This window comes from Neodiprion lecontei, chromosome 3, assembly GCF_021901455.1.
Source record: "Neodiprion lecontei isolate iyNeoLeco1 chromosome 3, iyNeoLeco1.1, whole genome shotgun sequence".
NCBI lineage: Eukaryota > Metazoa > Arthropoda > Insecta > Hymenoptera > Diprionidae > Neodiprion > Neodiprion lecontei.
Genome location: NC_060262.1, coordinates 16,282,374 through 16,426,552, shown reverse-complemented (window position 1 = coordinate 16,426,552; position 144,179 = coordinate 16,282,374). Strand labels below are relative to the sequence as shown.

Below are 144,179 nucleotides of genomic sequence, written 5' to 3'. Positions count from 1 at the left end.
TTATTATATGATGTCACAGCGGATTGCAATTAATATTCGATAGAAAATTTAATTTTTACTAAAATATGAAAATAATGATATAGTATAATCACTAAGCTTTGCCCGCGGTAAGCTTGTTAAATAGTGTCACAATCCGTTCAGGATTTTGTCTCAATGTGTTGTATAAATATAAATGTTCCAAACGCTCAGTATTGATTTAAATATAAATAAATAAATGTGATATTATAAATATGTTATTATTATTGCAGCTCGAGAAGAGTTTGAAAACGGGAAGTTCAAAGGCTGGCTCACAGTCAGCTCAAACCGGCTTATCTTGAGTTATCTTAGCTTTTAAGTTACTCATGCCAAATTTGTAAAGTAAATCTTCGACTTCATTAAACAATTTTTTTTGTTAGGTTTTCACGATAGCCATTTTGTAGCCAGTAGATTTCCCTTCATGAGGTTTTTTTTTTTTAATTTTTGATTGCAATTTTTTCTTGACTAAATATCCTATATAAAAAACAACAGTTTCCCAACAATTTTGATCTCACGCAACAAATGAAGAAACCATTGTGCAGAAATTTAAAGAAAAATGAGATTGAACCCGAATGTCGCCGTTTGGAATCTTTCATCAAAAATTATCCTCAACATCACTGGCAAATTTGAGAACTTTCCAAAGATCGTCCTTAAAATTCGGTGATTGAAATTTAAGCTTTACACAGCTGCCGTAAAAATGCGATCATGTTTTCCCGTCTAACCATTTCGAAGAATAGAGATTTCCCGTCGGGAGCATTTCTAAAATTTATATATTTTAAAATTTTCTTATGTTCTTTAATATTGAAGATATTGAAGATCAAACGAAAAACACCGACTGTATGCTTACCTCCGGCATTAGCATTAACCAAGGTTTTTTCACTTGTTACATAAAAACCAAAGTTTTTCGAATACTATTTTTTACTTTTTTATTCAATAACTTAGCGAGAAAAAATACGAAAGAAATTAAAAAAATTTAAAGGGAAAACTCGAAGCTACAAAATGGCTATTACGAAAATAGAAACAAAAATTCTGATTATTGCATATGACCGTACGTAGTCAAAGGTTCATGTTACAAATTTCACATGGGTAACTTAACGCTTATGTGCGCACCTGGGGACCCGGGTATCCACCTCGTCACATTTTTGCTTGTAATTCTTTGAAATTTTTTTTTCAATCTGAGCCTCCGGATCTAGGAAGTTTAACTCTTCACGAAGAGATTCTCATGGCTATATTTCGAAAAAAAAATTTTTGCAATAAAAAAATTAACTTGAAGAACGGTAGTCCCAGGGGGCACCCAGGATCCCGGGTACCCACTAGAGAAAAATTTGATATATTCATCTGTAAATCAATGTTAATGTTAGTAAATGTTCCTAACTGAGCAAATGCGTCACTGCTGGGCCCTTGTATGCTTGGCAAGGGGGGACGCTATCTAACTGCCACTGCCACAAACATTTGCAATATCTGCTGCTTGATAAAGCCAATAATTGACTGTGGAGTACTCGAGATTCCCTTCTTCGATCTCTCTTTGTGGCAACTACACACTACTTTTGAATGTAAATATAGCTTAATTACTTTTTAATTATGTTTACTCAATTAAGTAAATCGATTTATAATGATTCTGTTCACATCTGAACTCAAAAAGTAATTAAAACTGGAGGTGGGTACCCGGGTACTGCGGGTGCGCATCAGCGTAGGAGAACTTGGGTGCGCACATAAGGGTTAAAGATAGAATTACTTGAGAAAGAATGCGTACAGACTAAATCAGGGAACTTTTTACTTGCAATTTACGCAAAATTACAGTGTTTCAAAGTTGGATCGGTTTTCGATCGAAAACTTGAAGGTTCGTTAATTTTTTCCATGGGTGTATACGAACGACATCTACGTCAGACCCAAGCACAGGCTGCAGATTATGATATTGTGCGCCTTGAAATGTTTTCAGTGACATGATAAAAAAAAATTCTGATAAATTCTTGAAAAATTGAGGAATCCTAGCTACATATTTGAATTAATATTCTGATTTCACATTTACTCATCAGAGAAACGCCATTTTTTACTGTAGAAAGCTCTGATGAGCAGGGAATTGTACATGAAATATTTAGGATTGTTCTTAAAGTTCGCAAGATAAATAAAGAAGATATTTTGTTGAGATAACTATCAAATTCAGTGATACTACTATTTCACACACACTTGAAGTCAAAATACTTGACCAATAGCAGCCTTTCCTGAGACAGGAAAGAACCAATAGGATTTTAAATTCAATCATTTTACGCGCTCAGTTTAAACATCACATGAAGATCAAATATCAATTTGTAAGTTTGTAAAATGAGTGGACTGCGTAGGGCCCGTAATGCATGTTTGGACCTTCAATCATATGAACTGTTTTTCTTTAACAGTTGACCTAGCATTTTACCTAGTTTCGTAATGCCTTTCAATATGCTCTCACTAACCGAGAGAGGAACAACGTTGCGCTAATACTAAACTCCAGTCTGAGTAATGTCATTATTTTCAGAGGGGCCATCTTTTCTCTACAGTACAGAATGTGCGAAATGAATTTTTCTTGTGAATTTTCTAACATGCCATAAATACATGCTTATAACCCTTCTCTGAAGCATCATTGAATCTGTCAATATCGACTTGTTGAATTTTATTTATTGGATTTATATTTCTTTGTATCTCATCGTCAGTATAATTCAACTTTGGCAATGAATTATGGTAATTTTTCTAAGTTAAATAGATCGATTGAGGTATTGATTGATCCCAAGTGAGTTGTAATTTCTATAACATTTATTATCAAATTGGTCGGAAAATATTGACTATACCATTAGTATATCCAAATATGGGAAAATGAAGAGAAACAGAGTAAATTATAATCGGCAAAATTTAAATTTCTTTAAAGAACTGGCAACTTGGAACATTTTTTTTTTTGCAGCAGAAACTACGAGTATGTTGAATTGTACAAAAAGATCTGTTTTAATCATTTTTTTTTTTATGTTACTTCAAGTGGGGTGACGTAGATCCGCTCAGATGTAGAAATAATGATTATCAACTTACTAGTGACCTGATTGCAAGTAATGGACTGAGAGTATAAGTCATAACTCAGAATAAGTTTGATAAGAAAGAATTACTAACTGATATATACTCCAAGTAGTATTCTTTGGTTTTCCTCTCCTTGCTGCAACGATGAAGTCAATGCGTTTCCATATGACGAATCCGTACCAGTGCCGCGCTTTAAGACAGTTCCAGCTGTATCAGAGCATTGAGCAAGATGTTCCAAAAAGACTAGAACATTACTTGTACTCTCGGCAACTGTTCCGTCCTTAGGTAAAGCAGTGCCTGAATCATTTCGTACATTCTCAGCGAAATCTTCCAATGCCTTGGCACCCTTAATGTCAATAAGAAAAATTAAATTTTAGGTTTAGAAGATTAGCAATATAATAATTACCGAGCCTACTAAGAAGGGAAGATACCTCAATATCAAACCAGAATTATTGGCCCAATCACTTTTATTATTGAATCACCACTTTGGCCACAAATATTTTAAATTCTGAATTTATTGCTAATGCAACGTAATTTTCTATAATGTTCTCCTGCATCTAAACTATAAACCATCCATTGATGTTATTAGTAACTATTATTCTTTATTATTGACTGTTACTGGCATATCACCTATCATCATTTCATACATATTATATTTGTTGATTATTTATTTAAAGAAATTAATTAAAAATACTTCTCACTGCGCAACTATGCCTGAGCTGGAGTTTGGTCCAATTATATAGCGATTGCTAAGTTCACTATTCTGCCATAAGATTCTCACATGAAATGAACTAAAAGCTACCTTCAGATTTTAATCGGTTGAAAAAAATGAGGTAACTTCCGCTCGTGTGATACTATTAAAAAAAAAGCGAGTTCAAAAGATTTCAGAAGCTTACTTAAAAGACATGTATATTTGACACACCGTGGAATTCAAAGTGTTGAGTACCGAAGCAAATTTGGACCTTAGCGCGTAGTCACAGCCTTCTACAGTTCTCTCCAAATCAGGTCGCAATTCACTAAGATGTTTCAGGATCGGAAAGACAACTAAAACCGCAGAAAAATCACGTCTCGCGATACATCTCTTAGCTCGTGCAGCAATGCTTTCACCGTCATGTGCTACGAAGTCCATGGCATCACGTACGGTAGCTTCTAGCACCTGAGGACACGAAGCTTGAGACAGTATACGAGCGAGGAGACCTCGTTCAGCCTGCATAAGTTTGTGGAGACCAGCAGCTAGCAACAGGTAATTTTCCATTTCTTGCTCATCTGGCGCGGCATCTTCCGGTACACAACCAGAGAGCTGGGGCTGTGATCGTCGAGACGAGGGTAAAGAGAGTCCTAATCCTGTTGTTTGTGAAGCTTTGAATAACATTAAGGTAGCTTTTTTCTCCAGCACATGTTGCAATCTTCGTGATGCTCTTCGTCCAGCATTCTCCTGTGCAGCTAGAGAATGCCTGTGCGGAAATTTGGCTCTCTGTAATATTAGGTAGTGTATTTAGAAGACTGTTAAGCTTTAAATAAAAACAGATATCTACTACCCGGATATCGTGAGCTGCGAAGTATATTGTGACAACAAGTAGTGTTCACATAAGCCCTTGTCTACGTGACGTAATTGCTGATCTTTGTAAACATCCTACAATACTATGTAGAAGTTTCTAGGTGCTTATGCTCGTGGTACAGGTTTTGTGACTAAGTCGAGGAAATAACTAGATTATAGTTAGTAATTTTAATGTTACAATGCAATTTTGAAAAGAGATGCTATTTAACAGGTTCAAGGTTTTTGAATATTAATGAACAGTAATGAAACAAAACATGGTCATATTTTCCAAACTCAATTACTTCAAATTGATTCTAATGTTTCATTATATTGACGTTACCAACTTTATCCATGTCAGATATATATATATCTAACATGGATAAAGTGTATATATATATTAGGGTGCTTCGTTTGAGACTATTTTTTTTTTCGCTCCATTCACGGAATATCACTCTAAACATCCAAAAAAGAATTCTCATCAAAGATGAGCTCTTAATTTTAATTCTAAGTACTCGCTAAATTTGAAATTTCCCCATTCATTTAACACGTAAATTTCAATTTTTGTTGTTTTTAATTATCCATAGCAGCGCGGCATTTCACGATATTCAATTGGCAATACGTGGAAATTACAAAGGAATCTTTGCTCTTTAAAAGCACCTATAGTCAATCTATGTTTTATGAACCGCCTCGCCAGTAAAAAATCTTATAGCCGATTTTTTTCTCTAATTTCATGATTTTCTTAATTTTTTTTGTAAACCACTAACTTCACAGCTAAATTGTGTACGACTTCTTTGTAGGGAATTCAATTTCCTACAAAAAAAAAAAGGTCATGAAAGCTAAAGCCGTAGAGCTAGTAGTTTAAGAGATACATCCAAATGAACATTCAAAAAATCCTTGTTTTAGCCCAGATTTCAGTACTTATTCATTAAATTATTGCTGAAAAAGATCTGGAAAAATTTTCAAAAATCCTATATGACATATAAAAATGTTTCAGTAACCATCCATAGTAAAATGACTTTCACTTCTAATTTTTTTAACGTTTTTTTTCGGAAAAAGTTTGAAAACAGTAAGAAGGGAAAATCGGCCTACTCCGGGTCCAAGCTTAAAAATTTTTATATCTGATGCAGGATATTTCAGAATTTTATTAAATTTTTGATTTTGGTCGGTTGATACAGTCGTTTCTAAAAGTTGTAGAAAATTTAAATTGAGTCGGAAAAAAAAAAAAAAAAACAAAGTACCTTCAAAGTGAGAACAATCATAGAAAAAATCGCGCCCCAAATCTGAGAGGTCAAGGGTAAAACCCAGGTCGAATTGGCGTGGAATGCCCCATATATATCTGATATGGATAAAGTTGGTAACGTCAACATAATAAAACATTGGAATAAATTTGAAGTAATTGAGTTTGGAAAATATGACTATGTTTTGTTTCATTACTGTTCACTGAAATTTAAAAATCTTGAACCTATTAAATCGCACTTCTTTTCAAAATTGCATTGTAACATTAAGATTACTAACTATAATCTAGTTATTTCCTTGACTTAATGACAAAAGTCGGTAAAAATGTTAAGAAGTGTCTCGGTCGACCGGAAGTCATACTGATGAGGCACCTGTGAGACTTAGTTGACCGAAACGCCCTTTCCCGAGTTGCACAACAAATTAAATAAAATTACAATATGGCACAGGGAATAGACTAATAAGAAATGATGTTTCAAGAACAAAATCTCTCTATCTAATAAAAAAGTTTCAAACAAATGAACGTAGAAAAAGATTATAATAACAATAGTAAAAAAAAGATTATAATAACAATAGTATACGCATGAAGTTGGCGGTGGGGTGAGATCCCGAAAACAAAACAAAAAGCATCTAGCAAACCCTTTGACAGCTGTCATCGGCTGTTTATGACAGTCTTTGACAAATATCTTTATAGGTATCTGTTTCTGACGCGCAAAAAATGAACATGCAAACGAAAATTATCAAGATGATTCCCGACGGGAATTGTCTTTTTCGCGCTTTGGCGTATCGTGTATACGGCACTCAAGATCGACACGCAGAGGTGAGACTGAGTATCGTTTCAAATACATATAGTGGATAATTCGTCTACATTTGCGGGTTTTATTATAGGTAATGAGTCAAACGGTGCTGTAATTAGGTCACCTGGTGATTACAAATCACATATGAATAAAAATGCAATATATGCAGCTGCGGACATTTTTGAGATATGTTTGATCGTGTATCGCGAAGAACAAATTCATCCACACCGGATCGGATCACAAAATGAAACACAATTCTCGCTACTCTTCACCGGCGACGGAGACAGTGGACACTTTGATGTCTTGCAGTACCAAAATAAAATTCAGATAGTGAGTAATAAGTATGAAAAGTAACAATCAAATAATAGTAAATCTAAATATATCACCAAACAGTCAAAAGGACAGCCAGGATTTACGATGACAATGGAGAAAGGAGGAGTTTCAAGCAGCAGACAAGGCGATGAAGATGGTGGATGGTCGGAAATATTACAAAAGAAAGAGGAAAATAAAATCGTAAGTGCGAAGAACCAAATAAGCCATAGAATAATATCCATAAAATATTCGTATGACCAGGTAAGAGGACGACCAGGATCGATGTTGGCCACAAGAGAAGGAGGTGTTTTGCGGAATGAACAGCAACGCAAATATAGAGAGAAAAATAATATAAAGAAGGTGATTTTGGAGAATAACCGGCAGAGCGGTAGTAAAAATAATTCAACGAAGGGTGTCGAAGAATTAGAAGAATCGATTGTGATTATTGATTTGGAAAATAAATCAAGAGGACGACCAACCAATGTGATGGACATATAAGAGCGAAAAATTAGACGATGAGAACAGCAGCGAAAATATAGGGAAGCGAACAAAAAATATCATACTGGCTTTTCAATAAACGAACAGAAAGGAGAAGTTTCAACCAGCAGACAAGGCGATGGAGACGGTGGATGGTCAGACGTATTACAAAAGAAAAAGGAAAATAAAATTTTAAGTGCGAATAACCAAATAAGCCAGAAAATAATAATACAAAAATATTCCTATAACCAGGCAAGAGGACGACCAGGATCTATGTTAACCACAAGAGAAAGAGATGTTTTGTGGAGTGAACAGCAACGCAAATATAGAGAAAAAAATAATATAAAGAAGGTGATTTTGGAGAATAACGGGCAGAGCGGTAGCAAAAATAATTCAGCAAGTCAAGGAGATAGATCGATATCAATAGAGAAGGAACACCAATTTTCAACCAACGAATGGAAGCTTCGATTGATGAAAAAAAGAAAAGTAAGCACAGAAGAAATTGAAGTGGACAGCATGTGCAGGACCTGTCATTAAATCAACATGAAGGAATTCGCCTGTCTACTAGACAATGCGTAAGGAAATAGTGAGGCACGAAGCGCCGAACAACGAGGCGCGCAGCGCCGAGATGGGGTTGGCGCGCGAAGCGCGCAGGGGCGAAGCCCCTAGTTACTAAAAAAAAGAAAGCTTCTTTTCCTCACTTCTCACCGCACGAATTTGGGTATTTGAATATTAGAAAGAACGTCATTGAAGGGGGGCTCTGGAGAAAATTATAAGCGGTGTCTAAATCAACTGAAGGACAACACTAATGTGACACCTTTTAAACTTGTTTGAACGGAAACCCCTCTTGTGAGGATCACTTATACACGAAAATAAACAATATTACAAGGTGTTAGACAGAATTAAACAAACTTTCAAAAAAAAAAAAAAAATAACATTTATCGAAACATGAAAAGTGACCAGTAATTTTTTTTTTCCATTATATTCTCCATTCACTAGTATTGTTTATTTTCGGGCAAAAAAGTTGTTGTGAAATAAATAAGTATTGTTGCTCACGGATTTATTCTTGTATTTATCATTGATTTGCATGTTCGTCGATAAATCTCAGGTCATTAATAAAGCAAATGTATTTATGTTGCAAAGAACATGTTCATTCTATAACTCAATTATCTCACAATGAAATTGGTGTTTAAAAATGCGCTCAAATCATTGGGTACATTTTTATATGCAAATTAATATTGCTCGAGATTTTGTGACAAAATAATTGTTACTTATACTGGTTACCACCAGTTGGAATCAAGTATTTTCGTGTGTACATTCTTTGTGCTGAAGGGGGTTTCGAAGATTAGAAGCCAGCATCAGATACCTCATCGCAATACTGGCGTCGAGACACCTGTTAGCATTGATCTCCTGATTGTGATGCTCTCTTTTACGAGGGTCGTTATTATTCACATATCCGAACTGGGAAAAAAAAGGAAATATTAGATAGGAGAAGAACTAGCAGCACAAATACCGACAAGACACTTTACAACAAACACAAAATCCTACAAAGAATACAAGAATCGCTATTCTTAGCCCCCGTTACCAAAATGGAAATACACAAATATATACAGGAATTCAACCCAGCAGCAGCTACAGGACCAGATGGAATACCAACCAGCATCCTGAGAAGCCTCGATAATAGTATAACAGGCCCGTTACAATATATGTATATGCAACATCAGCTTAGAACAAGGTATTTTTCCAGAAGCATATAAAACCACAAACATTACCCCTACATATAAAGCTGGAAACGGAGAACAACCAAAAAATTACTGACCTATATCAGTAACTAACAACATGGCCAAAATTCTCGAAAAGGTTGTTAAAAACAGACTACAGAAATATATGAAAAAACACTAGATTCCCTCACCCAATTAATACGGATTCCAACCAGGGAAAAGCACACAAGATGCCATTCACAGACTGATAACACTCATACAGAGTAACACTGATAAAGGCGAAAAAGTGATGGCAACTTACCTGGACCTCGCTAAAGCCAACGACACAATACGGCACGAACAACTGCTTAACAAACTCGAAACTATTAGAATACAAGAAACAGCACAACAATAGTTCCGAAGCTACCTTACAGTGAGAACACAACGAACGAAAATTGGAAGCACATGCAACCAAAAAGCGACGATACACTGTGGAATCCTACAAGGAACTATACTCTCAGCATTACTTTTTAATATCTACGCCAATGACATCATATCTCTAAGCCTTGACTCGACAATAATTGCCCATGCAGACGACACAGTACTAGTAACAATTACAAACACATGGGAAGAAACCTACGAGATAGCAGCAATGGACCTGAAGACAATACATAACCACCTAGAATACCACTGGCTAACGCTGAACACTAAAAAAACAACATACACAACGTACAAAGCAACCTCAAACGAAAAACTCCAAATACAAAGTATACACATGAAAATACATAGATGTCAGCGTGCCAGAGAACGGTACCAATGTGACGATTCATCCAAAAACAAAATACAAAAATACTTGGGAATAATAATAGATGAACAACTGAAATGGAAAGAACACATTGAACTAACTGTGAAAAAACTAAGGAAACTCATGCACCCTCTCTACAACCTAAGTCAAATCGTCGAAACACAGACGATGAAAGCAGTATACTTCGCTTTAGCGCATTCGATTATTCAATACGGGATCACAGCATGGGACAGCGCCTACCAAAAAACAATAAATCCATTCCACCAAACGCAGAAATCAACCATCAAAATTGTGCTACAGAAACCAAGAAACTACCCTACAGAACAACTATACAAAGAAAGTCAAATCCTTGACCCAAGACAGCAATATCTGAGGAACATCATTATCAGTCTCCATAAAAGCCCGATTGAAATAGCACTGCGACAACAACGGCATTCATACGACACCAGAGCAAAACACCTGGGAAAACTTGAAATCAGGAAATGCACACCAAACATGGACAACAAATGGAGGAGTACATTGCAAACAAAGCATGCAAAAGACTACCTTCAACAACGAAAAAAATTACGGTGTATTCCTTCAAGAAAACAATCACACCATGGATACTACAGGCAGGCAGAACACTGTACGAAGAGTTGACTAACACAAGTATATAGGCTACATATAACAAGAAACACTTGAACAATAACATGGTTTATCAAATCTAGCAAATGTGACATACAGTAGAATGTAGATACACATCACACACCACGCCTTGGACAATACACAATTGAACGTACAAACACCCTACAACCCTGCGCATGACAGGGACAAATCACACTAAAATACAGATGTAAATATACGAACCTAGATGAGGGTATAAAAATAAACTAAACTAAACTAAACTATACTAATAGCTTAATTTCTGCCAAAAAATTTTTTTTTCTACTTATTATACCACATGTTAAAACAGCTGAATGTCATGTAATATTTCAATTGCCAAAAGGGGGATGCTGATAATCAAGTTTAAAAGGTTTCTCATCAGTGTTAATGCCTGGTCGAGTGAGACATTACTTTGCATTTCTTCTCAGTGCCCTCTTTAAGTAACACGACGCTTTATTAAGGAAATTGTATCAAGATCTATCCCGAATTGTCTAATAGTTGTGAACATAATGCAATATGCTTTGCATATCAACAGTATGCTAGGAAATTTATAGCAACGTTATTTCAGTCTATGGTGATGCTGGGACATGTTCTACTGGCAAAATATTTCATGCTGGTCATTTTGCAGCAAACAATTAAATGTTTAAACATTCAATATTTCTACTAAAACTATTAGCGAAAAAAAAAAATACCATAAGATATACAAAGCAACTGGTTTAAGCTCGTTTTATACTAAGTTTAAATTAACTTAAAGCAGATGCAAGCTCTTGATGGATGCAGACTTTCAAAAATGTATCGATAGTACAGAGGCTTGTATCGAATCTATTATTAGTGGTTTTTGGAAGTATGTGAACAACAATGGGGGTGCTAATGACGTGCCAGGCTGTATGCACTTGTTTGACCGTGAGGCTGAGAAAGGGATTGACAAAGCTAAGTAGTTCGCAGAACATTTTTTCAGTGTGTATGATGTCAATATTACTCCCTGGTCTTATCCTAAATTTCTTTTAAGCAACAACCTATGCATGTTTGGCCTGCAGCTTAACTTTGTTGAAGTTAAACGCTGCATCGAGAACATTAAACCCAATTCTAGTGTTGGCCCTGATGGGATACATCCCTTCATTCCATCAATGACGAGATATTCCAGACTAGTTGAAAAGCGGAGTTTTTATCTCACCTTTATAAATCTGGTGATAAGAAGAATTTCGGCAATTACTGTCCCATTTCTAAACTGAACTTATTGGCTGAGGTATTCAGCGCAACAGTGGAGTCCAAACTCTCTCTATACCTAAGGACTCATGTCGTTCCTCGTCAACATAACTGTATACTCCAATCATATCGTAAAGGAATTAATTGAAAGAAGTCAGACAGATTCTGTCTGTACCGACATGGTTAAAGCCTTTGACAAGATAAACCACAAGTTGAAGCTCAGTAAGCTCAACATTTATAGCACTGGAGGCTCTTTGCTACATTGGATTGGGTCATACCTTACTAACAGGTCTCAAGAAGTCCAACTTAAAGGTTTCCTAATAAGTGAAATTCGTGTGCTATCACATGAACCCCAGGTGTCTCATCTAGGGCTACTATTATTTTTTACTTTTATTAATGATATTGGCCATGAGATATATCACTCTAATTTCTTACTGTTCACTGACAACCTCAAAATTAATGAAACTATCAATTCTCAATTCGATACTTTCTAACACCAGAATGATATTAGCAGCATCTCTCGATGGTCCCGGGATAATGCGCTTAGATTCAATCTTAAAAAGTGCTCGGTCATATCTTTTTCCAAGCTAGACGGGGTTAATGTAGATTATTTACTTAATGACATATTATTGACCTGTGTTAGTGTTGTTAAAGATCTTGAGGTACGTTGTGATGGTTGCCTTAATTTTGGCACCGACGTGCAAAATGTTAGGGATAAGGGTCTACAGAAGCTTTACTTCGTTGCAATGAAATCAAAGGATTTCAAGTGAACTAACCCTAGTTTGTCTTACGTTCACCTATGCGTTGAATATCTGGACACTGTATTTCGGCAAGTATAATGTTCTGTTTGAGCAGGTACACCGTAAGTTGTTGAGGCACCTAGCCTATAGACTGGGGAGACCTACGATCCTTATTAACCATCATTATGAGGAGATAACTAGGGCAGTCAATATCTGTATGCTTGAATCCTACTCATGTTACACCGATGCTATTTTGTTTTTTTGAAATCTTGATTGTGTTGAACTGATTGGTAGCTTCAACTTCTACATTTCACGTAGACTTTTCAGTGGGAATTACGACCAGTTCTGGGCTGCGACTTACCCTGGGGACTTTAGCTGTAGGTCAGTGATGGAGAAACTTAGTGTGTTGTCAAACAGAAACTATGAATGGCTTGAACTATTCGGCTGCACCATTTCATCCTTTAAAACTATTTGCAAGCACAAACTGCTGGATTTTGGCTGATTTTACTATTTTTAATTAGCATAATATGTTCTTATTACCATTCAGAGTTTGCTTCTATATAGTTATAATAATGTGAAGTATGAAATGGAGATTGTCGTGTGTATTGTGTTGCTCTACATAGTCATGAGAAATGTTAAATGGAGATTCTCATGTATGCTGTTTTATTGCAAATAGAATTCCCGTAGATAAATAAATTAGTAAAAATATTTAATCAGGAGTGAAAAATTGAAGGAGTTTTACCTACACATACCCAGAGGTTTTCTTGGAAGAACCTGCTCATTGCACATGCGATTGAACTTGCTTACTGTAAAACTACAACCATAACCTCTCACTTATTAAGAATGACCCAGTCATAGCGCCAGCATGATCCACTAAGCAGTAATCGTTCTGCCTACCATGCTAGTAAAATTTTTACAATGTCGATGAAAACTAAACAAGTTGCAATTGTCCAGCAGGTCCTTGCAAGGGAACCTCTCGGTGTAAGTGGTAGGTGACTGATCTTACAGGCATGGGACTAGTGGCATGAATACTCCCACCGCTGGCGCTCCTTTGATGTTCCTTGAGAAGTTGAAGCGACCTCAAAACAATTGCCGATCTAACAGATGCATAAATTTGTCCGTGTTTTCTGTAACCTCTTTCTTCAAGCCAGTTTGCTATTTTGATTAAATCGTCAAGGACCTCTTCTGGTAACTGGCACAATGATTGGTATGCTTCTTCACCACTACTAGCATCTTCATCTGATGTTATTAAATCGAGTAAAGCGATGGGCAGCACTGGTTTGCTCTGCCGTGCTAGAATATCTTTGAACTCGGCATATAGGGATTCCGAACCAAGTGTAAACATCGTCGAAACGTTCTCCAATTCAACAGAACTGGGATTATTTTTTTGGAAATATCGCTGTGCATTATGTAACCGGTTCATGGCATCAAGGAAGGCATCCAAACCACTGGAACTGGCAGGTCCACTGCGTATTGCCAATTCAACCTCTTGGCAAACCCCATAATAACCAATAGCATGGTCCAGTATTGATAAAGTTTTTTCTATGTCTGAAATAGAATGTATGAGTGAGAATGATTACTCAAAATCCTACTTTTATCTTGCGGCTACATTTTATTCTATGATTATAAAACTGATGCTTGTTTCGGATTTTTAATTGCTTATTTAACTTAAGAGCTAATTTGATGTACCGCAATAACTTTAGAGAAGTTGAGTCTGAAAAGTATGGGTATATTTAGCTTTGTTGAAGTTTGCCTAATTTAAGGCAGCTACATTGTTGTGAGTAGCAATTTTTCCTAAAAATCCTTGTTATAGTAGTTGCACACAAATAACACATCATGAATCTAGGCACCTCGGACAGTGGATTCATCATTTTTATTATCTGCCATTGATTTAAATAGCCACTAGTTGACGTGGTATATACTAGAGGAAATATAGTGTATCGACAACCTATACATATTGCCTATATGTAGATCAAAGGGCAATTTCTTATTCAGAGACGATCTTTTCTCTTCATGGACAGTTTTATAGTAACTTGTCCCATATTTAGGATCTTGACGAATTTTTTTAAGCATACCCCCCAAATCAATTTGAAATAATTAAAAAACAATTGCGTACTTTTTTCAGATTTTTATCTCAACTCTAACCCGTGCAAACAACAGGGTGGATTTTTTCGTTTAAAATACACGTGTTTCAGACACGTTCTCAGCATATATTTTACTATAAAAGTAATAGCGTTCAAAAAAGTCTGTAACTGGGAGGTTTTAGTAGTCATTAGTGCTACTATCTAAGAAAAAATTTATGTCATCATACCATGCAATTATGGTGGAGTTGTAAGTGGCGATACGGAATTTGAATATTCGCGGCCTTATTAGACCACTAAAATGTCATATGAGAGGAGACAGGTGACGCGGCGCCCAGTGGCGTTAATTGCCGATACGGTCACGGTACTCGCCCGGCCAGTGAAAGGGGGAAGATCTTCGGTGACAACGGGATCTCGCTCTCTTTCTCTCTGGGGACGTTAAATAGACCAGTTGGGTGATCATCCATAACAACCTGAGAAGGAGGAAGGGAGGGGAACGTGGACTGTATACCTTCGGCATATCCCAATCGATTCGACCACCTGACGACCCAAAATTTTAATTCTCCGCCAACTCACCACCCGAGAGTCCCCGGAATTTAAGGGAAAGTGCCAGCAATCAACAACGCACGTGAGACGAGACCGAGAAGATATTATTCATTTATTTTATTAAAGGAAAAATTAGACATCGGTTGATTGGATCCATATCCACAAAATTGAAAATTCTTTTAGTTTGTACAATCTCTTAGAGTCAAGCAATTTTATATACAATGACAAACATTACTGTCAAATATTAGGTTCAGCGATGGATTCGCTTATCTGCCCCAGTCTCATCAATATTGTTTTAGAATATCTTGAACAAAAAGTGATCGATCAACTACCTTTTAGTCTTCCTTTTTATTACAGATGCGTGGATGACATTATTACTTGTATACATAGAGAGTAGATATAATTCCTGCTAGACAAATTCAACAATTTCCACTCTTGAACACAATTCACTTGTGAAATCGAAGAATCAGCTTCCTCAACACTATGGTCATTAGCGTAAGCAATATTGTTAATCTAGATTAGTACAGAAAAAATACTTGCTGTCGGTGATATCTAAATTTTAATTCTCGATATTCAATGTTATACAAAACGTCTGTAGCTATAGGTTCATACGATCCGTGTATTTAAATTTCGGATCCTCTCTTTAGAATAAAGAATTTCAAAATAGTAGATGGCACACTTATGTGGAGAAGCGGCCAACCGTAACACCACAAATTTGTACTAGACTTTGCAGGATAAAAGAGTAATAAAAGTAAACGAACACGTATCTTAGCTTATTCGTAAACATTCGACCTTTTCCAAGAAACAATTAAAGATTTGACGCTGCTTCATGAGTCTGTTCGTCCGCATAGCATCGTGCTCAAGCAGATCGGTAGCGCAATTTGCTAGCATTACGGCTTCGAGTTTTTGCGCCTCGTGTTCACGTCCCGGCCAATTCTTTTATTTCATTTCTTCTTCTAAGTATGCTTCACAAATGTTCCTTATTTTATTCATAAATACGAGAGTGCTATATTTAAATTACAATTCATTATTCCGAAGCAATTGTCTGTTATTCCGAAATGGTCGTTGAAAGTAATTCCTCTAAAGTGTACTCCACTATGTCAACCTTGTAACGTATACTGCTACCGAAAAGTTAAAAATTATATCCTTCGACTGCAGAACTGCTCTTTTCTTACTGCACAGCAAAGGGATATCACAACTAGATATGACACGATAAGAATACACGCTTTGATTCGTAATCAATTGCAGGCGCCACCATATAAGAAAATGATTCGGTATGGATGGTTTGCCGCACAATTAACACCGGATCACGAAATTTTTAGCAGCGTCAATGACACTGCGTTTCCAGACAACATTTACACTGAGAAATTTGACTGAGGTAAAAGTGCCATCGAGCGTTGCTCGTGGTGTATAGAATTTTTATGTTCTGAATGTTTTTATGACAGTATCACCCTGAGGAATGCACCGGATGCTTTTGAGGTGTAATATTGTAACGATAAACACAATAATTAAGCTACTGGCTATTATACATTTGTGATTTCCAATTATTTTTACAACCTAATACCTTGCAGTATATTTCGGAATAACGGACAATTGCTTTTGAATGATGAATTGGAATTCCAATATAGCGCCCTTTTATTTATCAATAAAACAAGAAACATTCGTCAAACATTCTTTGGCGAAGATATGAAAAAAAAAAAATTGGTCAGGACTCAAACACGAGGCGGAAAAACTTAAAGCCGTAATGCTAACCACTGAGACACTATTCCAGTTGACAGCACGTGCAAGCGAACTCATGAAGCAGCATCAAAACTTCAACCGTTAGTTTCTCAGAAATGATCGAGAGTTTACGGATAAGCCAAAACACATCTCCATTTATATTTTACTCTTTCATTCTGCGAATTCGCGTGCAAATCAATGGGTTACAGTTGGCGGTCTCTCCTCGTTCAAACTAATGGTTATACTCTATCCTCAATTAAAACCAAAAAAAGATTTGAAAACATAAATTTTATAATAGCACTGAAAAAGAAGCCAATTACAATGAACATCAAAAATATGACGTCCATTCCTTATGTACCAGATTTGACACACAAAATTTTTAAACTCTTTGCACAAGAAGGTATTAACATCGCATACAAAATCTCTAATGACTCAAAGAGCCTTTTCTCTAAATTAAAATCAGAAACTTTGATTGTGGATCAAATCAACACCATATACAAAATAGATTGCAATAATTGCTTTTAAAGATGTATTGGGCAATCGTCACAACACCTAAAAAATGAAATCTCAGGTCACAAGTCTAATATCGAATCACGTGATCCCGATAAATGCGCTCTAGCTCATCACAGTTTACTAAAGGCCATATTTTGGATTTTGACAACGCTAAAATTATTTTAACATGTGAACGAAATTGGTACAAGAGAATTTTGTAAGAAATTATTTATATTTCTAAAAGCATTATTATTACACTTTTTCGCTCAAACATTAAGAAACTTTCTTGTTTATAAAGTTTTTGATAATAAACAAGAAATCGAAGATTCCTAAAATAATCTTTTTTGTGGAAAAGTAAATGAAAGAATGAAAGCATAAAGATGAATCAAAAGTTAGGAAAAAAAATCTACAGTAGCACTATTTGCGTCAATAATGGTGCACACAAATGGGACCACATCTCTACTATGGAATACAATGGCATCAGGACAAATTCGAATAATACAAGAAATCAACATCGTAAGGAAAGGTTTTACGATGAGTACGAAGTGCCTCTAATGGTTTAGGGCTTCTTTTGTTCAACATGGAAACCTGTGGAGATGGCGTAAGGTAAGGGTACACTCAACTCTTCAGGTAGATGACGTAATAGTGTTAGAGGGGCGGTAAAGCCTGCCCAAGAGCCTCTCCAAAGTTGCCTACTTTGGGGTCTGCTTGGATTTTTTTAAAACAAGAGTCGAATGATACTTTAGCATACCCTAATACTCAGGAAAAACTTCTAGCCTACGTGTACGAATGCTGCCAGAGATATGGGGGAACCAAGTTGTCAAATTTCTTTATACTTGGTAACACAGCCCCAGAATCAAAAATAAAAAATTTCAGATTTGAAAGAGCGACCATGACATTTTCATATAGTTTTTGTCGCACAGTCCAAATGTGATGTCAAAAATACATAAAAGAAATTATTTCTTGATTGAAAAGTACCTTAAAGCTTTATTTTTATGAGCAATTAGTATAGTATTTATACTTCTTACATAATAAAGCGTCGGAATGTGTGTATGAAGAAAAAAAAATTGGCATATTTATCAACTCTTATTACTTGCTTTTAGAATCCAACTATCTTATATGTTATACCATTGGATTCGTTCCTACAAAAATATATTTGTGTACAAATGTTATAACAGATATTTGTGCACATAAGACTTGTGCATTACAGCTTTACTGTAACGTGGTTATTTTAAAATTTTTAGAAATTTCTCAGGATCAGATGAGCAAGCAAAATGGCCCAATAACATTGGAATCAGATCGAACCTACGATGGTTCAAGCATTTTGAATGTATTAATTGTCAAACTTTTTCTTGGTTTAATATCTTAGCTTGTATTATTCGAATTTGTTCAGAATCATCTTCACTATCAGCAAAGTTGATTCTTAGCTTCGTTGTGTTATTGGTCGTATTCATCGTCAATCACACCAATGACATTGCTGGATACTTTCAAACATTATTTTTCACTTCACTGATCATTTACTTCATGTATCATGGTTTCGTTAATCCTTAAGGTTGGACATATTATACTAAGCCTCCATTTGAATTAATTGAAAAATGATTCGAATTGATTATGTGCCTGGAATTCCAATCAATTAAGTTCGATTGAAAACCAGTGTTGCCACTTTCTGGGATTCGATGATGAATGTTTTTAAACCGTAAATGTTACCTGGATAACTATTTGAAAGTATGATGTGTTAAAATTATGGCTAGGAGTATCATTGATATATGATTGTGACCTATAAACACTTCGATCAAGTTTGATCAATCGTAACTGCTGGTACAAGACAGATTAAAAGACGGAAAAATGCAGTGAAACGGAATATAGAAGAAAGAGTTAGAAGCTTTGTAGTTTAAGCAGTATCAATCAATCAAACTTGCTCGACGTGAACTTTATGACGAACAAATGCTAAATCCAATAATTAACAGTAAGTTTACAGTTTCGTTCTGTCAAGCAGGTAATAACAAATTTCTATCTAATCCTAAGAAATTATCATCGGAAACGTGATATTTGCAATTATTTCATTTTTCGAGCGAGGGTGATTGATCTGAACTTCAGGTACATTGTAGTTGGGATTTTGTTGAATCAAAGAACTCACCGCCGAGCACTTACAGTAAAAAGAATCCCTAAGCTAATATATTACTCTTTGCGCGTAAAATTGTTTTGTAAGATTTACCATGCTGTTGATGTTGAAGATTTCCAGTCTCCGTATAGACTGGTAAAATGGTACGTTGGAGCGTAGCAAGGCGCTGCTCCAAGGATGACAAAATTCCAACAATACCGCCAGTAACACGTTTACTGTGATCAATCTCCGCCTTCAATGCAGCCAAGCCAGTAGCCTCGGCTTCTAATTTGCATTCGATTTCAAACCTGTGTTCCGACGTGTCGAGCATGATTTGAAATGTAAAGAATAACTAGTTGTCACAAACCCAATTGACAATCTTCCGTGGACGCTGGTGGACAATAAAAAATTTGGAACCCAAAGTGTTCGTCGCGTACACTTGACACTCCTTATTTTTCCGTTTGATTATTCTTCCGGAGAGGACGTGCCAGTTGCCACCAGTTTGCCACTGAAGTAGGGGTATATCTCTATTTCAGTGGGATTTGCCAACACTTGACACTGTTCGACATGACGTCAGAGCGGTAGTTCCCGCAAATTTCAGAAGTTAGCCAGTGGAGTTCGTTATCGAAAATATAGGTAGACGTATAGTTGGTGGTTTTGGTTCGCCAAATACCGATTAAACATTAAACTGCACTAAGTATCTCAGGTTAATCACTTATTTCAAATAACTGGGATTAATCCCTAAAAGGATATGAATAATCATGACCACTTACGATTTTGGAATGTTGAACTCCGCTGCGTTGACTGAAGATATTCCTATAAAGATTGATAGCCATATGGGACTTTGCGTAATCGAAAATTGACGAGTAAATTCTTTATCAAGCGGCGCTCTCTGCATCCTTTCTTGCACGCGCAACTCAATCCGGCAAGTGGTCGGTATGGGGTGCTTTCCATTTACTGACTCAAATCGAGTTGTGTCGCTATTTCTGGTGTAACCGGCCAATCTGGACAAAGGAATACACCAAAATTAGCGACACAAGTCGACTTGAGTCAGTAAATGGAAAGCACCCATGTAGAGGCAACAAGGACTGATGGTACTACCGCTCACCGCGTGTTCCCAGACAATGCGGTGTCGAATATCATTATGGATATGGTACATAGGCATATAAATAGACCGCGGGAGTAACGGAGGTGGCCCGTTTGTGAATGCGAGAGCGCAGTAGAAAGAGAAAGCTGCATGTGGGACCCCTCTATCCTTGTCTAATCGCGCATGCGCGCTCAGCGTTCTTTAAGTAAGAATGAAATAGAAAATGACTGGAGGGATGGATGTTCTTATATATTGTACATGAAACATAAATGAGAAGTTATAATTTGAAAATAGGAATAATACTAATAAAACATTACAATTAAATAATTGAATATTGAATCGTAAAATGCTGATCATCATTTTTATTAGGTAACAAGCATGAATAATGCACACAAGTACGTACTGTATAGTCATATACTGTAATAAAACATTGAATATTATTATACTTGGAACAATACGTGAAAAAAATATTATATTTTCGTAATATATAGAAATATTATTTTACAAGAAATTTATAAGCATATCTTGCACGAATATCCTTTTTGGCTCATTTGACTTTGATTATCAAATACTTATAAATAATTTGCAAATATTTAAAAAAATTATTGTCCTTTAAAATTCGTTAGCTTATTGTTCTGCATGCGTATTCTTTGGCTTTGACCTCGTAGAAGTTGACCTCGCAGTATGACGGGGTCCGCGCATGCGCGACTATGCGAAGACAGAGTGGTCGTATATGCAACTTTCTCTTTCTATTCCGCTATCGACTTCTCTGTGACGTCGGAACGGTACCTGGTGGAAATATCCAGATGTGAGACACTGGAATCGTTCCCACCGCTACAGCTAGACTTACATCAGTAGTTCGGGTCACCAATTACCGATAAAGTATTGAAATACACCAGACAACGGGCATTCTGTCGCTCTAATTGAACGAACTGAGAAAGGACTAATTGTTGGATGAAAGATTTAATTAATTCGCTTACCTTTCGAGAATAATCTGGATATGATGACTTGCAGCGTAGATTGGTGAGAGGATTTAACGGAATGACTGATTTTAATATATTTAGATACTTTGATTAACTTGGATTTATTTTATAAGTTTAATATTTCGAGTCACAAACAACGGGGTTACTTAGTGTAAGATCTTAAATTAATACGACAAAATGGAGCTGAAAGCTCGCTGGATGTTCGGGCAGAGTAACGTTGTAGGAAAAGTTTAAATGCAAAAGGCAAAAGGATTTTACCGCGAGACTGTACCGGAACAAGATGACGAATCTGGTGGTAGAAACCAAGAGGACGATCAGATGATCGGTCGCCGTTTTTATAGGTGTCGATCGTTGCGCAGAACGATCCCCTTCTTTAGCTTTTGTCAACTTTTGCGCACCTTCCCCCTTTTTCTAGGAATTAGAATTAGGGCACGATATCTTCCCCGCATGTATGCCTGTGATCTTAGTTCTTTAGCTCTTACTATATTGCAAGCTTTTACATATGGTATAACGCTGCGTTGGTGCGGTGGTGTAAGTGTAGGGTCGTTACGCTTTAATTTTCCATTCTGCGTGGGCTTTGGTGTTGGGGCAGCAAGCCCCCCTTGGCTTCTCGGCTACCGTGCTTCATCTCCCCTGTGGGCGGTAGGACCCGGGCCGATTTTAGCAGCTATTTCATAATATGGTAATCGCAGTGCGTATGCGCTAGAGGTGACCCATGTTTCGTGGTGTACGTTAGTGCCGTGTGCATTTTCGGGGTCACGATCCACTGGATTCTAGTCGTAGTTTACTTCTTAGATATTCTCACTATCCTGTTCGTTACAAAGTCTATATATTAAGATTGCCATATCGGTTACTTGTCGTTTTGTTAGTTTTATAGCGTGTAAATATGTAAAATTGCATATGTATTTTAATTGATCACTGTCGTTATTCACCTGGAGTAAAAAAGCGATTGTTTATGAGACATAGTTGCTATTTGCTTAACATTATTAGGATCACGCTGCTGCGAATACTCTTGGGTGTTTGTGTTATAACTATCTTAACAGTTTTAGGGTATTTGAAAATTTGATAATTCGTAGTTTTAGAGCAGGTTTACATGTGTGCTTTCGCATATAATTCTCTTCTGTAATTACTAATTCTCATATTGATATTGTAACGTTCCTGGACGTTATGAAAATAAATATGGATTCGTGATTTGATTATCAAATGAAAATCAAAGGCGTAAATAATTGTTGTGAAAAAGCTTCAATTGCAGGGTACGTGTTTCTGGTTTTAAGTCTGAAACGAGACTATTTTTACAATAATGTTGGTTGACGCAGCAACCTTATTCTTTTGAAAGACATAAGAGGTTGATAAACGTCTTTTATCTATGATGACTACTAGATCATTAAAAGGGGGCAAAACGGGTGATTTCACCCTTTGTAACAATATAAATCGGCTTCGAAGCTACTAGAACTTGTTCTTATGTTTGTTGGTTGCCTATTACTGGGCGTTGCCACGTATGCATCTTTGAGTTTATTGCGAGTTGATTTACCTTCAATCGTTTCGTCGTTAAGTTTCCGAATGTGTTCTCTAGATGGAGCTATGTATGGCTCCGTATTGGAGATCTGCATTGCCTTCAAAACGCTGCGCGTGTTGCCTACTATACGGCGTCACGGAGGAAAGTATGATTCATGCTGGATAATTGGTATTCACGATTTTGATGGTTTTGCAGTTTCTGGTTTTATGGATTATTGCAGCAGTACACCTATCTTTACATTATTTCGGTTAAAAACGTATCTATGGTTTTACAGTCTTTTATACTCCAGGCTATATGGTATAGCGTAAGTTGCTTATAGTAGTGGTTTTCCAACTACGACACAGAGCGACACAGTGCGACACAGTGTACGCCGTCGGGTGTTCCAACTACTACACGATGTCTCACGGAGTCGCTCTTATCCGAGTCTCAAAAAAGTTGTGTTTAACCGTGCAATGAATATCAGCGTTGCCAACGCTGTAGTTCTGTAACCAAAAAGAAACTGGAAAAAAGAGAATTTTAACGTTGTCAGCATTAGTCTGCATGATTGCATAAATGTAGAAAGTAATAAAGCCGGTCGTACCGTACAATGATCACACTCTTTAATTTAAAAAAATAATTTGAACGAACGTTTGTTACTTTTATCAATATTATGTACAATTTATAACATGCGTTTTAGTACTCAAACTCGGAGGATACATATCTGTCAAATGCCTAGTTATTTTCCCACTCCGTTCTTGGAACATGCACGCACTCTCCCGTTCAATTTGAACACTACAGCGTTCCAACAACAGCCCAGTATACAATTTACACGGAACGACACAGAACGACACAGAGTGCGATAGTTGGAAAACCCCTAGTGTAGCTCTCAGCTCAGAATGCACAAATGGCATTGTCGAGTGTTATATAATAATTGGATATAATGGTGTTAGTTAATTATGGTGTTAATATGATAGTGGTATATAATAACGTATAATAATATTATAGCTCTTTGTAGTGCGAAGGTCTCGTAATATGAGGTTTGTTCGGCTAGCTACACTCTGCACTCGTGAGTGTAAAACGAACTAGGGTAGTGTACTAGGGATTGCTGGGGAGTGTACGTCGGCTTCTCGAGTGTAGCTAAGATAGCGCGAACGCAATAGTGTAGAAGGTGCAGAAAAGTGGGGACAAGAAAATGGCGCACGTTACGTACAGTCGTTTTTTTCCTCGAAACACTTATTAATACAACAAATTAGTATATAAGATAAAGCATTTTGGAATTTGTTAACGAAATCTTTCATACCTTATGTTTTAAGTACACCGTTATCAAATTGAACGTCGTTTTTCAAGTAAAATACTGTACTACTTTGTTCTGATTTGTAGTGAGGTTATGGGTTTGCTGTCACTCGTGAGTTTTAAGGTATATATCGCATCACAGTTCACTAACGTAGTGGAAAAACCTGTAGCATTCATGCGGCTTGAACCATTTACACTTTTTACACTTCTTACACTTGGTCTAGACATAGTGCAAAAAGTGTACACAAAGTGTATATAATATGCACTGCTTAAGCACGAATGAAAATTGAAAAATTGAAAAAAAAGTGTACACAAAGTGTATATAATATGCACTGCTTAAGCACGAATGAAAATTGAAAAAACTGAATATACACGTGCACGTTGTATGCAGTGATGGCGGCAACTTGGCGGCATATGTGGTTGCATGTGGTCACATATGATAACTTTATATATTATATAGAGGTAGGCTACTGCCGCGGATTTTAAAACCGACAAGTCACATACATAATGGATTAGAGTTGTAAAATGATTAATAAAAAAAAATGGGTGCGTGTACTTATGTACGCGCGTGAGAAGTTATACTTCTTTGTCATCATTAAAAAATACACAACATGTCAAAATCTTCTGTCACACAATGATAAAGAAAAGAAGTATGTAAAAAAAACAATAAAACAAATAACGGATGTCTTACATTATATTTAAATAATCTATTAAATTTTTGTCACGAACTTTTTATTAAATGTTCTATTAAATTTATTTCTTTATTTTGTAAATTTTAAAAAACCAATAATAAATATTCAACATTGATAATTTAATAATATTTAGTATTAATTATATTAAATAATGATATTTTAATTTATATCAATAAATAATACATACGGATAACTAACCTCAATTATATTGGAGCACTTGAAAAAGTATTTTAGCACAATTTTTTCACTAATATTCACAAATAGTAAATAATATTAATCCAAATATTCAATTTAAATCACTACTGAATATATTTTATTGCCACATATATAATTCGCACTTGTATGAAAATAAAACACGTGTTGTGACTGTAAAAACTAAAACCATGTGGATAAATATTTAGCTTTTTTTCGAGATTTAATGAATTCGGTTGAGTGGGCAACTTCATCCTGTTAATTTTGTGTTACAGTTTTGTGTTACAGTGATGCGCGCGCATCCTGAAATTTCACTCTCATCAGTTTTTCATAACGCGCCTAAAGAAGTATAACTTCAAAAATTAATACATTGACCATAAAATTTCATTTTGTAATGAGAATTTTTTCCAGTGAACAAATAAATTAACTCAATGATTAATAAAAATTTTTCAGATTACAAAAATAAATTCAACGGTTAATGGAAACTTTTTCAAATGAAAAATTATAATAAAATCATAATGTTTAATATGCAACTTTTTCCCATGAAAAAAAATTGAAATAAATGTTCAGTGAAATTATAAAATGCTATAATGCCTTGAAAAATTTAATGCTATCTAAAAATGCTCATGCCATGCGGCGCATCTCGAAGTGAAACGTCAAACGTTACGTGCATGCCATGTGTTTATCACTCTATACGCGATGAGATCACGGCGTGCGAGTCATGTGTCACGCATTACGCTCGCACTATGTGACTATCACGGCGTGCGGGTTACGTGCGACGCACGATTGTTATCTGGGTAACGAAAGTCTAGAGACATTTGTGAAACGAGCAGCGTCATTCGACGTCACGTCCGCTAAAACGAACGCGCAAGTGTACACTCCCCACGAAAGTGTAGAAAGTGTATCTAGCACGAACAAACCTATGGTTTTGAAGCTTTGGTTAGTGAATGTCATAGTTGTTTCCATCTAGGGATATTCCAAATAGTTAGACAGTTGTTTTAACACCTTACGGTTATAAGATTTTCGTACTTCGAGTTTGGTTAGTTGATAAAAGTGACATGCAGTAATAATAGTCGATAAAACATACGGACGTTCCGGTCGGATGTTACACCTTGTTCCTCATTTCACGTTTCATAGACTTTCCTCGACAGAACAAAGAGCCTTATTGGCCTCCTTCTTTCAAGGCAGGTCTCGAGTTGCCTTAAGGAAACCTTCGGCACTGCGATTGGCTGTATCGTTTCATGTAGCCAATGCTTGCGTCTATGCACTTATGACCCGTATGACGCAGAGATCACAGCCAGTCTACCTCTTTGAGGTTATACACTCTCATCAACCGATGCAACTTGACAATGAGAGCCAAGCGGTTTAAGTTAGATTTAAATATAGCCGAGTGGCGCTTCGATCAGCAATTTTACCACCATAAGCAATCACATATCCCTAAATATGTCTTCTTTCTGGAAGGGAGAGCTAAGTTGCGACTATAAAACAAGGACGCCTCGGAGATTCAAGGAAGCCTTCATCAAGGCCTCCTTCATCCTTGAGATAAGGAGAGACTATGAATATGGGTATAAATGGTAAGCATCCATTGTCATACGAAACTTTTGGCGCATTCTCACTAATTTTTTTGCCCACGCGTGTCTTGAACTGTCCAATCTACGGACCTTGTCCTATACTAACGACAGCAGCGCCACCACAGCCGATATATCTTTTTTGTTGCTTTCAGGGTCCACATCTACAGTACAGCGTTTGGGCTCCTTGAATCTAAGCTACATGAGCATGTCGATCGGATGTTACATGATATTAGCTCTCCAATCTGTCAACAATCTTTTATCTCTTTTGCGCTGCCATGTTCGTGGGTAGATTTGCCTCTGTCCTAGGGAGTTTTTAGCGCTTCAATGTAATTTCGGAACGCACCCTAGGATTGTGGTGCGCGAGAGAGGATAGTTTTAAAAGGGATAGCTATATTCCAGGTGCTTCAGGCACACCATGCAATCCTTTCACCGTGGTGCATGTCAAGTTAATCGTTATCTTTTCTAACCTGTCGTAACCTCACGAGTTGAGACACAGTCGTGCATACTGTAGATGAAGGAAAAATAAATCGAAATGTGGCTCGTATTCTCGTCGTCGTAACCACAGCATCGAAAGTACGAAACGTTGAATACCTGTATTCGTTGATTCCGTTATCCATTAAAAGGGAAGAAAAGGAGATGAAATCGTTCGTTTTAGTCAGACTAACGGAGATGATTACCGCCAATGTACTATCGTGATTTAGTATTTTATTTACTGTGTTGTGGTGGGGTACGCTTTCACGAAATTTGAGTTGCTGCGATCAGCTGTGCTACGAATATGGCTTCATCGAACAGGGGTATACAAATTGGCTCTGCCTGGTTTCAAAAAAAAATCAACCTCAGACCACAACATCGAGGAGTCCACTTGGTCACTGAAGAAATATTACGACAGATTCCAGAGCTTTGTCAATTTTCTGTAGGCCTGTGCCATATACAAAGTAGGTATCTTGTCTCTTATAAAGGCAACTTTGCATTCAAATTAGATGCATGAACAAGCAAATTTGATATTCTCGCCTCAGAGTTAGAGTAAATACCATCGGACTTCACTCGTTTGGATGTAAACTTTATGGGTATTTAGTTCTTTCTACCTTTTGCCCATGAAGCTCAGTATATGCAATAAACAGGATAACAGCTTTTGTGTTGCCTACCTACTCGTTAGGACAGAGTATACTCATTTTTCACAACTGTTTATCAATGAAGAAATTTTTGCTCAACAAGTTCAAGGCTTATCTTTTAAGCCTATCATATTTGGCAGTTCGATTGCAATATGATATTTTACTTAATTCTGTGTTCTAGTTCTTCATACGTCCGCCAGTTTGGCATTGAACGAAAGTTGGGATCCAGACGTGAGAGATGACATGGAAATGATGCTCAACAAAATCGTTCCAGAAGGAATGCCTTACAGACATAGCTGTGAAGGTCCAGATGATATGGTATGTAGTTTTTAATTCATCTGAGGTGGTTATATCTAAGTTTCATATTATCCATACATGAAACGTTTTTCAAGTCAACTCTTACAGTCTTACAAAAAACTTTTTCAGGTCTCTCTCAAACTTGGCTTGATGGAAGCCTTGTTGATTTTAGCTTTAGGCACCAAGCTCTTTTTCTCTGTTGCAAAGGGGTTCTTTCAATATAGTAATTGTGAAATTTTCAAGTAAGTTCTCTTATCATGTATCCAATTAGCCTTAATCTGAGTGCTTTAAAGAGTTCTTTACTGATATTACATGAGAAATGGGAATTTTTTCGTAAATCCTTGGATTCAACCTTAATTTATTATTTGTTACAACTACGATTTTCCTTTTATTGCGGAGTTTTTGATCACATCGCAATCACATTTGAAGAAAAGGTAATTTTGCAGTTCTTGATTCAAAATAGATGATTTTTGCGAAATTGAGTATTATTTCAGCTAACCCGTGTTATTAGGCATTCAATCACATTACCACACATCACAATTTAGTATATTAATCTTGGTTTCATTTCATGCATTTCATGATGCTTTGATTATAACTGATTATAACTGAAAATGTATAGTTCTCGAAAGTAACACATTCAATTTTTATGCTTCCTCTACAGTAATATCATGGTATTATCAATTTCTAATAGATATAGGAAGTCATGTTTTTGATAAGATTGAAGTACAAAATGGTTACGAAAATCACTATTTTCAAAACAAATTGCTAATTCACATAGTTCCAATTTGAAATTTGTCCGAAATGCAGGAAACTGTTACAGATTTAATAAAGCAAAACTTACTCATTTTGTATCTACGGATTGTTGTTTATGATATTAAAATATTAAAATTTGAATAGTATATTTGCGAATGTGATTAAATCCTCAGTGAAGCATATTTGTTCACTTGACTGTTGTATTTCTAAAATATTCTGATCAATTTTTGTTCAGAGTTGTAAAGTTTTAAAAAAATTCAAGTTTATTAACATAATAGTATAAAAAAGTAGTTTGAAAAAGCATCATTACTTCACAATTTGATAAATATCGAAATGCTGAAAATCGTAAATAACCGTCCAAATAAGACATGACAAATTAAAACCTGTTTTTTTGAAGATCATTGTAAACTGAATCACCAATACCATGATACACAAGGGAAAAACGTTTTTGTACTGAAGGTACTCCTTCAGAATTTGATTGAACAATTTATAGAGAAAATTCTCATTGTTAGTGTATAACTCGTGAGAAAATCTTTAAAGAGTAACCAAATGGAAATATTTTTTATGCCGTACGAAATAATTTATGTGAATTGTAAGAGAAGACTATAATATTGAAAGCTGAAAATTTCATACGTGTTAGATTGAAAACCTTTTATAACAAGTGGGAAAGCTTGGTGTACAAGTAGAATTTCGTTTAGACTTGAGGGTAAATGGGCGGCAGTATGTGAAGCAAAAGATAGGAAAAATGTGTACCTGTTTACGTGTTAAAACCTGTACCTGTTGTTTGTGCCAATAACAGTGAACACAAATAAAGAAGCATCTCTACCATGTAATAGAAATAATTCTGAACAAAATTGACTAACTCAAACTAAGATATTAAGCTTTTGAGAAACAGCTTGATAATTGGAAGGTTGAAAATATTCAAACTCTGGTGACCTTGATCCGATTGTAATGTTTTAGACTCATGTTGCTCACTGATCAGGGCCTCAAAAATTGTTTGAAAAACATTTAAGAAATTTTATGTTTTAATATAGTTTTAGCGTGCAAATGTAATTGTTGACGAAGATCTTTTGGACTCTAGTTATACACAAATCTATCTTTATCTACTCTGGAGATATATATTTGTAAATTTTGTTCAAATCATATCTGTAGATCAGTTTGGCGAACAAAATAAGCCCAAAAATAAGGGAACCTGATCAAAAACACTAGAGGCTGAGTTTAATCATCTTCAACGCTCTAATTATAAAATCTTTGCTCAAAATGTTGATATCATAGCTTTTGATATTCGAATTTGCTTAAAATGATTTCTGAATAGTAGGAATATTATCTCATCTCTGAGCAACATCATTGGCACAAATAACACTGCTGGTGATTTTTTGAACGAATTTTGCTCTTTTCTTGATTTTTGATTTAGATGGTGTGACCTTTTCCGCCTTTACGCAATCCCTTAAAATTTCTTTTCCATATTCATTGGTAAGTTTTAAAAACATTCTACATTATGATACAAGGCTAGGTAGTTTCGAAGGACCTGGTAAATGCAGTATTGTTAATTGCAATCTTGTGTAGTACAGTAGAGCGTCGATCATTATCTACGTATAAAAAAATAAAAACTCATTAGGACCGGGTATTGTTCGGATATTAAAAAATTCGGATAACCGAAGAGCAATATCAATCGGGGAAAAACCATGTAACGCTCAAAATCTATAGATCATTAGAATATCTAATATATATATTCCGCAAATTTACTCGAATCATTCACCAACCAGAGGACAATTGGAACAATATTGGCCGATCCATTGCAATCGTCTTTCCTCTAAGCCAAACTATCACCTTGTCTAGTCGACATCAATTCTACAATACTAAGTATTAAGTTCATCAGACTTCGTACAAAACCATTCAAGTACATACTCAATATATATATCGCAGATATATCCAAATAGACCAAAAAATTACCAAATAGGATTAGAATAAGGAAGCATGAGAGAGCCGGAAAAAAAGAAAAGTCGACAGTAGATATAGCCAAATCGGCGCAAACAAGACCGAAAAACTGATAGCTATAGCATACCCAGAGCTAAATTTAGCACGCCGATAGAGAGAGGGAGGCCGTCCAAAATGCATATAAACAGAAGTCGGGACAGCAACAGTAGGTACACACTGATTATGCGTTCTGCTTTTGAAGCCCTAATCTGCCAAGCCAAACAATTAGCTGAGGCCTCTCAGTGATTTGGTCTTACATTCAAATTCTCGTTTCGAATACCTGCATTCAATATTCAACTCTTCATAAAATATTCTCACTAGAGATTTCTAAGATATCCTTTTGCCTAGCGTATCTCTCGCAAATACCAATAACGAATTTATTAATTAGTTATCATTTAACTAACGAATATTAATTATAATCTTTACGATTAATCACGTCAAGTAGTTGGCGCCGATATTACGCTATCTTTATTTATTTTTTTTATATTATATTTATGATTATTTCTATATTTGATTGCTTTCACATTTTATGTTTTATTATTTTTTTATATCGCATTCCTTTAGCGACACTGTTCGTAATAAAACTTTTTCTTTTTTTCTTTTTAATTAACGAGTACTATCATTGATACACACGAGTACATATCACACTCACACACAAACTCAATCATCACATCAGATTATGCTCTGGCATTTAGCGGAGCTAATACAGTTTTACTAGTGCTTCTAGGAGAGCTGAACCTACATACACACCATTGGCGCAGCTGACAATGAGTGTTATTGCAGTGCACAGACGTTTGTCACTACTCATGCACACTCACAATCATTCATCACTCCAGATTATGCTCTGGTATTTATTGGAGGTAATGCAGTTTCAATAGTGCTCCCAAGGGATCTGAATACACACACTTTCCAATAGACTTAAGAACGATCGGCTGTAATCCCGTTTCAACTGGGGAATGGGTTATATTGACCATCGCTTCAAGGAAGTTGAGGCTCCGACTATACCTGAACGCTACGCATAGTCAATGCAACCTCGCTAGCGATCTTCGGGAGTTTCACGCTTTCTGTACACACGAGTTTTTGAAACGACGTCCGGCTATCACATTACTGTAATTACATGGTAATTGGTATTGACCAATCGAGTTTGGTAACTCGGTTTAATAAATTATATTAGGGCGTTCAGTGCTGTCAGTGCGACGACACTAGTGATACATGAGAATTGTGTTAAGTGTACACCGATCAAACACCACGAGAACGACGCTCGGCTATCACACTCTTAAAAGTGCGTGGGAATTGGTATTGACCGATCGAGTTCCGTGTTTCGATTAGTGAATCTCACCCGAGCGCTTGGCTTGGCCAGTGTGACCTTGGTGGTATTTCCCGGAGGATTCTCATACCATCCATACAATCACACAAATAATGCGAATGTGCATCATTGCAAGGACGGGAGTCTAGCCTTTTCTAGAAGGGTAAACGTTTAGTCTTCACCATCAGCCTGAGGCACCCCGTTATCGACTGCCATAATCGGTGGTCCGTCCTCCCAACTTAGGAACCTAAAAGATTAAAATTAAAGCACTCAAATGTTGAGACGTTTCTAAATTAAAATCCCACAAATTAATCCTGTACGAGAATAGAGAAGAAGATATATGTCCTACCACCTGCGGTTGACGCTAATAACGGGACGTTACAACCATAAGAACATGACATTTGCGCGTAGAAGTTGAATGTCTAGATATTGAACTCGTGAGGAATGTGAATTATGAAATAAAATGTAGGATTCGATGCCAGGGCTCGGTTTTGCACGCATATACGGACGAGTGAAAACTGCCAGCGCAGAGGTAAATGCGAGTGAGCTTATAAGGTATGCAAATCATAATTGTTCTGATGACCGAAAATTCTGATGAACCAAATCATCAGTCGTACAATAAACGATTCGAATAATTTACATTCCGATAATCGATGTTCTACTATCGAAGGAAAAGCTTCCTAATTTGCATGATGGAGAATCACACTATAGCTGATTGTCTTAAATTAAAGTCAGCCTGTACAATAACGGTAAAAAAAACATAAAAATGTAGCAATAAGTGTAATAATAATAATAGTCATTTTTAGTCCCGCCATAGCCTTTCGGTTTGTCCTCGTACGCGGATAGCTTGTCCGGGGTGAGGAAGGGATGGGTTGGTGATCGATTTGAATATTATTCACGATTGTTCTAGGTTTGTTCTACATTATTCCAAAAGTTTATATTGACAACTTACAAAATACAATTAAAAAAATGTGTAAAACTGTTTTTCGACCGAGCCCCGCCCGCCCACTTTTGAACAATTGAACTCTTTTTTACTGTTGCGGTTTGTTGTAGTTGTTCTTAACATTGTTCCAAAACGGTCAAGTTACAAGTCCAACAGCAGGGCTGCCAACAGGTGAAAAGTGTTTTTGACTAGCCTCCCACTTTCTTAAAATATAAATTTTTTCAATTGTTCCAGGACGTTTTAGCCGTACTGAATATTGTTCCAAAAGTACAATGTAGTCAGTCGAACCGTGGGCTCTTAAAATGTAAACATGCGTTTTTCGGTTACTTACATTTTCGTAAGTGAACTTTTCAACGTGTTTCAGGCTGCTCTAGTCGTACTGAACATTGTTCCAAAAGCACAATATAGTTAGTCGAAACATGGCCTCGTAAAATTCAAAAACGGGGTTTTCGGTCTCCTACATTTTCACAGTTTTCAAGGTTGTTCTAGTCGTCGATGTAGTGAGTCGAATCATGTAGTCATAAAATCCCAAAATTCATGTTTGAATCTTACGAATCCAAGGTTCAACTCACCGCATCGTGCTTTTGGAATAATGTTCAGAACAACCCAGAACATGTTGAAAAGTTCACTTTCAGAAACGTAAGTGATTGAAAACCCCGTTCCCGAATTGTACGAGTTCAAGGTTCGACACAATACATCGTATATTTGGAACAATGTTGAATACAACTAGAACAACCTAGAACAATCGAAAAAGTTACATTTTCGAAAAGTGCGGGGTTAGTCAAAACTATTTTTTACCTTTTAGTAGCCCCGCCGTTGGACTTACGGGTTGACCGTTCTGCAACATTGTTTAGAATAACTAGTAGAAACCAGAACAGCGAAAAAAAAGTTTGATTTTCCAAAAGTGGGGGAGGGGGGTTCTGCCAAAAACGTTTTTTCATTTTTTTTAATTGCATTCTGTAAATCATCAATATAAACTTTTGGAACAATGTAGAACAAACCTAGAACAATTGTGAACAATATTCAAAACATTAATTTGTTGAAAGTGGGAGCCAACTTCATATAGGATTAGTGATCATCATTATGTGTCTGTAGCCGCTTCGGGCTGACGTTCGGTCGATCTCTGGTCTACCGTCTGCGTCGCGCGTCAGCCTCCAAGCCCAGGGTCAGCTCCGGGATCCGGCGCATTGCCTTTTGGTCGACGAACATGAAGATGAAGATGTTCATTAGGAACACCTGAATGCTCATAGGGGACAAGGAAAACTGCAGAACAACTTATCCAAGTGTAACTCGATTGAGTTCAAACCTCAACTGACCGATTTTGCGCCTGAGCGACGTGACCCGTGTGATAATTTTTGCAAGTTGTTGCTCAGGTCCTCATCAATATATTGGGGATTTGAACCCTGTTTCTCCCGTTGCGTTACGCATGATGCTACTACTGTCGGTAAACTTGTATTTTCCAGTTTGACAATTGCTTGTATATAGCAGACGAATAGCTTTAAAGTCATTTTGATTCTTCTTCGTTTTTCAACTCCACCGATTTTTTTTATTGGCGGTGTCAGGTTATTTTCTGTCCCCAGGGTGATGATAGTTCAGGAAAACTGGAAATAGTGCATTATTTATATTGATTCATAGGACAGACAAAAATTTTTTCAAGTTTCACTATTGTAGATCCTTACTTTTCTGGTCTTCGACTAACTGAGGCCTCATATTATACAAGGCTTAGACTTATCACCGCACTCCAAATTACCCATGAGATTGAGTTGGTAACTGTCGCGTAATAAAACATTGGAAAAAATCATTTTTTTACGACTTTTTACGACAGAATAACTGGAAAAGTTGAGTTTGTAAAATATAACCAGCATCTTTTGCTTTATTACTGTTTACTATATTGAACATAATTTTAAAGATGCAAAATAATGATTTTTCTTAACCAAAGTATTATGTGGACCGTTTATGATTTTAATGAATTACATCAAACTGGATTTCAACTATACTCGTACTTTATCGATTTACAATGTAATGGCATGTGCTTCAATGACGTTGCACTCGATTAGCTAGTTAGCTGGTATTCCACATCCACAGTTGCACTACCTATTAGCCAAGTCAAACTGGTATTGGTGTAAGAGTCGGTGCCTCCTAATTGCTTTGCTCTAACATTTAAAGGGCCGGTATTTTTTTCTTGTAATTTAATGTTTTTTAGAGACATGATTTATGTAAATAAAAAATCTACACGTCTGGTGAAGTTTCCGAGTTATTTGCTGACTCTTAAAAGAGCCAGACCGACCTTCTAAAGGTTGATAGACTCATTCTCTCCATTTGTCTTTATGTACTTATCACAGTACTCTGTTTATCAAATCCTGTCCAGTCTTGCTAGATCCTTTTACTAGCTTTTTTATTCCATTTTGCAGGTCTACCTCTAGTGTATTCTTTAATTTTTGCACGTCACGCCCAGCTTCGAGAGCTGCAGCGGTATTCAATCACCTACCTCTTACAATGCTCTATTTAATGCTCTTGTCCAGATGGAGACGTTTTTATTTTCGCTGCTTCTACGATCCTCTTTCAAGTAAATATATGGCCATCTTTCTTTGGTTATTTCTATGATGTCTAGCAGGCACATATTACCCTTTTTTCTAACCTGTATTTCTCTTCTGTGTTTCCTGATTTTATCTTCCAGCTATACGCTGGGGTGTTTCTGCCTAGTCTCACTACTAATTTTGTGTACCAATCTCGCGTCATCCTACTTCTGCCAACTCCATTTTACTCCATAACGGAAGGATATAGTAACTAGCATATTAGGAAGATATATCCAATCTTTGCTCACTTCATTATGTCCCGTGTTATATTTATTAATTTTTTTATCTTTCTGATTGTTTCTGATTGTGAGCAGCAAGCTAGAATCCCAGATATTGGTACTTGTTAACCGCTTTTACTCTTGTCCCTTAAATTTTCACTTATCGCTTAATTTTTTTCTCCTTTTTCTTTTAATGACCACTGCTTTTGTTTGAGTTGTTGAGTTGAACTTCTGATTCATCTTTTTTGTATAATCTCCACTATTTGTGACATTTATTCGAATCCTTCCTCGTCTTCATGAAGCTGAAACTAGCAACCAGAGATAGTAGCAAAACGTGTAAAATTTTTTAGAAATAAAAATATGCAGTTTAGTCTTATCCTCATAATTCTATGAAAGTATTGAGGGTTCAAGGTATTTCATAAAATTTTGATTTTCGAACTACTGTTGGAAGATTTGGGTGGTTGCAAGTGAATAATTATAATCTCACGTTCTTCTATAACTTTTTTATTTCAACCTTTAATAACACTGCACCGCTGCCGTCTCCGGCGAACGTCCAATATTAAGTGACTCACTCGTTCGCGCATTAGCACACATCTAAGAGAGAGTATATTTTACTACTAGGAGCACCATCTATACTCTATGACAGTAACATCAATGAAGTTTGAAAGCTCGCGCTTTACAACAACTATACTACCTTATTCGAGTGAATATTAGACCGTTTGGCTGCTAGCTTTAGCTTCGTCTCGCCTTTTGGTATTCGTGCCACATCATTCACAAATCTTAAGCAAAACATTTTGGATCCCTTCCCGTCACAACGTCTCTTTTATCATCTGCTTGCTTTGATTTTAGGTACCTTTTAAGTAGACTTATCACTTTTCGTCTTCGTTTCTTGGTGTACCGTCTCTGTGTCTCGATTTCATTTTGCACTTTATGGTTGCTTCTTCCTCGGGTCTTCATAACTCCCGGATTTCATCATTTACTAGCGTATTTGCCTTTTTATTTGTCCATTGGTCGCTTAGAACTTTGATAAATTCTTAATTTTTTCTACACTCGAGACAGACCTTTTCTATTCCTGTTCTTTTTCATGTGTTTACTTTTTTCCTATTCACCTACCCAGAATGTCTCCCAAAACAGACGCTTAAAATTCACGTAATCACTGCCTGTGCCAACACATACACAACTTTTGATGGACAGAATTTGTAGGTTACACTAGGTTCATTATCAGGTAAAAATTGATGGAATGGTTTGTTTCAAAACACATTTTCGGTATTTCTTTGCTATTTTTGTTATATTATATTATAATATATGAATATGTAACACATCACATCGGATACCTTGTTAGGTATTAATATTTCGATTGCCCGATGTTTCGATTTTCTTTCATTCTCTTGAATTTCATGAAAAATTTTAAGAGACCTTTTTTGTAGAGCATCAAATTTCCCACAAAAATAATGGTTTGATCTATGAAAATATTGATTTTTCTGGTAATTACAAAAATCAAAAATCCAGACACAAATTTGAAAAAACAAATCAATGTTTAAGGCACGATTACAAGGAAACGGCTCGATCTACGTCAATTTAGTAAAAGAGCTTTTTTGTAGGAAATTTAATTTCCTTCAAAAATATGGATTGATAAAATTTTTCAGATTGATAATTGACGGATTTTGGGTAAAAAAATGCGGTAACTGTTAAAAAATCAATAGCTGTAACGATACACCCCTTAATATTAATATTAAGGGCTCAAACTTTCAGGATAATTTTTATTTGTCGTCATGAAAAATGTTTTACAGTACCATTAAAAAAAAAATTCTTCGTTTTTTTTTGGCCCAGTCTACTACTGATAATGTATGTTTCTCTCTATTATGTAATGGCAACAGAAGACTCAATCCCGTGGCTAATAACTAATATCTATCTATCTATGTATGTATGTATGTATTATAGGCTGATGATCCGAACCTCCCTCGCCGGTTATCTTTGTGCCTTTGGCTGGATCATTGTTTCTGTCTTCCTTGGCTATCACATAATCTATAATGGATGACTCTCTGTCCCCTACATAGGAAACACATCCTCCTTTGTGTCCACCTGCCCTGCCGTTCATAATCGATGTTCCAAACATCCGACACCATCAAGTAGCTTCGTGCCTTCGCTAATTACTTCTTCGCTATGTCTTCTCATCATCTTGGCCGATGTTTCTCGTGTTCTCTAATCTTGCATATTCTTAACGTACTTCGATATTCCTGTCTGTCTCTACTATCAGTCTGTTAGTTTGTGTGATTTTCTTGTTGAGAATTTTTCCTTAGTCGATATCGTTTGCCTTAATCCTTGTAGCTCAATTCCCATGCCAAGTTTTCATACTCTTGCAGTATGATCCTTTGATTCCCTTTTCGGACCTATCAGTTGCTCGTCTTTGGCCCTATGTTCACGTTCTTCTCTGTTGGTGCTTTTGGCTCACTACTTAAATTCTTTACTCACTTTGTTAATTACTTATTTCTCAGTCTTGTTCTTCGCCGATGTTAATGGTAGGATAAAAATGGTATCAACTCGTGCTATACGCCATACGACCATATTTATTTGCTTCCTTGCTTTGCTCTGCGGTCTCCTCGTTCAGAAATTTCACCAGTCCGCAGTTTATTGAATTCTCAGAGGCAAAGCTATTTTCCATTCGTTACTTTATTTTGCTAACCAAATCTGGCTTTTTCACTTCTCTCATTTATTCCTTTTGTTAAACCTCTGAATTCTTTATGTTTTTCTCTTTCTTGCCTCTTATCTTTCATCTAGATTTGTATATATCCCTTAGATTGTGTTGTTGTTTGAATATTTTAATTTTTGTTTCTCGAGAATCCAGTTTCATCGATATTGTAGTTTTTCCGTTATATATATTCATATCCGTTTCTGTATTTCGATGATTTTGATATTTTTTCATTTACCTGTATTTCCCCTGTAACAAATTTTTAAACTTGAGCGTTCAGGTTGTCTTCTTTGAAGTTTACTCCACTTATCAGAATAGTTCTTCTTCTTTCCTTTCTTTTTTAAATTTCCATCCTTTGTTCCAATTCATCCATTCTTGAGTAAATTTTAGGGTTACCTTCTACGTCAGTTTTTTGCATACGTTCAATTTTCTGCTTCCGATGTTTTTCTGCATTCCTGTCTAGTTCAACTCTCTCCTCAATGACTTTTATTCCTTCCTCCGTTCGGCTTCTCTCTTCTTTTTTTTTTATTTTTTGTTATGAACCCTTTATTTCAATTTGTATTCATTCTATTAGTGTTTTTTTAGCTTATTTACTTCACTTTTTGTTATTTTGTAATTGTTTTAGCGAGTAACAGTAGAGGAGACTCGGGATCTGGTTTGGTACAGGTCGTCACAATAAAAAACTGCGCGCACTAAATTTAGCAAAAAAATTATAACGTGATTTATTGGACACACTATATACAGTTAGCGAATTACCCGATATGTACAATGCCAAGAGCAACACGTGGTAGCGAATGCACCCAAATTCACAATTAGTTTAATAATTGCTTTAAAGCGAATTCTCACACATTAATTATTGTTATCAATAGCCAAATAATTAGAAGAATTAGCGACAAGAAAAGAACACGAGGTGAACTAGAGGTAGCCGTAAGTACAATAATGGCGGAAAACCGTTAGAAATCGAGTCTTCTTCCCCGTGAGGAATACTAAGCATGTCCCAAAGCTAAGAGCCAATAAGAAAATTCATAGCGAATGACGTCAGAGAATAGCGAAATGCGCAAGCGTCAATGAATTTGAACTAAAAATTCATTGATTGGCTATCGATTGGCGGGTGATCTATGCTCTGCTTAGTGCTGCCTTCTTGCTGCGAGTAAGCCGAACTTCGCTTCGCCCGGGCAATTTGGGTGTTGACTGAACAGTAATACTTCTGAGCATCCTGTTTTTATTTAATTTTTTCAACACGTTTGTCTTTATATTCTTTATCACCTTCGTTGATGTCGTTGTCTGCTTCACGGTTGTCTTCGATCAGGGTTCTTTTCACTGGATCATTTTCTACTCACGTCGACAGATCCTAGAATTCCTCGAAAGCTTGGAATTGGCCTGAAATTTTTCTAGAGCCTTGAAATCTTGGAAATAGCATGGCATTTTTTTTAAATTCTTACATTTCATTTTTTTCTGACTATTCTTTTCCCGACAGGTATCAAGTTCTTGTTCTCAATTCCCCGATCGATAAAACTAACTAGAATTCAGTGGAACTTCAGGCAATTAAAGTTTATACTTTACCATACCTTATTTTAATTCGGGTAGTGTCTGTTTTTAACCCACTGTGGCGTCGGTCATATTATAATTGAAATACTGCAATCGCGAATGAAAATGAATTGTTATGTTAGAGTGATCACCTAGTGTTAAAACTTACGATCAGTGTCACGCAAGGTGTAACGTGAGTGAATCTCTTGTTGTGTTTATTGAAAAAGGTAAATAAATTCTCAATTCCAATTTAGATGTATCTCATCCACGTATAACAATATGTGCCGTCTATCACTAATAACTGTAATGTAAACATGTGTGCGGTCGGGGGACCCCCGTCAGGAACGAAGTTCCTTACGCTTTTTCTTCAACTCCGAATGTAATTCGATATGGGGATTTAGATTGTTTATATTTGTATATTTTCGCGCCGAAAGGAAAAAGTGTTATGCTCCCTCCATGCGACTTTTTCTCTCTCTCTCTGTTTAATCTGTATATTTTATTTTCTATCATTTTTTCAATGAAAATGATGTAAAGTAAGGAATTAAATCGAAAAGTTTCATTTAATATTTTAGGAAAAATATTAATTTATTAAAAATTGGATATAAAATATTAAATTATAAATTATATAAAAAACAATAATCAGACAATATAACTCACGTATTATCTAAAACAAATAACAAATAAGTTTTAACGAAATTTCCACGCGTTCAGTATTGAGATTATTCAAGCGGCCGTGCACGATGCTCGCTGCTCGAATCTCGATACTCGCACGTACACACATGCATAACGTGATTCGCTCTGTGTCGATTTCTACCAGTCAACTCTTACTCGCACACCGCGTTAAGAGGGCACATCGGAGTATAATTTTTCTAAAATCGATTTTTTTAATTCGTGTTTCTGAAAGTTTGAAGTATGAAGAATATTGTGTGTAAATTGCAGCATAAAATTCGAAGAATTGTAGAAGTTGTGGCCGATTCCCTGAATTGAAGTTCTGGAAAGCAAAATAAACGTTTTTTTTTGAACTTGATAACTTTTAAAAATATTGTGTGTGAATTTTATGAATATTTAAGAAAATTATTTTTTTGCCAAATTTCAAACTATTATATCGAAACTACATTTTCAGTGTCCATGCCCAGGATATCTCGAAAACGCCACGACCGATTTTTGACAAATTTGAACACAATGTTGTCGTGGACTTTATCTCGTTCGCTACTTAGGGTTTTTTTCTAGTAAAATCCGATAGCTGCAAAGTCACCTATAGCATCAAGTTTCAACTATTTTTGTAATTTGCTACTTGCCGAGATTGAATATAGACGACTCATATTAGGATAATTGACAAATATGTTCCAATATCGTGATCTGTATAATAATTTGCAGTGAAATCATCATGGGGAAATCAACATTCCAAAATTTGTGGCTAGACTCTGAGCTACATAGCGGCTGGTATTGGTTAAAAAAAGCCGACACTTACAAAGCACAGTGCACTTTGTGTAACACCATTTTTGATGTATCAAATATGGGAGTTACTGCGATTAAATCCCACGAAGATGGAAAAAAGCACAAAGCCACTGCCTCGGCAATAAACATGTAAAAGCGACTCGCTAGCTTTGCAGCTCCAGCTCGACAAGGGTTATCAAAGAATTCCACTGTAGTTTCACAGGGTAGAATTGTTACTGAACTGGTTGCAAACTTCTATTAGCAGTGAGAATCAATGCAGATTCTACCAGGGTACGGAATAAATATATTGTAAAAGATTAGGTCACTCGGGCCGAAATCTTATGGGTCTTGCACAAAGGTATGTGTCATAATTCAAATTGAGGTGCAGAAAAGGCTGTACAATTGTTCCCACTAATGTTTACTGACAGTGAGATTGCAGAAAGAATGACAATGCAAAAAGACAAAATTGGATATGTGACGACTTTTGGTTTGGGTTCGTTTTCTCAACGGCAAGTTGTCGATACTGTTAAGTCATATCATTTCTTTGGCATCTCTTTTGATGAAAGTTTGAATCAAGTAGTTCAAATGTAGGATGATAACAATAATGAAGTTTTTAGAAGGTACTTAACATCTGCCTTCTTGGGCCATGCCACTGCCGAAGATCTCTTAACTACATTTATCAGTACACTGCAACAGTATGACATATATATGAAAAGAATATTACAAGTATCCATGGACGGGCTAAATGTCAATTGGAAATTCCTCAGAAACTTCAAAGAATACCTAAGAGAAGATCAACCGGCCAATCAGAAATTATTATAAACGGGATCTTGTTCTCTTCGTATTATCCATGGGGCACATAATAATACAGCTGATATAAGTCGGCATATAAGTCGGTGTGGAAAATGATTCAGTTTATGAGAGCAAATTACTATTCATTTAAAAATTTTCCATCAAGGCGAGCAGACTATAAAAACAGCGGATCAGACGTCCTTCTGTTAAATATTGATGTAGGAAGTAAATAAAGACTCATAGTTTAATAAGACAATAGATATATATATGTATATTCAGAGGAGTACAAGTAGATTGTGCTCGATGGTCGAGCTCGAACTGGCGTATCGAAAGGATCTCGCGGTCACCGAAGATAAGCGCGACAATTGAGGGACACCTGGTGTCACCTGTCGATCGATACGATTAGATCGAAGGTTGCTCTGCCGCTCAGGCAGATACATGACACCTTCCCATGAAATTCTGTTCCATACGATGGGTTGAAAACTCCAATGTCATCCAGCGAGCAATTTAAATACTGCCATATGTGAAAAAATATATTGAAGCAGTAGCGAAGAAATCCCCAGCTAGTCAAAATTATATCATGGTGAAAGATTTCATCGGTGATCCTTTTCTAGCTGCTAAGTTTGACTTTCTACATTCAGTTGCCTTTGAGCTAGAAAGTATTCTCGCAGCTTATCAAAGCAATCATCTGTTCATACCGTTTCTCTGGGGAGATCTGAATACTCTTATCCGCAGCTTATTATCATGCTTTATTAAGGAAGATGTGCTCAAGTCCACTAACTCTTTTAAGCTTACATCTATTGATCTCGAAAAAGCAGAAAATCGAAGACCAATCCAAGTCATCGAGATCGGATTTGCAGCATCTGTACCTTGTAAAGTACTAAAAGGCATAGATGTGGTCATATTCAAGACAGAATGCCGGCCATTCCTCGAAAGATTATGCCTCAAGTTAATGAGCAAGTGTCTCTTGAACTATTAGATTGTGAAAAGCTGAAGCTGCTTATCGCCTTATGTGATGCAAGATGATACAATCCGAAAATTACGTGTAACAACAGCATTGGAAACCTTCGTCGAACATTACAGAATTTAGCCCATGGCATCTGATGCTGTTAAACAAGAATATCTTTTTATGTGTGAGTCTCCATCTACTGCAAAAGTGCTCAGCATGTTCAATCGCAAGGAACATCGATTAGACCACTTTTTGATGGAGTTGTTCGAAAAAGAAGGGACATCAGCAGAATTGAAGACTTTCTCTAAATTTTAGTGTTGTTTCATGGAAATGCTGCAGTGGAACGAAGTTTTTCTATAAATAAGAATTGTCTCGTTGAAAACTTGAAGGAATCCAGTCTAATTGCTCAATGAAATATTTTTGATGGGGTGACAGCTACGTGGGGAGTTATGAAGATTTGCGTCACCAAAGCAGTGATTCAGGCTGCACGAAATGCATTGAGTAAGAGATAGGAATCACTCGCAACTCAAAAGAATGAAAAGGATAAAAGAATAGAGCAAAAGCAAAAATTGGTAGATGAAATAAATAAAATGAAAATAAAGAGGAAAAAAGTCATAGCAAAAGCCGAATCTTAAGCGGATGAAATGGAAATTAAAAAGAAATTAAAGAGATGCGTGGAGCTCTACTAGAAAATGACTGACTCCGGAGTTGCCTATTTTTAATATATGTCTTGTGACGTGGATTTTTCCCGCTCCTCGGTCACTCGGAGAAAATGACCGAGAACTTACCGCGTGCACAATAATTTGGCGTCCACGATGTACCCTGGATCTAAAACAGTATCGCGAAGTTTTGTTGGGCGCCTGGCGTGATCAACACGCCTCGAAATCATTAATGCGCTATACCTCGGCAATATGCTCGGTAGCTCAGTACCGCGGAGAGGGGAGGGGTAATTTTTGGAGAGAGAGAGACACTCGAAGTACACACGCTACTTAACAAAAGAAGTAAAATAAAATCTTATATTTCACAATAGCGGTGATACAAAAACAAAAAAAAAAAAATCCAAAAGGCGCTCGTCGCGATTCTAAAATTAAACAGAAAATTACACGTAACCTACACTATTATTCCTTACTCTACTGAGCTCGCGGCTGCCTAACTAAAATGTCACTCAACAATTACAAAATCTCCATACGCTGTTCTCAATTTGCAAATTCGCCATTTCTTCTCCATAGCGATAATTGCTCGAAACCGAAACTAAAACTACTTTCTCGACGGTGCGCCGTCGGGCTACCGAACAGACGGCGTCTTCAATCTCACCTGAGATCTCACCCGACTCGGAGCTTCGACGCTACCGCGAGCTGGCCTAAATCTAAACGTGACAACATAACTTAACCTGAAGCTTATTTCCTACTTATTTCAACTAAACAAATCCGCAAACGCCACTAAACTTCAGACGCTACCAAAACTCAATATTCGAACTTCTCGTCTCAACCGCTGCTCAACGCAACGGCAATTTTCACTATACATCACCTCAACTCGACTATACACTATCTTAAATAAACGGTAACTTAACTAAGCGCAAGCGCAACTAAACGTAATCTAAACTATACGCTATTGCAATGCATCCAAAATCAAACCTTCTCAAAATCCTCCAAAACGTTATTCGCTAATCCGAGCACTCGAATTATATATGTAATAGAGTTCGCCGCTGAGGCACTTGGAGACTATATATATCTATATATGTGGCATGTTTAAGTGTGTATAGTACACGACTTATTTTAGCCTATATTCATACTATATGAAGAAGATTAATTCTAATCTTCTCCGTCGTTAATTTTTCAATTCACCAAAAACATGTTTGAATTCACTTCTCTAGAATTTTTTCTCGCTATTAATTAATATGACTTCTTTATATAGTATTAAGAACGGCCGGGTCCGCTCTAATAAGGCTAAACAAGTTGTGTATTATACACGCTTTAACATGCCATATATATGGAAACATAGTCTCCAATGTGCCTCAGCGACGAACTCTATTACGGAATGTATATAGTAGGTAATGTGCCTGATGAGTGATTATTCGTACTTTCTTTGTTCCAGCCATCCTATTAACTGTGTAAGATGGGATAAACCTGATTGAATTGGAAATGATATATTAGACAAAAAAGTTAATGTCATTATGTATTAAGATGTTATCGAAGACTTGTATGAACAGTTGAGAGGTTGAAGATGAGTTCGATAATAAGAAAAAATTCTTCTTTCCAAATGCTATGACTTATTCACAATTCATTCTGTAGTTCTTTGTAGCATAGTATATTATTCAAGTAGCCTTGAATTTTAGTAATCTAGGCCTGGAAATAGCCTGGAATTTATAAATGAGAACTCTGTAGACACCCTGTAAGACGGACTGTCTTATTCACTTGCATCTTTCGTCTCGTGCTGTCTGTCTCGCCCTCGGTGGTTTTTCTTTTCCCCAGCTCCATCGATTGAACCAAGTTTTTCCTCCACCATCGGGACTGAAGTACATTTCTTCCAAGAAGTTAGTCACTAGGAAAAAAGTAACTCCGTGATTACAGACTACAGGGATTACACCAACATTTTTATGATTGCAAAAGATTTACCCTTTTAAATATGAAAATTTGACTACACATGACTACAGAAAAATTTCACGACTACCGTGATTACAAAAATAAAATGAGAATGAAATTAGTCACGTTACAGTAACAATGCATGTTTAGGAGAAATCGTTACTTCGCACCTGTAAGATCGTCTGTAAGTTGATAAACCATGATGAACAAAACATATTCCTATTTTTAAAAGCCATCTCCTTGAAAGTCATTCAGATATTGCACAGCAATACTTTTTTCCCTGATTTTCATTACGTTAAGTACGTTGCCTACCGCGCTCGCGTGGGAACTTTGTAGACCAGTCGGAATGTACATGAATTTGGACGACTTCTATTCAACAGCCGTGGCAAATGGCCAATTTTTTTTGTAGGTAGTTTGGACCTCAAAGAATATAGTATGAAATTTGTGGGATCGCGAAATGACGACTTTTGGCCGGAAAAATTATTTAAATAAACAAATGTCACTATTTTGGTGTTATTATCTTTGGAATGAGATTTATCTAAAAATGTTTCCTACGCAAAATGTGCGCCGTAATGAAATCTACAAAATAAGTCCTATGCAAAAATCACGTAGACTTATTAGTTTGGCGGTAAATCACTATTGAACAACAATTTTTCAAAAAATTTATTATTGTATTTACGTGATTTATTCATAAAGTACTGTTCTGAAACTCATCCACCACCTAAAAGAAACTGTCCTGAGGAGATATCGGTAAGTAAATCCGGCGTGTCGATATAGCACTTGTTCCACAAGGCCGAGAAGGTGCAAAAAAATCAGGGTAATTCTTTTCAGCATGTACATTCAGGATTTAACTGAAAAGAATAGGTTTTTGAAAAAAAAATCATGTTTTTCGAGGATATAAAATTTCAGCTGATAAACAAATAGAAGTTACGCCTTAACTATTTAAGTTATTCAAAATGTTCTGCAAGATTCTCATAGGTCTTAGCGAGACGCGTAATTTAAAAAAAAAGAAGTCTCAATATCTTTATTACAAGCCGCGATACAATCATTTTTACGTTTGTTTAATTTACTACTGTTTAAATCGACATTTTCGCGAAATTCAAGTTCGCGGGCATTCGTAATTGTGTTGGGCATAATATTTAATATTATAGAAACCGTTTTGAGCATTAATCTCATGACAGATCATGATTGCATTCGGTCGCTCGCGTGCGGAATATACGGATGGCGGCGTCGGTGCCGCCGGGTGGATGGCTTGGTGGGGGCCTGTGTCTTGCCCCGCGTCACTTCTCGCGCGGCTTAGCACCCGCATTCATAGTCCTTTCTTGAGGAACAAGGATTCTTTGTTCCTCATTTCATGTTTCATAGACCTTCCTCGACAGAATAAGGAGCCTTATTGGCCTCCTTCTTTCAAGGCAGGTCTCGAGCTTCCTTGAGGAAACCTTCGGCACTGCGATTGGCTGTATCGTTTCATGTAGCCAACGCTTGCGCTTGAGCTTGGCGTCTATGCACTTATAACCCGTATGACGCAGAGATCACAGCCAGCCCACAGGTTAACTTCTTTGAGGTTATACACTCTCATCAACCGACGCAACTTGACAATGAGAGCCAAGCGATTTAAGTTAGATTTAAATATAGCCGAGTGGCGCTTCGATCAGCAGTTTTACCACCATAAGCAATCACATATCCCTAAATATGTCTTCTTTCTGGAAGGAAGAGCCAAGTTGTGACTATGAAACGAGGACGCCTCTGAGATTCAAGGAAGCCTTCATCAAGGCGTCCTTTATCCTTGAGATAAGGAGAGACTATGAATACGGGTGTAAAGTTAACTATTTCCATATCTCCCTTATAAATTGTCGTAAGCAAATTTTTTTTTTTTCGATTCAACCTAAATTTTTCTCACGAATTCAAAAATGCTCATGAAACTTAATATTCTCCAAGCCTCGCGCGGCTTAATAAACTATTTCCATATCTTCCTTATAAATCGTGGTGAAAAAAATAATTTTTTTCAACTCTCCTTTTAATCGCCCGCATTTTGAGGACAATCGGTCGTTCAAGGCCATAAATAATCCCTTATGTACTGGGAAATCCCAACTCCTATGACTTAAGATCCCAGTCGACCCTTTCAGGTAGTTTGAAAGAAGCACAAGTGCGAGAGAGATGCAATGAAGAAACCGTTAGTTTTAGGAGAGGGGCAGCCAGAGAGTCAGTTTCATCTGTTACTTCGTCCAGGACAGTAGTTTTTGTGTATACGTGGTTTATTTGTTTTATATTTGGAAAATATACCCTGTGCATCGAAGACGGAACGAAGGTAAGCGTGTGCATTTTCATATTAATAATTTATTGAAATAGAAATACGTTCACGTTAATATTCGGTTTTAAGTATGTAATACAAGGTAATGGACCATTTTGAAATTGTATTACAGGATATTATATTGAACGAGGACGCTTGCGTGCCAGCGAACTTCGTTCTGTCCGGTTGTAGTTGGAGGTTCGATATCCGTTATTTTGGTAAGTGTAAATATTGTTGAAGAATATACTGATTATTATCAATACACATTGATTATTGTAGAATTGAAATCCACCTTTTTCTGTGATAACGTCATGTGAGGTAATGAAACAAACACGATTCAAATTGTTACAGATTTTTGCTGACGTATCTGAGCACAGGAAAAAGGTCGAAACTTCCTGATACGTGTGTGCATTCAATACTCAACAATTTCGGAAAATGTCTGACGACATTTGTTTCATCTGCGAGGAATCGTTAGAAGAATCGGGGACTCGTGACTGAAGAAAAAAGCCATCGAAACATCGATCTCTGCGAGCGAGCAAAAAAAGGACAGGAGATTTATTAAGTATCACTTGAAAGAAAAAGAAAGTATAACTGTCCACGTTAAATGTGTGCTATTATACAATGAGGAAAATAGTATAAAAGGGCATCTTGGCAGAACACAAACACCTATCGCGAGTACTTCCACGAGGTCTGTTGGCACGTTCGATTTTACGAATAGCTGTATATTTTCTGGTAAAGATGCGTCAGATTCATGGGTTAAAAAAGAGTTGCAAAAGAGAAACGCGCCAAAATGACCAATTAGATTCATTGGGGGGGGGGGGGGGGGGGGTGAAAAAAAAATTATAGAAAGGGCAGCTAACCGATCCGATGAATGGGGCAATGAAGTTTCGAACCGCGTACTTTCTGTCGACGATTTGTGTACTGTGAATGCCCGTTACCACAATACATGCTATCGACCATTTTTTGAGACTTTTCAGTCACGAAGTTCATAAGACAGCACTGTGCATATTATTGATCTAATTCAACAATACATACAAGACAATCCCGATGAATATCAATTTTCACTGAAATAAACTCACGATACTTTAAAAGGTGGAGTTCCCAATAACCAATGGATAAAAAAAAATTGTACGAAACAGTCGGTGACGATATTATTATTACATCAAACCCAGGTTCGGAGCCAATAATTTGTCTTCGCGAAACGTGCTACAAACTTTCATTCAAACACTTCCAAGATTCGCAAAACGACGAGGACAGTCGTATTAACCCCTTGAGTGCCAAGTCAATTTTATGAAATGTGCCCAAAGTGCTAAAACTCAAACTTAGAGCAATTCACCTGAAATTGACCACCCGGGGGTTTTTGGGGGCGCTGATCACGAACCCGATATCAGATTTGCAAAATTCCAAGATAGCGACTCGCTACTGCGTATGCGCATTAGTATGACTGATCTATCCTTAAGGAATAGATCTGGAATTGGTTACACGGGGGTTTTCAGGAGTGCTGATCACGAATCCGATATCGGATTTGGAAAATTCCAAGATGGCGACCTACTACTGCGCATGCGCATTAGTATGACTGAGTATAATTGAGGAATAGCTCTGAAACTGGTCACATGGAGGTTTTCGAGGGCACTGATCATGAATCCGAAACCAGATCTGAAAAATTCCAAGATGGCAACCCATTAATGCGCATGCGCATTAGTATACCTGGCGTATAAACGAGGAATCGATCTAGAATTGATCACTCGGGGTTCTCGAGAGCGCTGATCGCGAATCCGATATCGGATTCACAAAATTCCTAGATGGCGACCGACTACTGCGCATGCGCATTGGTATGGCTCATGTATAATTCAGGATTCGCTCTGGAATTGTACACTCTGTGTACCTGCAAACTTCTGAATCATCAATTCAGGTATACCAGTCGCATTCATACGGAATATTCTATCGCATATGTCCATTACTGGGTCAGGATATTGAAATTTTGTGAACTCGATTACATTCCCGCGATCAGCACTCCCAAAAACTTCCAAGTTCGAAGTCAGCTCAAGTCCTCGATTATAAAGGTCTTTTTCTAATGCGTATGCGCAGTGGTGGGTCTCCGTTTGAGAATTTCGCAAATGTGATACCGGATTCATGATCAGCGCCCCCGAAAATCCTCGAGTGACCAGTTTCGGAGCAATTCCTCAATTATATACCAGTCATACTAATGCGCATGCGCAGTAGTAGGTCACTATCTTGGAATTTGTCAAATCTTTTTCGGATTCATGATCAGCGCTCCCGAAACCCCCGAGTGCCCAATATCTGATTATTTGGTGATCATTTCTCCCGTCTACTTGACTACTATGTCAGGACAAAGATTTCTTGGAAATGATACAAACTATAACTTTGTAACCGCGAAATTAGTTTCCTAGCATGGGCTATCAGGAAATGAATGATGTGATCCTTTTCAGTATGGCCCAAAATATAGGAAAATACGCTTTAGTTACGGGTGACATATTATCAGGTGTTGCTAGGGCACTTATTCATTGGACAAAGATTCGTGATTTCTCGGCACTTTGGGCCAAGTCGAGAAAAACAAAGATCTCTTTTCCGCGGCACTCAAGGGGTTAAGATTGTAATGGCAGCGGCTAAAATTGTCAAAGAAGACATTCGTTTGATAAAATGCGATACAGACACTTTTCCGTCTCCCAATTTTTTTTCGAAGATATTGAAACAGTTATTCCAAATTCACTCAGAGTTTTCTTAGACAATGTCGTCCCACTTGTTAAACGCGGAAAAGAGAAGGGAAAATTTTCGTCCAAGATTGTATTTATTGCACATGCAATTATAAGTTGCGTTCGTCCACGCGGTTTTAGATCGTGTCGCAAAGTAGGTTTAGGTGCGGTGCTCAACAACATCTTAGGCTCAATTTCTTGCGGCTGTGATACAAGTAAATGTAAAACGAATTGTGCGTGCCGGAAAGTAGGGCTAAAATGCACAATATTGTGCAAAAAATTCAACGGACAAAATTGTTCGAATGTCATCGAACCTGAAATAGTTCTAAGCGATGATGAAATCGACAAACAATTTTTACGAATTTTAGACGATGACGATGATACGGAGGATGTAACGTTTGCAATAAGTGAGGATAATAACGTTGAAGGAAATAACGATGATAACGATAGCTATGAACCGGAGAGAAAAAAAAATGTATTTTCTAATGCGAAGGGACTTGTAAGAATTTATGTAGGTAATAATTGTAATAAAAAAAATCACGGATGAATTCAAATTTACTTTTGTTCTCCTCACCTTTTAAATATAAGATTATTTATAGGCCTCCCAACATCAACATTGAATTTAAAAACTAGTTTTGGGATACGTATTGAAAAATGTTGATTTTCACGAACATTTTTGAATTCGTGAGAAAAAACTACGTGAAATTAAAAGAAAAAATTTTTTTCTCGACAATTTATATGGGAGATATGGAAATTGTTAACTAAACCGCGCGAGGCTTGGAGAATATCAATTTTCATGAGCTTTTTTGAATTCGTGAGAAAAACTAAGTTAAATCAAAAAAAAAACAATTTGTTTACGACAATTTATAAGGGAGATATGGAAATAGTTAACTAAGCCGCGCGAGCGGCGCCGCGGGGCGAGACGCAGGCCCCCACCACGCCATCCACCCGGCGGCACCGACGCCGCCATCCGTATATTCCGCGCGCGAGCGACCGAATGCAATCATGGTCTGTCATGAGATTAATGCTCAAAACGGTTTCTATAATATCAAATATTATGCCCAATACAATTACGAATGCCCGCGAACTTGAATTTCGCGAAAATGGTGATTTAAACAGTAATAAATTAAACAAACGTAAAAATGATTGTATCGCGGCTTGTAATAAAGATATTGAGACTTCTTTTTTTTTAAATTACGCGTCTCGCTAAGACCTATGAGAATCTTGCAGAACATTTTGAATAACTTAAATAGTTAAGGCGTAACTTCTATTTGTTTATCAGCTAAAATTTTATATCCTCGAAAAACATGATTTTTTTTAAAAAACCTATTCTTTTCAGTTAAATCCTGAATGTACATGCTGAAAAGAATCACCCTGATTTTTTTTCACCTTCTCGGCCTTGTGGAACAAGTGCTATATCGACACGCCGGATTTACGAAAATCGGTCATTATTGCTAAACTATGTAACATAGATGGATAAAACTTACCGATATCTCCTCAGGACAGTTTCTTTTAGGTGGTGGATGAGTTTCAGAACAGTACTTTATGAATAAATCACGTAAATACAATAATAAATTTTTTGAGAAATTGTTGTTCAACAGTGATTTACCGCCAAACTAATAAGTCTACGTGATTTTTGCATAGGACTTATTTTGTAGATTTCATTACGGCGCACATTTTGCGTAGGAAACATTTTTAGATAAATCTCATTCCAAAGATAATAACATCAAAATAGTGACATTTGTTTATTTAAATAATGTTTCCGGCCAAAAGTCGTCATTTCGCGATCCCTCAAATTTCACACTACATTCTTTGAGGTCCAAACTACCTCTAAAAAAATTGGCGATTCGGTACGGCTGTTGAATAGAAGTCGTCCAAATTCATGTACATTCCGACTGGACTAGAAGTTGTCAAATGCTACTATACCGAGTTCCGTCCGTTGTATAGAACAATTAATATCTCCCTCCAACCGTCAGAAATGGATTTCCTACGTGTCAATAAAATGGCCAATACGAAAACTCAATGCTGCACCGTTTAAAAAAATCGCACCGCGCGTCAAGAGACGGTGTTCAATATTATGCTATCAACTACGTTTTTATGAAGTGGGAGTTCGAAAAAAAGGTTTCTTTTTGAGGCAGTCAGTCTAATATACCGGGACAATCCCTTGAAACTATACAGTCTACGCATGCGCCAAATGATTCAATCTCATTGGTCGGTGAAATTGCCCCGCGGCTATGTTTTCGTCTGCTGAGCAGGGCGCCAACGTACACAAAATGAAACGAAAGCTGTGAATCTCTCCCGTGTAAAGCCGTAGATTGAGGTTATGTTGCTGATCATTTTCACGTAGCGTGAATTGTCTAAGAAGAATAGTATCGCTCAGCGATACCGTGGTCGATATCGGAAGATATTTAACCGACACAATAAGGAATTTAACGGAAAAACAAATATCAAATGATACAGAAATTGGATGTTATTTATTGAAAGAAAAAATCTGAAATTCAATGTGAAATGTCATCGACAAGTGGGAGTCTGGACAAACAGAGGTAAGTAAGTAAAAACAACGTTTATTGTGAACAGATTCTTTATTTGCATAAAATTAAAAATGCGTCTCATTAACGATTTATGTTTTGTGCATTTTATTGGAAATTAACCAGGATCTTGGTTTCTCTAGCGGTGCAATCATTATAACCATCAAACCTGGTTGTTCCGTCAGACATCAGGTGCCAGAGTGAATTTCATCAGGCCATCGTCACCTTCTTAACATCAGTTGAGGCAAAATTGAAGAGCGGGATATACTACAGATGATAATTGCTGAATATCCCTTCATTTAATTTGATCGAGCCAATAGCGATAAGTTTGTCACTTAACTGTTGCTGCCAATTCATTCTACCGAGGAATCATTCTGTGCACCATTGTAATTCAAGCATTATTATTGAGCAGCATTGTTTTTCAAACTTTATACCGTTTAATTTGGTATTTTATTCTGCAGCTTACTTTTACTCTCTTTGGCATTAAATTCAGATAAATAGTTTTTCAAGTCCTCAATTAGATTGTAGGGTTGAATTTTGCTAGGCAAACTGAATCAATCTAAATCTAGAATTGTTAAATAACTTCGGTTAAAAATGTCTTTGAATTTAATCTTAGTTCACGGTGTCATCTGGCTAGCCAGTTGCTAACTGTAAGTTGATAACTTAAAACCAAATTCAATTTTACACTCTTTATAGGGTCCTACACCAAGACTGAAAGCTTGTGAATCTCCATTTACCGTCTGTAGCAAAAAAAATCTCATTTCGAGATTGGAAATGGAACCTGAAACGCAGAAGTTATTCAGTAGCATGAATTGAAAACCAAGAATTTTATAATGGTTCCTGTGTCACGAACGCCGCATATACACATATAACCATATCAGTATGTATTAATATTTACTTTTAATGTTGACGAGGAAGCATAAACCATTATTAAATTCAAAGGATTGATATTGTCGACCTCGTATGTAACGTATTGGTAAATCTTGGTGAACGGTGAATGAAAGTAAACGTGTATTGTCGTTAACGTTTCAGCCCGGATAGGGGCCCTCCTCAGAACGATCAATTTTTTATTTGACTGTCAAGATCATAAATTTTCTCAGTAAGACATAAATTTCTATGGATATAATAATATTGAAAGTTATTATCCATTGTAGATTAGAGCGAACATATCGTATATCTATTATGATTAAAAAGATTATCGAAATTAAGGAGTAATTTACCTTGTATAAGAAGAGGGATTAAGACACTGGTCATAATCATAAAATACAAAATGGAGAGCGATGGTTCTTCAATTGGATGACAATAGACATTGGCGTCTTCTCCAATTGTTAGACAAGTTAGGTGTAAAAGATTTGAAAGTTGATAAATAAAAAAACTGTATATATTCACAATGCATAAGTCAAGAGGTTAAGAAGATTTAAGAAAGGGTTTAGTATAGTTAAAATAGTTAAAACGATGTCGACACACTGATAATGGTGTCATTATATCCCTATTCTCCAAGTCTGAACAATATTACTCGACCGTTTGAACCAACTAGTAAACAACGACTGTTGGGAGAAACGAATGTGACCCAGAGTGAAGGCGAATAAGTATAAACAAATGTGAAAACAGGCAACATAGGGACACCAAAATTATGTACAACTTACAGTTAAGGTTAAACAAGGTGTGGTATGTGGGCGGTAATCAGCGGTTTGTAAATATTACTAAGTTGTTCGACGTCTTGTCTAAGGTTAACTGAATTCGGATGCCCTACAATATTGCACATTTCTAATAGTAGACGTTTATAATAATTGGGTTCTTCAGAAAGGATGTTTGCCTTATCGTAGTTGAAAGAATGTTCTTTGTCGATTACATGTTTAGTTAGTCCAGTATGTCGATCCTCATTATCTTGTAGATTACGTTGATGTTCTTTGAGTCTAGTATCTAGATGGCGGCCGGTTTGTCCTACAATATAGGTACCATCTTTAATCTTGTTGACCGAGCCATTAAACTATCAAGTAACGAATTCCACGAAAAAAATCTGTCACTTATATACGATATTTTGAGATGGAATGATTATCCAAATGGCCTTTTGCACAAAAATATAGATAATAGACGCATCCATATCAATAACAACAATATTGACACTGCTTCCGCAGACGACAACAACAGACTGGCCACTACATTTATCCCCATCCCATATGTATCAGGTCTCTGAGTCACTGAATAGGTTATTTACTAAACACAATGTCAGGTTTGTATGAAAAAACTCAAAAGATTTAAAAATGGTCTTTGATCAAGGAAAAGATGGGATTCCTATGGGCAAACGATCCAATGTTATTTATAAAATACCTTGGAATGACTGCAATCAAGTTTATATTAGACAAACCGGCCGCCATCTAGATACTAGACTCAAAGAACATCAACGTAATCTACAAGATAATGAGGATCGACATACTGGACTAACTAAACATGTAATCGACAAAGAACATTCTTTCAACTACGATAAGGCAAACATCCTTTCTGAAGAACCCAATTATTATAAACGTCTACTATTAGAAATGTGCAATATTGTAGGGCATCCGAATTCAGTTAACCTTAGACAAGACGTCGAACAACTTAGTAATATTTACAAACCGCTGATTACCGCCCACATACCACACCTTGTTTAACCTTAACTGTAAGTTGTACATAATTTTGGTGTCCCCATGTTGCCTGTTTTCACATTTGTTTATACTTATTCGCCTTCACTCTGGGTCACATTCGTTTCTCCCAACAGTCGTTGTTTACTAGTTGGTTCAAACGGTCGAGTAATATTGTTCAGACATGGAGAATAGGGATATAATGACACCATTATCATTGTGTCGACATCGTTTTAACTATTTTAACTATACTAAACCCTTTCTTAAATCTTCTTAACCTCTTGACTTATGCATTGTGAATATATACAGTTTTTTTATTTATCAACTTTCAAATCTTTTACACCTAACTTATCTAACAATTGGAGAAGACGCCAATGTCTATTGTCATCCAGTTGAAGAACCATCGCTCTCCATTTTGTATTTTATGATTATGACCAGTGTCTTAATCCCTCTTCTTATACAAGGTAAATTACTCCTTAATTTCGATAATCTTTTTAATCATAATAGATATACGATATGTTCGCTCTAATCTACAATGGATAATAACTTTCAATATTATTATATCCATAGAAGTTTATGTCTTACTGAGAAAATTTATGATCTTGACAGTCAAATAAAAAATTGATCGTTCTGAGGAGGGCACCTATCCGGGCCGAAACGTTAACGAAAATACACGTTCACTTTCATTGACCGTTCACCAAGATTTACCAATACATTATTAAATTCACTATTAAATTCAAAATAACTATCTTATAATTCTGTTCCTGGCACGACCAAAGCGCAGCGGCGCAGCTGACCGCTGCAATGTCAGCGTTCCCGCGCCCGCCAAATCCCGGGTGTAATCAACACCGGGATGAGGCGAGCGCGAGATCACGCGCTTCGAGGATGAGCATCGCGAGACGAGCCTTTGTTTCAAATTGCAAATTCGGCAAAAACCTCGTTCGCTGTCCGAGGCTCCAAGGGGTGTCGGACGAGCGAGCGAAGTCAGTCCCGTTAGACAGCCTAAAAACCATATCTACGGAACCCGGCTCCTTCAAAGCTGTCGTGTGTAGAGTCATCAGTCTTAGAGTCACCGACGATTAGAGGGAACCCTCTAATTCTACACGCGGTCACCGAAAGCCCCTCGTGTCGCGACATTAGTCTTTGAAGTTAGTTAATAAGTGTTGAACCTCGAGCCACGAACTCTTTAGAGCCGTGTAGTGATAAGTGTAGTGGTAATCGTGTGAGAGAGCGAGTATTCGGATTTGTAATCACCAAAGAGTGAGTAGTGAAGAATGAAAACATTAGATTAAGAACATTTTTGTAAGCTTCCTCGTCACCTATTTTCTCTTGCTATTTTCTTGCTATCAATTTCATTACAAATTTGGTTCCATCATAAACATTTCTCAAAACATAAATATTAAATCCTCGAACTCTACTCCCAACGATCGCCCTGTAGAGGACGATCACCACGTATCCACGAAAAAAATAAATATAAATCTCTACGGTTATCTTAGAGGGTGAAGTTAGTCGCGTGCGAGACCGCTCCGCACGTGACACCTGCAACAAAGGGACTCTTTCCAAATATCCTTGTCACAAGGTGATGTTCGGAGGTCTATGAACAAGATATTGTATCGGATTAGATTATTTGAAAAAAAACCTTCATAAACTTCGTTAAAAATTAGATATTTATTTATTTTGATGGAACAAGGGACACAATCTTGAATCCGATAAGTCAATATCCTCGTAATAATGTTCTGACATTACTCTAAAACGAGATTGTCCTTGAAGCTAATTGTGGCGTTAAGGCGCATTTTGAGAAAGTTGATTTTCAACTTGTGTCACGTGATGTGATCTACATTCCTGAGTTCTACACTTCCGATTTGATTTTCTTTGTTTCGAACCGCACTAACATGAAGCACAGAAATCATTGTAATAAATGTAATATTACTTGTATTTTCAATTTGAGTATTAGGTTCCCTTCATTTATTTAATCGAACATCATTGAAAATATGTGAAATGAACTCTGATCATCATTGGAAAAGTTTTAATAGTAGTAGCAATACTTTATTGATCGGAAAAAATACATTTACTATCGACTATTTCTAAATTTTGTTGAACTATTTCCGAGAAAAAAAAGATTCACAGTTCTATTACAGATAGTGAGATATTTAAATTTCTTGAACGCTCGGTTTAATGTCTCATTTTCAAAAGTGATAAAATTCAATATTACCGCCTGAAATCACAAGAGAGTGAGAAATTTGCTTAATTGTTTGAAAGTGGCGATTATCTTTGTCCGTGTGATAAATTGAACATGCAGATAACAGTGAATATTAGAGATATAATTATTTTGGCCGTATTACCTGTTGACAGAAAAAAATTTCATTTGTATTTCTAATGTACAAAATAATAAAAGAGATCAAATAAAGTGTTCCCACTTACCTGCTGCGTTTCTTCCAAGCACCCAACATTTAAACAGATTTCTCATTTCAGTCGAATAAAGCCAATTTTCAGAGAGCATTAGCATCAACTTTCCGAGTCACTACCTCGACTGTTTGAGATTCTAACCTCAAAAATTCGTATGAACTACATCGCCGCCAGAAACAGAGTTTGACAGCTGAAACTCGGAGTGGCCAGCCTGCCCGAGCAGCTCATAAAACTCGTGCATGCGCATTGACTGTATAGTTTCAAGAGATTGTCCCGGTATATCAATTACCTGTAATTCATAATAATTGTTGTACTTAAGCTTCGACAATCTAAACTTCTACAAAAAGCTATATATCTTTAACTCGTTGATTCTTAATATTTCCATTTTATCGCCTTCAATGTTCACGAACTTACGGTGATTCTACTATCGAAACGAAGGAGTACGTAAAAATCAGTTCTATTACGGTTATACAAAGAAAAAACTTGACAAATTCATCGTTGCGGCTTCACGTAACCCAAAATGTATTTACAAAAATTAATAACATCAATTTCTTCGTGTTCATACGCAGAGTATTTTTTTCTCATTCAAAGGATTAGAAAAAAATTAAAACTTCATCTTTATAGAATAAAACAGTTCGAGATTCATTTACGAACATTACTGGCAGTGCATTATGCATTCAGCAATAATGCTGTGTTAAAAACCAAATGATTCTGCTGGAAAACCTGCGTTGGATTCGTTGTATACGAACGGTGTGACAGAAGAACGCTCGGAGCAAGACGGATCTCTTCCCTGTTCTCAGGGTTAGGGTCAACAGGGAACCTGTACAGTTGACTTTTCGTTGAAAGCTAGTTTCAATCTTCCATTTTTGTCGAGGTTTATTTTTGACCTCCGTGAAAAGATAGTTAACTGTTTATGCGCACCCCTTCGAATTAACTGTGCCGGGGCTAGCGACTAATTTGGGGGTGGCAAAGTTATTATTCGCAGCAGTGTTCATTACTAAAAATCATCTGAAACAGATTTTTTCGTGGCCGCCTTGAAGTGGTTGACATTACAAAAACAAAACATTAATTTTAATCAATTATGGTTAATCGCGTGAGGATTCGACCCGGTACAGCTTGGATTCCACGTCGTGCTGGTCGCTTCGAAATACGTTATATTATTTCAAAACGGCCTCCCGCTCGAGATATACCTAGTGTCATATGCTCTTCCACTATCACAACATGCTGCCTCTTCTACGACACGCCTGCTGCGTATTTGTCACATTAATGCCAACTCTGTTCAGGCTCATACACGGGTGTTACACGGGTGATCCGGAAGATCGTACTGCTGAACTGAATTCCAAAGCATCGTTGCCCTTTTTATTGACTGTTATGTATCGACCCTGAAAGCAACTATGCTAATGGACTTTGAAAAAGATCTTGTTTGCTTTCGCCATAATTATTCTCATTATCAACAGGGACTTGAACGCAAATCAGTTGGCCTGTAGTTTTGAAGCAGACTACATTCGCAAATTCTTTCACGCGGGTGCTCTAAGCTTACAAGGAGAATATCAGACCTCTGGATCATGGATCAAAGTTACGACTTTGTAACTTTGAAGCCACAGTAAGACGAACCACTGTGCAGGAATGATAGTATCGAGCCGGTGTAAAGTTTAATATCATACGAAAGTGACTTTTTAGCATGATCTGGCTAATTATTCAGAATTAAAGTAAACTGAATTTGTGGCTACAGACGGTCCAAATTGTGTATTCGAAAATGCTGCTGTTTCGGTCAAAGCAACGTCGACCTTCCTCAGAGCCTATTAACAAAAAATTATATACATACGGTATATTCCGTATAATTATAATTTTGTGGGAGAGATAGTTGCTAATGTCGAGAACATGAGGACACGACGTTTATAATATTACTAACAAAGTATTAAATTAATGTCTTATATTAAATTAATGAGAAGAAAAAATCGGCCCATCGTCAGCCAGGTGTCGGTATGATCGGAATGAGAAACTAGAATTTTCAGAATTTTTTCAGATTCTTAAAAACGACCGTTTTCGAAATGGATTTGAATAATATTAAAAAAAAAGGTTAGCGAAAAAAATTTGAAAAAATTCAGGAGTGCCTTTTTTAGATGGTAGAATCGTATAAAAAATCGCGGAACGAATCAAAAATGGTGAGGGAAAAAAAGGGGTAAATTTGACATGGAATGCTCCATATATAATACTTGACCCATCTACATCTGATCTTTTATTCACTATGTCATACTTTTTGATGTTGATCATTTCTTTGATTGACCTGCGGTAATACTTATTTCCAGTTATTAGTATTTTCACATTCCTAAAATCAACGATATGACCAACAGTGAAAAACAAGGGCTGATCTTTCAAAGTCTTTACATTTACAATCATATCTGTTGTGACGTGGATTTTTCTTGCACCTCGGTCACTCGGACAAAATGACCGAGAATTTACCGCGTGCACAATAATTCGGCGTCCGCGAGGTATCCTGGATCTAAAACGATATCGCGAAATTTGTTGGGCGCCTGACGTGATCAACACGCCTCGAGATCGGTAATGTAATATACCGCGACCATATACTCGGCAGCTCAGTAGCGCGGAGAGTGGAGGGGTAATTTTTGGGGTAAGGCGAGAGACGGAATACGTACGCCAACACGTTATTTTACGAAGCAATGATAAAATCGACAAATATATTTTCTTCCGAGGATAATACTAACAAAAAATATACAAAAAAAAAATAATTATTTACACGTCACTCATTGCGACTCAAAATTTATAAAACAAACAAAAAAAAAAGAATAATAATTGCGAACGCGTGATTCGCGATCCGTACTCAAATACTTAGGTTAGCTAACCAAAAACAAATAATAAATTAGAACGGGAGAAAGAAAACGTAACTAAATCTAAACGACTTCTTATGCCTACTCGTGCTGGTCGCTGTCTGAAATGTAAAGAATAATTCAAAACTAAAGACCAAATTTTACTCGACGCGCTAGCCGCGACCGTCCTCTACTAACTACGACGCTAATCGTCACTTAACAATAAACCGCTAGACAAAAACTTAACCGAAATCATAATCGACGTGCTAACCGCGATCGTTAATAAATCTAGAAAATTTCTTATGCCTAAGTGCGCTAATCGCCACATTACTGATAAACAATAATTCATAAACTAAACCAAAAGAACGTGACTCGACGCGCTAATCGCGACCAAATTAATAAATCTAGGAAGCTTTTCTTTTCGTGCTTGTTTAAAGCGTATTATTACGCATCCGAGCTCCAGTCGTAGTCGTTATTTCCACAAAGTTTGCAACCCGTTCCGCTAAAGCGAGCGTCTACGCACGAAGATGCGCGACCTACACGAGAGGTGACACTTTTTTTTTCTACGCAGACTTGACGAGACCCTGTGCAGCGGAATTTGGCTACACTCAATTTCAAACCGAAATTGTCCCCACTCGAAACCGTGACTCTACGCGAGACTTTACAGGGACCAAATTGACTCTACGCGTTATCGCGAAAACTCAGACTACGGTTATCAACAAGGAGATCGGCAAACAAATTTCGAGTGCTACTCTAACTCAATAAGCAAATGGGCCAACCGTTTACCAGTGCACCGATCTAAATTGCACTCGAAATGCGTTCGCAAAGAATTAAAAGCGCTTACCGCTCCGTAACCACACCAAAAACTCGCCGACACCGGTTTCCGCCATGTCACACACAAGTCTCTATTTTTTTTTTTTATATTCCAACGTGACCACCGCGAAATGTCGCCAGGACTCAAGTGTCGAGCTCCGCAAATCGGAGCCGCAATTCGAACGTGCCTCGAACATAGGCGCTATCCGTTGTCAAAATTCTCCCGCTCTAATTGCTGTTGTTTACGAAATTCTTACAGCCTAACTTATCGCTATCGTTGACTCCCGCTGTCGTGGGGTGTTGATTGGCTGTCCAGTCTCTGGTACCCCGTAGTTCAACAGTGGCGTGGTGACGACTTCGCGAGGTTGCCTGACGTGAGTTGGGTAAGGGGGGTGGGGAGGGGGCGGGGGGCCACGGCTCACCGGCCACCAACGGGAATCTCGTCCGCCTTGGGTTCCCTCGCGGCAAAGCTCTCCGTTGACGCTCTATCCGTAGCCTCGTGTGAGGCCCTCCTTTCGTCGTGATCCGCCGCGACTACCATCCGGTAACGTCGTTCGAATTGGCCGCCGATCCCCTGCATGATGCCGCATTTACTCGCAACAAAAAAAATAAACAAAAATCCTGAAAAGTCGTATTTGCTAGACCGACAATGGTCCCCTCTCAGAGTCTCGGATACGCGACTGTTGGCGCTCTTTTTCGAAATGAGTCGCGGTCTGATCCGCGGGATCCCTAATTTCGTGTTCTGTCCACGGTTCGAGGAGCCGTGTGGAACGCGCATCGAAAATGCCACCTTACACTGTGTAAGCAAACTCTTTTGTGTACGTTTCTCTGGTTCCAGTCAACGACCAGAAATAATAGCCACTAAACCTGATAAAAGGAATAAAACAGTTTTGGTAAAAACGGGCATATACTTAAATAAAGTTACCACAATTTTAGAAGGTAGTAGCACGTACAAGAGGTTAACCGAAGATCCTGCAAAACATTTTGAAAATTCAAATAATGATCTTGTAAACCATTGGGTTAACTGTACATATGTAACCAATATGATAAACAAAAGTGTAAAAACACTGAATTCAGTCCATTCAAAAATGTATTTCTTACAAAAATGCCTAAAATTGGTACACCATATCAACCAATTGTATCTAATATTGATGGTCTGACCTATAAACTGGCTAAATTCTGTGCATCATCATTGTCTGCTATCGTTGGCAAGTCAGAATTTCACGCTAAAGACTCGTGGTTATTCTCTAAATTCATTACAAACAGAACTGTACCTGAAGACCATGTTTTGATATCCCTAGACGTATTGTTCCTGTTTACTAATTTACCATTGGACCTAGCTTTGGACTGTATCAATGATAAATGAAAGCAAGTAGAACCCAATTCAAGTTGACCAAAAAATGAATCTATGAAAGAAGTAAAATTATGCTTTGAATCCTCTTTATTCACGTTCAACAATAGATTCTACAAACAAATTGAAGGCGTAGCAATGGTTTTGCCTCTCAGTCCCATTGTACCCAGTTTAGTTATGGAGAAATTAGAGAAAACAGTAATTGCTAGCCTGGATTATCCGCTTTCTTTTTACAAACGATACGTGGACTACATTATAATTTTGATAAGAAAATAAAAATATAGCTCACGTTGTACATAAATATAATATATTCCATCCCAATCTAAAGTTCACTTTTGAAACTGAAGTCAGTAAATCAATCAGCTTTCTGGATATGCTAATAATAACAAATAACAATCTTTTGGCAATTGACTGGTATAGAAAACCGACATGGCCTGGATGCTAATCACACTTTTCTTCACACCACCCTTCAGTTTACATAAAAAATGTAGTGACAGAGCTAATCGACAGAGCACTTCAATTATCAAAACCATCTCAGAAGAAAAAAAACTTGGATCTAATCTCTGTAACATTGAAAAATTATAGCTACCTGACGCACCTCATTAAACACTTGAAGAAGTTAGAGTTGACAATATAATACTAACTAAACATATAATACTAATAAATTTGACAATAACGATAGTTTTACTGTAATCAATTCCAAATTGAATAGATCAACTTTCACGATAAATAATTCAGACATGTTCTTCTCATCGAATGCAATGATTGATTCCGTTAGTTTGTCCATGTTTGGTTATGGTATGATTCTCAACCAGCCAATTGCGTGTGCTTCACAGTTCAATACAAAAATTTTAATCACCCAAGAATCTATAATTATAAATCTTGAAAAACAGTTGCCACTTTTTTACGGTTCTGAATATGCTTCATTAGCAACTGCTATAGAGATATAGCGATCGATCAGAAGTGGTTCCTTCCCATAGTGATACAAAAATAGAGCTATAGACTCTTGTGCAACTGAAAGTGTTTACCAAATAGAAAGAGAAAGAAAATAAAAAGTATTTATGGGTATGTTCTGAAACTAGCTGGCAGCACTATTTACGAACTCGGCAGCGTAAAAGAGATGAAAGATTGTTGACAACACTGAGAGTTAATTTCGGAACGCACCTCTAGGGGTACGACGCATGGACCATTTGGCAACACTGGATTGTTGGCAACTGTTGTGTAATATATTGATCGAGATCTGTCATGATCTGTCAGACACGTAAAGAGCTGGTTTTCTGATTCTAGATTATTGAAATAATTATCTAACCGCTTGAGGCTATCCTGTTCCGAACAAAATCATAGAAAATTAATCGTAGATAGATAATGGTTTGTGGTTTCTTCGTCATCTTATTTTGTCGAATTGAAACGTCTAAGGAACATAGCCTCACCGAATTAAACATTGGCATAAAGAAAATAACCAGAGTCGGCTAGCACCATTGCATCGGATAAGTATACAACCTTTCCACTCTGCCTTGGCTCACAGCCGATGTGTACTAACTGTGGCGCGAGCGTGACCAGCTTCATCAATCCTTCACACATAATCATACGGGATCCACTCTTTCAGCGTAATCGCGATGCTCGTGACATTTACCACAGGAAAATTTCGGATGCTCGCTCTTCCTACTATCACAGTAGACTCTTAGGAATGTCCGGCCCACGGCTCTTACGGAAGGAGTAAGGAGCCACCTTGGTCTGACTTCGTCTCGTGCGGATAAGTGCCGCGGTCTTCCCCAGTGATGAGTTCAATGCTTACTAGGCGCAGATATCTACGTGCAATAATTCTGCAGTCACTGTGGCGGAGTTTCTCGAGTGTCTTCCGCTTCCTGACTACCATGATGTACTCTTCTACCTCGCTGACATCACTCCAGACGCGCTTGATGCATTTTTCCTACATTCCTCATCGCATTCGCGTGGTACTGACGATATATCGCTGAGAAATTTGACTCATGCTCTTCCCGTAGTTTTCCCGTTCATCCTTTTGGTACTCAACTGCTCTATCTTAACTGTCGGATATCTGCAGTTGTGGATGTGTGCAAACTTTGTTTCTCTCGCAGAGGTCAAGTCTCCATTTACTTTGCATGACTTTCGTTCAATTGGCATTCTGTGTGCTCTCTCCAATGTCTTCAAAAGAGTGATGTACATGCAATATGATAGCAATGGACTGCTGGGTCCTCGTCAGTCAAGCTCTCGTCAGGGCTTCAACACCCAAACTATTCTAATCAAGGTTATTGATGATGTGCGGCTAGACATTAATCAACGCAGAGTTACCGTACTTGTTCCATTTGATTTTAGCAAGGCTTTTGAGACGGTGCCTCATGTCATCCTGTTCTGCAAACTCCTCGATCTTGATTTGTCCCAACACTCTCTGCGATGGATTCACGAGCTACCTTTATGGCCAACAGTAGGCTGTGGTCGGCGACGGGGGCTCACTGTCGTCGCGAATCTCGCAAGGATGTGATGTTCCTCAGGACTCCGTCCTGGGTCCGCTTTTGTTTTGACATTTTATCAACGACTCGAGCCTCAAACCTGCGTCACTTCGAGCACATGATATGTGCAAACGACCTGCGGCCATACCGATAGTGCACCCCAGTTGAGCTGGCGGATGCTCTGTTTAAACTCCAGGCGGATGTGACCGCTATCTTAGACTGGGCTACTGCTAACTCTGTTTAAACGAAAAAAAACCAAATCAATCAATAAGTAGTAATCTCTTCATCACTGGCCTGAATTCCGATGTGGTGCCTAGGCTGATGTGAGGTGACGAGCCTATCTCATACATGGGTACTGTTCGTAATCTGGGATTGCTGATCTATTGTAAACTAACGTGGTCTAAACAGATCTTCTCCATCTCGAATCATGTCTATGGTGTTCTTCATCAGCTGTCTGCCTCCCGTCCGTTATTATCAAGAGCTTTGCGTGAAAAACTGGTTACTACTCTAACCTTTCCGGTAATCCACTACTCTTGCTTAGCCTATACGAACATCATTGGAACGATAGAATGCAAGCTGACTCGTTTGCTTAATTCGTGTATTCTACTTGTCTGCAGAGTTCGCAGAGACGTACTCATCACTCCGTTCCGTCGCGATCTGATGCGTTATTTCTTCGGTACTGTTATCTACACTTTACTTGAGACAGAGTATCCCATGTGCCTGAGCTGTCTATTCTCGCCTCGATGCGGGGAGCTATCTAACTCTCCGTAGACGAGCAGACGTGATCCGTGATCCCACTGGCTCGCAACCAAAGTTACATGCATATTGTCGCGGTTTCAGAAGCTGTATTCTGCAACTACTTACCAGAGTGCGTTACTAACGCGACAACAATCAGCACCTTCAAACGTCGCTTATTCGCATATTTTTTCAAGACGAAAGAACAAAGGCGCTAGATTTTGAGTTTCCAGCTGGTTTGGTTTTCAGTTCCTAGTTTAGTTCCTAACCTTTTTACTGTGGTTATAAAGCTCCGTCGTTTCTTCTGCTCTCACAATGAGTAGCTTTACTTATTGTTAGTCATATCGTTTTTATTTATTTATGCACATATTCTTTCTTTTGTTTACCTACTTGTTCACTCATTTCATAAGTTACTGACGAATTCTTCTGTTTTTATTGTAAATATTTATTGAGCCCCGTAGGGTTACAAGAACTCCCGTTTCCCCTTAACCCTACTCTAATCCCCCTCCGTTCCATAGCCTCTCACAACACCTTTCTATCCACCGAGTCAATGGCTGCCTTCAGGTCAACGAATAACGCTATCATCTTCCCCTTGTTCTCCCCCACCTGTATATTTATTAGGTAATTCAGCACAAATATATTATTTGCCGTCCCCATTCCCTTTCTAAAACCTGTCTGGTTCTGCGGTACCATTGTCTTCGCCTTCACTTCCCTTTCTAGTTTATGCATCAACTCATTCTGGTAAACGTTGTACAGTGTTAACATTAAAGATACCCCTCTGTACTCGACTACCTTTTTTCTCTCACCCCTTTTTACTATCGGCGCTATTCATCCCTCGTTCCATTCTTCAGGTCAACCTTCCCCTCTCCATACTCTATTACATATTTGCCAAATCCACTATCCCATCTCCCCCCCCCTCCCTCCCCTCCTCCCACATCTTTATACCTCGCTAACTATTCCATTTCGTGCCGGTGCCTTGTCATCTTGCTCATCTTTCCTATCGCTTTCTTGATCTCTCCCTTTCGTATCTCACCCTCCCCGTCCCCTTCCAATAGTCTCATAAAATACTTCCTTCATTTCTCTACCCCTATTTCCTCATTTACCCTCTTCCACTTCTCTCTTTCGCTATTTACTATCTCCCAAACTTTACTCTTTGTTTTGGCTTCAGTTGCTTCTCTCAAGAATCTCTCATTCTCCTTCTTTTTCTTTTCCGCACATATCCTATTACGTTTCCTTTTTTTCTTCCTATATTCCCTCTCTGCCTCCGTCTTTCTTCATTTTCTTAGACTTCTTCTAAAGGCTGCCTTCTTTTGCCTACATTATTCGTCCCACCGACCCTCTTTCTTTTTATCCCCTCTCCCTTCTACCTCTACCGCTCTCCTAAACTCCCTCAGTCATTCCTACCTCTTTTTACCTACATTCACTTCGTCCACTCTATCCCATTTCACCTTTCTTCTAAATCTCTGCTTACCTTCGTCTGTCTAGACTCCTATCTACCTGCTCCCCTTCCCCTTTTCCCCTTCCTTTCCTAACCACCGTCCCCCTTATTCATACTATCACTAGGTGATTGTCTGAGTCCACCCTGTCTCTTATATCCACTTTTTACACCCTATCCCTTTTTTTTTCGATGGGAAAATGCCTTATGCACACCCTGTGTTTCACGCAAGAAATACAGGGTAGTGTGGGACCCGCCCCCACTAAAAACCCACCGGCCACCCTGGTACGGGATGAGAGATTCCCCGGAACCACCGAAGCATAACTTCGGGGGGTCTCCCGGCACCTCAGCGCGCGTGCGCTCACTCCTAGCTTGGGAGTTGCGTCTCCCCTCCCTCCCAATCCGCTCGGTTCACGATACCTGGCTCGCGTCATACCTAGGGACCAGCTCCGGTTTTCGCTGTTGGCTGACGCTCTATCGCTGGAGTCGCTCAGCGTACGGACGCTGCCTCCCTGCGCTAGTGGCTTGGTTTCTGCACCCCTCCGCTAGCAGCCCATCCCCTCAGGCGCCGGGGAACAGAAGCACCAGCAAAGCCGTCCCTCTCCGCCCCCGTGTAGGCAGGAACCGCGGGGAGGGGAACGGGGAAGGGGAAAGGCAGAGGGGAAAGGGGAGGAGATGAAGCACGGGCGTCCGTGACGATACTCTACGACCTGTCACCTGCTACCCTAGCATCAACGACGCCACGAGCGCCCCCGCCCGCCCCCACCACCGCAACCGCCGAGATCCACACCCCCGCCCCGCACACACCGCAGCCCCACCGCAGAGGGCGGAAGGGAGGCCCGCCGGCACCCGGCCCCGCCAACCCTTCCGGGCCCCTACCCGTAGTTACCGGGATCTGCTCGCACCACCCCTCATCCCGTTTCCCATTTACGAGATGCCCCACTCCTCTATCCCCCCGAGACCGTGTCGCTGGAGACTCTTTCCGCCGTGCGCGCCAAACCCCGTTGGCGCATCCGCTCGGCTTGCGCTTTCTTCGTCATGACGGCGTTCGCGAACCTCGTGACCGCTGCCCATCCTTCCCTGCTCCTCGTCATAGCTTTGACCAACGCCGGTAGCGTCAGGTCTGCCCCCGTGACTCCGCGTAGGAGTTCTCGCTTCGTCTCCCAGGCCGGGCACGCCTCCACCGTGTGTTCCGCTGTGTCCACGGCCCCCCCCCGCATTGCTTGCATACCGGGTCCGCAACTCTGCCTATCTTGTGCAGAAAGCCCTCGAAGCATCCATGACCCGTCGCGATTTGGGTCAGGTGGAAAGTCACCCTTTCGTGTTCCGCGCTGAACCAGTCCTCCCAATTCGCCAATATGGCACCTCTGAGGCGCCCGCTAGGGAGGTTGGGCCTGCTCAGGTTTGCCCTCCATTCCATTGCTACAGCTGCCCGTTCCAACGCCGCCAAGGCGCGCGTGCTTGCTGCGTCGGTCCTTCCCGCGCGTTGTTGCTCCCGGAGGCTTTGGAACATGCGGGCTCGCGCCCTCGCTACCAGGTCCAGCGCCGGAGATCGCGTCAGCATGGATGCTGCCACCAGCGATACGGTACAGTACGCCGATGCGACCCTTATCTGTACCGTACGTTGCATCCGTTGTAGCCGTCGCTTAACGGCGCGGTCGGACGTCGCGTCGCTCCACGCTGGAGCTCCGTAGAGGATGATCGCGTAGATCACCTCCCCGTACAGCCTCCTCCTCTGCTCCGTGGGCCCCCGCAGGTTTGGCATCAGCCTAAATAACGCGCGAGTCGATTTGGCTACCTTGGTCTCCACTCGCGCGAAGTGCTCTCGGAAGTTGAGCTGGGCGTCCAGCGTATTTCCCAGATACTGTACGAGTATGTGGGCACTTATCGCTACTGCCTCCCCCCCTACTCTAAGGCATGGGCTCTGCGTTGCCCAGCCTCACCGTTCCCGGCCCTTGGCGCACGCAACCGCCTGGGTTTTGGTGGCCAACACCGTCAGTCCCAGACGGTTGATCCGCCTCACGACCGTTGCCACCTGGACCTCAGCCAGGACGATCGCGGTCGCCATGTTACACCCTATCCCTGACCTCGCTGTCTCTCATAGCGTAATATATTACCGTCTCCCCTACCCCTCCCACGTACGTAAATTTTCTTTCTTTATCCTCTTCGATATCTCTGTTCATTACAGACCAGCCTGTCTCTTCTAAAAACTGTAACAATGCCCCACCTTCCTGGTTTATATTCATGTCCTTTGACGTCCTAGTATTGGTTTCTTCTTCTTTTTCCCCCCAGCACCCTCCCTATTCTTGCCCAATCCTGGTATTAAAATTGCCCCTAGCAGTACTTTTGACCCGCGTCTTCCTTCTGTACAAGCTCCTTTATTTCCGCTAGTATCTTTTTTAAATCCCCGTTTACGTATATCCCTATTGCTAACCGCCCCCCCCCCCCCCCCCCCCCTTGAATTTTTCTCATCGACATTTCTTTCGCTCTGTCTGTTCTCCCTCTTTCCCAACTAGGTCCTGTCTTAACCCTGTCAACATTCCCCCATTGCTCTTTCTTTCTTGATTCTTTTTGTCGCATACTGCACTTCTTATTCACACCTTACTGGTAACATATTTCTTATCCTCTTCCAACCCTTCTCCTCTAACCACGTCTTGACTAAACCTTTAACTTTCCACTGTATTAAACCTCTCCAGAAATCCTCTTTTTTTTCAATAGACCCGCTAAATTCCAGAACGCAACTTTCCTCCCCTCTCTCCTCATTTCCCCTATTCCCCTCTCGCTCTCCCCCGTCCCCGCCTCAGCCTCCTTCTGTACGCATTTCCCCACTAGCCTCTCTGCCGTTTTGCCGTATGCGCGACTCTGTATTCTCCTCTTGCTTTGCGTCACTTGATATCCCTCCTCCTCTCTCCCCCCGTCCCCCCGCCCCTACCCGTAAAATCCCTGAGTACCTTTCCTACCTCATCCCATTTCCACATTTTTCTTGATATCCATATTTTCCCATAATCTAGCCTTACTCTATTTCCCTTTCCCTTCTCAACTGCTGCTACCTGTCTCAATTTCCATTACATTTTTCTTTCCCCGCAGGTGAGATTCTCCTCTATTCTGTCTTTGCTCCCTCTCAATTCTCTTTTCTTTTCCATTACTTGCCTTTTTTGTTCTCTGCTCCCTAAGTCCCGCTATCCAGATTTCTTTTCCCTCCCCTTTCGCACCTACTTCCCACATCTCTTTTACTCTAACCTCTACTCCTATTGCCTGCATAATTTTCTTTGGCCTCTCCTTTTCTTTTCTCTTCTGTATTCTTGCCCCTCTCAGTATTATATTTTCCTTTCGTTCGTCCCTTTGTTTCCTCTCCAACGCCCATTCCGTAGCCCTTATCCTCTTCATTGCTTTCTCTGCTATCCCTAATATCCCCTTTTTCTGCCACCTCACCCCAGAGCCAACCTCTGCTGCTCTACCTTTGCGAGTCTGTTTTTTGCTTATTCTACCCCCCCCCCCCCCCCCTCCTGTTCGCATTTCTACTGCCTCTAATCTCTTGCCTAGGTCCTTTATTTCTTCCCGCATCTCGCTCCTCGCTTTTTCCCTATTGCTCCTCCCTTTCCATCATTTCCCTTTTTATTTTCTCCATCTCTTCCCTTAATCCTCTACCCTGACCCTTAACTTGTTCTAACTCTACCTTTATCTCCTCTTTAATTACCCTTAATAGGTCCTGCATGCCCCCTCCATTTTCTTTCTCATCCACCCCCTCTTGGTCTTTGGCGATCTTTGCACCTTCCTACTTTTCCCAAAAGTTCTTTCCTCTTCATTGACTTATACTATTTCCTCGCCCTTCCCGTCCTGCCGCTTCCCTCTTCCTCTTCCACAGGTCGACCACCGACCCCATACTGTGACTCCTGTCCCTGACTAGTAAGTCTACTTTACTGGGCCCAAGAATGCGTAACAATCGATCCGTTATCGATTTCGGGGATTGCGCAACTTGGCACGCACCTGTCGTCGCTTCGCGGCGCAGAACTTGAAGCTAGATCGCGATGTCGTCTTCCTCACAGCTCTATGGTGTCCCGGGGTTGGGCGCGGTGGCGCTCCCTCGTCGCTGGACGGTCCCTCGCGGCTGCCTTGATCCGGTGTAGGCGAGGCGAGCGGGGGAAGCTGCGGTGCGCCGGCCGCCAGCGGGAATCGCATCCGCCTTGGGTTCCCGCGCTGCAGGGATCTGTGTTGGCTCCTCCTCCGCAGCGTCGACATCCTTCCCGCAAGATCGTCGCTGTTTCGCCTCACCAAAATATCGTCGACGCCGGAGTTGGCCGCTGGTCGGTGACCGGTGTACTCCAAAAAAAAAAAAATTAAAAAATAAAATAATTTTGCAATATCTCGATCATGATTCGCTACTGCGTCCCTGTCGAAGCTCGAATGCGTGACTCCAGTTCTGGCGGTCTTCTACAATTACTTTGCGACCCGATCCCTGAAACCCCTAACCATGGGTTCCGCCCAAGGTTCAGGGAGCACTTTGTAGCGGGCTTACATAAAAGAAATGCCACCATACAATATATATATCAGTAAAAGAAACGAAACGATCTTATCTGATTGTGTTTGGAGAAAGTTGAAGATTGTCGACCACCTGACGTCCTCAGGAACAGAGAAAGGGTGACAGTAAAAGGCTGTGTATCAAGGAACCTGGAAAAGTGCTCACAAAAACTGACACTTGGGGTTAGTAAATTGTGAAAATCAATTGATCGCTCATTGACCCTGAAAAATAATTACGGCTCTATTCAAGCTGTCAAAGAAACCGAAGCCTATCCGTCTCAAAACTCGATAGAGAAGTTTCTGAAAAGAAACAAAATTCATGGAAAAACATAAGACTAAAACAAAATAATTAACTTCTAGTATTGAAATAAATCATTGTCAAATAATTCGCATTACCAGTAACATGTCCTCTAAAAGACATAATTCTACAAATGCTGGGGTGTTACCCAGAGTTTTAATCTATAAAGACTTCACACTTCATCAGAAGAGGAAGTCGAGAATATGTTCAAGTCGAAATGGAGAGACTTATCTTGTGGGCTACTAAACGGAAATACGAAAACAGGAAATCCAGGTTTTCTCTGCCCGACTTGCTTTATTTTGAAGTAAGTTTAAGAAAGTAAATATAAGAAGCCAATTTCCATTTCATAAAAACTATTCTTTCTGTCGTTGACAGTTCAAGACCTGAGTTGCTTCCGCAAAAAGTGACCTTACATCTGACCTTCTACGAAAAAAAACCATTCTGTCGAGAATGTAAAGATAGTCTTTTTTGCATCGTGAAAGGGACCATCGGATGTGATGAATGTGACTCTGTCAAAGCGGAACTAGAAAAAATAATTAAAACGGCTTTTTATTTCCCAATAATTTAATGATTAAATCAATGAAACATTCAATTCAATAAATTGTCGAATCCTTTAAAAATAATTCCTTCAACATTAAATTAAAAGGCACAAAAGTTAACCTTGTCCGAGTGACATTGCGAAACAGAAATCAGAACAGACTTGGTCAGCTATGGATTCAACATCGATAACCAAGAAGGTAGCCGATAAGGAAGAAAAGGTTTGTTTTATCAATCAATCTTCATGAACTTCATGAATAGCCTTGAGTAACTCTAAGGAAATCCTCGATTCTTCCTCACGAGAATGGGAATAGACCTGGACGAAAGAAATTTCTGGGGAAACTCGCTGATAAACAATTAATTCTACTCTGAACTCAGACGAGCGAATGAGAAAAGAGAAATTTCTCATCAATAAATGAGATTCGAAGTCGCGGAAATTTCCTAACTCTTAGCGAAGTTCAGGTTCTAACCAAATGCGTCGAAAGAAACCTCCACAGAGATAACCTCGAAGGATGTTCCAGGCCTTGGCGAGTCTATCTCGGGTTGGTCGTTTCTTCCAAAAAGAGCTAGACGATCTAAATGAACTGCTTTCGCTTTGGAATAAGGGATTTTCTGAATTTGGTAAATAACATCATTGATTCGGTTAACCACGAAGTAAGGGCCTTCGCAAGTTTTTCGTAGTTTCGGACATCGTCGTTTCTATCTTCGAAGTTGAAAGAGCCAGGCAGAATTTCCGGGACAGCCAGACAGAAAACAAGTTCTGCTTTTCGCTGCTCCTGTTGATCCTGTAGCAGCTGGAAAAGTTATTGCTGTTGTCGCTTAGCGGCCTGTTGTTGTCGCTGGAGGAGTAGGAGCATCACGCCTATATGCATATATTGCAACGGACAGCTGGTCGAGGTCACTTCCGACAACAGCTATGGCCGTACATACAACAGATCACAACAATAACAGACGGTGACCGACGCCTCGCTGACACATACTGACTCGACGATCCACCGGCAAGGTCATGGTTAAGGAAGAGACGACAAGGATATAGCGGAATGGGCGATCATGACGAGTATAAATAGGAGAACCGCAGAGAGCATCGTCAGCAGTTGATCGGCACAGCGCCAAACTGACTCACAAGTTAGGGATAGACCTTATAATGTAGCAGTTGACCGGCACAGCGTCGGAATTTCTCACCCAATTTTGGTAACGAGGTGTTCCTCGTCTGGAGGGAATATCGAATTCAGCTTCAGTAAATTGTAATAGCGAACTTCAAGCAGAGCGCTTAGTTCCGACTTTAAAACATATGATATAGGCAGAATCCACGATATCACGGGATGTCTAGAGCGATAGGAATTACTGCATGGAGCATAGAATAGAAATTTGAACCATGAAAATAACAAGGAGCAAAACCTATAAATTCTTTCAGTATTATTTTATGTTGATATTTTTTGTTTGTCAATTTTCACGGTCGCTTTTAGAATTTAAGTAATCCAAGCGCAGAGCGCGACACTATATCTAATTTGTTGATTCAAATCTTGTTTACCTGAATTAAAACTTGTTTGGGATGACTTGCAAAATTTGTACAACGTGTCTGTTTCTCTGTCCTACACGGTTTTATTATTAAGAATTTCAACTTGCATAAAAAACCGATAGCCAAGGTTGTCCCTGGTCTGCAGGATCGGCGTTGAGTTTGGTTCATCAACCCAATAGTAGAAGTAGGAAGTCGACTCTGTTTACTCCGAGTTCGCAGTCCGAAGGGAGCACCGGGAAACCCGTTTCTCCGAATAGATGACATACACCTCGCTCTCTTGTCTCCGACCGGCAGCAACAGCGACACAGCTCTTGTCTTACGTGAAGGAGCATAAGAAGGTTGTGTTTGTTCATGAACCAAGGCGGCTTTGGAATCACCTAAGTCCGTATAATTAATTGATTCAGGGTGTTTTTGGGCCGGAAAGACCGATCCTTCTTTTTGCCCATCACAGGAGGCTCTTTATATTGTAACGGTTTAAGACGTTGCAAAATAAATATGGATTCGCGAGCTCATTCAGTGAGTCAATTAAAGGCGCAATTAAAATGTTATCGGAAAGCTTTAATAGCAGAGAACGTGTTTCTAGTTTAAAGTCTGAAACAAGACTGTTTTTACAATAATGTTGGTTGACGCAGCAACCTTATTCTTTTTAAAGACATAAGAGTATTATAAACTTCTTTTATCTATGATGACTACTAGATCATTAAAAAGGGCGTAAGGCGGGTGATTTCACCGTTTGTAACAATATTATTCATATTTACCTTAATTTTAAGGGTTAAGACAAAAGAACTACACAATCACGGGGTTTCCTCATAGGTACAAGCTTCAAGCAAACCGCACACGTTACAATATATATGTATACATCGTTCTATATTATATAAAGATATCGCTGCTGCCGCTGCCGTGTCAAGATTCCCGAACCCCCCCGAACTTAGCCGAAGCCACACGAACTTGCCCGAATCCACCCGGAAATACCCGAACCTAACCTACACACACACAGACGCACACAACCCCGAACCCACCTGAACGTAACCGAAGTCATACGAACCTACCCGAATCTATCCGGAAATACCCGAACGTAACCTTACCCAACCATATATGAAAATGAGGCGAAGCCCCCCTAGTATATATGTATAGGCCATTCCACCAATTATTGACTGAAGTTGTGCCGGGGGGTCTGAACTCTACATAATAAAAAAGGGCATAGCCGGATAAGCAGGTCGAATCGGCCCCCGCTGAATTTTTTGTCGGTACTTCAGGGATCAATTTGGACCCAAATGAAAATAATTCAGTGAAAATTTCAGCTGTTAATCTTAAACGGTTTCCGAGTAATTGAAAAAAAACCTATTTTTTAGTATTTATTTTTTTTTTAATAGTAAAATTAAAAATTTTTTTTTGCTGATTTTTTTTTAAATACTTACGAGTAAAAGCTGTGAAAAATAAAAAAATGAGCCGTCACGGGACGCCTGGCAGATGTGAAACATCGACATTATTTTGTAAAATTAAAATTAATTATAATTAATAATCAATTTAAAAAAATTAAAATTAATTAAAATTAATAATCAATTAAAAAAAAAAAAACACACCAAACATACGCGTGCTTAATGCACAGATAAATGCACACTTTAATTATAAAAATATAATTAACTTACTGATGACTTGATAGTGTGTCATCGGGTGATTTTGCTTTTTTTGCAGGAGGCTGATCACTTTCACTCTCTAAATTATTACTGTCAGACATTTTATTATCAGAATAATTTGTTTTCAAGTAAAACACAGGTTATGTGTACTGTAGTAAACAAAAACAAAACACTGTATACACTCCGGGAGTATACAATGCACAGTCGATTGCGCACGGCGACGCGTCGCCACACCGTACTACCATCATATAGCGTGGCGACGCGTCGCCACGGCTTGCGTCGCCACGCCAGAAATCTGTTTTACGTGCGGCTATAGATGTTTCACATCAAAATTTTTTTTTATGATTTCTAGACTAATAGCCGATTTTTAAACTAAAAAACAAAATTACAATTATTTTTTTTTATGCCTATTTTAAAACATGCAATCACCAAATTTGGACCGAATACGTCTTTTATACCCCTCTGTACTCAGGAATTTTTTTAATTTTTTTGGTTTGGTGCAACGTCATGAAAAAAATTAAAAACCAATTTTTTGTTAATTATTTTATATTTCAACTGCTTAGAAGACTACTTACAACTAATTATAAAATGTATTTATTCATAAAAATATTCATCAAAAACGTAAGTGGTCATCAAAATATTTGTTAATATTTTCGTCAATCTTCATCACTGTCTTCATTAATAACTACACAGCGCCCGGTATTATTGAAAATGCGACTTAAAATTTCTGCTGGTCTTACAATTCTCGATAAATATCTAGCATGTGATAGGTAATAAATAATAGCTGCTACATGCGAACAACAACCAACTGTACGCCGACCGTTGGCACAATCACAGCAATATCGAGAAATTCCGTTAACTCCATTTTTGCCACGATGATACTCAATGAAGCAGCGATATGTTTTTGCATTAATATGCCGAGATCTTACTTGAAATCTAAGAATGTTTTCAGCCGATCTTACGTACTGAAGGCTTATATTATTATCTTCATCCATCATCTCAGCTAAGTATGACACTGCTTGAGAAAGCTGGTATGATCCTGTCAGTAAAATATGCAATTAAGTCGCATTTTCAATAATACCGGGCGCTGTGTAGTTATTAATGAAGACAGTGATGAAGATTGACGAAAATATTAACAAATATTTTGATGACCACTTACGTTTTTGATGAATATTTTTATGAATAAATACATTTTATAATTAGTTGTAAGTATTCTTCTAAGCAGTTGAAATATAAAATAATTAACAAAAAATTGGTTTTTAATTTTTTTCATGACGTTGCACCAAACCAAAAAAATTGAAAAAATTCCTGAGTACAGAGGGGTATAAAAGATGTATTCTGTCCAAATTTGGTGATTGCATGTTTTAAAATAGGCATAAAAAAAATAATTGTAATTTTGTTTTTTAGTTTAAAAATCGGCTATTAGTCTAGAAATCATAAAAAAAAATTTTTTTCACAGCTTTTACTCGTAAGTATTTAAAAAAAAATCAGCAAAAAAAAATTTTTAATTTTACTATTAAAAAAAAAATAAATACTAAAAAATAGGTTTATTTTCAATTACTCGGAAACCGTTTTCATTTGGGTCCAAATTGATCCCTGAAGTACCGACAAAAAATTCAGCGGGGGCCGATTCGACCTGCTTATCCGGCTATGCCCTTTTATTGAAAAGTACATAACAAAGAGAGCCTTCATGATTTTTTTCAATTTTGTTCGTCGAACCCTTTCGAAGATAGAGTAGATCGAAAATAGCAAGATTTGCAATTGTTGACTTTAGATATTAAAAATATCAATCTCTTGTAAAATTTCTCAAAATATATTAAAATAATGATTTTTGTGTAAAAAAATCTCAGCTTTCTGAAAAAAATATTTTCACTTTCCTCCAGTGTCGGAAAAACCCTGAAAATGAGGTCAAAAAGTAAAAAACGCTTTTTATACTAATGTAACATTTTTTATATTTTTTAAAATATTTTTTTCGAAAAGTTTAGACTTTTTTATACGGAAAATCTATTTTTTTTATTTTGGGACTATCTAAAAATAAACCATAGCAAAATAAAGTTAAAAATTTTGTGATGAATTGCCGATCTGTATTATGCTGCCATCACGGTCGTCGCACGATAACTGTCGAATCAAGTTTGAAAATGTCTGTAAAAAGCATTATATTCAGCGATTATATAGGAAATATATATGTTCAAAGTGTGAAGTGGGTAAGAAATAAAAATTATCACGCAAAAGAGTTATGACAACGGTTAAATCTTGGTTTATGGATAAATCGTGGTTTGTTGAATAGATTGAAACACTTTTTGATAGGTATTTTTCGAATTTTCAGCATAACGAAAAATGTAATTCATCTTTAATGAGTTCAAATTAGTGCTAATGCGGAATAAATTTTGTCGCTTCTCTGAGATCTGCAAACTTCATTCAATAGTTCGTGTGACGACCGTGACAGCAGCACAATACAGATCGGCAATTTATCGCAGAACTTTCAACTTTATTTTGCTATGGTTTATTTTTAAATATTCCCAAAATCAAAAAATACATTTTCTGTATAAAAAAGTCTGAACTTTTCGAAAAAAATATTTGAAAAAATATGAAAAATGATACATTAGTAGAAAAAGCGTTTTTCACTTTTTGACCTCATTTTTCAAAGTTTTTCCGATACTGGAGGGAATTGAAAATATTTTTTTCAGAAAGCTGGGATTTTTTTACACAATAACCATTATTCAATATAATTTTAGAAATTTTACAAGGGATTGATATTTTTAATATCTAAAGTTAACGATTGCAAATCTTGCAATTTTCGATCTACTGTATCTTCGAAAGGGTTCGACGAAAAAATTTGAAAAAAATCATGAAAGCTCTCTTTGTTATGTACTTGTCAATAATATTTTTTGTTATGTAGAGTTCGGACCCCCCAGCACAACTTTAGTCAATATTTGGTGGAATGACTCATATATATCTCTCTATATTGTAAAGATATCTTGCCGCTGCCGTGTCAGGAATCCAGCGTATATACCCTCAGATCTTGACGGATTTATCCTCGCACCCACATGTATACCCTCAGATCTTGACAGATTTAGCCTCGAACCCACGTATATGTTGAATTTGCTCAGTGCTGTAGGAGGATTGAATATTCGGGAATAATAATAACGCACACGTATTTATCAGTGGAAAATATAGTAATGTAATATTCGTTTATTCTTTGACTGCTCTAAACAACGTTCTTGTCAAGACTAACGAGTAGACGGGAGATCACACATATCTCGGTTACTCTCACGCTTCTATTCGTGACATTAGTTCGCACATATGTCGCCCTATCATGTGTGCGCTCGCGTAAGAGCGCACTTCTTTAAAAAAGTTTGACAACCTTTATTCAACAGTATATGCCCTCAGATCTTGACAGCTTCAACTTCGACCCCACGTATATATGCCCTCATACCTATACAGATTTTCCGCACTCTCCCTCCCGCCCGTCCCCATTTTAGCCATTTCACCCCCCCCTCCCCCTCTATTCAACCCATCACCCTTTGATCTGCGAGCTACAATTTTCGACCTTCGATTTTCGACCATTGATTTTCGATCTTCGACCTTCGACCCTCGATTTTCGACCTTGGATTTTCGATCTTTGACTCTTAACTTACGATTTTCGACATTCGATTTTCGACCTTCGATCTTCGACCTTTGATCGACCTTCGACCTTTACAACGTTTATGCCTATATTGCTATGAAGGTTTAACCTTTTATCCCACGTATATACCATTATACCTGTGAAGACTTGACCCTTCACCCTACGTATATGCCCTTATAGCTATGAATATTTAACCCTTCCCCTTACGTATATATCTGTGAAGATTTAACCCTTTACCCTACATATAGTTTTCGGTCAAACGAATAGTCAGAGGTGCCCAGGCACTAACGGTCGCTCGCGCGTGTATACAAACACATGCGTCGCGCGGCCATAGACTTTTGAGATAAACTGAGCGCTCTTAGGAGCCGCTTGAAGATTCTCTCTGTTTTGTCTTTGCATGTGCTTAGACGAGCATGAAGGTGGAGGGAATAGCGCAGGCCAGGCCGCGTCAGTCAAGTAGTCAGGCGACCCGGGATCAGTCGTTCATTCTTTTTGGTTTTCTTTGCTCTGTGCGTTTCCGGAGAGATGGATAAATCTAAGGGGTCGCACTGCAATTCGATCGGTACTCGGATCTTATGGTGTCTTGTATCTTCAAATCCTTCTTGATTGTTGCATGCTTGGGAGCCGGAATAACCTCGTAAGCACACTAACACAAGCGCGGTACGTCCCGCCAGGCACACCGGCGCAGCCCGGTTGTACCAATGAGCAAGCGCAATGCTTGACGCAAGTAATCTACCGATTGCTTATACATACTTGGATTCACACAAGGTAATCCTTCCAGTACACCGAATCAAGCGGGTATACCTGAGCACAAGCGCAATGCTTATACGAAGTCGCCAGCGACTTCATTTACCACGATTATGCTACACGAAACAGTCAAGACGCCGAGCGCAACTATATATAAATATAGAAATTCAATTCGGATGTTTCAAACGAAACCAGCAACCAATACAACTATAAATATATATTATACATATATATATATATATATATATATATAAGTGATAAAATTCAATATTACCGCCTGAAATCACAAGAGAGTGAGAATGTTGCTTAGTTGTTTGAAAATAGCGATGATCTTTGTTCGTGTGATAAATTGAATAGGCTGATAACAGTGAATATTAGAGATGTAATTATTTTTGCCGTGTCACCTGTTGGTAGAAAAAAATTTCATTTGTATTTCTACTGTACAAAATAATAAAAGTGATCTAATAAAGTGTTTCCACTAACCTGCTGCGTTTCTTCCAAGCACCCAACACTCAAACAGATTTTTCATTTCAGTCGAATAAAGCCAATTTTCAAAGAGCATTAGCATGAAGTTTCGACCGTTCTTTGAAGAATCAACTTTCTGACTCAATGACAAATGTTTTCCGAGTCACTATCTCGATTGTTTGTGATTCTAACCCCAAAAATTCGTATGAAATACATCGCCGCTAGAAACAGAGTTTGACAGCTGAAACTCGGAGTAGTCAGCCTACCCGAGCAGCCGATAAAATTCGCGCATGCGCATTGGCTGTATAGTTTCTAGAGATTGTCCCGTTATATATAACCTATGTATAATATACATATAGCCTATCCGCCGGCCGAGCATATCGGCCGCTTAGGGCACTACGGCTACTCGCGGCTGCAGGGTTCGGAGTCTAACGGCGAGATGGCGGCAGCGGGACGGTTTTCAGGCATCAGTAAACGGATTACCGGCCCGACTGCCAATCACCTCGTCGCACATGCTACCGCTCTCTGCCACTTGCTATCTTACCTAATTGCCGCTTCCTTATCTCTACTTTATTCCCCTTCCCGCTTACGAGATGCCGTTGCCTTTTTTCCTGTTATCTTGCTCTCTTTCCCTCACCTAGTTTCCGTTGTCTTCAATACTTCTGAATTTAGTTTCACCACTTTTTACTCCTTTCTACTGCTGTATATGAGTTACTGATTCTTGAAAAAAACATTGCCATGAGCGTAATAAATTCTATCTATCTGTCTCTTTTTGCCCGAGATCCACGAGAGAGTTGGACGGCGGGGGCAGACGTTTCTAATGTTCCATTGCGTAGGTAGTAGCAGTGTTGTACCCCAACAATCTATCATAGATTCAAAATCCAGAAATCTGGGTGTTAGTTGGACTCTTTTTTCATTGTAATTGGCCTCCGCAACTAATTATTTTGATTCAACGAATTATCGCTCAGTCCTAGTTTGTACTAATAGTCCAGGAGCTAGCGACACTTTTGTCGGGCTGATTTCTAGTAGCTGGAAAAATGACAGAAAATAGCCCTGTCAGTGTACAATATGAAATCGCATGCCTGCCAGCTCGGATCGGTTGCGTTTGTTTATAAAAAAATTTTAAGATGCATTTGTAAAACGGTTTCTGGGCTCATCGTGATCTGGATGAAATTTCATACACAGGTGCTAAAAACATTACTGAAAATGAATTCGAGTGCCTGCCACTCGAAATCGGTTGTAAAATACCGCCTATCAATCAAAAACCGGCAAAAAAAAGTGCATCACCCGCCCATGTTACGAAACTATAATTACAATTAGGTCACGATCTGTGCAAGTCGCTACCTAGATGCCATGCCATGACCGGATGCGATTTCAATCCATCTTTTTTCAGAAAGGGGAAAAAATACCTCTGAAGATTTTGCAGAATTCAACAGAATACCAGATAGCTTTTGCAAAGCTGGAGGATTGCCATGGAGACAGAGCCGACACTACTTTCAAAAAAATCGAAGAGTTCATATGTGAAATATATAGCGTTAGAGAGGTGCGTAATGTTAACGCGGCACGTTAGTCAATTTTTTTGAAAATTTTTAATGTCAAAAATGTTCGTGAGAATTTCATGAAAAAGGCAACCACTTTCGATGCGTCTACCATTCCTCCGCGTGCATCAGAACTCAGACAGCAAGTTTTGCGAGCTAGGTATATAGCAAATATTTTTAATAGTTGGGTTCTTGAAAAAACCAACGGCTCTTTGCCCGACTAATTGCGGATGGCTCGAAAAAAATGGTAAATTCACGTTCCTTTGGTTCGAGGGAGAATAAATCCCGCGATTCGTGGAGGACATAATTATACAGTTAGAGAATGTTACCATAGATAATACCGAAATCATTGAAAATAACGAGAGTGACAGCGACACTAGCGAGGATCTATCGGACAATGATTCCGCAAGCGATTAAATGTATTACTTTTTTTGATACAAATAAAAACGTCTACTGCATAATAATGTAGAAACAGTTTGATAAAAAATGAAATACAAATAAAATTATGAATTAAAAACCTATACTAGATTATGATATATAATAGTTTGATTTATTTATGCAAATACCCATTTTTTATTGTAATGTATTATAGAATTAAAATGACAACAAGATAATTTAACAATAGTAAGCAAGTCATCAGGGTCTTGCGATGAACACTGCTTTGGGAAACTGGCAGGCGGTATAAAACAACATATTGGTAAAGGCAGGCATCTGCAATCGAGTTTGGAAGCATTTCTTCTACCTTATATTAAATTTTGGTGCGGATCGGAATGAGCACGCTCTAATTGCCTAAGGTGCAGAGCGCGAGAGCGCGCGATTTTCATGAGGCTGGCAGGCACATATGGCAACGCCTTTGAGGAGCCAATGAATTTCTAACACTTTAAACTATATTCTAAATTTTTTTTGTGCGGTTTGCGATGAGGCGGGTGATGCACTTTTTTTTTTTGCCGGTTTTTGATTGACAGGCGGTATTTTACAATCGATTTCGAGTAGCAGGCACTCGAATTCATTTTTAGTAATGTTTTTAGCACCTTCGTGTGAAATTTCATTCAGATCGCGATGAGCCCAGAAACCATTTTAAAAATGCATCTTAAAATTTTTTTATAAACAAACACAACCGATCCGAGCTGGAAGGCACGCGATTACATATTGTACACCGACAGGGCTATTTTCTGTAATTTTTCCAGCCATTATGAAATCAGCCCGACAAAAGTGTCGCTAGCTCTCGACCTATAATGCTGTCGCTTCAAAATTGAGTAACATCATATTTCGGTGACCATACGTATTTACTTCGTAATAATGTTAAAACATTTCTGAGATAAGACTAGCCTAGTGAGTTTGTCTTTTGTGAGAAACAGTAGAAATAAAATAATCTTTTCGCTTATCCATGTGTCGTTAATATATTCATATCAATTGAAATAGCGTTGAATTTAAACCAGCGCAGCGGATGAAACACACATTGATTATAATTATAAAAAAAAAAAATGGGTGCGTGTACTTATGTACGCGCGTGAGAAGTTATACTTCTTTGGCATCATTAAAAAATACACAACATGTCAAAATCTTCTGTCACACAATGATAAAGAAAAGAAGTATGTAATAAAAAACAATAAAACAAATAACGGATGTCTTACATTATATTTAAATAATCTATTAAATTTTTGTCACGAACTTTTTATTAAATGTTCTATTAAATTTATTTCTTTATTTTGTAAATATTAAAAAACTAATAATAAATATTCAACATTGATAATTTAATAATATTTAGTATTAATTATATTAAATAATGATATTTTAATTTATATCAATAAATAATACATACGGATAACTAACCTCAATTATATTGGAGCACTTGAAAAAGTATTTTAGCACAATTTTTTCACTAATATTCACAAATAGTAAATAATATTAATCCAAATATTCAATTTAAATCACTACTGAATATATTTTATTGCCACGTATATAATTCGCACTTGTATGAAAATAAAACACGTGTTGTGACTGTAAAAACTAAAACCATGTGGATAAATATTATATATAAATATGAAAACAGTGATCAGAGGCGACAAGCGTACCAACATTAGCTTTTTTTCGAGACTTAATGAATTCGGTTGAGTGGGCAACTTCATCCTGTTAATTTTGTGTTACAGTGATGCGCGCGCATGAATTCGGTTGAGTGGGCAACTTCATCCTGTTAATTTTGTGTTACAGTTTTGTGTTACAGTGATGCGCGCGCATCCTGAAATTTCACTCTCATTAGTTTTTCATAACGTGCCTAAAGAAGTATAACTTCAATAAGATCTTATTGTTGTATTTAAAATGACTATGCTACGAAAATATCACGATCAACCGATAACTTAACATTTCAACAGAAGCCTTCCATTTGTTATAAGTGGCTCAGTTGGCTCTAGCACTCACTATGTTTCAACACTGCATCTCGAAGTGACTAATTCTTTTCTACAGTATCAATTCTTAATTAATATAATTCTTTAGTACTCTTGAGTTTACAGGAACAATCCTCCTGTCATACTATTCTTAACATAACACCGAACTTTTGAAAACGTATACGAAACCAAGGTTCAGTCATAATAGCAGCTACCTATTTTCATTTAACGGTTAATAAGTTTTTCATGACATTTTGCTCGAACAAAATGATAACACACTCCAATGCGTCTTGGAATAATTGTAAAATTCTGGATTATTAGCTAATTCAATTGCACTTGCAGTATCAACTAAGATGGTGGAATATCATCTATGTTCGTAATTTCAGCCAGTAGAAGATTCATGGGGAGACGTTGTTTTGCTCTGTCGCTTGTAGCTATATTTTCTACTATACATTCCGCTTATCGAAATTACAATATAGGACTACCTCGTTATAAGAGAGTCGGAAGAATAGTATTCCAAGAAATTCATCGCTGGAGCGTTCCCCCGTTACTGCCTGCACGGCGTGCAAATCGCACGTGTGTAAATGTGTCAATGATCATCACCACTTTGATTTCACTGACCGTAGTGGCTCAAGTGCTAGCACGTGGGACTACGGAGCGGGAGGATTCGAGCTCAAATCTGTGGCCTGTCAATGAAGTTGAACGGTATCTCGAGAAAATGTAAGACCGGTCTCTTCGTTCATGCGCCGACTTCTTGGTTGGTGATTTGGGCTGGTGTTCGGCTACACCTGGATAAGGTTTTCGGCAGTTTCCCTTGTCTCTCGTAGGAATGTGGGTGATTCTACTGCGACTGCCCTCCCCGCGCTTATTCTTCCTTTTTCCCTTAGTCTTGCAACTTTACAAACTTAATTGTAATAAATAAAGTCTTAATTTTTCTCGTTATAAATAAAATTAAAGTTGTGTATGTACGAATTCGGCGTTTAAACTGTGACGTGGTATTTCGTACCCCGTCACTTTGATTAATTATCGCATTCCCCTAGGTGCAGATATCGCTAAAAATAACGAAGGCACGTCTGAGGCCAATACTCCAAAAATGAACGACTAATTATCTTTAAGTTGATTTCTCTTTACTAAGCTAATTGTATGCTATTTTCTAATTCTGTAATGCTCTTCGAGAACCATCCGCGAGACCTTCACGTCAAGATACCAGGACACTGCCTGACAGGGGTCACGTACCAGCTCAACATCGACCACCACCGACTACAGACGAACGAATACCGCTGAAACCACTCCTGATGGATGCCTATCTAGTTGTCGAACAGGGTCGTGCGTGATGCACAAACAGCACCTCCAACTATTTGAGACTTATCGGCCAGGAGCCGAACCACGAACGAATGCTTCTACCGCTCGGATGCATCGTCAGGCGGCGTACAGGGCTGTGCGTCAAAAACACAACAAAGCCTCCCGTCGACGATACTTATCAGCCTGGAGCTGAACCGACCCTAACATTTACTAAGTCGTTGACTATCCAATAGAAGACGGTTTTCTCTTCACGAACCGTCTTATCGAAGGACTGCGGCGTGGAATAGGCTAATGATATGCTGACCACGTGGATCTGGTGGATCCAGTGTGGGGATCCGGGTTGAGGGCCATCACCACCAGATCGTTCCGGCATGAGGGCTTCGATGAGCGAGGGCCGGGATGCAGCGCCGACGAAATAGCTACAACGGGGAGTACCAGTAAAGCAAGGAGTGAGTTACAGTCTGTCGCAAGTCCAGGAGACCGGTGACGTAACATTGCCGCACACCTCAATATCGCAATACCTGAGCAGTACGACCCCCCCCCTCTCACCAACGATACCGCATAGCTGCAGGAAAACATCGCTGACCACCTTCCGACGTCCTGATACCTCGATACCTGTCGTCGAGGGAAAAGAACATCAAGCGGCGAGGGATTATCGCCGCCGATCCGGGGACCAGGCCACGCGACCAGCTGGTCCAATTAAGATACCGCAAATTTTGGGGAGAATCACGTGACACCAGCTCGATGAAAATCAGGATCATCGCTCATCTCATTACTCTACGTTCAGTTCCTGAATCGCAAAGACGTGCTATTGTTATATCTAGTGCCACTACTGCTATCACTGTATTTAGTTTCTTGCTTTTGTCATATCTAGTATCATTACCGCTATCACTGTGATTAGTTTCTCGCTATCGTATCGCATTCTCTCGCACCTGTTATATTTTCTTTTACGTAAGTGAGGTTCCTTTTCTATTTTGTGAAGCCACGAGATTACTTGCAATATATCGTACCTTTACCTTTATCCCTTTCTCTCTTTACCTTGCAGTTGGTCTGCTTGAGCCAATTGGGCTCGTATCTTTTCTTTTTACCTTGCAGTTGGTCTGCTTGAGCCACCTGGGCTCGTACCTTATTATCTCTTATCTTGTCCCTTTCTCTGTCTTATTGCAAGTAACTTCGCGACTGGTTGATTATTACTTACGCATTGTAGTGACTATTGTTTATTTTATTATCTTTCTCTTCTGGACTATTTGAATGTCTAATATCGCTGTCTAGCAGCGCGTTCCGTTAGAGGATCAATTTTTATCTTAGCTATTGAGCATTGCTATTTTGTTATATTTACTCTGATTAGTTTCTATCTGTCTCTTTACCTATTATCGTTGATTATCGTATCTTAGTGAGAGTACCGCGGGAGCGATCTTATATCGCTGCGCGGTCCCGTTCGTCGTTCATTTGACATTGGAGTATTGTGCCGTATCGCATAACATCTTTTTCACTATTTTCTTCGCTTATATCGCTGATCGTAGTTGTCCGTAGTCTATTTGGTTTGCCGTACGTGGCCTATTAATTATCTTGAATATTGTTTGTCTTATCTTGAATTGCCTTTTATCGTACCGAATATTATCTATCTTTCTCTCGCACTTACCGCAAACTATAGACTACGTATTATCTTTTATTCTCTATATTTTATGCTAATTTTCTATTTCACCTGTCGCTTGAATTTACCTTGTAATTCATAATTCCCTGTCTGCCTATCTCTGATTATTCTGGTAATGTGATAACTATTACAATTATTGTATTTCGCATGTGTTTATAATTGCTTCTCTTATTTTATGATTTATTTGCTCACCGCTTGATTTAAGTACAGTATATCTTTTTCTGTTCTGCCTATCTATCATAAAACCGTGTTAATCATTACCTTTTAGTATCGCGAGCTTGCGCATATCTCCCGCTTATTCGGAAAACGTTCCGTTAATTGTTAACTCTCTCGCTTAACCTTTCTCTGGCTGTAAATATTGTTAATTATCGCATTGATCGTAATTGTATCGCAATCTCTTCAGCTACTTGCTTGTCAGTAAACTTATCGCCTCTTGCTTAATATATTTGATATTATTCCTGCTTCACCTGTTTCTTATTTTATCTATTGGATTCGACTCCGCCCCTCTACCATTATCTTGTATCTCTGAGCGAACCGTGCAAAACCGTCGTAGAACCTGACCTTACCTTTATCTATTACCTTCACCTTTACCTTTATCTTTTTGTCTAATTATCTATTTTTGACGCATGTGCGTCTGGCGCCCAACAATCGTATCTTTCTCTCTTAGTATCTCTCTCTATCTAATCATTCAGGTTAGTGACTGCGCCGTAGGGTAACCAATTATCGTTATATCGTTATTACCCTCAAAAATATTTGGTTACAAAACATACGATTCAACAAAATTGATCCTTCACTTATAAGGAGGAGTTCGCTCCAAAGTTAGGAGATCTCACATACACAGCTAGAGTAGAGGAAGCTATAAAACTCGCTCAAGCGGAGCGTAAGGGAAATTCTTTTATATCGAGGATTCTTATACCAAGGTAGTACTGTAATTCATTATATTTTACTGAGCCATAAAAATTACTCCTCCAGAATGCTAACAGGCAACATCCCGTTTCATGTTGGAATCTCTTGCATAATCTGTATCTGTGAAAGTCACAAGTTGCTTTCCTTTACCATTAACCTTATACCGTGGACGCTAGATGCTATGGCCCTGCCGCAGGGCGCGAGGAGAGGAAACTTCTCCAAAGTGGCTAGTTGTTAATCGTTCCCACTGCTGACGTCGAAAGCGAGAGTCATGCGCGGTGCGGGGAGACAGTGTAGTGCAGTGGGAGATGGACACGCTGATGTGGGGAATGCCGCATTTATGTGTGCGACAGTGCTTGCGGAGGGGTACTCGCTCGCATATCCTTATACTGAATGGCCATTTATCTACCGCGTACTGTATAATAAAACATCATCAAAAGTTCCTTTGGTGTATTTACAAATTGTCTTCACTGTAAACCTATAATAGTTTAGGTGCTTTAAATGCTCAGCAGCTGCACTTACAGAATAATCAAATTAGGATGAGTTGATGTTACTCTATGCATGAAACTTCCCACAGTTTTTCTGTAAGGAATATCATGACTAACTAGCGAATGTTAATTTCCTTTGTATCCTGACATCTTCCGTTAAGAGTTGTGACTGCATTTGGCAGTAACATTCCAAACTTATCTAAGACTGTCTTGGCAGAGGTACTTTAATTTATAAAAATAGAACCATTATCCAAACGAGTTAATCGAACTCCGAAACAAAAATGTAACTTTCCAATTTTCATTTAAATCGCGCTTATAAGATTTGTAATAAAACAAATTCTCTACCTAGTACTCTACTATGTAGATTAAGGGGGCTTTCCAGTGTGACAGCCCGAAAAATCGCTGTTTTTCGCGATTTTTTTTTTTAAAGAAAAAATAATCTAATCGGTCTGGTTTTTTTTTTGTATATTAATTGGGTATTGAAGAATACAAAACAATTTTTTAAAGATCGATTTATTTATTAATTAGTATCTATAAAAATGATGAAACAATTGTTGCAGAAAATGCACTTGGATGTGGTGGCCACATTGGGGGTCACAATTTTGATCTGAGACAAAAAACACAAAAAGATTATTGATCGGTATATAATTGGCTTTCGTGCTATGGAAGCTTTTTTCTTTTTTTTTTTTTTTGCAAAAATGGCGCCGGTTTGAACAAAAAGTATCGATTTTAGCATTTTTTTTTGGCAGTTTTTTTTACAAAAAAATAGGAAGATGTCAAAAAAAAAAAAAAAGCTTCCATAGCACGATAAACAATGACGTTAAGAATATTGTGTAAAAAATTCAACTCGATAGCTTTAAAACTCTGCCCTCCAAGTTGGCCACCGTTTTGAAAAATGCTGTTTCGAGAAAAACGCGTTCAAAGTTTCAAGTGAGGAAATTTTAGGTAAATCGTTTACTTACGGTCAATCAGCGATGCCAGGTCCATACAATATCCCTTCTGCTTCTTCGAAAAGATCGTGCTCAATGGATTGTTCAATCCGACGAGCTGTCCTCGCCTCTTTGCTATCCAGGGACGCCCGGCGGTTTGCTTGGGTGATGCGCGCATTCTTGTATTTAGCGGCGAAATCTGCGGCGCTCGGCCCTATCGTGCATCCCATCGTCTCCAAAATTTTTAAAATTGGGTCGTAACCTTCATTGAAGGTGCACACAGCACACTGCGTAGCGATTTCTACTATCTGCTTGCCGCAGAATACGTGCTTTGGGGCTAGTTGCCACACACAGTGATTGAAGCTCTCGTTATTATTTTGAGTGTTCGCGCCCGTACATCGTTCTAAGAGATCCTCCGTTGTTAGATCATCGTAAATCGGTTTTAAAACTTGTTGTACGTCTTCGTCGAGTGCTGGTGGATGGGTGTACTCCTCTCCTGTGGCCTCGGCCTTGCGCCATTCGCACCACGAATCTTCTCCCGGAGGGCAATACTCATGCTGAGGATTTTCATCAGTTGAGCTTTTGTGATGAAATGTAGCCCATATGGCTTTCCTCATATTTTCCACGGAATTGGAATTTCGACGAACTGCCAAGCCATAATATTCCGAGAGATTTGTCAATAATTTTAACGTCAATTGCGCTCTTTTCGGTTCAACAGCAGTGTTTTTTGTTTGATTTTTTTTAGTTTTCGGAGAACTCGAACGAGATCCTTTTTTTTTCGGTTCACTCTCCATTGCCTTGTCTTCGATTTGATTTTTGGCCTTTTTTAGTTGAACTAACCTTTTTCTTGCTTCGTTTCCCCTTTTATATACTCGCTTTTTCACGTGCAAAACGCATTCCTTTTTTTTTACCGTCAAATCGTCACCGTACGGCTTGGCTTCTAATAACATCTTGAATGTTTTTGTATCGCCGTCTCCTATATAGAAACCGTATTTCGCGTTGTGCAATTCTTCTGATCTCTTGAATACTTCGATTATACCGTCGACTTCCATTTTTCCCGCGCTGCCTTCGTGATTGACGTTGCATTCGGATTCATGCGTCTCAGACCACGCCTCGTACTCGGTTGTTCCCTCTTGTCCTTTCCAGAATACACAAGCCTTGCAGAAGCTTGATTTGACAGCAACATCCAAAACTTTGTTGGTATATTTTCCAATCACGGACACGATACCCATGCGCGACGTGAAACCGCGTTTCGACCACGATCCATCACCGGACACCGTCAGAATATCGCCCCGATTTTCTGCTTCCAAAGTTTTTTCCTTCTCTTCGGTACCTGCTTTTTTCACGACGGCCTCGTATATTGATTTCGCTGCAATCTGCAGGATTTTTACGATTCCATAATAGGTGTTATTATTGAAGTTTGCAGTTAAATCCATCAAGGCGATAAAATTTCTAATGCCATTTATGCCGATGCCGACCAATCGCATGACAAAGCAGAAACGACGATTGATTTCATAAGCATTTTTTATCAAAGGACAAGAATCTATCTCGGCCGGATCTGGACACGAACACTGAACACAAATTTTAAAGCCCAATCCGCGAATCGATTTTTTAAAAAACTTCACGTCGCTATTACACTTTTTGCACTTCAACAGTTCCTGAAGAGCGCCGAAAACCAAAAAGAACTCCAAAATCACGTAGCTAAACGTTTGATCGATTCGGACTTCAAACTCTGGACTCTTTTTCAAGATTTTTGCTGCCGAAGTGCTCGCAAACGTTAGATTCGTTTCGATATCGTGTCGATTTGTTCCCTTGAAACCACCGGATCTTTTTCGTCTATTTCGCGGATGTCCGCTTCTCGAGCCTTTTCTATCCTGCCACGCACATTCCTCTTTCGTACATCTATCCATTTTGAATGTCGAAATCGAACTGAACGACGAGCAGGTAGGACGTACATGAACTTGGCTCGCTAATTATCGAAAATATGAAATCGGACTATTGCATAATTTGCCGTCAATTAGCCGGAAATTAGTCACGCCTTATTATTTTGTCGCACCCAATTAAAAAAAAAAAAGCGGATGGCGTGCTAAATTCTAAAGACATCCGGTTTTGTATTTGAAAATTGAGTGCGACAAAAACAAAAATTCGACGACTAATTTGCGGCTTATTTGCGGCAAATTATCAACCTAATCAGAATCACTCATGGTGCTCGCTGTGCGTTATTTTGGTAATTGGCGGGCTAAATTCTTGAAAAATCAGAACGCCATCCGCTTTTGTTTTTGAAAATTGAGTGCGACAAAAACAAAAGTTCGACGACTAATTTGCGGCTTATTTCTGGCAAATTATCAACCAAGTCAGAATTACGAATGATGCTCGCTGTGCGTTATTTTGGTGGATGGCGCGCTAAGTTTTTGAAAAGTTAGCACGCCATCCGTTTTTTTTTTTTCAAAATTGAGTGCGAGAAAAAAATAAATTGCGCGACTAATTTACGACTAATTAACGGCAAATTATGCAATAGTCCGAATTCACATTTTCGACAATTGGCGAGCCAAGTTCATGTACGTGCAGGTAGGAACGAGACAATAGAAATAACAGTCGCACGGGCAGACGGCCGACGCGGCAGCTGTAGCGCTCCGTTGCCTTCTACCAAGAAATGCTGTACAGTAACCGAAATAATCTGAATTTCGGCATGAAAATTTCAGGGAATATTCGGAAGAGTGTATACTATTCGATAAAGCAAAAAAAAAAAAATCGATTTTTTGAAAATTTCACACTGGAAAGCTCCCTTAAGTCTACGAGTTTTCCCCCATCATCTTTTCTCATAAATGCAAAACAAACTGTAGTACTACAAACTAGCACTTCATAAAATCAAAAAATCGTTTATTCCACAGATGTGGAGTTTGTTTCATCTCATAAAGGCTTCTATCAAATCTGCATACTTGTTCTTTTCATTTATTAAAACCATCAGATTGTCTCATATAAGATTCATCTTGAAGTTTTCGGTACAAGAAAGCCCTTTTGACGTCAAATTCGGGGAGATGAAGATTTTCAGACTCTGCGACGCTTAGAATTATTTTTATGACGTCAAGTCCTGCAACTGGATTGAATGTTTTTTTATAGTTGATTCCGTATCTCTGGGAAGAGTGAACGAAGAGCTCGGAACAAAAAAAAAAAAAACCTATGAAATGCCAAGGGCTATTTTTTTTCATATTTTATCATAGTAGCGGTGTGTATCAACATGTTATATAAGGTCAAGCCATTATTAAGAGAGGTGTAATAGTTGCGCCTTGAAACGTGTCTTTAATACTGGGATCGTAAAATCAGTTGAGGGTTGAATCTTGATATGCAGGTTACGTATTAAATGTAATGAAGAATTATGTTAGCTAGTCAGATTTATGATAGGACGGGGATGGTTAGGCTCTAAATGTGTATGAAAAATAACCTGAAGCTGCGCTGTAGCAGTAGTGAAAACCAAATGGTAGGCAGAGTTAAAGATGTTTAGAAAAGCAGATGCTCTTGCTTATTCAAGTGGCTAGAAGTTAGAGTCCAAGAGCTGGGAACTAAAAAAAGCATGTAAAATAACAAAGGCTAGTTTTTTGATATTTGATTATAGTACTGGTGTACATGAACATGCTGTGTTCATTCAGGTCATTATGAGGTCGGGTGTCATAGGTGCGCTTTACGACGTGTCGTTAATACCAGAGTATTAGAATAAGTTGATGAAGTAATAAGTAGATGAAAAGGTAAAAACGGCATGATTTATAATAACGATCTCTTTATACTGGCATCGTTCGGGGAAACCTTATTGTTTTCGTTACCTCTCAGTCTTCTATACAAGTGATATAGTGTCGTATACAACATTGTAAGAGTAATTTCTGGTTGATATAAGTAGTTAGAAATGGTGTTTGATGTTCGATCGCAATAGCAGTAGACACTTGATTGGCGAAAATTAGTGGGTAGCAGACACCAAATAAGACTGCGTGGAAATGTATGGACGTGTTTTACTTATGCGTGATACAGTAAGGTTGCAACAATCATCATCATTTAGAGGAAGTCTTTGTAATGCTATTTACGAATAGGAACATGAAAATTTGCAACTGACTAAGAGACGGCAAGGTAGTCGGATTTTATTGATCTTTGATTTTTATGGTACGTGTAGTTAGGATCTTGAATAAGAATTTCTCGAACTAATTCGACGTAATATTCATGGATTTCCGAAATAATCAAAGTAGTAGAGTTACAGGAGTTCTGGTCCACAAAATGGCGGCGTACCGGCAAAGTATCCCCGATTCCTACCTTATTCGCAGTCGGTATGTTACCACCGCGATGGTAAGCCTTACCCCCAATATTGTTACCGGCTGAAGCGTCAACATAGATGGCACCACCAGTATTTTTGCTCGATCTTACCGAAAGACGATGTAAAAATGAAATTTTTTGCTTAGACAGATAAAAAATCAAAATGGCTGCTTATCTGACTAAGCAAAAAATTCAATTCTTAACACTCTGTCAGTAAAATCGAGCAAAAATACTGGTGGTGATATCTATGTCAACGCTTCAGCTGGTATCAATATTGGGGGTGAGGCTTAATATCGCGGTGGTAACATACCGACTGTCGGTAAGGTAGGTATAGGGGCTGCTCTGCCGGTACGCCGCCATTTTGTGGACCAGAACTTTTATATCTATACTACAAGCCGACTTCGGAGATTACTAGACCGGTTAAATTGACCAGATGCAACATACATTTTAACGGAGCTTGCAGCCCAGGCAATATTTGGCCTAAGGATCCTGAACTCCAGGTTCAAATGTATACGCCATATACACAATCTCGCTAAAAATTTGAGCAAATACTTGACGAACATTCTTACATGAAATTATTATTATGTTTTTCGTTTGGTCATAAATTCGGGAATGAGATAAAGAATAGAAAAATATAAAGTGCGTTTCAAAGGAGTAAAAAAAATCTCGCGACGAACCAGCGATCTCGCTGTTACGAGACTCGAACGGTATGAACAGAGCTATGCGCTCCATTGGAACGTGTGTTGCGTCTGGTGGATTTACCTGGTCAAGTAAAACTTTAAAGTCGATTATCTCGGAAATTTGTTAATATTGCGCCGAATTACTCTGAGAAATTCTTATTCGCGGTCCTAACTACACGTTCCATAAAAATAATAAGTCAAAATAATCCAACTAATCTGCCGTCTCCTTGTGAAACCTCTGGTCATGGTTATGTGTACTAGCCTACAAATGGTGAATTTTGGAGAAGGTCCGTTTGGTGTGACTGATTTTATCACGCCTCTTTCAGCCGTTAAGAACGCTGGCATTTAAGGGTGTTATTTTGATATTTGAATAGTTGTACATTTTTGGGCATTTGGTTGATTTTAAAACGAAATAATACTACCATTTATATACCGATCTCGCATTGAATAACCGTTGGTAATTTCATTTCGTCACTGATCATCAAGTAAGATATCAAAATGCAAGAATATAGCACACAATTCCCTTTGCTTACGTAGCATCTCGCGTAGTCATCTATTTAATTACCAATTTGGCACAATGTGTACTTCTCCCATTACTGAAAAAGTGGGTTCGTTTATAATCCTGCTTCTTCAGTATCTCCTGCATACAAGCCTCAATGTGTAACGACAAAGCGATTAGCCTGGAGATGGATTGGAGACTAGGCGTGTGATAGTATATTATTATTGCTATCGATGAAGGTGAGAATTTGTGTATTATATTTGAAAAAACTAAAAAGTAAAAAATATTAATACACTAGTATATGTTATTGTACATTTTTTAGCATTATTTACCGTTCACCATTAAAGAACTCCTAAACAATACCAAATTATTTTCAGAATACTCTATGCACTGTGAGGTGGATTTTTCCCGCACCTCGGCCACTTGGAGAAAATGACCGAGAACTTACCGCGTACACAATAATTTGGCGGCCCACGATGTACCTTGGATCTAAAACAGTATCGCGAAATTCTGTTGGGCGCCTGGCGTGATTGACACGCCTCGAAATCATTAAATCGATATACCTCGACAATTAATTCGGTAGCTCAGTACCGCGGAGAGGGGTGGGGTAATTTTTGCAGAGAGAGAGACACTCGAAAACCACACGCTACTTAACAAAAGAAGTAAAATAAAATCTTATATTTCACATTAGCGGTGATACAAGAACAAAAAAAAAAAATAATCCAAAAGTCGCTCGTCGCGATTCTAAAAATAAACAGAAAATTACACGTGACCGCCACTATTCTTTACTCGACTGAGTTCACGGCTCCCTAACTAAAATGTCACTCAGCAATTACAAAATCTCTCTGTGCTACTCTCAATTCACAAATTCGCAATTTTTCCTCAACAGCGATAATTTTTCGAAACCGAAACTAAAACTACTTTCTCAACAGTGCGCCGTCGGGCTACCGAACAGACGACGTCCTCAATCTCACCCGAGATCTCGCCTGACTCGGAGCATCGACGCTACCGCGAGCTGCCTCAAATCTAAACGTGACAACTTCACTTAACCCAAGCTTATTTCAACTAAACAGATCCTTAAACGCCAATATACTTCAGACGTAACCAAAACTCAATATACGAACTTCTCGTCTCAACCGCTGCTCAACGCAACGGCAATTTCGACTATACATCACCTGAAATCGGATAAACACTATCTTGAATAAACGGCAACTTAACTGAGCGCAAGCGCCACTAAATGTAACCTCAACTAAACACAATCATAAGGTAACACAACTCAATTAACATCATCTTAACTAAACGAAAAAGGAACTCAGGGCAAGCGCAACTAAACATAACCTCAACTACCAGGACAATCTCTTGAAACTATACATACAATGCGCATGCGCCAAATAATTCAATCTCATTGGTCGGTGAAATCGCCCCGCGGCGATGTTTTCGTCTGCTCAGCAGGGGGCCAACGTACACAAAATGAGACAAGACTCAAGAGCTGGAAATCTCTCGTGCATAAAACCGCGGATTGGGGTTATGTTGCTGTTTATTTTTACGTAGCGTGAATTGTCTAAGAATGCTATCGTTCAGCAATATCGTGGTCGATATCGGAAAATATTCAACCGACGCAAATATCAAATGATACAGAAATTAGATGTTATTTATTGAAAGAAAAAATCTGAAATTCAATGTGAAATGGCATTAACAAGTGGGAGTCTGGACAAACAGAGGTAGGTGAGTAAAAACAATGTTTATTGTGAACAGATTCTTTATTTACATAAAATTAAAAATGTGTCTCATTAACGATTTATGTTTTGTGCATTTTACTGGAAATTAGTTGTATCCAAAAATACCAAAAGATCCAGTCTGATAATAATAGCTTCTAATAATTTCAGGTACGAAATAATTCATTGTCAAAGCGGGACTCAATTTGTCAGGTATGGAAGCATGTAGGTATATTTCTAATTACGTGATCTTTGACAATTAGAATATTTTAACATGGATTCAATGATAAAATTCGTTTTTTTTCAGCAGGCTCGATGTTTAAACTTTGATTCACACGAGGAAAATTATGCCTTACCTGATGGTCAAAACGTTTAGGTGGTAAGGATCCTGGTTTCTCGAGCGGTGCAATCACTATAACCATCGAACCTGGTTGTTCCGTCAGACATCAGGTGCCAGAGTGAATTTCATCAGGCCATCGCCACCTTCTTAACATCAGTTGAGGCAAAATTGAAGAGCGGGATATACTACAGATGATAATGGCTGAATATCCCATCATTTTACTTTGATCGAGCCAATAGCGATAAGTTTCTTACTTAACCGTTGCCGCCAATTCGTTCTACCGAGGAATCATTCTGTGCACCATTGTAATTCAAGCATTATTATTGACCAGCGTTGTTTTTCAAACTTTATGCCATTTAATTTGGTATCTTATTTTGAAGCTTACTTTTACTCTCTTTGGCATTAAATTCAGATAAATAGTTTTTCAAGTCCTCAATTAGATTATGGGGTTGAATTTTGCTAGGCAAACTGAATTAATCTAAATCTAGAATTGTTGAATAACTTCAGTTAAAAATGTCTTCAAACTTAATTTTAGTTGACGGTGTCATCTGGCTAGCTAGTTGCACGATAACTTAAAACCACATTCAATCCAATTCAATTTTACACTCTTCGTAGGATCCTACGCTAAGACTGAAAGCTTGTGAATCTCCATTTAGCGCAATTATTTCTGCATTTCATATTAGCATTGTGTGGAACAAAAAAAATATCATTTTGAGATTGGAAATGGAACCTGAAACGCAGAAGTTATTCAGTAGCACGAATTGAAAACCAAGAATTTTATTATGGTTCCTGCAACAAAGGGACTCTTTCCGAATATCCTTGTTACAAAGTGATGTTCGGAGGACTATGAACAAAATATTGTATCGGATTACATTATTTGGAAAAAAATCTTCATAAACTTCGTTAAAAATTGGGTATTCATTTATTTTGGTGGAACAAAGGGCACAATCTTGAATCCGATAAGTCAATATCCTCGTAATAATGTTCTGACATTAATCTAAAACATGATTGTACTTGAAGGTAATTGTGACGTTAAGGCGCATTTTGAGAAAGTTGATTTTCAACTTGTGTCACAGGATGTGATCTACGTTCCTGAGTTCTACACTTCCGATTAGATTTTCTTTGTTTCGAACTGCACTGACATGAAATACAGAAATCATTTTAATAAATCCAATATTACTTGAATTTTCAATTTGAGTATTAGGTTCCCTTCATTTATTTAATTGAACATCATTAAAATATCATTCAAAATACGTGGACTATCGACTATTTGTGAATTTTGTTGAACTATTTTCGAGAAAAAAAAGATTCACAGTTCTGTTACAGATAGTGTGATATTTAAATTTCTTGAACACTCGGTTCAATGTCCCATTTTCAAAAGTGACAAAATTCAACATTACCGCCTGAAATCACAAGAGAGTGAGAAAGTCACTTAGTTGCTTGAAAGTGGCGATGATCTTTGTCACGTGTGATAAATTGAATAGGCAGATAACAGTAAATATTAGAGATGCAATTATTTTGGCCGTATCACCTGTTGATAGAAAAAAATTTCATTGTTATTTTTAATGTACAAAATAATAAAAGTGATCAAATAAAGTGTTCCCACCTACCTGCTGCGTTTCTTCCGAGCACCCAACATTTAAACAGAATTCTCATTTCAGTCGAATAAAGCCAATTATCAGAGAGCATTAGCATCAACTTTCCGAGTCACTATCTCGACTGTTTGAGATTCTAACCTTAAAAATTCGTATGAACTACATCGCCGCTAGAAACAGAGCCTGACAGCTGAAACTCGGAGTGGCCAGCCTGCCCGTGCAGCCGATAAAACTCGCGCATGCGCATTGTATGTATAGTTTCAAGAGATTGTCCCGGTATACGCTATCACAACGCATCCGAAATCAAACCTTCTCAAAATCCTCGAAAACATTATTCGCTAATTCGAGCACTCTAATTCGGCACTCCGCGACCTATTCGAGAGGTGACCCTGAAAACCCGATAACGCGGCTCGATCCGGTACAGCGGAATTCGGCTGAACTTGGTTTCAAAAACCAGAGAGACTCAACTAAAACCCGTGACTTTACTCAACTCTCTCAAGGACTCGAACCTTACTTTACTTATCGTATTACGCATACTCAAGCTACGGTCATCAAGCAAAAGAATCGGCAAAAGAAAAAGCAAGCCTTCTCACAATTATGCTGGAAATTCAATCGCGGGGATAGAAGCAGCGCTCACTTGGAATGATGAAAAATTGAATTAACTACCAAAAAGTGCTAAAAAACGCCTAGAACGTCATTTTTCGAACAAAATTTCATACATTTTTTTGTACTGGACCGATTTCCAAATTTCTAACGGGATTTATAGTGGATACAACAGACTATCCAGAAAAAATTAGTATCTCTATGTACTGTTGAAAATACATATTTATTTCAGGATATGAAAATGGAGAAAATACGGAAATACGCAAAAAGTCAATAAAAACCTATAATAAAAAACTGTTTGTAAGGGGTTTTCGTATATTCTCAAGTTATTTTATTTAAAAAATAGTTGGTGGTGGTAATAATAAATTCAGGAAAGAATCGTATAACTCATTCCATTGCGGTAGCAGCAATGCACCGTTTGGTGTCCCTCGCAGACGGCAAAGTTGTAGCCTTGAGCCATTGTTCGCGTAAAAAATAGCGTATGTTTTAAAGCCGCTGATTTCATGCAAAAAATAAAAATATAGAAGCGTGCATTTTTTACAGAGCGCCAGAGAAAATTGCTTTAGTATGTGAAGTATATGGCTTTAGATAACATATGTGACTCTTAATTGCGCAATGACAAGTTAAGTATTTTGATTTGAGCAACAAAGTAAAATATACTTACATCCACAAATTGTCATAAATTGCAGCAGTAGTATAGCAAAGCCGGTTCTGAGTACAAACACCTTCTTTACCGACCGAACCGCTCCGCGCAGCCCAGACTCAAACCCTTTTCCGCGATGACGTCACAGTCTGCCGTACCGAAGGTCAAAACCGTGCAACCTTACCGACAGTTGTATCGATCGAGGGTCAAAATCGTGCTGTTTTACCTACAATCTTACCGACCCCGTGCAACCTTACCGACAGTTGTATCGATCGAGGGTCAAAATCGTGCTGTTTTACCGACCGACCGAGCCGCTCCGCGTAGCCTCAAACCCTTTTTTCGCGATGACGTCCCGCATTCTTCTCCCACGACTGCCGATGTGTAACCCACTCCGAATTCCTTTCCCACGATAGGACTGCTGATGTGTAATATCAACCACCCCACATTCCTTTCCCACCTTATCAGCCCCGTGACATTCCAAAATTAATAGTTCCGAGAATTGTTTGTCCCAACGTCGCACCGAAATCCTTTGACCGCGTGCCGCTCACCGTCGAAACTTGTCGAACGCATTGTTTTGTCTAACCACCTTATCAACCACGTGACATTCCAAAATTAATGGTTCCGAGAATTTGCTGATGTGTAACATGAACCACTCCGAATTCCTTTCCCACGGTAGGACTGCTGATGTGTAACATCAACCACCTCACATTCCTTTCCCACCTTATCAACCACCTCACATTCCTTTCCCACGTTATCAACCACATGACATTCCAAAATTAATGGTTCCGAGAATTGTTTTTCACTTACTCGGATGTCGGTTTGATTCGTCCTGGGAATGCCAAAAGGTGCGCGCGCATACGTATTTGATATCAGCCCCGTGACATTCCTTACCCTCCATCAAATTATGTGGTGGGGGAACGTTATATAAACGAAAAGTGAAAACTTCATCGTCAGTCTGAAGCTGTTCTTCTTGCAAATGAGAAGTGCTCTGGAACAACAACGTGAGTTGAAGAAACGATTAGAACTGCTCCTCAAGAATATCGGAGAAGTAAAACATCTGTTGAAAATCAGATCCGACCTCAATCAACTTACAAGAGATTTCGAGCACCTACAACTGGACAGTAACGATCATGGACTTCTCAAAACTGAACGAAATCGCGCGGCTGGAGACGTTTCTGCCGTTGAAAAAAGTTTCGGATCTTGAAGCCTACTTCGAATACAGAGTCAGCGGTGTTCGTCGAGTCAAAACGAAATTTGTAGACAAAATCGTTCTGGACTTAGATGACTCTTTCACGATTTTTCTGCCCAACCGACTGACCAAGGCCCTCCACGAAAATGAAGATTTATTCCAGAAGGTGACGACAGCCAGTAAGGAGATACGGTTGCATATACGCTATCTTGGCGGATCCTACGGTCAACTTGAATTTGTATACGTATAATATTCAAACAATGTTCTGTGTAAGTCTTACGTTTAATAAACAAAAAGATTGAAATTATGAATATTTTTTCATTTATCCATCCTGTATACCTTTAATCCTACGTACGTTTTGTATCTAGAATTAAGTCTCAAAATCTAAGAAAATGCTACTCCGAACACCACTAAGCAACGACGGGGGGTTTCGAGCTGCGTCATGTGAACTCTACGATGAGTATTTGGACAGGTTCAGACCGGAGTGCAAGGTCGGCCGATAGCCGCGGTCAGAGCCTGCGGTGTTGGGTTACTATCGCTCTAGGAATGCAAAACTCGGTTTGAGTACAGCTCGGTCAAGGATGGAGAGCAAGGTCGAATCTTAAATAAGCTTCTGAAAAAAAATTCTCTCTCTTAAGAGCTAAGGTGAAGGTATAAAATTATTTCATGAATATTATTTAAAAAAACAGTTTTTTGAGTACAATTTTTAGAGTACGGTTGACAATTACTTCACAAAAAAATAGTACAATAATTCTATTCAACAGTGTCATGACCAGGGTGATATATTCGCCAGGAATGCGGGACCGTTCTTGTAGACGCTCCTGCGCAGTAACACAAATCGTACAGCCTCGCCATCCGGACAGTACGATGATTTTGTAGCCAATTCTGGAGTATGCAAACGTTTCGTGCTGCACAGATTGCGTTGGGTATTGTGTGAAGGTCGCATCTCAGAGACACAGCTGAAGTTTTTTGCAGGGTTTCAAGCGACGGGCAGTCAAAGTCCAACATATCGATGATTTGAACTTTCGGAACGATTTTGAGCAACCAATCTCGTTTTTCTTCTCCTTTTACGTACACGGTTTGAGCTTTGCACAGCCTGTCTTGAATGGTCCGCTCAACTTCCTCAAAAGGTACGGTTCCACAGCTCCAACGTAAGCCGTGAAAATCGCGTTCTAACCAAGAATTTTGGCTTTTGTATTTGACGTCCAGTAAATTCCATTTGTAAGGTGGTTTGAAGAAAAACACTGAAGGAGATGCTTCCGAGTAGATTGAAATTACAGCCAATTCTTTTAACGTGAAGGTGTTGTTGAGAGGTCTACGAAAGCCTTGTACGTCAACGATAAGCTCCATCTTTGAACTGTGCGAGATGGTGGAAACGGGTCAGCTTTTATACCAACTTTTTCACCCCACCACTGAGCGGGTCGTATTCGACAATACGATCGTGAACGATCAAGCAGTACGCCGATGTTTCAGCGGGAAAGTTGGCTTTAGCTTCAAATTCAAGACGGATGTCGACGGGTCCGTACTTCAAAGATTCGTTTTGTTTCGAACAGTCGATAACGAACAAGGGGACGTCTCGAAGGAATTCACTCTTTGTCAGCAACGGCTCGGGGTTCTTGTCGTAGTAGGTAGCTTGGAAGTTTGCGTACATCTCGTACAGAAGCGCGTAGAGATTACGACTCATGTTGAGGTTCAGGTTACCGTACGGATAAGATTGAGAGTTTAAGAATAGCTTGACGTCCGTGATATCGCAATGATCGAAATGACTTGCGTTCTTGCCGGTCTTGTTCTTTCTACTTGTTTGGAAACTCAAAATGACGTACCGAGGTTTTTCAAGCTGAGTGGAAGTTTTCACAGTCCAAACGTGTTTCGATGTCGTGGGAAGTAAGGGATATTCGTACAATTCCCAACTGCGGAAGCTCATCGAAACGGGCGGATCTCTCTGAACGAAATTTAGTAGGTCAACTTTTTTCTGATCCGCGAGTTTCAAATACGGTATTAGCCATTCCACTGCATTGATCGTGATTTTGAATTCCTCCTCCTGAGTCTGCATGATTGCGTTGACGTCAGTTTTTGATCTCGTCAAAATTAACTCATGTTTAGCGTTGACAACGATCTTGCGGTAGTCTTCGGCGAAACCCAATATCATGCTGAGCGGTATCAGTACGTCAAAGTTACCATCGGCATCGGTTAATTTTTTCTTCTCTTCTACATCGAGCCATCCAGCGTTCTCCATCAGCCAAGTCTGACCAGGGTGCAGGGAAGCGTAACCCTTCATGAGACTTGTCAAGCCAACGTTCTTGCTTCTATCAACCTCAACTGCGTTAATTTCGTAGCGAATTTCTTCAAACAGATGACAGATGGCGTTGTTTACGAGCTGTGTGTTCACAGTAGCTGTACCATCAGGTTTGAGGAGTCGTCCGTGGATATGTACCGAACTTTTGCTGGGTAATATGCATAAATCCTGATGCTGAACGGTGATTCGAATTTCATCGCTGTTGTTGAAAGTTGACGAGGCGTAAGGTTTGTGAGCGTGAATCTCGTAATGCGCAACGGATTCGTCAAAGACGACTGGTGTTTGAATGCTCAAGATTTCCTCCTCCATGGCACGTAGCAGATGATAAAAAAGCAAAATCGGATTTTTATTTGTCGGAAATTCCTCTTCCAAAAGGTGTCAGTTTCAGACCCAGAGCTATCAGGAACTCCACGTTTCGAGGTGTTAGCGGTTCGGGAATCGATCGACGACTGACTTGATCGGGGCATGTCGACTTACTGATATACCTACTCTTTGACAGTCTGTTATATACAATTCCCATCGTTTATTGCGATTTGATGTGTAGTCTCACAGTAATAACTTCTCCACGAAAATTAACCAGGTCTCCGTCTTGATCCACTAACCGGAGCTGAACGTGATCTATGGTCTTGACGGTGATCGGAAGGTAAATGACGTGCGACGGTACTTCCACGATCTTATATCCTGGTGGGACGGTCGGGAAAAACTCGTGAATAGTGTGTACTTTGTGTCCGTTGACGTAGGCGCCCGTTGTAATGCTACACTCGACTCGCAACGCGTTGACCTTGAGTATAGTTACAGGCACGTCTGATTCGTGAGTTTTATCAACCTCCAATACACGTGGTGTAAATCCCAAAAGTTGAGCAATGGAATCATTCGGCTCAAAGTTAATCGTGTGGTTGCATGTGATTTCGCTGCGTAATGTATTATTGTTGGGTTTGATGGCGAGCCTGATATCAGTATTTCTTAGCACGTTTTGAAGATACTTCTCTATGTCCTCGATCTCGTAGCTGCCGGTAGGTATGGTGATCACTTCGTCAGCTACGTAAATTTTATTGTGACCGACATCAACGTTGGGAATCGAATTAAAGGTTAACAATTCTACCAAGCCAAGAGCATAACTTTTATCACGAGCAAGTTCGATCGGTGGGAAATATTGTGCCTCGAGTATCGAAGAGGTTCCCGAAATCGTTAACGTTAACGAATCATCCATGACTGCGAGTGGTAGACTGACTTTGACGAATCACGCACCATGTTTATATAGCTCGCCACTTAGAAATTTCAGACACAAGTGTCCGCATTCAAATGTATCGTAATCCTGGTACCTCTCATGATTGTATTTGACGCTACCAACGCCGAGGTATTTTATGAGGTCTGAGGGTGGTTGAAGGTTGCCGAAACTGTCAAAGTAATCGATATTATTGTCGCGTTTCTTGTATGCAACCCAGTGTGTTCCCGGACCGTCTTTGTCGTCAAGGTTGATTATAGCTGACTCGTTTTTCCGTGGACCGTTTCCGGGCATTTCGTTTCGCATGAAAACACCGCGGAAATGCGGAACCCTCAAGATTTTTGCATATTTCAAGAAGTCCCAATCAGTCAACGCTCGACGTGGTAGCATCGCATCTAGTTTTTTGAAAGATGGAGACCAAGACCTGTTTTGTACGGTTTCATGTGAAGCCCTTTGCCCAACGCGATAGCTTCCATAGTTTTGTTGTGTCGTTTGCTTTCCTCCAATTCTCGTTTAGCCGCGCTCGCATCGTTCACAGCTTTTGCTATACCTGCCGCACCACCGGCTAACGCACCCGTAGCGCTGAGACCGGCAAAAATAGGAATCAGAAGCGGTAGAAAACCACCGACTTTCGAAGGTACCGGTAGGACGCGAGGTGTTCGCACTTTACATTTACCACCCGCTTTTTTAACGGCGATCTCAGCTCCCTTCAGCGCAGATTCGATAGCTACTTTTGCATCGTTGCTTGGAACCATAGAACGTTTTGCAGCATTTACAATTTTTCTCAAGGTCACATTTTTTGACTTTCGCATTCCCATTCCGAGTTTTGATTTTACTTTCATTGTATTAGCTATTGCCCAAGCGGCTGCCTTCTCACCCAAATTTGCGTCCTTTGCGAGAACCCGTTTCCAAGCTTTCTCAGCCAACACCCTATCAGCCTCGTTTCTAACCTCAAGGTTCTCACGATTTTTCGAATACGCTATATCGTGTTCCTTACACGCTGCATCGAGAGGATTGATACCGGAATCGCCTCTCGCGAGTCTTTTCGTCAACTTCGTACCAGGACCGCAGTATTGGTAACCGGGAACATGCAACTCGATCGGAAGTTTGTTGATGATTCTATTCACCAGACCCTTGCCACGATGTTGCCGCCTGCTGCTGCTTCGTTTACCTCTGTACGTGATCATGTTCGTGCGTTGACTGAAGAAAAGTGCTTTAAAACGGGGTATTTATAGCAAATCCGATCAGTCATGTCCGAGATGCGGTTTGAGAAACAACCCACCAAGCTTCCCGTGATGAATTTTGACAAACTTTCGGAGCAAAATGCCAAAAGGCACAAACGGCACGGTGAATTACTCCCGAACAGTGTACGTGCGATATTCTGTGGACCGTCGAATTGTGGTAAAACTAATGCGTTGCTCACACTTATAACCCATCCCAACGGACTCAGATTTGAAAATATCTACATCTACTCGAAATCTCTCAACCAACCTAAATACCAATTGTTGAAGCAATTGCTGGACCATGTTGAGAATACGGAGTATTTTGCGTTTACCGAGCGTGAGCAAGTGATTTCACCGGAAGAAGCACGGCCCGACTCAATAATCATATTTGACGATGTAGCGTGCGAGAAGCAGGACAATATTAGAGCCTACTTTTGCATGGGTAGACATCACGACGTTGACTGTTTCTATCTCTGTCAGACGTACGCGCGTATTCCCAAACATCTCGTGCGCGACAACGTAAACTTACTCGTGTTATTCAAACAAGACGATATGAACCTGAGACACGTATACAACGACCATGTAAACACCGATATGTCTTACACAGAGTTTAAAGACTTGTGTGCGGCATGCTGGAACGGTGACAAATACGGGTTTCTGGTGATCGACAGAGACAGTGAGCTCAACGAAGGACGATACAGGAGGGGATTCGATTCTTTTGTTAGCCTGGAAAAGGAATAAAATCTAGCGTTTTCGAGCGAGAGACGCAGTAGCGTTGCAGACTCAGTTGCGTCAACATGCAGAGCTCTGAAATTTCCAAGCAAAAAGATGTCCTACATCAGATCGCTCAAGCAAGTGCTGCGATCCGTCGAAAACGCTAGATTTTATTCCTTTTCCAGGCTAACAAAAGAATCGAATCCCCTCCTGTATCGTCCTTCGTTGAGCTCACTGTCTCTGTCGATCACCAGAAACCCGTATTTGTCACCGTTCCAGCATGCCGCACACAAGTCTTTAAACTCTGTGTAAGACATATCGGTGTTTACATGGTCGTTGTATACGTGTCTCAGGTTCATATCGTCTTGTTTGAATAACACGAGTAAGTTTACGTTGTCGCGCACGAGATGTTTGGGAATACGCGCGTACGTCTGACAGAGATAGAAACAGTCAACGTCGTGATGTCTACCCATGCAAAAGTAGGCTCTAATATTGTCCTGCTTCTCGCACGCTACATCGTCAAATATGATTATTGAGTCGGGCCGTGCTTCTTCCGGTGAAATCACTTGCTCACGCTCGGTAAACGCAAAATACTCCGTATTCTCAACATGGTCCAGCAATTGCTTCAACAATTGGTATTTAGGTTGGTTGAGAGATTTCGAGTAGATGTAGATATTTTCAAATCTGAGTCCGTTGGGATGGGTTATAAGTGTGAGCAACGCATTAGTTTTACCACAATTCGACGGTCCACAGAATATCGCACGTACACTGTTCGGGAGTAATTCACCGTGCCGTTTGTGCCTTTTGGCATTTTGCTCCGAAAGTTTGTCAAAATTCATCACGGGAAGCTTGGTGGGTTGTTTCTCAAACCGCATCTCGGACATGACTGATCGGATTTGCTATAAATACCCCGTTTTAAAGCACTTTTCTTCAGTCAACGCACGAACATGATCACGTACAGAGGTAAACGAAGCAGCAGCAGGCGGCAACATCGTGGCAAGGGTCTGGTGAATAGAATCATCAACAAACTTCCGATCGAGTTGCATGTTCCCGGTTACCAATACTGCGGTCCTGGTACGAAGTTGACGAAAAGACTCGCGAGAGGCGATTCCGGTATCAATCCTCTCGATGCAGCGTGTAAGGAACACGATATAGCGTATTCGAAAAATCGTGAGAACCTTGAGGTTAGAAACGAGGCTGATAGGGTGTTGGCTGAGAAAGCTTGGAAACGGGTTCTCGCAAAGGACGCAAATTTGGGTGAGAAGGCAGCCGCTTGGGCAATAGCTAATACAATGAAAGTAAAATCAAAACTCGGAATGGGAATGCGAAAGTCAAAAAATGTGACCTTGAGAAAAATTGTAAATGCTGCAAAACGTTCTATGGTTCCAAGCAACGATGCAAAAGTAGCTATCGAATCTGCGCTGAAGGGAGCTGAGATCGCCGTTAAAAAAGCGGGTGGTAAATGTAAAGTGCGAACACCTCGCGTCCTACCGGTACCTTCGAAAGTCGGTGGTTTTCTACCGCTTCTGATTCCTATTTTTGCCGGTCTCAGCGCTACGGGTGCGTTAGCCGGTGGTGCGGCAGGTATAGCAAAAGCTGTGAACGATGCGAGCGCGGCTAAACGAGAATTGGAGGAAAGCAAACGACACAACAAAACTATGGAAGCTATCGCGTTGGGCAAAGGGCTTCACATGAAACCGTACAAAACAGGTCTTGGTCTCCATCTTTCAAAAAACTAGATGCGATGCTACCACGTCGAGCGTTGACTGATTGGGACTTCTTGAAATATGCAAAAATCTTGAGGGTTCCGCATTTCCGCGGTGTTTTCATGCGAAACGAAATGCCCGGAAACGGTCCACGGAAAAACGAGTCAGCTATAATCAACCTTGACGACAAAGACGGTCCGGGAACACACTGGGTTGCATACAAGAAACGCGACAATAATATCGATTACTTTGACAGTTTCGGCAACCTTCAACCACCCTCAGACCTCATAAAATACCTCGGCGTTGGTAGCGTCAAATACAATCATGAGAGGTACCAGGATTACGATACATTTGAATGCGGACACTTGTGTCTGAAATTTCTAAGTGGCGAGCTATATAAACATGGTGCGTGATTCGTCAAAGTCAGTCTACCACTCGCAGTCATGGATGATTCGTTAACGTTAACGATTTCGGGAACCTCTTCGATACTCGAGGCACAATATTTCCCACCGATCGAACTTGCTCGTGATAAAAGTTATGCTCTTGGCTTGGTAGAATTGTTAACCTTTAATTCGATTCCCAACGTTGATGTCGGTCACAATAAAATTTACGTAGCTGACGAAGTGATCACCATACCTACCGGCAGCTACGAGATCGAGGACATAGAGAAGTATCTTCAAAACGTGCTAAGAAATACTGATATCAGGCTCGCCATCAAACCCAACAATAATACATTACGCAGCGAAATCACATGCAACCACACGATTAACTTTGAGCCGAATGATTCCATTGCTCAACTTTTGGGATTTACACCACGTGTATTGGAGGTTGATAAAACTCACGAATCAGACGTGCCTGTAACTATACTCAAGGTCAACGCGTTGCGAGTCGAGTGTAGCATTACAACGGGCGCCTACGTCAACGGACACAAAGTACACACTATTCACGAGTTTTTCCCGACCGTCCCACCAGGATATAAGATCGTGGAAGTACCGTCGCACGTCATTTACCTTCCGATCACCGTCAAGACCATAGATCACGTTCAGCTCCGGTTAGTGGATCAAGACGGAGACCTGGTTAATTTTCGTGGAGAAGTTATTACTGTGAGACTACACATCAAATCGCAATAAACGATGGGAATTGTATATAACAGACTGTCAAAGAGTAGGTATATCAGTAAGTCGACATGCCCCGATCAAGTCAGTCGTCGATCGATTCCCGAACCGCTAACACCTCGAAACGTGGAGTTCCTGATAGCTCTGGGTCTGAAACTGACACCTTTTGGAAGAGGAATTTCCGACAAATAAAAATCCGATTTTGCTTTTTTATCATCTGCTACGTGCCATGGAGGAGGAAATCTTGAGCATTCAAACACCAGTCGTCTTTGACGAATCCGTTGCGCATTACGAGATTCACGCTCACAAACCTTACGCCTCGTCAACTTTCAACAACAGCGATGAAATTCGAATCACCGTTCAGCATCAGGATTTATGCATATTACCCAGCAAAAGTTCGGTACATATCCACGGACGACTCCTCAAACCTGATGGTACAGCTACTGTGAACACACAGCTCGTAAACAACGCCATCTGTCATCTGTTTGAAGAAATTCGCTACGAAATTAACGCAGTTGAGGTTGATAGAAGCAAGAACGTTGGCTTGACAAGTCTCATGAAGGGTTACGCTTCCCTGCACCCTGGTCAGACTTGGCTGATGGAGAACGCTGGATGGCTCGATGTAGAAGAGAAGAAAAAATTAACCGATGCCGATGGTAACTTTGACGTACTGATACCGCTCAGCATGATATTGGGTTTCGCCGAAGACTACCGCAAGATCGTTGTCAACGCTAAACATGAGTTAATTTTGACGAGATCAAAAACTGACGTCAACGCAATCATGCAGACTCAGGAGGAGGAATTCAAAATCACGATCAATGCAGTGGAATGGCTAATACCGTATTTGAAACTCGCGGATCAGAAAAAAGTTGACCTACTAAATTTCGTTCAGAGAGATCCGCCCGTTTCGATGAGCTTCCGCAGTTGGGAATTGTACGAATATCCCTTACTTCCCACGACATCGAAACACGTTTGGACTGTGAAAACTTCCACTCAGCTTGAAAAACCTCGGTACGTCATTTTGAGTTTCCAAACAAGTAGAAAGAACAAGACCGGCAAGAACGCAAGTCATTTCGATCATTGCGATATCACGGACGTCAAGCTATTCTTAAACTCTCAATCTTATCCGTACGGTAACCTGAACCTCAACATGAGTCGTAATCTCTACGCGCTTCTGTACGAGATGTACGCAAACTTCCAAGCTACCTACTACGACAAGAACCCCGAGCCGTTGCTGACAAAGAGTGAATTCCTTCGAGACGTCCCCTTGTTCGTTATCGACTGTTCGAAACAAAACGAATCTTTGAAGTACGGACCCGTCGACATCCGTCTTGAATTTGAAGCTAAAGCCAACTTTCCCGCTGAAACATCGGCGTACTGCTTGATCGTTCACGATCGTATTGTCGAATACGACCCGCTCAGTGGTGGGGTGAAAAAGTTGGTATAAAAGCTGACCCGTTTCCACCATCTCGCACAGTTCAAAGATGGAGCTTATCGTTGACGTACAAGGCTTTCGTAGACCTCTCAACAACACCTTCACGTTAAAAGAATTGGCTGTAATTTCAATCTACTCGGAAGCATCTCCTTCAGTGTTTTTCTTCAAACCACCTTACAAATGGAATTTACTGGACGTCAAATACAAAAGCCAAAATTCTTGGTTAGAACGCGATTTTCACGGCTTACGTTGGAGCTGTGGAACCGTACCTTTTGAGGAAGTTGAGCGGACCATTCAAGACAGGCTGTGCAAAGCTCAAACCGTGTACGTAAAAGGAGAAGAAAAACGAGATTGGTTGCTCAAAATCGTTCCGAAAGTTCAAATCATCGATATGTTGGACTTTGACTGCCCGTCGCTTGAAACCCTGCAAAAAACTTCAGCTGTGTCTCTGAGATGCGACCTTCACACAATACCCAACGCAATCTGTGCAGCACGAAACGTTTGCATACTCCAGAATTGGCTACAAAATCATCGTACTGTCCGGATGGCGAGGCTGTACGATTTGTGTTACTGCGCAGGAGCGTCTACAAGAACGGTCCCGCATTCCTGGCGAATATATCACCCTGGTCATGACACTGTTGAATAGAATTATTGTACTATTTTTTTGTGAAGTAATTGTCAACCGTACTCTAAAAATTGTACTCAAAAAACTGTTTTTTTAAATAATATTCATGAAATAATTTTATACCTTCACCTTAGCTCTTAAGAGAGAGAATTTTTTTTCAGAAGCTTATTTAAGATTCGACCTTGCTCTCCATCCTTGACCGAGCTGTACTCAAACCGAGTTTTGCATTCCTAGAGCGATAGTAACCCAACACCGCAGGCTCTGACCGCGGCTATCGGCCGACCTTGCACTCCGGTCTGAACCTGTCCAAATACTCATCGTAGAGTTCACATGACGCAGCTCGAAACCCCCCGTCGTTGCTTAGTGGTGTTCGGAGTAGCATTTTCTTAGATTTTGAGACTTAATTCTAGATACAAAACGTACGTAGGATTAAAGGTATACAGGATGGATAAATGAAAAAATATTCATAATTTCAATCTTTTTGTTTATTAAACGTAAGACTTACACAGAACATTGTTTGAATATTATACGTATACAAATTCAAGTTGACCGTAGGATCCGCCAAGATAGCGTATATGCAACCGTATCTCCTTACTGGCTGTCGTCACCTTCTGGAATAAATCTTCATTTTCGTGGAGGGCCTTGGTCAGTCGGTTGGGCAGAAAAATCGTGAAAGAGTCATCTAAGTCCAGAACGATTTTGTCTACAAATTTCGTTTTGACTCGACGAACACCGCTGACTCTGTATTCGAAGTAGGCTTCAAGATCCGAAACTTTTTTCAACGGCAGAAACGTCTCCAGCCGCGCGATTTCGTTCAGTTTTGAGAAGTCCATGATCGTTACTGTCCAGTTGTAGGTGCTCGAAATCTCTTGTAAGTTGATTGAGGTCGGATCTGATTTTCAACAGATGTTTTACTTCTCCGATATTCTTGAGGAGCAGTTCTAATCGTTTCTTCAACTCACGTTGTTGTTCCAGAGCACTTCTCATTTGCAAGAAGAACAGCTTCAGACTGACGATGAAGTTTTCACTTTTCGTTTATATAACGTTCCCCCACCACATAATTTGATGGAGGGTAAGGAATGTCACGGGGCTGATATCAAATACGTATGCGCGCGCACCTTTTGGCATTCCCAGGACGAATCAAACCGACATCCGAGTAAGTGAAAAACAATTCTCGGAACCATTAATTTTGGAATGTCATGTGGTTGATAACGTGGGAAAGGAATGTGAGGTGGTTGATAAGGTGGGAAAGGAATGTGAGGTGGTTGATGTTACACATCAGCAGTCCTACCGTGGGAAAGGAATTCGGAGTGGTTCATGTTACACATCAGCAAATTCTCGGAACCATTAATTTTGGAATGTCACGTGGTTGATAAGGTGGTTAGACAAAACAATGCGTTCGACAAGTTTCGACGGTGAGCGGCACGCGGTCAAAGGATTTCGGTGCGACGTTGGGACAAACAATTCTCGGAACTATTAATTTTGGAATGTCACGGGGCTGATAAGGTGGGAAAGGAATGTGGGGTGGTTGATATTACACATCAGCAGTCCTATCGTGGGAAAGGAATTCGGAGTGGGTTACACATCGGCAGTCGTGGGAGAAGAATGCGGGACGTCATCGCGAAAAAAGGGTTTGAGGCTACGCGGAGCGGCTCGGTCGGTCGGTAAAACAGCACGATTTTGACCCTCGATCGATACAACTGTCGGTAAGGTTGCACGGGGTCGGTAAGATTGTAGGTAAAACAGCACGATTTTGACCCTCGATCGATACAACTGTCGGTAAGGTTGCACGGTTTTGACCTTCGGTACGGCAGACTGTGACGTCATCGCGGAAAAGGGTTTGAGTCTGGGCTGCGCGGAGCGGTTCGGTCGGTAAAGAAGGTGTTTGTACTCAGAACCGGCTTTGCTATACTACTTGCAGCCACGATATCCAGCCGTTAGTCTCAATTTTCAGCCTAAAAGCGCAGTTTGAAAGACGGCTGGGATAGTCAACTACCCTGTACATGTTTTCTAGGGTTACATTATACATTTTCAAAAAATTTTTTGTTAGAAATTTTTCGGAAATGAAAAGAGTTATTAATGGAATTTAGAACCTTTTTTTTTGGTCTTGAATTATAGATTCGTTAAAGGAATATGAAGAAATCACAAACCAAATTCTTTTGAAATCTGTTTTATCTACAATGTTGAGTGTAAGTCAATAAATGCAGATATTAGTAAACGACCAGAAAAAATAATTTCTACACTTTTGTCATATGGTTTAAATGAATTTTAGTTACTTATATAAATTTTTATTAAATTGTGCATGATTCTCAAATCTTACGTCGTGCAGGCTGCTACAAAAGAGACCTGCTATTGGCTTTATTTTACTGCCTTGTCAGATACTTAAACATCATTCTTTGGTTCAAGTTTAGTAATTTACAAGTTGGATAGCCACCGAGAATCTCCCCTCTATACATCTGTGTCTTAGAATTGTTAGTTATGGGTCAGATTCCACACGGCAAATAATGTTGCGTAATTGCGTAATACTATACGTACTTCTAACAGATCCTATGTAAGGTACACTTGTTGAGAAGGCGACTGTAATTTTTTTGCCGTGATAGCACTGGTATGCTCTCGATTATGAGATGGTGATACCCGTCATTTACTACCAATGTACAGCATGGGAAAACACGGTATATCAAAAGATTAATGCATATTAATTTTAAAAATACTGACACGGGGCAATATTTCGTGAGAAAATTTCGGATGAAATCGTTTTCGAAAAAGAAAAACAGAAAGTAAATGTGAATGATTGTTATTTAGCGTAAATACTTAGAAAGGCGCCTGACAAAGTTGCCCAATTCCTATTTTTTCTCGAGTTCCTCCTTTCTACTTAATGTCCCTCATGAAAGTGCGTGGTAGGCAAAAATTGCGAAGTCGGAAATACTCAAGTCTTGCAGGTTAAAATTGCTCATCTGATGCGTCTTATAACTTATAACTGCACTTATAATGGTAACTGCTTGAAGGTAAACTTGAAGTAGCAACAAAAAGATTTTTATATATTTCAATAATTTTGTATTGAAGTAAATACATCTTTTGAATGTCAGCTTCGATTGAATCAGCCTTGTCTTGATTAACATTTAACCCACTAGTACTTATGTTCTCCCATAATCTTGTCAGCATATTACACTTTTATACTTCTAGTAGGCACTACTACAACTTCATTCCAATTCCGTAAAGAATTTTATTATTTTAGAAGCTTGACCTAGGCTGTTTATACATAGATAAAATTTCAAGAATTTTCCTGTCACGGCTGATCGTGAGTCAACTCGTTTCATTCCTTTTCCTTTTCCGCGATTGAATTATTTTTACGGAATATTATATTTATACAGACTCTATTTTAATATGAACGTTTTTAGTTTTAGTGAGGCTGAAGTTAATAACGTTAACGTAGGGAAATATTAGGGACAAATCATTGTTCCGCAATTTTAGACTAAATTTCAAGAAGTGGGTTTTTCAAAATAAGAGTACGTTTTGTTTATCGTGGTTTACTAAATTTCAGACATTGCTAAAGGTCCAAAGTAACGATTTTTTTTGAGTATGCATGATTATACTAACGTTACTCCATCCTCTTCATCCTCATTGTTTTAGGCTTTCCTGAAAAGTTTAGTTCACTTGATATAAGCACTATTGCGATGTGGCTCGACAGTGGATTTCATTACGAAACGCTTATAAGAGTCCCTATGTATAATGCAAATGTCTATCTTGATTGATGTGTACATTTTTTCCTTACAGCGTGGCACGTGGTAGCCGGCTGGTTTGTATATTTTTGTCGAGGTTATTTCCACAAAATTGATTTCTAACATAGAATTGAAGCTCGTCGTAGTTTTTACAAGGTTACAAAACTTTATGACATTTTTTTTGTAATGAGGAACGGGGGGACAGATTTTGAATAAGTTACCCCTCCTCCTCCACTTTTTTAAAATTAATAAACTTGTAAGCTTATATTATTATAATAATTACAATGATGAATTTTGTATTCAGCCCTAAAGTGCTACCAACTTAATTTGCGGCCAAAAAATTTCAAACGCGAAATAGCCGTTTTTTGAACTTTACTCGAAATAGCTAGTTATGCAAGCCTAATTCGAGATAGCCGATTATTCTACACAACCGTCGATATATCGTTCATTGATAAGTTCTATTTATTTGAACTCGTTATGTTGATTTGAAAACACCATTCTTTATCATGACTCTCACAAGAGCCCATGCATAACAGCTCAAGTTTGAGCTAGATGTATTCAAAAATTCTTTAGACAGATATCTTGAGCTTTTAAGTGACAATGTATTTTCAGTAACAGTAATATATCAACATTCTGTATTTCCCCCCAATTTCTACCTAGTTTGCTTTGGGCAACCAAGTTTTAGAACAGATAGAAGATCATTGTGTAATCACTTATTTTTTGATGTTATGACGCCAAGCATTTATGTATTTGTTATTGCATTTCAGCCTGCCCATGTGAAAGCTTGTTTTCTGGGCTCATCCCTGAGTATTCCAATCACAGACGGGAAGTTGGCATTAGGGACGTGGCAAGGCGTCTGGCTCTGCGAGCATCGTGATCACGCTGGTAGCCGTAAGTTGGTGATTACGTTAACCGGTTGCTTGAGAGACTCGGCACGAAGCCCCTTGAGCCCTGTTAGTCCAATCGCCTCTACTAGCAGCTAGGACCACTCTCACCGCCGACGAAGTAGCAATCTCCAGCTGCGCATCTCCACATCTAGCGATTCGAGCTAGCAGCCGCCTAACTTTAGCTGAACCCTAAGAGTACGACATGCTAAGAAAAAATGGATACCCAAGTAATGATGTAAAGCAGATTGTAATTAGGATTCCATGTTGTAAGGACAAATTGGGAGTGCACTATTAGTGTTTCCAAAACTATTACATTCAGGGCATTGAGTATGTAGAAATTTGTGATATTGATATTGATTATTTGAATGATATAAATATACAATTGCGTTCTATTGTTAACCTTAACCCACTTTGCTGAATTGTTAATTTGGATGATGGATAGTTTCCGATTGTTCGAATAGATACATCTGGTATATGTACGGAAAGTTCAATTACTCCATATAGATTTGTATCCAACATTCTTGCTTCGTACTCTTAGTTACAACACTCATCGGTTACATTCTGGTATAATGTGTCCAATGTAAATATATATCGTGTAACGGGAATTCAGTTGCTCTCCACAGGCCAGCATTATTCTCGAAATTATGTTCTGTCGAATATACTTTTAATGTAATAGTCACATCAATTGGTAAGCTGATCAATCTGCTTTAATCTGCGCATGAACTTGAGATGAATCAAATATTTGTCATCAGCTCTTCTGGAGATGCTGATTTATTGAAAGCAATGGAGTCGGTAATACGACAAGCTGAGGGAAGAAAGAACCATTAGTATTGGTACCCTAAACTTTAAAAAGGGTGCTTTCGTTTTATACGGTATGAGCGGCAATTGCGTTGTAAATAGATTCTGTTAAAGCCGTAATAATTTAAAAATAACGAATTTCTAGGATGCTCGGGCTTGGATGAAAATCAGTAAATGTAAAATCGATGCTGTTCGTGTTTGGGGTGTTAAAAATTATGTACGCCAATTCTACTTAGAGGCTGATTTCGAAGGCCTTACTACACAAAAATCCTTGCTGGTGTAACACTCCAATATAAGTAGATTGTCTTTCTCAGCTGGTCGTAATTTTTCTGGGGACGATTACCTAAGAAAATTATGTTATTTACGCTAAAATAACCCACAGCTGTGATTAGTCGATTTGCCCAGATTTGATTTATTGCGTACGTAGTTTCATTTGAAAACATCGAGAGAACGTGTCCAGATATGTGTGTATGTGAACATTCGGAAAGGATATAAAAAACTCTCGAGATTGTGAATTTCCCAAATTGATCCACCAGAAACAATGTTACTGTAATCGACTTTATAAATAAATTGACAATTTCGCGTATTTTTTCAGGCTACAAGTTCTTTTCACATTTACTTTCTCTATTTATTAAGCACTAGTACTTTATTATGATGATTTAATATTCAGTAGGGCAATCAATTGACTTAAAAAAATGAATAACTAATGGAGTAATGCACAAGCGGTGTTAAAATTTGTTACGACACTACATTTATTACAACAAAGTCGATTGTTGTAGACAAAATTATCCTCTCAAACAATCAGTAGTAATAATTTGTCAGATTAGTTTGTAGTAATTGAAGAGGGAAACTCGTATGTAAACGAGTTTGATAAACGAATAAAGTTTCTACAGTTCAAATTAACTTGCTTCATGTGTGAACTAACGGAAATTCTTGGTTTGTTTGAATAAATCATTTGTACAAACCCTTTTTGGAAAGTTTGATTACCGATGGCTGTGAAATGTGTGTAAAGTGTCCTATTTCCTAACAGTGCGGTAAAGGAACGTTGGCGTATGTGCATAGTGAAAATTCTATAACTTAAACACTAGGGGTTTTTTTCGGGGTATGCGTACTTTCGAATAACTCAGTTTTACGCGCTGTGTCATTAAGAGTAAGTGACTCAACTCCAATTTTACGTGCTATCAGTGACCCCTTCGATGCTTCTCAGACAAAACTTTTCTATAGAGGTATTGAGAAAAATACTTGTGTGATTACAGCGTTGGCCTTGACTCATTGCATTTACATTAGTACTTGTGCGATTATAGCACCCCGAGTTGTGTGAATACAGCACTCGCCTTTGCGGCACTTTGCTGGTGTGAAGTTGGCGACATGAGCTGAAATAAATTTTATACTCATCGGAAATTGACCCACTTTCCGCACGTGTAATACAACATATGAGGGATTCTCCGTCAACTCGGCCACTTTTTTTCGACCATCTCAGATCTGCGCCATAATTGGTTATATCAAAGTACTACTAAAAGGTACTCCATGTGAATTTTTTTAGATTTTTTAATTCATCATTTGAGAAATTGCCGTTTTTTTCAGATGAATTTATCTCGGAAACTTGAAGTAACTGAAAAAAAAACGACTCTGCATAAAAGTTGTAGTTTTTTGTTAGCTTTAGAGAAAAATTTTTGAAAAAATTTTTACGTTCACTTACAATACAATCTTCCCATATGTGTGACAATATCGCCAAAAAATCGCCAGATTCGCACGGATTGAGGTTCTAGGGTGAAAAAAATGAAGCCACACAAATTAATTTTTTTATTCTGGAACCTCGACCGAATTTGTGTGGCTTCATTTTTTTTACCCTAGAACCTCGATCCGTGCCACTCTGGCGATTTTTTGGCGATATTGTCACATATATTGGAAGACTGTAATTTTTTCAGCAAAAAAAAGGGTGGTTTTTAAATAAAAAAAAAAAATTTCTTCCTTGTTTGGTAAAACATCAGCGTTACCGGAATGTAAAAATTTTTTCAAAAATTCCTCTCGAAAGCTAACAAAAAACCACAACTTTTACGTAGAGTCATTTTTTTTCAGTCACTTCAAGTTTCCGAGATATTTTCATTTGAAAAAAAAAACGGCAATTTCTCAAATAATGAATTAAAAAATCTGAAAAAATTCAAATAGAGTACCTTTTAATAGTACTTTGATATAATCAATTATGGGGTAGATCTGAGATGATCGAAAAAAAAGTGGCCGAGTTGACGGAGAATCCTTCATATTGTTGTTTTAATACACTGATTTGTCCGTAAAAAAGTGTTTCGTCCAAATGTCACGGTAGAAATTCTAACAATAGTATATTATGTTACGAGTGTGGAAAGTTTAGTTTGGTTCGTGCCGCTAAATTCACATTCGTATTTTTGTGAACACAGCATGAGCCAAGCCAAGCGCTGTCATTACATGAGACAGATATCGCCCATTCGCACGTGCGACATACGTTATTTTTTCGAACACGTATAAAGAAAAATTTGATTTAAGAAGCAAGGAAGATGCTACTGACGGTGTGCAACATTGGGATTACGTGACTTGTGCTCAACAATGTGGTGCGTAAAATTGAATTATTCAAAAGTGCGAATGCGGTAAAGAAAATGACAGTGTGTAAAATCGAACACTTTAGTTGGTTGCATTGCGCCAACGTCGTTTACCGTACTGTTTGGACATGGGGTATTTTATGCATCCCAAAGAGGATGGGATAGAGCGGAAGGTCTCATAAAACACCAATGTGATTTTTCGTATAAGGCCCACTAGCGCCTCTGTTGAGTCGTAGGACAAACTATTCTTCCCTCACCCTTTATTTCAGCGGGAAATCCGAATGAAATTGATAGGCTACTCACTGTTACGGACCACTTTATAGACTACGTAGATTATGAATATGGGACAAAAGAATAATAGAACATCCACTATTACAAGTAATAAGTGTATTCTTTATTGAAAGTAAAGATTATTGAATAACACAATAACATACGTAGTATATTTAACTATATTTACATTTGGTTAAACTTTAGTAGCGACAAACTTCCGCATTTTTTTAGTTGCTAAGGGTGGCTTATTTTCTGTTTTTCCGCCGGATTCACTAATCTTTCTGCGAATGAACCTGGCCTCCCAGTGACAGCGTATTCTTAAGAATAACTTTAAAAATGCTTCACTAGTATCGATTGTACATAATTCGAGCTTTCTGCACAACTGTAATAATATATGAGAGAGAACCTAAGCGACAGTATTCGAATGTACGATGCTTTGAATCACACTTTTGAACGTGCGTTCCCATGCAATAATATTTTCGAAAACGTTTTTTGTTGCATACACCAATCCATGCGTATCGGCATAACTTTTCATGATAACATATAATTTATGTTCAGCATCTAAACTATCGTTTTCATCAATTAGTAATTTTTTACAATCTATACAATTATGATGGGTTAAAAATTTTTTACATAAATATCCACAAATATAATAAACTACATTCGACTCAGTGAATTCCTGGATTTCTGATTGCGGAGCCGAGTCGACAAGGTCAGTGTTCGTAATACAAAAGTCATTATACGACGCACTGGGAGTAGCATCTTTAGATTGGATATCTGTAATGCAGCTCAATTTTACTAATATATGATCTGTATCTGCTTCGCAATTGCTCAAGTTGGAAATTTAGTAAACGACGAGGATGGCGTTTCCAAATATATTTCTCTTCAAAGTGATCTATACAAATATATAAATTTTTACCACGCTTAGTCACACCCGCAAATTCTAACCATTTTTCGCGCCTGCAACAAAATCGAATATTGAAATTAGAAAATATTTATTTATGTTTATCTTTGGATTTTTCGTACGGTATGTGGCAAATATCAAGGAGGTTAGGTTCTATTTTGCTAGTAATCAAATTCTACTTACACTGCACGGGTTCCTGCTATTCGAAAAAATGTATGTTCCCGGTCGGTTCTAGCATTTCTATTGCACCCTTTCACACCGCAGTACACAACCATATTCAATTAGAACAACTTAACCAAAGAACTTAACTTTACAATGAATATTCGATTTCAGCTTTTCTGATACAACTTGTCTTGTTTGCAAATATTGCCGGTGTTGAGTCACACACGTATGACGTGATGCACACATATGCAATTGGTTTGTCCTACGACTCACCAGACGGTGCGCGCGACGGTGGGTACGCTTAGCTTCCACTCTATCCCATCCTCTTTGATGCATCCTTTACAGGCTTCGAAAATCGACCTTTCCACGCAGATGTTAGAAAATATATTATTTTCGTACAGAGAATCCAGAAGACAAATCTAGAATAATGGTAATGTCTAGAACATAGCACGAATAGTTGATTCATTTATAGTATTTGGTAAAAATAACTTGAAACGTAAAAATAAGTAATAGCGTTTTGCTGCTCGCATATCCAAAAGCTATTGTAATGAAGTATTATTGCTGAATGGACAAAAGCGACTGATCTGAAACAGATTGTCGGTTGTGGAAAACAGTCATTAATCATCATTGATTGATCAAAAATGTTTGCTATAGCTGAAACATTGGGATTTTCTCCTCCGTGCTCAAGATTACACAAGTACACACACTACGAGCGATTTTTGCCGTCTAAATTCGCAGAATTTAGACTCATTTACAATTTAGGATTGCAGTTTGACTATTCTTTTAAGAATATTATTGTGCGTGAAATAATACTCAGTGCCTGTAAAGTGCACAAAATTATTCTGTCCCTAGAACATTCCACTTGTCTACGATGGTGGCTATGTTTATTGTGTCAATGTACGCATCCATGTGTCAGCTGTTTCGAGGCTATGTAATTAATGTTTTATCCCAAATTTACGATCTTTTGTGGCTGTCCACAACTACTTTAATCACAACAACTGTATTCAACGTACCATTTGCACTTAATAAATGCGCCAAATATTTTTTAATTATTAAGAATTCAGGGTGCAATAATCACTCGTATGTGCATACATGTGTGTGTGAATACTTCTATTATTGGAATCCCGTCATTTGAACTGTATGTGTTGTAATGCTTGTCAGTATGCCAGTACAACCACTTATCTACAAATAAGAAATACTACCTAGTCTCATATCAGGCCTGTGTTAGTTTGTATTTGTATTGTTGTTTGTCATTTTTATTGGAAACTATAATAGTCTACTATGCTGAATCACGGAGAATGCTTAGAACCATCGACATCCTGCTAAAGCTCGCCAATAGAGCACGTCGCTTACTCTACTACCGCTAGTGTCAATTTTTGCCAGTAGGTGGTGAGGTGCAGGCTGTAACCACATCATAGTTCCTCATACCGCGTTGTAAAAATAAAAGGTGAAAAGGGATTTGAACTATGTAAACTCTCTGATCTAATTAGGGTCATGTCTCACATCTTTCTGCTTGCAGCCCTAATGAGAATAGGGGTAAACGCGTGTGGCCTCCATGTTCGTCCTTATATGTATACACATGTGGCCGTGCACGTAGATTATGATTTAAGATTATGGTTTATTATTCAGGTGAATATTCACTCATATTTTCATTCTGATTAGCGATACTAGTAGATCATTTCTTTGGAAACGTCTTAATAGTATTACACGCTTTTCAGTGATTGAAGAATACGCCGTGGTATGATCCATACTCATTCTTACACATTGTGAATACTAATATTATAATGAAACGATAGCCGTGCGTTTGTGATTGGAATGAACCGAGAAACTATTGGACTGATTTTGATCGGATTTTTACTAGTGCCCCCTGATTGATAGGAGCTGTTGAATATGGCAGTGGTAGCAAGGATAGTAGGTTACAATTTGATGTTGCCGCCCGGTCATATGCATATCATAAAATATCCGTCGACTTCAACAAAGCAACGCGTGCAGCGCTGAAGTCCAAGCAAATAAAGACAGCTGAGGCACAGAGCGCGCAGGTGCCGAAGTCTAAGTGTCTTATAATTTACCAGAGCATACTTATGTACGATCAGAAAGTTTTAGTGATTATTGGACAAATTTTATATAGGGTTTGTGTAGGATTCTTTTGCGGTTGTAATTTTTTTCTTTTTTTTCACCAATCAATTTGTAGTATGTGCTTTGTGATATTCAGGAATAATTTTAGCTCACCAAAAATATATTCAAAACGACTCGAAACAGTAGTCAATACAAGAATTTATTATATCTAGCATTCAACTGAATTTGCAGTCTCGGTCTTCAGAATTGTTATGAATGTTGAATGCCTCTAGTGATCCATCGGAAAGCTGGTGAACCGACATCAGTTTACCTATCCAAAATATTTCATGAATAGAAGATTAAACTTTCTTGTATCTAGCGTAATTATACTTTTGACCCCGATTTAGCCATAACTCGTGAATTCCAGCTCGGTCCAATCTCCACATGGTCCTAAAATTGATCTATTTTTATTCGGATTTTCGTTCAAAATTTTAGATAAATTAACTATGATGTTTTTGGTATATTTTTTTTGCATTGGAGTACTTTTTATTTATTGCAACAAACTAAATAGATATTTCTGGTATCTAAAAAAATCGAAAACATTTTTTTTTACAAGAGTGCTCAAAATCACAGATATATAGATATCACATACTCAAGTATATCACAAATACAGTATTCGGGTTGCTACGCAATGGTGGTGATGACGTCAAATAAGAAGAAGTCTCACGGGTAGGCTGCATTTAATTCACAGGTCAGGGTTTACAAGCATGTACGAAGAACAAAATTTTGAGTCTCTCATCTTATTCAATCTCGACAGTTTCGGAATCTGACCATTCTTGTAAATCTTTTCTGCAACAAGATGCTCAGTAACTGACAGTCCTTTTTCAGAGAAGGGACTGTCGAAGTAGTAACCATGAAGCGATACGTATGGAGGGCCAGCTACGCTACCGTGCTTGTTTCCAAACCGCGGCCAGGGTAAATAACTCAAGACCTCAACGATAGACCGCGCTGTTGTCGGCTTGGCTATAGGATTCGTGAATTATGCATGCGGCAGTAGGCGCGATGGATTAATTTTAATTACTTTGAACGATAGAATCGAGTAAATTATATTATTTGCGTTTGTAAAAGGACATCATTAAAATTATTTTTAGATGATTAATTTCCAGATTCAATGAACTGTGGCTACAAATCAGTTTTCAAAGATACAGCTACATTTTCTAGGCTTACATACTGAAACAAAAGCAAGAAATAGTTGAAAACTTGTTGTTGTCATCGCTAATTTGTTCATTAATTCCTATCCTATTCTGAGTTTCATGGCATTCGCAGCGCTCAAAATTTGTTCAGTGATAATTAGAGGCAAAAGTTATATTAGTTTGCGAAACATCCTGCCCTTCCGGCAATTCGAAGCTTACTAAGCATTTCAAAGTCGACGGAAAAGAAATTCCCCGTAAATCAGGTACATACAGCTATGTCAGCTACTGTTTGCAAATCTGTCTTTTCTTTGTAGGGTACCCGACCGGTTACGAAATATCGGACGGCGATTATAGTATTACCGCTTTTCCCCACTCTGCCGTAACACAGTAATTATATGATTTTCTCTGCAACTACGGATGTAAATAAAATTGTCTTTGATATTCAGAAACTCAATTTAACAGTGCCCTGCACATAAATTGTCGTAATAGATTGTGAAATATGCATTTCCCGGGATCCTACTGTTTTTTGTAACAATTTTGAAATCCTGTAATCGTTGCAATCGCTGAGAAGTTGTCTTATTTTTTTTCCGTATTGTTCCTTATTTCCTTAATTTTCCTGATTTCCACGTACAGTATATGGCCCGTGTAAAATATTTTGATACTGACTCGATAATTTATCAGATGAAAGAAAATAGAAAATGGGAAAATCCTTTTAATGATTACAAGATTCAACTTATTCCATATTCGTTTTTCGCAGTAAGATGGAAGTGTTTACAAAGTACAATTAGCTACACTCATTTTCTTACTATCAGTCTTTGCGGCAAGCCATTCTATGTAAATTCAATGGGAGGAAAGCAATAATCAATAACACTAGAAAATCCCTCATTGAGCCATTGAATATTTCTCTAGCTTCAATAAAAAGAAATTCGATGAAAGTAATACACTTACCTGTTAAAATCGGTGGCACTTAAAATCTTCAAGAAAAATTGTGTCTCGGTTCAATTATCAAAGAACACGTGCTCTGGCTCTTAATTTTATGGTAAAGATTACTACGGCAACACATTACCATGACATTACTTATGGTTTATTGAAGGATACGGCATCCCTCCAAATAGATCACAAGTACGATAAAACACTTTCATCGAATCGTTGAACGATACGACATGTGTATTCGCCATTGAATTGCATAGCTTTTGATTCGAAAGTATCGCCTACCGCTCGTCGTGCACTCCAGAGGCGGCTTGCTAAACTATATTCCCTAGCTGCGCGCTTGGCCAACAAATGACCATTTATACTAAGGAAGCTGGTTCTCCAAATGTATTGCTCCGTCGTAGTAACTACTCTCTGCGAGCGGATTTCAATGATGGAAATTGTTCTGTATTTTCAGCCATGATGTTCAACTCTTACTCTCTGACATGCACACAATTTCATGTAACAATAAGGATCACTATGTACCCAATTTGTTTTATAATTAGATATTACTACACATAACTATACAAAATTTTAAATAATTGTAAAGGGTTATTCATTGCATTGAAGTTTTAGAAGAAGGGTAAAAATTCTCGGCCTCGTAGATAATATATTGGAGAATCATGGTGAGCGGTCATTGAAATGTATAACGTATATTTTCGTTAACGTTTCGGCCCGGATATGGGCCCTCCTCAGAACGATTAATTTTTTTATTTGACTGTCAAGAACATACATTTTCCAGTAAGACATAAATTACTATGGATGTAATACTATTGAAAGTTATTATCTATTGTAGATTAGTGAGAACATATCGTATATCTGTTATGATTAAGAAGTAATAGAACTTAAAGAGTAATTTACCTTTTATAAGAAAGAGGATTAAGACGCTGGTCAGAATCATAAAATACTAATTGGAGAGCGATGGTTCTTCAAATAGGATGACAATGGACATTGGCGTCTTCTCCAATTGTTAAAAGTGTAGGTGTATAAGATTTGAAAGTTAGCAATTAAAATAACTATATATATTCACAGTGTATAAGTCAAAATATTAAAAGGGTTAAAGGAAGGGTTTATGATAGTTAAAATAGTTAAAACGATGTCGAAACAATGGTAATGGTAACGTTATATCCCTATTCTCCATGTCTGAACAATTTTGTTAAACAGTTCGAGTCAACTGGTAAACGACAACTGCTGGGAAAATCAAATATGACCCAGAGTGAAGGCGAACAAGTATAAACAATTGTGAAAACAAGTAACCTGGAGACATCAAAATTATGTACATAGGTAAGGTTAAACAAAGTGTGATATGTGGGCGGTAATCAGCGGTTTGTAAATATTGCTGAGATGTTCGACATCTTGTCTAAGATTAACGGAATTTGGATGTCCTACAATATTGCACATTTCTAATAGTAACCGTTTATAGTAATTGGGTTCTTCACAAAGGATGTTTGCATTGTCATAGTTAAAAGAATGTTCTTTGTTGATCACATGTTTAGTTAGTGCAGTATGTCGATCCTCATTATCTTGTACATTACGTTGATGTTCTTTGAGTTGAGTATCTAGATGGCGGTCAGTTTGTCCAATATAAACTTGATTGCAATCGTTGTAGGGTATTTTATAAACAACGTTGGATCGTTTGCCCATAGGGATCCCATCTTTCTCCGAATCAAAGACAAATTGCAAATCTTTTGAGTTTTTTCCTACAAACTTGACATTGTGTTTGGTAAATAACCTATTCAACGACTCAAAGAGACCCGATACATATGGAATGGGGATAAATGTAGTGGCCAGTCTGTTGTTGTCATTTGTGGAAGCAGAGTCAATATTATTGTCAAGTAAGTTATTGATATGGAAGCGTCTCTTTTTTATATGTTTGTACAAAAGGCCGTGTGGATAATTATTCCATCTTAAAATATTATATATAAGTGACAGGTTTTTTTCATGGAATTCGGTACTTGATAATTTGATGGCTCAGTCAACGAGATTAAAGATGGTACCTATCTCGTAGGACATCGGGTGGTGGGAATTAAAATTGAAGTATCTTTGAGACTAAGTTTTTTTGTGGAACTAATCTGTTTTGATTTTAGAGTTGCTGTGTATCAGCAATAAATCCAGGAAATTGATAGCGTTATTATCTTCTATTTCAATGGTGAATGGTAATCGGGGATGATATTGGTTGAAAATATTCCGTATGTAGTCTATTTTTTCTTTAGGGACAGCAGTTGAAATATCGTCAACATATCTGAAATAGAAGGGTATATCAAAATCAAGTTTGCTGATGGATGACAATTCAAGGTCTTCCATCACAAGGTCTGACAAGATTGGAGAGAGTGGGGATCCCATGGGCAACCCGAATTGTTGTGCGTGTGTGTCCTTGTTAAATTTGAAGATTGCCGAATCAAAACAGATGTTTAAGGCTTTAACAAGTTCACTAAGTGGGATTGGAATCTTTTTATCTAGAGAGGCCCAACGGTTTTTTGCAGCGAGCATAACGAGGTCTATAGGTACATTGGTGAATAACGATATTACATCTAGTGATATTAAAATGTAGTTGTCTGGAATAATCAATTTACTTATTTTTTCTACCAATGTAAAGCTGTCCTTGACTCTGGAGGCAGGGGAGGTGATATTTGTAGTGAACCATGAATTAATTAGTTTAGATAAGGCGTAAGTATTCTTTCAACTATGACAATCCAAACATCTTTTGTGAAGAACCCAATTACTATAAACGGTTACTGTTGGAAATGTGCAATATTGTAGGACATCCAAATTCCGTTAATCTTAGACAAGATGTCGAACATCTCAGCAATATTTACAAACCGCTGATTACCGCCCACATATCACACTTTGTTTAACCTTACCTATGTACATAATTTTGATGTCTCCAGGTTACTTGTTTTCACAATTGTTTATACTTGTTCGCCTTCACTCTGGGTCATATTTGATTTTCCCAGCAGTTGTCGTTTACCAGTTGACTCGAACTGTTTAACAAAATTGTTCAGACATGGAGAATAGGGATATAACGTTACCATTACCATTGTTTCGACATCGTTTTAACTATTTTAACTATCATAAACCCTTCCTTTAACCCTTTTAATATTTTGACTTATACACTGTGAATATATATAGTTATTTTAATTGCTAACTTTCAAATCTTATACACCTACACTTTTAACAATTGGAGAAGACGCCAATGTCCATTGTCATCCTATTTGAAGAACCATCGCTCTCCAATTAGTATTTTATGATTCTGACCAGCGTCTTAATCCTCTTTCTTATAAAAGGTAAATTACTCTTTAAGTTCTATTACTTCGTAATCATAACAGATATACGATATGTTCTCACTAATCTACAATAGATAATAACTTTCAATAGTATTACATCCATAGTAATTTATGTCTTACTGGAAAATGTATGTTCTTGACAGTCAAATAAAAAAATTAATCGTTCTGAGGAGGGCCCATATCCGGGCCGAAACGTTAACGAAAATATACGTTATACATTTCAATGACCGCTCACCAAGATTCACCAATATATTGAAGTTTTAAGCTAATGTGTATGAACTTGGCCCAGTACTTTACCAAATGGACACTTTTGAACTTTGTGCTGAGTTGTGGTAGACTAGTGTTAGTTTGTACCGTGAATCTGGACTTCCCGACTTGAACGGTTTTTCGGGAAATTAGGAAAAATGAAAATTCAATCAATCCAGTACTTTTGATATATCAACTGCAAGGTATCGGCCAGCATGGGTGCGGGATCCAGTAGGGAAGTTTGGTCAGAGAAATCAAGATACACAGGTGTAATATCACTAAGCTTTATTCTGTATGTATCTCTGACTACGGCCTAGTATGCTCTGACGCTCTCCGGCTCTCATCGCTGAGAACCCCCTTCCTAGCGGTGCGTACGCGCTCGCATTGCTTAGCAGTATTGACGCTCCAATGCCTAAGTTCCGTGCGCGTATACATCACATCAACATTTTGATAATTGTGCTACGTTTGTGCGAACTTGTTTCGCATTTAAATTTGAGAAAACAAATTATGTAATCGAAAAAAAACTCGAAGATCAGCAAGTTGTGCTGAGTTGTGGTAAGTGAGTTTGCTACCATTTTCCTTGATAAACTTCTTTTTAACTTGCCATTGCACTCATGGAAATGATCCTCCCTCTCAGCTGACATTCAAATTTTCAAACTTTCGAGAATCCGCGAATTGTGCTGAGTTGTGCACGGCGAGTACGCAAAATTTTTCTCCAAGAAACCTTGATCTAACCTACCCTTGCGCTAGTAGAAATGATTTTTCTTCCAAGCCGACACTTATAATTTTAAACTTGTCGAAATGATGAAAATCCGCGTGCTGAGTCACGCTAGGTCAATTTCAACAAGTGTGAGAGCAGATCGAAGTGAGGTTCGTTAGAGGAAGAAGTTTTTGTACTTATTCAGCATAACTCAGCACAACTCACGGACTTTCAAAGTTTCGAAAATTTTGAAAATTTGAGTATTAGTCAAGGGGGAAAATCATTGCCACGAGTGCAAGAGTAGATCGGAGCGAAGTTTGTTGGAGGAAAAGTTTTGTGTATTCGCTTAGCACAACTCAGTACAACAGGCGGATTTTGTAATTGTTTTTTCTCTTTTCAATTTTGAGTACAGCAGAAATTGACACAAACATAGCAAAATTTTCAAAATGTTGATATCTCAAAAGTGCTGGGCTAGTCGAATTTTAGTTTTTCCGAATTTCCCGGAAACCCGTTAAAGTTAGGAAATTGAGATTCACAGCACTAACCAAACTAGCACACGTCTAGCACAACTTAGTACAACTTTCATAATTGTCCCTTTTGCTGGGCTAAGTTCACAGACATGACTGAGGAGACGGCTATTTTTTCGGTCGTTTCGATACATAGGCAATGCAGATCAGCTCGCAGTACCCCTGCCAGCCGACTACGAAACAGATTCAATTTTTTTCAACATAACAAAATTCTTTTGAATGTTGTATTATTGGGTTCTGTTATGATTACAAAGATTGAGCCTGTGTCACGGTCGCTGGCGGGGGCGCTACTAGTCGGAGAGCTAGTAACGCACGTTTCATGAAGTGTTTGATGCACCTTGAAATTTTGTCTAACAGTATCTACTAGATAAATGAGCAGGCAAACATGTGTTGGCTTGAGCTACCTGGGGACACCAGGTACTGCGCATAAGAGAAAGGTATAAAAAAATATTTCCCAAAAAAAAGTTTTTGATTCAGATGCCAACAGATACTAACCGAACTTTAAGATAATTTGAAAACAGAAATGAATAAGGCAGACACTTTTGAGGGGGGATTGAACGAAAACACCCCAAAGTTGTTTTTTTAAAAATACAACATGAAGTGTTTTATTTACGCTGATATTTTAACAGCGTAAAATTACATATAAAAAAAAAAAAAATAATTACAAAAAATCAGACACTTTTTCCGGGGTTTACTTATCGGCAAACATGAAAATAAATGTTACTTGTAATAGAGAGAAATAGGCTGCGCGTAGTGGTAAGCGTAAGTGAGACCACCTATCACCGAAGTACCTACGGTCTTTCTCTGCGCTCTCATTGGCTGCTGGTCACGTGTTCTTCTACAGCTGTACCGGCTATACATTTTCAATTGTCTCACTTACGTTTACGACTACGCGCAGCCTATCTCCCTCTATCATAAGTAACATTTATTTTCATGTTTGCCGATAAGTAAACTCCGGAAAAAGTGTCTGACTTTTTATAATTATTTTTTTTATATGTAATTAAGACGCTGTTAAAATTTCAGCGTAAATAAAACACTTCATTTTGTATTTTTTAAAAAACAACTTTGGGGTGTTTTCGTTCAATTTTAACCCCCTCAAAAGTTTCTGTCTTATTCATTTCTGAGTTCTTAATTATCTTAAATTTCGAATAGTATTTGTTGGCCTCTGAATCAAACACTTTTTTTGGGCAACATTTTTTTATACCTTTCTCTTATGCGCAGTACCTGGTGTCCCCAGATAGCTCAAGCCAACACATGTTTACCAGCTCATCTATCTAGTAGATACTGTTATACTAAACTTCAAGGTGCATCAAACACTTCATAAAACGTGCGTTACTAGCTCTTGGACTATACGGGCTGATTTGTATTGCAAAGGTAATCGACTCAGCCGAAAGATCAGCCATTTCAGAATCACTACCCCGGCTTGCACATATAATCATATAAAGTACCTACCCGGCAATAATCCTATAGGAATTGGGTTTCAGTGAAATCGACTGGATTTTTTATATGTTGTAGATCTTGGCATTCTGAAAAAAGTCTTTACAGGCACGACTTTTCTCTTAGTCGGGGAGCCGACCGCGCCATATCTTCCCTCATCGAACATACGGCCAAAATGCATATGAATCGATGGGGAATATAGTGGTCAATAGGGTGCCAAACTTTATAAACAATAAATACTAAATTTTCTTGGGAACTTGGACAGAATTGATCAGATTCAACTTATCAAAATTTGCAACGTTTCGTTGGTTTCATTTATTTTCCAACTTCATCAGGCAAGCTGTAACAGATGTACATAAACTTTAAAAAATTAAGTTGCATAAAACAATAGACATGATACATGTAAGTTATAAATTCAGAAATAATAAACTAAACAAAATTACAAAATATTTACTTTTGAGGTTAAATCATCGTTAAAATCCTCTGGTCCATAACATCAAGTCAAAAATATGTTTAAATAAGACTAGACAGATATATACATTTTTTTAATAAAATTATAAATTCATTGTGCCAATAAATCAATTTAAATAAAATAAAATGGACAAATATAATGATGGACAAATACACATGTCGAACGTAGTGACTCTTAAATCACAGACTGTACTACTCTCACACAGTGTGATAGTACGTGTGGAGGTCGCATTATCTGTATTGTCAACATGACTCTGTTGTCCATGACTAGTACTGTTCATATTGTGCGCGAAAGTTCAACCTCTAAGTAAAATAAAAATAATTACTATGACTTCACTAAATCCTTAACATCATTTATCAGGTCACTGTAAATTGTACTGAGGTTTTGCGTGTCGGATCTAAAATTGACACAATTCATCGCCTTAATAAAAATCATTTCACTTAGGTTTCTCTTCATGTAATTTTTCTCCAGATCTAAAATCTCAACATCCTCGCATGGTTAGAAGATTACTGTCATCTAACAATTATCCAAACAAGGTCATCAGCAAGTGTGAGAAAATTGTGTCCGAGAGGATTAGAAACAACATCAGGAGCAACAATGTTAACAGGAATTGGTCGTTCAGCAGATTTCCCTACATAAAAGGCTTGTCACCAAGACTGGGATCTTTATTTAGGCACACCAACTGCAAGTTGGTATTCTATAATGTATTCAAGGTTAAGGATCTATTTTCCCGGCTAAAAGACAAAGTGGAGAAAGAAGATAGATCTGGCCTGGTATACAGGATTCCGTGCTCGTGTGGGAAATGGTACGTTGGACAGACCAGGCAAAAATTAAAAGCCAGAGTGAGACAACACAAACTTGACTGCAGACCTGAGAAGTCCATAAAAAACAACAAAACAGCATTAGCGGAACATCACTTTGTTGAGGATGGTCATAACTTTCAGTTCGAGGATGTTGAGATTTTAGATCTGGAGAAAAATTACATGAAGAGAAACCTAAGTGAAATGATTTTTATTAAGGCGATGAATTGTGTCAATTTTAGATCCGACACGCAAAACCTCAGTACAATTTACAGTGACCTGATAAATGATGTTAAGGATTTAGTGAAGTCATAGTAATTATTTTTATTTTACTTAGAGGTTGAACTTTCGCGCACAATATGAACAGTACTAGTCATGGACAACAGAGTCATGTTGACAATACAGATAATGCGACCTCCACACGTACTATCACACTGTGTGAGAGTAGTACAGTCTGTGATTTAAGAGTCACTACGTTCGACATGTGTATTTGTCCATCATTATATTTGTCCATTTTATTTTATTTAAATTGATTTATTGGCACAATGAATTTATAATTTTATTAAAAAAATGTATATATCTGTCTAGTCTTATTTAAACATATTTTTGACTTGATGTTATGGACCAGAGGATTTTAACGATGATTTAACCTCAAAAGTAAATATTTTGTAATTTTGTTTAGTTTATTATTTCTGAATTTATAACTTACATGTATCATGTCTATTGTTTTATGCAACTTAATTTTTTAAAGTTTATGTACATCTGTTACAGCTTGCCTGATGAAGTTGGAAAATAAATGAAACCAACGAAACGTTGCAAATTTTGATAAGTTGAATCTGATCAATTCTGTCCAAGTTCCCAAGAAAATTTAGTATTTATTACATTTAACATGGATGAGAACCAAGATTTGGGTTTATAGACAATGCATCCTGTCTGGAGTGTCAAAAAAAATGTCACTTCCGGTCAGTTTTTTCGAGGTTATCTTCCCTCATCGAACATATGATTGAAACTAGTACCAATCGATAGGGGAGGTCGAATACTTGAAAAAAAAACCGGGGTGCCACCCCCAACCTTGTTCAGGGGGGCGGCTGCCACCCCTAAGTGTAGGTTTTTTCGTCCTTAACTTCCCTCATCGTACATACGATTTTTTTTTTTTTTCATTCAAGATTGAACCTCCCCGAACCTGAAAAAACTGGGGTGCCATTCCCCACCTTGTCCTGAAGGGCGGCAGCCACCCCTAAGTGTAGGTTTTTTTGGTCCTTAACTTCCCTCATCGAACATACGATTTTTTTTTTAAATCGAAGGTTGAACCTCCCTGAACCTGAAAAAACTGGGGTGCCACCCTCCACCCTGTTCGGAAGGGCGGCAGCCACCCTCAAAAGTCGAACGACTTCACTTACGACTACACTTAGGGGTGATTGCCGCCCCCCCCCCCCCCCCCCCCCGGACAGGGTGGGAGTTGGCACCCCGGTTTTTCCTTCAAGTACTCGACCTCCCGCATCGATTGGTACTAGTTTCAATCGTATGTTCGATGAGGGAAGATAACCTCGAAAAAACTGACCGGAAGTGACATGTTTTTTGACACTCCGGACAGGATCCATTCTCTATAAAGTTTGGCACCTTATTGACCACTATATTCCCCATCGATTCATATGAATTTTGGCCGTATGTTCGATGAGGGAAGATATGGTACGATCGGCTCCTGGACTATCTGTGAATAGTTTTGGTGATAGAGACCACCGAACCTTAAGATGTCCATCATATATCCAGTATTTCTTTGTGCAAGAAAAAATAAGCAAAAAAGAAATATTTCTAATAAATCATACTTATGCATGTAACCGGACATGGCCATTTTCAATCTATGGACTCAGCCCTTTCTCCAACCTCAATGATTTTACCTGTAGATGACGTTACCTGGTGAGACCTGGTGCAAATAGGTGCTTTTGGTTTTCCGATGGAAAAATGGAGATTAGAAAGTGTCTTATATACAGGTATATAAGCAAGTCTACCAATTATAGACGTTGAATCCGTCCTTGTTTATGCCTGCGAAAGGCTGTCAAAATTGAGCGTAACGTCTAAAAAGCTGTTTTTCTGTCTTCACTTCAAAATCAAAAAAAAAAATTTTCCACATATTTTGTGAAAAGCTGAGAAATTTTACGTATTACATGTAATTTTCGAGATGGGATCTTCATAAACACCCGAGAAATGTTTTTTTTTCAAAATGCCAAGATCTACAACATATCGAAAACCGAGATGATTTTACTGACATCCAATTCCATAAGATTATTGCAAGGTTTTTCGCATCATTTTTAACAATGATACGAAAAAATTTTGTTTAGTGTAATAATAAATGTTCATACTTTATACCAACAACCAACACTTATCAAAAAGGAATTGAACATCAATACTTGCAAATAACAAACGTATTTTTATATCTACGTTTACTGATGACTATCTTGATGCAAGTTTTTGCTCGGGTAACATTAATCGTCTTTAATTGCGTATACTATTGGACGTAGATTGCTCATTTACGTGATATAACCGACCTTCGTCTGAAATGGAATCGTTCAAAATCTGTATTATTTGTGTAAATGTCAAAATGTCTCTTGGCTTTTTTTTACTAATATTCTGCTCGAGATGGTTCAAAGGTATTATTTACGGCATCGCAGATTTCCTGTATAACAATTTGTAATTATCTCGTCACTGTCCTGAAAAATAGTGTACGCTGTAATTAAGTTTTTTTTTTCAAATTACTTTCTGGTTTTGTTTTGAGATATTGAGAGAATATTACAGAAGATACACGCAAAAGAAAAAAAAAAAAATTGTCGGATTTGCCAAATATGGTGAAAACAAATGATTTTTTAATTAAAATAAATGAAGTTTCATTTGATAACACAAATTATTGTTTGGAACTCTTTATTGTTCGATGAAATTCCGTGTTTTCAATCGAAAAGACATTTTTTTTACCTTATTTGGTAAACTCAACGAATTCTTTGGTTGCGTGTATCATAAATATAGTGTGAAACCAAACTCATCCACGATATTATTGACAATGTAATTGTCAAGCTATTACATTGGAAGTGTACTCCAAAATATGTTTTATTTCTAATGGAAAAAATACACATTAATTTATTTGCTCTGTTGCCTGCAGTATAATTTTATTACTTTTTTTCTAATTGGCATAGAGGTAAAATACTCCTCAACTGAAATTAACCTTCTGTTTGTTTGTACGCATTATAAGTACTCTGGTACCCTCATGGTTGATATTAGCCATTCTTCCTTCTTCCTATTCATTCGCCTATATTACGAATGAAGTTTCACTATTATTATTGAAAATCTTTCAGTGTGAATTACAATAATAAAGTATGAATGAAATATCAATACAAGAATATATTATCAATTAAATAGCAGAGGAGCTGAACATATATCGCTAAAAAGTGTTAAAAGCAAAATTGTAGTAGAAATGTCTTTTATCTACCATTAAATAAGTACGTTTGACTTTTATTCCCGGACTTCAAATCATGCGTTTACTGCTATTCCCAGATATTTTGCACGATTGTTATATTTTGCATGAATAATTTATTGGAATCGAAACGGATCCTTACAAATGGAAAATTACTACGGGTCTATAGTTGTGTGGAGTATTGAAATCGAGTCATACAGAAGTAAGAACTACTACTTGTGAGTACTACGAGGTGGATTCTGGTAATGCTTAATAGTCCTTAATATTGGCATCGAGATGAAGAAAATTAATGCAGTCCACTAAAGTGACAAGTCAACATTTTTCATTTGAAGAGCTTTGATTTTGGAGTATATTTGCACAGTGAAGGTTAACATTACGTACTCACATAATATTAGTTTCACTAGTATCAATCGATGCTTCTAAGTAGCGTATATATAAGAGTTCGAAATCAAAGATGGCGACGCTCCCCCCTAGCCCCCCCCCCCCCCCCTCCCCCAGCTACCCCATCGGCCCACGGCCCTGTCCCCCTAGCTTCCCCCTAAACCCGCGGCGCTACCCCCCTAGCTCGCCCCTAAATCCGCGGCGTTCCCCCCTCGCTCCCCCGCCCCTTTCATCATTTTCGCGGTTTGCCGCAAGATGACTATTTTCACGTTTATTCTCCTCACACACGCACGCACGTACGCACACACGCACACACACACACACACACAAAATAATTCCTGTCGAGACTTGTTTTCCGCTGAACGTCATAAACGTAGGTATTCGGGGCAAGGGGTCTGGGCCCCGATTTTTTATACCTGCACCGCCCACTACCTGCTTTTCGTTGACGGATTTCCATTACATGCTTGGGAAACTATACATTGCTACTCTACTCACAGCATTTGCGCAGATTTTTATACTTAAGTGGGCATCCATCATAGGCGGCGGTGGGTTCGCGGAGAGGGGGAGGGGGACAGGGTGAAAACCTAATTCCTGTCGAGACTTGTTTGGCGCCGGAAAGCCGCGCATAAATCGGATAGGATAAAAACCTGCTAGATCTATTGAAAAAATTCCAGCGAATGACCCCTGAAGGAAGGTTCAAAATGGCGTTTTGAATGCTTTTCACAATTTTTTTATTTAACATTTACATTCAGTTTTCTTATTCTATTCGAAATTATCTTATTCTAAATTTTAACAAGTAAAATTATACATATTATTTTCAATATCCATATTAATTCAACATATTATTATTCCAAAATTGACTTATACCAATTTTTTTACAGTACCACTAATCGGATTATATTCAACAATGCGGTCATGCAAGATCACGCAGTAGGCAGAAGTGTGCGGTGGGAACGTAATGCTGGATTCAAATTCCAATCGAATGTCCACAGGTCCAGTTTTCAATGTTTCGTTCTGCTTGGAGCAATCGATGACGATAAGAGGAGCTTGGTTTATATATTCACGCTTCGAAAGCAAAGGCTCAGCTTCTTTGTTATAGTAGGTCATTTGAAACCGAACATACATATCATAGAGAATGGCGTATTCATTACTGTATATATCAAGATTCATATTTCCGTAGGGATAGCACTGTGAGTTGAGGAAGAGTTTTACATCTCTGATCCGACAATGATCAAATACGCTGGTATTTCTCAGCGACTCGTTTCTCCTTGCAGTTTGAAATCCTAGAACGACATATCTCGGCTTCTCAAGCTGCGTCGATGTCTTGACTGACCATATATGCCGCGTTGTTAATGGGAGCATGGGATACACGTACGTTTCCCAAGAACGAAAACTCATGGATATGGTCGGATCCTTGGCGATGTAGTTGAGTAGCTGGATTTTCGAAGTAAAATAAATAAAATGAATAAACTAAATGAAATACATAAAATAAGTAGAATAAATGAAATAAGTAAAATAAATAAAATAAGTGAAATAAATAAAATAAATGAAATAAATGAAATAAATAAAAAAAATAAAATGAATAGAATAAATAAAATGAATAAAATAAATAAAATGAATAAAATAAATGAAATAAATGAAATAAATAAAATAAATAAAATAAATGAAATAAATAAATTAAATAAAATTAATCAAATTAATAAAATAAATAGAATAAATCAAATCAATGAAATAAATGAAATAAATAAAATGAATAAAATAAATAAATAAATAGATAGAAAGAGAGAGAAAGAGAGAGAGAGAGAGAGGAAGGGAGGGAATGATGCTGAAAACTGAAAAATTGAAACAAATCGACAAACTTCGTTAACATACTAATCAAATGTGATAATCATTACGGAAATTAAATCGGCATTCGCAGTATCGTAAGAGGATTGGTGTAGCACTATATATTCTATAAAGTACACACAAAAGTAGAAACTCGTTAAAGTCTTCGGGTTTGCGAATGAACACCTTTTTTCACCACTCACTTTGTCAAACACCTGTTTCTGCACGTGAGATTTTTCAAAATGCTAGAGAAGTTTCAAACAGCTATTCGGATTTGTATGAAAGGAGACACGCTCACCCTCCACCGAGCAAAAACCCATCAGCCAATGGTTCATGGGGTGTACGCCTCGTGACATACAGGCAAAAATATAACGCGACAACAGTATAAGCTGGGAAAATTTTCTCAAGAGATCGCTACCTGCTTTTTTGATGATCAATTTTTCCCATCACATGCTCCACGCTAATATGGTTGGGGGTGTACAGGCTCGGTCTTGTTCGCTATAAAGCGTCATAAAGTCCAAAACTGTATGTGCACAAAGCATCCGGTCAAGAGTCAACAAGACAAGATTTTCCTCACGCCAAACACTGCTCGCTACCTGCTTTTCGTTGACCGATTTTTCCCATCACATGCCCCACGCTGATAAGGGTTGGGGTCTGCAGGCTCAGACTTGTTTGTCATAAAATTTTTTTATTCTTCGATGGCTGCGGTGGTCCACCACTGCAGCCCTCCACCCAGTGACCACTGCGCGCTGCCCACTACCTGCTTTTTCGTTGACCGATTTTTTTCCCCATCACATGACCCAACGGTGGTTGGGGGTGTGCAGGTTTTTGTTTTTGCTTAGCCACATGAACAGCCATATTGACCAATTTCACAACCTCTCCCCACTCGCAATCCTGAATCGGTAAACACACCGGCTTGCAACCCGATGCATGCACATTTTTTACACGGAAACTGTGAATCGTCCAAGAATTACAATAAAATATTCAATTATACAAAATATCTCCACATTCTCTTCCCTTATGCATACAGGTGTAACATATCATTATCAATAATAATAATAATAACAATAACAACAAAAACAACAACAGCAATGATTAAATCTCCGTACATGCTTAGATAACGATCTGGCAAAAATACCGAGTCAATCAAACGATACTAGACGAGCACCAGATCAAAATCAAGACGTGGAAATGCAAACAATAAACGGTATTACGAATAGCACAAACGTTTTAGTAAATCAAAATACCATTAAAAATTTCTCAGAAGAATCCCCAAACAAAAAGATCACGACACAACATCGAACCAAATTTTACCAACGTTATGTAACCAAGATAAACGGCGCTATACTTAAAAAAATTCACAGCTAAACCTGAAAATAATCTATAACTAATTTACAAGTTATTTGGAGAGGAAATGAGTTTTAATTCATAGACACAATCAAATATGACATATAACGGGTCGATATATAACCCTTTGTTTTTATTTTAAAGCATTTAAAAAAAGAGACATTGGGGGAGATGTTTAGTAATTCGGGTGGTAAACCACCCACAATGCCTCCGGCGCGTGTCACACCGGGTGATCCCAATCCTCGAAGGGGCAGCGTTGCCCTCACCACCCATCGATCAACCATCTGACGCCGAAGAAGTCTATGAAATCGTCACCCTACCATCGGCAGTCGTCAGCTAGCCCTCAAAAATATGCAATTTTGCTTCGAATTTCCGCTCCACCTTGGCGGCGTTTCTTAAAATCCTTTATACTGACCCACCCTAGGGACTCTAGAGTCCTCAGCAGATACTGTAAACAAGGATAAACAACCAAATTTGAATTAAAGTGCTACACAAACACTTCGAATAAAAAGAGCGAAAACCATGTGCCGCAGAACACTATCATGAACAATGAACAATAAATCAAAATGAAGAATTCCCAAAACTTGAATACTTTTTCTTTGCACATATAAACACAAATAATTAAACGATTCAAAAACTCTTAAACATGTTACGATAAAAATATTTATAATGAGCAAGATGATGAAACTTGGTACTTACAGAAACCTTCTCTAATTCGAGAACCATTTTTTTTCTTTTCTAATTATGTACTTTTATAACTCGTCAACTCAGTGAAGTTTGAAAAATGGGTACAATTTTTCACGCAGCGACGCGATCTCAATTTCTTTGCCTCGGCTTTACGGACACTTTCTGTACGCGGAGATAGTCCTCCCTGCCTATATCATCCATAGCTCTAACCCGACCTAACCCAGTGGAGTAAAAGCTAACCTGACCTAAGACGGTAGGACTTGACCTAACATAACCTAACTTGATCCGAGACACTACAACCCAACCTAATATAACCTATCCTCGACCAAGACTGCCCAACCTAACGTAAATTGATGAAATACTTTCTGAAATGATTTATTCGATCAAGCATGATCGCTAGCTTCGATAGTTCAATGATTCTTGAGCAATTCGCGGTCAGTGCGACTGCCTCGAGGTTTCCACAACCTGACCTACGTCAAGGCTACTCCAACTTGACATAACCTAACTTGACCCAAGACACTACAACCCAACCTAATATAACCTATCCCAACTCGAGACTGTACAACCTAGCCAACCTAATATAACTTAATCTTTTGCAGGTTTCCCTGTAACATGAAAAGACTACCGTTTCCTCTATAGACGGGGAAGCTCTTGGTAACATTCGCTCATTTTACTTATTCTGTCGTCTACTGGTTCTCATTTTGTTACACGTAGTACTTCTCATGCAATATAGGTAATGTAACCGGGCTTATTCATGTTTGAAAATACAAATTCAGTAGATTCTAGCGGAGCTGTCGAGAGTGCGGTATGCATCACAACATTTTCCAATCCGCATTGTTGTAGTACGATGACATTATGTAAAGCAATAATTTGATTTCTGACATGTCTTTCAAGACAGATTAATTTACAATTAACGTACGTAAAAATATTCATATCCTGGCGCGGAGCTTCGGTCGACTCTACGGGCGGCTGTGCCGCCCCCGAAACTGCACGCGGAAGCCGTTGAATGCGTACCACAATCATGTGGACTCTTAATCCAAGGGTCATTACTGCCCGAGCAAGGACAGCACCTGCGACGACCTTGGAAGGGGCGAGGATCGAGGTCCTCCTCGACTGCGGCAGAGAGGGGCCGCAGGCGGCCTCGACGTTGATAGTGCCGGACCCTGGTAGCAAGGGGCACCTCCACCATCGCCTGCCGTGACCAAAGGCCTTTAAATAATAATAATAATAATAATGATAATAGTCGTAGTCGTAATAATCTATAATTTTTCGATACGATTAATGCTCATTTTATTTTTTGGTGAACTTTTTTTCACTTTCGGAAATTTTTCTTCGTTTTCTGGAAACTTTTTTTCATTTTTTGGAATTTTTTTTTCATTTTCTGAAAACTTTTTTTCGTTTTCTGAAAACTTTTCTCGTGGTAAACAAATAAATATGAATAATTGTTCAATATATTAATAATAAATAAATAAATAATTGATGAATACATGAATTTACATGGTATTCGAATTTTAAAACGTCGATCTGCTCAATATCGTATTGCTGGCGAAACGTCTCTGCTTCATGAAGTATCACCCTGGGTGTCAAACGCATATATTTACAACGGTTCTATGCCCTCAGTTCCAGCCTACGGCTAGTTCATTGCGGGGTTGCAGCACACCCTCCAAGTTCTGGTGCCTGTTTGCCCAGGTATCGGCTGCATATTACCGTCTTGTCAACTCATGATCAATTTTTCAATACATTGGAGCTAACCTTGCGTTTTTTACTACGTATTAAACACTGTGGGGTTGATCAACTCTTAGTAAGCCCCTCAGACGATTCTTATAATCATTAAACGTGATGTTGTTTATCGTTGCAGTTTTCGCATCCCTTGACACGTTTGCTCACATTTGATAATGTTGATATGTATCGTTTCGTCTTCAACTGTGGTGGTAAATGTGTATAGTTTCGCAGGGATCTATCGTATCGTTGAAGAACTATCTCTGTTTGATGATGGGGTTGTCCTTACAGCAGTTCTATGCCCTCAGTTCTATCCTATGGTCAGTTTATTGTGGGGGTGGTGGTAAACCCCTCAAGGTATTGCGTCTGTTTGTCCAGGTACCAGTTGCATATTACAGTCTTGCCAACTCAACGTCAATTTTTCAGTACAACGGGACTAACTTCATGTTTTTTACTACGTATTAGGCATTGTGGTATGGACCAACTCTTTGTAAGCCTCCCCATGCGATGCTTATAATCGTTAAGCGTGACGGTTTTCAACGTTCATTTTCGGCATCCTTGACACGTTTGCTCACTTTGATGGTAAATGTGCTCAGTTTTACGTGAATCCCCGATGAATTCGGTCATGATTTTTCCATTGTTCCCATCCTTCACCAGAACCCGAGGTGTGAAATGCTCGAGACAGAAGAATTAAAATCTTTATGATTCTTGTGAAGATCTATAGGATATTCGGATATCCATCGATTCAGGATGTAACCGATCGGTGGATCGTCCGATTGAGTTGATATATCGATAAGATTATGCCACTACTCGAACGAACCATATAGATTGTTTACGTCAAAATACATGAGATACGATTCCACGTTACTAGGATCAAAATCTTTCCCCATAAACCTGTTAATGGCCCGAGCGTGTCGATCAGAATATTGTAAATTTACTCCCCGTGTATTTGAGCATAGCATCGAAAGCAAGTCCCGGCACTGCGTAGTAGTGCAACGGATGTAAATCATATGTTCTGAGACATCTGGTCAGATCACCGTTTTGCATTTATCAATCTCTATAGTTCTCCATTGGCTCTAAATGGAATCCTCCCCAGCATTTTTAGCATGCTTGTAATCGTCGTTTGAAATATTTGCATTACATAGGTGTGAGTAGAAATGCTTCTTTGCAGGTAGCTGAGTTTCATCGAGCTTCTCCCAGCAATCAACGTATTCATG

At 38.5% G+C, this 144,179-nt stretch overlaps 3 protein-coding genes across 5 annotated transcripts in view; 2 read left to right on the top strand and 1 right to left on the bottom strand.

Annotated features, from left to right (window-relative positions):
• LOC107224150 (exocyst complex component 7) overlaps window positions 1-19,938 on the bottom strand; it is a 23,438-nt gene extending 3,500 nt beyond the window's left edge. For both annotated transcript variants that reach the window (XM_015664092.2, XM_046734980.1), the window contains exons 1-4: window positions 19,554-19,938; window positions 13,507-14,048; window positions 3,974-4,525; window positions 3,145-3,397 (exon numbers count right to left, since the gene is read on the bottom strand). In XM_015664092.2, the coding sequence (XP_015519578.1) occupies window positions 3,145-3,397; window positions 3,974-4,525; window positions 13,507-14,048; window positions 19,554-19,770 (1,564 nt within the window). In that variant the 5' untranslated portion in view covers window positions 19,771-19,938. The remainder of the gene's footprint in view (window positions 1-3,144; window positions 3,398-3,973; window positions 4,526-13,506; window positions 14,049-19,553) is intronic.
• Window positions 19,939-27,153: 7,215 nt separating this feature from the next.
• On the top strand, window positions 27,154-118,535 carry LOC107224147 (UPF0047 protein YjbQ). 2 transcript variants are annotated; one of them, XM_046735004.1, is made up of 4 exons: window positions 27,154-27,687; window positions 28,046-28,182; window positions 28,291-28,403; window positions 117,032-117,145. In XM_046735004.1, exons 1-4 carry the CDS (start codon window positions 27,528-27,530, stop codon window positions 117,042-117,044), a joined length of 423 nt encoding a protein of 140 aa, XP_046590960.1. In that variant the 5' UTR covers window positions 27,154-27,527; the 3' UTR covers window positions 117,045-117,145. The 2 variants fall into 2 exon arrangements, with proteins under 2 accessions (XP_046590960.1, XP_046590959.1); XM_046735003.1 differs by lacking the exon at window positions 28,291-28,403 and having other exon boundaries at window positions 27,157-27,687; window positions 117,032-118,535.
• A 14,453-nt stretch (window positions 118,536-132,988) lies between these two features.
• Window positions 132,989-133,856, top strand: LOC124293449. The gene is made up of 2 exons (XM_046734310.1): window positions 132,989-133,010; window positions 133,213-133,856. Exons 1-2 carry the CDS (start codon window positions 132,989-132,991, stop codon window positions 133,854-133,856), a joined length of 666 nt encoding a protein of 221 aa, XP_046590266.1.
• The last annotated feature ends 10,323 nt before the right edge of the window (window positions 133,857-144,179 follow it).

Coding starts and splice junctions, on each gene's coding strand:
- LOC124293449 (XM_046734310.1), top strand. CDS start 132,989: ATGACTCTGTTGTCCATGACTA. Junction 133,011..133,212: donor GACTCTGTTGTCCATGACTA/GTACTGTTCATA, acceptor ATTTTTCTCCAG/ATCTAAAATCTCAACATCCT.
- LOC107224147 (XM_046735003.1), top strand. CDS start 27,528: ATGGCTTCATCGAACAGGGGTATACAAATTGGCTCTGCCTGGTTTCAA. Junction 27,688..28,045: donor AGGCCTGTGCCATATACAAA/GTAGGTATCTTG, acceptor TCTGTGTTCTAG/TTCTTCATACGTCCGCCAGT. Junction 28,183..117,031: donor GTGAAGGTCCAGATGATATG/GTATGTAGTTTT, acceptor ATTGCATTTCAG/CCTGCCCATGTGAAAGCTTG.